We start from the raw sequence: 144,179 nt of genomic DNA on the forward strand, positions 1-144,179 counted from the left end.
TGACTGTAGTTTGGCCAGCTGCTAAAGCGGAGCAGCCTTGTGGGTCCCCTTCCCCCCACGGTCGTGACCGTACGCTCAGGCCATGGATCCTGCTCGTCAACCAAACACCGCAGTTCAAATGATGCAAGCAGACATGCGTGACCTCTGGGCACGCCAGGATCAACTATTACAGGCGGTAAACTCCATCATTACGCGCTTCGATCTTCCTCCTGCACCTCCGCTGGCTGCTCCTGCTGCTCCACCATCTGCTATCCCTCCTGCCTGCCATTTCGTTACCTCAACCTCCTCGCTTTAAGGTGGATCCTAAGACTTGTAGAAGTTTCATCAATCAGTGTACCATCCACTTCAGGTTATGTGCTCACCTTCTCCTCTGATGAGGCAATTATTATTTCTCTCCTCTGCGGCAAAGTCCTGGCATGGGCGAACCCCATCTTGGAATGAGAAAGCCAGGAATTCTCTTATCTACCACTCTTTCTAGCGACTTTCCATGCTTTGAGCATCTTCTGCCGCTGCCTCACTGCTGATCCTCAGTCAAGGGGAATCAACTGTAGGGGAGTATGCCATCTCCTCCCATATGCTGGCAGCAGAGCTGGCTTGGAATAAAGAGGCCTTAGTGTCGACCTTCTGGCAGGGCCTTTCTCCTCATATGAAGGATGAACTGGCAGCTCAAGTGCTTCCCGCTACCTTGGATGCCCGAATACTGCTGGCAACCCAGATCGATATGAGGATCCATGAGCGCACTCTGGAAGTTCGTTGGGAGAGGAGACCCTTAGACTGGCACGTCTCTGGCAAGTTTCGGAGACCCCTATTGCCTTCTTCAGTTTTTCCACCGGAATAGCTCATGCAGGTGGACAGACTCAAATTGTCTGACAAGGAGAAAAAACCGCAGACACTCCTCAGGATTGTGTCTGTATTGTGGCCACAAAGGCCATTTTGTGCGTGAATGTCCACAGAAGCTGGGAAACTCAAGTACCTAGGGTTGGTTGGAGAGACAACCCTAGGTGGAACAACGCCAAATCCTCTCCCAAATTATCCACTCCACTAACCATGGTCACTGGTGAGAAATCACACACTGTCTCTGCTTATCTGGACTCCAGCGGCTGCAAATTTTATGCAGCCGGACCTAGATGATCTCCATCTGGCCACAGTTCCTTTGGCAGTCGCCACTGTGAATGGTCAACCACTGCCCGATCCTATTCTGTCCATCACTAAACCGCTGAGACTACAAGTTGGAACAGATTAGCTGTTGGCAAGATGAAGAAGCCATCAACCCTATTCTGCTGGGCCTGCCTTGGCTTCATCTACATGCTCCGGTTCTCGACTGGAGTTCCATAGAGGTCTTCCAATGGGTTTTGTAAAGGATCTACCAGACACAGCTTCTGTGTCGACGCCCGTGGTTAATCAGTCTGCATCTGCTCCTAGGTCTGATAGTGACTCGATCTGCTACCACTCAGGCTGGTAGGCTGAGGAGTGGGAGAACCTATCACAGCCTGGCCAGATAGCGCTAGCTCCCGCCCTCGGTCTATTTATACCTTCATTTCCTGCTTTTCCTTTGCCTGTGATTCTGTCTGGTTTCCTGGCTCTGCTGTTCCTGATAGTACTATTGACCTCTGCTTCAAATTGACCCTGGCTTTACGGACTACTCTCCTGCTCTGCGATTGGTACCTCATACACTCCTGGTTTGACTCGTTCACTACTCTTGTTGCTCACGGTGTTGCCGTGGGCAACTGCCCCATCTCCCTTAGCTTGTGTACCCTCGTCTGTTTGTCTGTCGTGCACTTATTGAGCATAGGGACCGTCGCCCAGTTGTACGCCGTCGCCTAGGACGGGCCGTGCAAGTAGGCAGGGACTGAGAGGCGGGTAGATTAGTGCTCACCGGTCTGTCTCCCTACCCCGACATTACAGGTTTATCCTGTTCTACCTCCACTGCCTCAGTCACTCTATGGACTACCCACACATTATGCCTGCTTTGCAGACGTCTTTAGCAAAAAGGAGGCAGAAGTTCTTCCTCCCCATCGTCCCTACAATTGTCCTATTGAACGGTTCCCTGATGTCTCACCCCCACGTGGACAGGTCTATCCTCCCACCTTGCCAGAAACTCAGGCCAGATAGACTTACGTCAAGGAGATTCTTGAGCGGGACTTCATCCGGAAATAATCTTCTCTGGCCGGAGCCAGATTCTTCTTCGTTAAGAAAAAAGATGGATCACTTCGACCATGTATCAATTATCGTGGTTTAAACCAAATCACAGTCAAAAACAAGTACTCCTTGCTGCTAATCTCGGAGCTTTTAAATCGAATTTGTGGAGCCAAGATTTTTACTAAGATGGATCTACGTGAGGCTTATGACCTGATCCGGATTCGTCAAGGTGACGAATGGAAGACCACATTCAACACCCGAGACGGTCACTAGGAGTATCTCGTGATGCCCTTTGGTCTGTTTAACGCTCCAGCTGTATTTCAGGAATTTGTGAATGAGATCTTCCAGGATCTATTGTATGTCTGTGTGGTGGTGTATTTGGACGACATCCTGATCTACTGACCAGATCGGACGACACATCGGAATCACCTATACGCAATACTCGAGAAGTGATGTTCGAGAGGAACTCTTTGCCCTTCCTGGGCTACATGGTCTCCGATCGTGGACACAAGATGGATCCAGAGAGGGTTAAGTGCGTCTTAGAGTGGCCACGTCCACAGGGCTATTTCTGGGATTCACCATTTTTACCGGCAGTTTATCCCAAACTTCTCATCTCTAACTGCTCCAATCTCTGCTCTTACAAAGAAGGTGGTAAACGCCAAGGTTTGGACTCTGGAGGCAGAGTCTGCATTTAACAGTCTCAAGAGCACCTTCACACCCGTATCAGTTCTTCACCATCCTGACGTGTCTTGACAGTTCTCACTAGAGGTTGTTGGCTTCTTCCGTTGGTGCGGGAGCACTTCTGTTAAAAAAAACAAAAAACTCCAAGGGTAAGGCAGTGGTTTGTGGCTTCTTCTCCAAACTTTTCTCTCCTGCAGAGCGCAATTACTCTATTGCGGATCGGGAGTTACTGGCCGTCAAGTTGGCCTTGGAGGGATGGAGACATCTGCTGGAGGGCGCTATTCACCCCATCATCATCTATATGGACCACAAGAACCTCACGTACCTTCAGTCTGCGCAACGATTAAATCCTCGTCAAGCCAGATGGTAGATGTTTTTTGCCCAATTACAGTTTCTGCTTCACTTCCACCCTGCAGATAAAAATGTGAGGGCCGATGCTCTATCTCGGTCATTTGAGACGGAGGACTCGGAGGAGGCTCCCCAATAAATCATTGATCCTTCCAGAACTATTGCGGATAACCCTCTGCAAATTAGAGACATTCCCCCTGGAAGGACTTTTGTTCGTCCTGCAGACAGGAAGAGGATTCTCTTCTGGGGAGTAGAAATTGTAGGTATGGGGAAAAAAGGAGAATAGGGCAAGAGTAATCAGTGTTCTGTCGCCTTCAATTGTATTTTATATGGATACCGACAGTTATAGGGAAATGTCCCCTTATATTGCACTGACAAAACAGTTGTGTTTATTTTAAACTTTTATTATGTTTTATTTTTACTTAGATATTTCTTATTGTTATTTTTTTAATTTAATATTATTATGTTTCAAATCCCATGACTATAGAGACCATCATGTATAAATGGCTGCATCTATATCAATGGGAAAAAGGAGGGAGTACTCAATGAAGCTAATTTACGTAGCTTTAATATTCTGATTGAACCTCAGTCCATGAATTCATATGGACATACTTTGCTGGTATTGGCAGGCAACTATAATACACTAAACCAGGGTAAGACTCACTCTCCCAGTCCGTGGCCACGTGTACCGAGATTACCGCATCAGTGGTCACAAAGTCGCTGCTCCGAGCTCTATTGGGCAGCGAGATCGGGACCCCAGCTTATGTTAGGCAGGCAGCTATGATATACTGCACCAGGAGGAGGTGCAATCTCCCAGTCCATAATAATGTATACCGAGATTACTGCTATCAGCTGTCAGAAACGTCGCTACTCCAGGGATTGTCTGCTGAGCACCGAGATCGCAGCTTGTGTTATGCTTGCGGCGGTTGGGTTGTTTGCCGTGAGCGCTGTGATGTCATTAGCACTGGACGGCGTGAGCGAGTGGTATGACCACTGTACTCGCTCGCTCTCGTTACGATTAGAAGCTTTCAGTTGGATATAGTCAGATTAGTTAGTATTATATTATATTGTACTAATCTCTCCCTCTATATTCCTTTCCCTATTATCTAGTTGGTATTATCCCGACGTACGTTTCACTGATCAGAGTCGGCTTCTTGCGGGGGCGGGAGCATTTTGTTTATGGCACTTTTTATAGGCCAAAAGTTGACTGACCGTAGATTCAGCCAATCATCATAGAGAGGGTAAATTGTTATTAGTTACCTCTTTTTAAAGACACAACAGTGTGAATTTTAGTTACAATTGTAACAGGACATTTACAAATAGATAATGTTCCATATAACGTATACAATAATGGGCAGATGTTTGCCGACGTATTGCAGCCCTATTTTCAGGCGTAAAACGAGGCATAATACGCCTCGTTTACGTCTGAAAATAGGTCGTGTGAACCCAGCCTTACACAGTAAAAACGCTTTTTTTTCAAAATTATTTGTTTTGGTGTCTCCGTATTTGAAGAGCCGTAACGTTTTTATATTTTCGCCGATGCAGTTGTGTGAGGGCTTTTTTTTTGCGGGACGACTTGTAGTTTTTATTGGTACCATTTTGGAGTAGATGCGACTTTTTGATCACTTTTTATCACATTTTTTTTAAGGCAGGATTCACAGAAAACAGCAATTTTTCCATAGTTTTTTTATTAAATTTTTTACGGCGTTCACCGTGCGGGTTAAATAATGTAATAGATTTATAGTCGGGGTCGTTACGGACGCGGCGATACCAAATATGTGTAACTTTTTAACTTTAGTTTGTTTTTTTTAATAGTAAAGCATTTTGTGAGGGGAAAAGCTGGGTTTTTTATTATTTTTTTCACATTTTTTTTACAATTAACTTTATTAAACTTTTTTTTCACTTTTTTACTAGTCCCATTAGGGGACTATAATATTCGATTCTGCGATCGCATTTATAATACACTGCAATACTTTTGTATTGCAGTGTATTACTGCCTGTCCGTTTAACACGGACAGGCATCTGCTAGGTCATGCCTGCGGCATGATCTAGCAGGCATTCGCTCCAGGCAGACCTGGGGGGCCTTTATTAGACCCCCGGCTGCCATTAGAGACACAGACACTCGGCGATCGTATCGCCGGGTGTCGGTGGGGGAGAGAGGGAGCTCCCTCCCTCTCTCCAAAACAACTCAGATGCGGTGCTCGCTATTGCGCACCGCATCTGAAGGGTTAAACGGGTGAGATCGATACTAATATCGATCTCACACGGCAGAGAAGGGACGCTCCCAGCCCTCAGCTACCTCTGGCAGCTGAGAGCAGGGAGATGTGACAGCTCCCTGCTCTGTTTACTTATTCCGATGCCGCGACGTAAAAAGTCTATGGCATCGGAATAAGGCCCGTTAGTGACCGACGTAGAAACACGATGGGCCGGTCACGAACGGGTTAAATTATAAAAATAACAATAAGAAATATCTAAGTAAAAATAAAACATAAAAAATAAAAATATATACTAATATAAAAAAACTAGGAGGCTCTTCTTTTGTCTAATTTACTTCTCTGGGGACCCAATTCCATATTGGCTGGGCACTTTGGTGTCCGTAAGACACAGACTTTATATCTCGTCATTACTGGTGGCCCACGCTGCCTAGAGATGTTGTGGACTATGTTGCTTCTTGTACCTAAGACAAGTCAAGTCCTCTCATTCAAAGCCTGCTGGTCTGCTATAGCCTCTGCCCGTTCCGGATGGACCTTGGCAACACATTGCCATGGATTTTTATTACAGACCTTCCTCCTTCTGCAGGTTGCACTACGGTCTGGATTGCGGTGGATAGCTTTTCTAAGATGGCACATTTCATCCCACAAACTGGTCTTCCTTCTGTTCCTCGTCTGGCTAATCTATTTATACAGCATACCTTTCGTCTGAACGGACTGCCCCTCCATATCGTGTCTGATCGGGGTGTACAATTTACTTAAAAATTCTGGAGAGCCCCCTGTATTGCCTATCACCCACAATCTAGCGGCCAATTTGAAAGGATTAATGAAATACTGGAAAATGAGCTTTGTCATTTTGTTTCTGCTCAACACGACAACTGAGTGCAGTTCATTACTTGGCCCGAGTTCTCCTACAACAACCACACGGGTGAGTAATTTCTTCTTTCAGTGCACAATCACACTGGTCTGGAACAATGAGAAGTGTATGACGCTGATTGGTCGCTGATTGGTCACTGATTGGTCAGCGTCATACACTTCCCTTCACAACACCCAGTTGGTAAAAAGTAAAAACACGCCCAGTTGGTCATCAAGAAACGAATTAGCATAAATCTAAAATTGTTCATAACTTGCTCAAAAATGATCGTTTTTCAAAATAAAAACCACTGCTGTTCTCTACATTACAGCGCCGATCACATTATTTAGGAGATAGGGCACTTATAATCTGGTGACAGAGCTTCTTTAAGTCCGTCCTACCCTTCTTTCTGTGCCTGAGCGTTGTTGTTTCTATCCATGTTGGTTTAGCAAACGGTCCCTTAGCTGTACCATATTCCCAGTGCTCCCGTAGCCTGTACCCCGTATCCAGTAATTGTGTTTGTTCCTGAGCAAAGTCTAGCATTGTAGTCAAGTTCATCATCTGCCACGCTGTGTCATCTGCCACACCAGGTATCATCGGTGCCAAGTGTCTTCTGTGCCACGTGTCATCTGTACCTAGAACTGCTACACCAAAGTGTCTGCTATGCCACACGTCTGTCAGATCTTCTATACACATACTCTGAATGAAAGTCTTTAGAATTAGAGTCGTGACAATAAGTAATGTATGTACACAGTGAGTCAACCAGCAGAATAGTGAGTGCAGCACTGGAGTATAATACATGCTGTAACTCAGGATCAGTACAGGATAAGTAATGTAATGTATGTACACAGTGACTCCACCAGCAGAATAGTGAGTGCAGCACTGGAGTATAATACAGGATATAACGCAGGATCAGTACAGGATAAGTAATGTAATGTATGTACACAGTGACTCCACCAGCAGAATAGTGAGTGCAGCTCTGGAGTATAATACAGGATGTAACTCAGGAGCAGTACAGGATAAGTAATGTAATGTATGTACACAGTGACTCCACCAGCAGAATAGTGAGTGCAGCTCTGGAGTATAATACAGGATATAACCCAGGATCAGTAGAGGATAATAATGTAATGTATGTACACAGTGACTCCACCAGCAGAATAGTGAGTGCGGTTCTGGAGTATAATACAGTATGTAACTCAGGATCAGTACAGGATAAGTAATGTAATGTATGTACACAGTGACTCCACCAGCAGAATAGTGATTGCAGCTCTGGAGTATAATACAGGATGTAACTCAGGATCAGTACAGGATAAGTGATGTATGTACACAGTGACTCCACCAGCAGAATAGTGAGTGCGGTTCTGGAGTATAATACAGTATGTAACTCAGGATCAGTACAGGATAAGTAATGTATGTACACAGTAATTCCAGCAGCAGAATAGTGAGTCCAGCTCTGGAGTATAACACAGGTAGTAAGTCAGGATCAGAACGAGATAAGTAAAGTCACGTATTGACAAAGTCACTATATATCCATGTGCAAGGATTTGGGTGTGACATATTCATTTGGTTCCCATCTCCCCAGAAGTCATTATCTTCCCCCTCTCCTACTACATTAAAAAAATGAAGATGAATCTTAGAACATAAAGAGAGCGGAAAACAGAGATATTTAGGATAATTCTCTGTTATCCACCAGTGTTTAGAAGAGCCGCGTCCTCTTCCCGGATGAGTAGCCATTACTGCGGAACACATTATCATGGATAATGCACTTATATCGTCACTGGATATCTACAGAGCAGAACAAATATCCATATAAATGTGAAACCTGAAGACTTCGAAAAACTTAGTGTTAGCAAAGGCATCAGATCCTGTGCTTTTTGTGGGTTTTATAGAGGGCCGACCATACCATGGATGGTGCCCTGTGTGATACCTTCTGTTAATACCCCCTGATGGAGTCGTCATACAGCATAGTGCCCAAGTAACAGTGCCATATGCTGGCCAAATAATCCTTCCATACAATTACCTAAAAGCAATGCTATACATTGCGGTCACCACCGTACACTTCAAAAATATATACTATACAGTGCTCGAATGATACCACCATGCAGTGACCAAATAATAACTCCTTACACAAAGTAGTCTAATAACAGCGCCAAAGAATACTGCCATATAAGCAGGGATGGGTCAAAAACCCCTAAGGCCAACCTGGATTTTATCCATTTCTTGTAGCGAGAGATTTAGGGTTTTTCGCATCATGGAGGATCCGGATGATACAGATCCTGTCGTTTTTGGCGGTCATTACATGTTTCTAATTTTAACTTCGTGGTAAAGGTTTGGGGTTCGGCCTTTTCCTGTTCCAGCATGATTGTGCCCTTGTGCACAAAGCGAGCGCCATGAAGACACGGGGTGAGGAGTTTGGTGTAGAGGAACTCGAGTGACTGCACAGAGTCCCGACCTCAACCACATCCAACATCTTTTGGATGACTGTAATGCCGATTGTAAGCCAGATCTTCTCCCCCGACATCAGTGCCTGACCCAATAATGGGCTCAAATGCCCTCAGACACACCAAAGTTTTGCGAAAAGTCTTCCCGCAAAAAGGGCCCAACTCCACATTAACGCCATGGTTGTGGAATGGGATGTGTAACAAGCTCATATAGGTGTGATGTCCGGGGTTCACATACTTTTGACCATAGTATATTTACCACATTGCCGTGTTATTATCCGGTAGAAGCTCAGCAGCTGTCCGTAAGGTGATAAGATGTGTAAAGTGATAAAACCGTTATCAGGGGAAGATCAGGTCCTCGTGCTTGTGCGTTTTCCTCCATTACGTGACCTCTGATCCTGGGAGAGTCACCGTCATCATCATTAGAGTTAATCTTTAACATCAGATCCATGTAAACAATTCCAACTCAAGCGATTTTAATATGATCAGATCCTGATAAACGCTCATATCAGCCGGACGGCTACGAATCAGTCACGCATTATTTCACATGAATGACTTTTATTTCCCAACATAATTTGTGTCACGTCTTTTACAATATTGTCACATGACAACCGGGAATACGGTGAAGCACCATTCATTAGGTGGAATGAGCACTATTGGTTAGACAACACCCCTCCTGGACTGCAGGGGGCAGCATTTTGGCACATGGCTGGTTTATACTGCCCTCCACCATTTCAGGGCCTCCATCACCACCCTACTCATCTTCCTCCCTGGTAGCTGGTTAGAGAATTCTTATAATAAATTACAGCCTATTTACTTCCTTCTGAGAAATGGGAGGCCCCCTACAGGGGCATTTGAGGCACCTAATAGGGGTATCTGAGAGTGTGGCACTTAAGGGGGCATAAGGCCCAAGTATTGGTAAGTAAGGCCTGGCAGAGTTAGTCATTAAATGAGGCAATAATTCAATGCGGCAATGGTGGCTCACCTTATTTTAACTTTTTGAGATACAGCGGCTTTCTATCCTGTATACAGAACAGCTGGAACCTGAATCAGTCAGTCCCGCGGGGCTGACAGATTCAGTGTCAACGGGTCCTGTGTGATCCACCTAAAATCGATCACATCTACGTTATGAACTTAGATGTGATCGGTAACAGGTCGATTCTGCATGTCAGACACGCGCAGGACCCGCAGGTCACTAAACTCATCCGTGCGGCTGATCTGACGGATACAGGTTTTAGCGGATGATACAGCTGCTCTGTATACAGAATACAAAGCAGCTGTATCTCAAAAACTATTTTCAATAAAAACGATTTATAAAGTTGCAGAAAACAAACTTTTTATTTAAAAAAATAAAACAAAAAACAAAAACACCCTTTCAAAAGGTGTACATTTAAGGAGCATCCCCTTTAAGAATCACTCACCTGTGAGGCACACAACATCCCTACGTTATTGACACCCTTACTACACTGTTGGTGCATTAAAGTAGAATTCAAAGATGGCACCCTGGCCATTCTTTCCGATACCTGCAATAGACAGGGTCAGCCACGATTGCCTGAACAGTATAACATAGCAGCGAGACCTGCATAGCTCGTAACAGGTCATGTGACCACAGGTCCTGTGCCCATAACACATAATAATGCAGCTTGGCCACTAGATGGCAGCAAAGCAATGAAAATATAATTGTATTGTGACATATCTTCTCCACCAATCCGGGTCCTGTAAAGGAAAAACAGTTAAATATGCATAACACAAAATCATTTAAAGAGACAGCAATATCCATCTCTACAGTCCTACATGGGGAACCTCTTTTGTACGGGGGGGGGGGGGGGGGGCGGCGGGGGGGCGGCGTCCTTCCACACCTTACAAGGCCATGTTTGACTAATGCATGTACAGCTAAGCGACCCTTTGGCTTACTCTAAGGCCGGATTCACACGAGCGTTGCGCATCTCGGACGTGAGAAACGGTGCATCCGTGCTCGGCGCTGCAGGACGCGTTATCACCTATCCCCCATAAACTAGAGTCTATGGAGGGATGCGTGAAGCGTGAAAAAATAGGACATGTCCTATTTTCTCATGGACCCTTCACACGGTCCGTTGAATAGGACATGTCCTATTTTTTCATGCTCACGCATCCCTCCATAGACTGTAGTCTGTGGGGGATGCGTGACAACACGTCCTGCAGCGCGGAGCACGGATGCACCTATAACGTGAAAAACTGCAGTTTTTCACATCCGAGATGCGCAATGCTCGTGTGAATCCGGCCTAAGGGTACATTCACACAAGGTTAATAAAAAGCCATGAATGAGAGCGTCGCTACTACGATGAATTAAATGCTACAGACCCTTCATTCTAATGATAGGTGATGGACCCAGTATCCCACTGATTCCAGATTGAGTATCCGGAGAGGAAAAATAACAGAAATCAGGGGACATGCATACCCATGGGCAAACTTGGGGTAGGAGGATTTCTAGTACTTGTAAAACCAGCTCTGGGAAGTTCAGGAAAAAACGCTGTCGCCACTAGAGGGAGCTCGCTGATTATGGAGCTCAATGGGGGCTGTGTAAATCCCTATGCGATTAGCTCCCTCTAGTGGCTGCAGGCAGACAGAATTTTATCATAAAACTGGATTGAAAAATAGTTACACTCTTCCTACCTGTTCCTGGAAGGAGAAATAAAGTTGGGAGAGCACGATGCTATATATTTTTAAACAATCTCTAAGTCAGTGTGTTGGACACGACGCAGATTTCCCACAATTTCATATTCTTGGTGGCTCCAATGTTCCTAACTTTAAGCCACAGAAGCTCCATAAGGCCCCATGCACACGACCGTGCCCGCAATCACGGCCCGCGATTGCGGGCACGGCCGGCCGCTGACTGACAGCTGCATTTTCGGGCCGTGCTCCCATACAAAGTATGGGAGCACGGCCCACAAAATGCGAAAGAACGGACATGTTCCATAATTCCCGGAACATTTCCACGGCACTGACACCCTTCCGTAGTGCTACGGAAAGGTGTCAGTGTTCAATGAAAGTGAATGGCTCTGTTTTTGCTGTTGTGTGCATGGGGTCTTAATAGTGTGTGCAAGACAAAAGTTTGGCCCTTCAGTAGCTCTGCCATTCTGTTCATGAATCAGGTAGATCAGGATGAACAGCGCTAAAACCTGTGATGAGCAATCCTGCAACCTATGGGGGCGCTTAAATGGAATGATCTTTTTGCACATTTCTGAAATCCTGTCTGCCCCATGAAGCAATGACAGATGCCAGCTCTTCTTAATATTGTGTGGGCAGAAATGGAGAGATGCGGATGTGGGAGGAAAAATATTCTGATTTATGGGAGATGTCAGGTGAAGGAGACACACGAGAGCTTTGTTTCCAAACAGTTGCCTAAGACGTGTTACATCTGGCTGGGTATACACCCCCCCCCCCATCATCATACCTGGAGGTCACCGGAGCTATAAATGGTCCCCTATATACATAGGATTATAAAACGCAATTGGTAATAACCCTTAACATTGAATATCAAAAACTACTACCTAAAATGATTAGTGGAGATACAATTGGACACGACCGTCTTTAGTAAACATCAAGTAAACAATGAAAAACCACCTCAACTTCTTATTCACATCGGAATCCAGCCATAAAGTCGGACTAAACGGAGTTCTCAACTACCGGTCCACTCCTCGAGGTGAGCGACTCTACTTCTAAGAGGCAGTGACAATACAGAATATAAACAAATTTTTTTTTTTTTAAATTAAAGTCAGCATTTTCGAAAGGTTAGAAGAAGAAGACAACTCCCAGCCCCAGGACCCTTCCTTAAATAGCAAAATAGATAGGTCACATGGATTTAGCAGTCCAATGACACAGTTGTAACTAGGCAGAGGTTAAAATCTTCCTCTGCAACTCAGTCACATGGGTCAAAGGCAGTGGCGGATTAAGTAGACCATAGGCCCTGGGCTGTTCCCCAAACTTGGGCGCCCTCCCTTCCCCACCGCCGCTCTGCCGTGTCTATAGTGAACACCACCTTTTTGTGCGAGCATTGACAAATGGGTGTTACGATTCCCCTTGTCAAAGGGCTGTCCCCCTACATACTGACGGTCTACAACCATGCTGACAGGATCACACTGTGTAGGCACACTTCCTCTTGACAATGGGAATGGTAACACGCATTTGTCTATCAGTCCTGGGTACACAAAGATATGTAGAATACAAGGATTTCCTACAACAGACGTGTCAGGAGAGGGGACGGATCCTCTATAGATCCAGTGACTCACAGGTGATGTCTTCTCTGATGGGAGTCGTTTTTTTTCCTTCTCCATCTGACGCAGACCGTTATAGCGAATTCTCCTGATGAGACATCTTTGCCCATCACTTCTGCAGCCATTTCCAGGCCCTACAGAAACACACAAATTTAGACACCAAGGCCCAGGACCCTACATTAAAGGGGTTGTCCGGGCACAGACCGTTTGTTATACTGATGACCTATCGATGTGCCCGGACAACCCCTTTTACTCAGAACAATAAATTTGGACCCCAGACTAGATCATAGAATACATACAGACCGCAGACCTTCTAAACTATTGCAGTCCCCAGACCAGACCCCCCCTAAACAAATAAAGACCCCAGAACAAGCACCCTAAATAAATACAGAGCACAGACAGGACACCTAAATACAGACCCCAGACCCGACCCTCTACACTAATAATGACCCCAAACCTGACTCCCTTAATACAGACCCCAGCCCCTAAACGAATACAGACCCCTAAACGAATAGACCCTAGACCAGGCCCCCTAAATACAGACCCCGAAATACAGACCCCCTAAATATAGACCACAGACCTGACCCCCTACACTAATAATGACCCCAGACCTGACTCCCTTAAGTAATACGGACCCCAGACCAGACCCCACTAATCTAATACAGACCCCAGACCACACCCCTAAATTAATACAGACCCTAGACCAGGCCCCCTAAACTATTAAAGACCCCAGACCTGACCCCCTACACTAATGACCCCAGAGCTGATTCCCTTAATACAGACCCCAGACCAGACCCCCTAATATAATACAGACCCCTAAACTAATACAGGCCCCCTAAATACAGACCCCCATAAACTAATACAGACAGCAGACCCCTAAATACAGACCCCAGACCTGACCCCCTACACGAATAATGACCACAGACCTGAAGCTCCCTTAATACAGACCCCAGACCAGACCCCTAAAGACCACTAAACTAATACAGACCCCCTAAATACAGACCCCTTAAACTAACAGACCCCTAAAGATACAGACCTCTAAACTCCTTAAACTGATACAGACTTCAGACCCCTTAAACTAATGCAGACACCAAACTTCCTAAATACAGACCAGACCCCCTAAATACAGTCCGCAAACCAGCCCACCTAAATACAGACCCCCTTAAACAAATCCATCCCCTTATACTTGCGTAGCAGCTCTCCTCAGTGGAGTCTTGCTGCTGCTCATGGAGCTGCGGTCATGTGACCAGCAGGTCTCTAAACAGTAGTAAGAACTTCAGAGATAAGGTCATGTGACCAGCAGGTCTCTAAACAGTAGTAAGAACTTCAGAGATAAGGTCATGTGACCTTATGTCGAACGGTCCATTTGCAGGACATATACGCCGTTTCGTCATGGTTTTTGCCGCGATTCGTGGCAAAAACGCAACAAAACGACATTGTACTTTGGGCGGCCATGGGCACGGGGCGGCCGCCCAAAACGCCCTATTGGTCAAAGGTCTTGACCCAATCAGCTGTTGTTGCCGGCTGAACCTGAACTTTGCCCACCTTTAGGCGGGAAGACCAGCAGACTATTGGCGGGAAATTTCCCACCAAAACTATACAGAACCATAAGGAAAGAAACAAATAGGATGATTTATAATCCCATGTGCATCCCCCCTTATGGTGCGGGAGGCCTACAGGGGTGTAGTTATATGCGGTGCAGAGTTTACAGTTACACTAGGACCCTGGTCCGTGAGGGGGCCCCAAAATCTCTCTTACACATAAGTGGACATCAGTATTAGAAGTGACAGGTGATGGTTAGGGGGCCCTGGTACAGATTTGCCATTATACTAGTCATATCTTTTTTAAAAATCTTCCCGCATTGTCTGAGAGCCCTCCAAAAAAAAAAAAACGGGTGAACCACTGGGTGGGCAGGCGGCCCTTCTGCAAAGTCAGAAGTCTGAGTCTGGAGTCAGCCACTGGGTTTTCTGGCAAACTATTTATGTTGGCACTCTTTGGTTGGGCACTCTAACTGGCAGTGATTATGGGGCAGTGTCAGTCGGATACTGTGAAGGGGCACTCCGGCTGGGACTGATTATTAGGGCACTCTGGCTGGGACTGATTATTAGGGCACTCTGGCGGGGACTGATTATTAGGGCACTCTGGCGGGGACTGATTATTAGGGCACTCTGGCGGGGACTGATTATTAGGGCACTCTGGCGGGGACTGATTATTAGGGCACTCTGGCGGGGACTGATTATTAGGGCACTCTGGCGGGGACTGATTATTAGGGCACTCTGGCGGGGACTGATTATTAGGGCACTCTGGCGGGGACTGATTATTAGGGCACTCTGGCGGGGACTGATTATTAGGGCACTCTGGCGGGGACTGATTATTAGGGCACTCTGGCTGGGACTGATTATTAGGGCACTCTGGCAGGGACTGATTATTAGGGCACTCTGGCTGGGACTGATCATGGGGCACTTTCTGGTAAGCACTAATAGATGCACTTTATGTGTCAGCACTCTCAGGTTGACACGGTTTATGGGAACTCTGGTTGGCAGTTAATGGTTAAACTGTATGTGAGCCACTTTGCTTTGCACTATTTATAGGGGTTCTCTGGTTTTTGTTATGGAGGTGTGGAAAGTATTTAAAGGGTAACTAAACCTTCTACATGTTATGGAGACATGTCAGAAGTTTGATCGGTGAGGGTTTGTTTTAGCGATCGGTGCTTAGACCGCCACCGATCAAAACTTTTGACATGTTTGACATCTAATTTAGAATATTTCCAAAATTGTGAAAAAATTTTAAATATTAAAACAAGGTTTAATCACTTAAATAATAACTGTTTAACGTGGAAAAAAAATTCTACATTTCTAGCGACACATTCCCTTTATAGTATATTTACCCTTTAAGAGTGGGGCTGATGATCAAACAACGTTCTACGACACAGTTAACGAACATCCCTCTGCCCAAGTAAATGGAAACTATCCCGGGCACATAAATGTTTTGTAGCTGGCCATACAAATCAGGTAAAAGTGCTCTGAACCAGCCGATTTCAGCAGGATTGACGACAATCATAGGTGTATGGGGGTCTGTCGAAAGCAGCTGTCAGGGGAAAGGGGGAACATTGGATTTCAACCTGCCTGATGCTTTTTTACCTCGGGAGAAAAGCGGATGCGAGTGGTGTCTGGTAAGGGTATGTTCACACGCAGTAGCAAAATACGTCTGAAATTATGGAGCGGTTTTCACCTGAAAACAGCTCCTGATTTTCAGACGTGTTTTTTAACAACTCGCGTTTTTCGCGGCGTATTTTACGGACATTATTGGAGCTGTTTATCAATGGAGTCAATGAAAAACGGCTCCAAAAACGTCCCAAGAAGAGACACACACTTCTTTGACGCGGGCGTCTTTTTATGCGCCGTCTGTTGACAGCGACGCGTAAAATTACACCTCGTGGGAACAGAACAACGTAAAACCCATTGAAAGCAATGGGCAGATGTTTGTAGGTGTAATAGAGCCGTTTATTCAGGCGTAAAACGCCCGAATTATGTCTGAAAACAGTGCGTGTGAACATAGCCCAAAGGTTTATTCTCCTCTCCTCTTGAAATAAATATGAAAACTCGGCTGAGTGGAGTCTCAGGAAATTACTGTAATCATAAGAAAGCCTTTCAGCCATCTTAGGGCCTGTTCACATCAGCGCTGGCTTTCCGTTCTGGGGTTCCGTCTGAGGTTTCCGTCGGGTGAACCCCGCAACGGAAAGTCAAACTGAAACCACAGCTTCCGTTTCAGTCACTATTGGGATCAATGGTGACGGAAACCTTGCTAATGGTTTCTGTTCATCACCATTCCGGCAAGTTTCCGTTTTAACGACCGAATCAATAGCGGAGTCGACTGCGCTATTGATTCCGTCGGAGGAACGGAAACCTGACGGAATGGTGACGAATGGAAACCATTAGCAAGGTTTCCGTCACGATTGATCCCAATAGTGACTGAAACGGAAGCTGTGGTTTCAGTTTGACTTTCCGTTGCGGGGTTCACCCGACGGAAACCTCCGACGGAACCCCAGAACGGAAAGCGAACAGTGATGTGAACAGGCCCTTACGTGTATAGCCAGTTTTAGTCTGCTCAGTACTTTACTTGTTTGGGACACAAACCGCTGCTCTGAGCTTGTCTTCATACTCTAAGGCCTTATTCACACGACAGGGTCCGAGTGTCAGCCGATAAAATCACCTGTTTTGGGCCGTTTTTCCCGGCCGGTTTGCATCCGTTCTGGGCCGTGTTGACATTTTTAACAGCCGATTTTGATAATGCCACACAGCCCCATATATGGACACAGTGAAGTCAGGGACTTCTGCTGGAGCAGAATCCACAATCCCCGGCCACAGCGTTGCCGAAGCTGTGGCCGGGGATTGGGGATTCCGCTCCTAGAGGGAGCAAAAAAAATACCCTCCTCCTCCTCACATGCACTATGGGGAGAAGAAGAGCGCGCGAGCGACGGAAGACACGGCCGTCACTTGGAGCACATTCAAGTGATGGCCGTGTATTACTCGGCCCCATAGACTTCTATGGGAGCCAAGCGGCCGGGAGAACGGACGAAAATAGGGCATGTCCCATTTTTTGACGCCCGGGTTTCCCGGGCCGTGAACAAAATCGGTCGTGTGAATAGCCCCATTAGGGGTCTATTGTTCCTACTGCAGCCGTGTGACGGACGTTTTTTGAACGGCCGTCACACGACCGGGAAACCCGGTCATGTGCATAAGGGCTTACATGGAACATGCAGCCATTTTGGAAGCTGTGGAGGTGAGTGTTCTTGTCACCCAGTCACGCATATAAATGCATACCAGTATACAGACACTGCCTTGTTCTCTCCTCTCTACAAAAGATTGTTACCTCCACCATCGTCGGCAGCTTAGATTACTACACAGGGGTAAGAGTCCTCTTACACGGCTTGACATGGGCCGTGTAAACAAGCGCCGATCAATGAGACAGCTCGCTGATCGGAACTCGCTTGCTCCTTTCACAAGGATCTATGTTTGGGGATGAGCGATCGTTCCTGCAATCGCTCGTCCTCATAAATTTCTATCATGTCAGCAGCACATCTCCCGGTGTACACAGGGAGATGTGCTGCCAACAACGATAATATTTTCTGCTGCATAAGCGATGCAACCAGCCGATGAACGAGCTGATCGTTGCCCTGTTTACGCAGAGCAATGATTGGGGACGAGCGCTCCCATGAATGCTCGTTTGACCGATAATTGTCCCGTGTAAAAGTGAAGATATTGGACAGGGGGAGCAAGGACAATGGCCGTGGTCAATGCTCCTAATTAGAGACAGAAGAAAGTTGGGATCCTCACCTCAGAAGATCAGCAGTGAACTCATACTCGCCAAGTTTTGATGAGAGAAGTCAGCAGGACTCCGAAAAGCATGTTCCCCCTAAAATGTCTTTCCTCTTGCACCACCCGTTTATATAGGACATGTCCCCACACTGCAGCACCTAAATCACAAATAGTGCATATAACTAAACCCCTTCATCACACACCATAATGAATAACGACCCTAAGACCAAACCCCCTAAATAATAGAGGCGCCAGACCAGAAACTGCATGAACTGCTGTCAGTCGTGTCCACAATCACCCAGCATGGATTTCCACTGATCTTTTTGTTAAACATCTCCCTCTAGTGGCCGGAAGATGTAGTGACCTAATCCAGAAAACACCATTGAGCCATAACATTACAACCACAGAGATGAAATGAATAACATTGATAATCTGGTTACAATTTGTATAGTTTTAAATGCCGAAAATATTATCGTCGTCGGCAGCACATCTCCATGTGTAAACAAGGAGACGAGCTGCCGACGTGATAGAAATGTATGGGGACGAGCATTCGTAGTAACGAGCACTCGTCCTCATACATACAGATGTAGCGTCTTTATCTTGACTTAACGCATTAAATATACAGTGGTAAGATCCTTTATCTTGACTTTTTAATGGCTTTTGTTGTGTGATATCACGCTGCAGCAAGTTATCTGAATCAAGATAAAGTTGGCTACATCCGTAGCTTCTTGTGAAAGGAGCAATCGAGTGCCATTCAACGAGCGGTCTTATTGATCAGCGCTCGTTTACACGGCCACATCGGGACATGTAAGAGGACCTGTAGGACTTGAGCGACTGACATGGTCCAAATTGTGATGTTTAGATGACTGGGTCAGAGCATCTCCAAAACGTCCGGACTTGTGTGATGTTCCTGGTATGAATTGTGTTTAGCACCTACCAAAAGTGCTCCAAGAAAAGGACAACCGGTGACTAGTGACAGGGCCATGGGCACCCAAAGCTTATTGATGCGCGCGGGGGGTAAGGCTAGCCCGTCTGGTTCGATCCCACTGAAGAGATACTGTAGCACAAATTGCTATAAAAGTTACTGCTATGATAGAAAGGTGTCAGAACACGAAGAACATCGCAGCGCATCTGCAGACCAATCAGAGTGCCCGAGCTGACCCCTGTCGACCGCCAAAAGCACCTGCAATGGGCACGTTCGCATCAGAATTGTAAGAAGGCGCCTGGTCTGATGAATCACGTTTTCTTTTACATCATGTGGACGGCTGGGGTGCGCGTGCGTCGCTTACCTGGGGAAGAGATGGCACCAGGATGCATTATGGGAAGACGAGCCGGCGGGGGCAGTGTGATGATCTGGACAATGTTCTGCTGGGAAACCTTGTTCTGACATTCATGTGGATGCGACACGTACCCCCGACCTAAACATTGCTGCAGACAAGTGCCCCCGTCATGGCAGCGGTACTCACTAATGGCAGTGCCCCCTGTCAGCAGGATAATGCCCCCGCCACACTGCAGACATTGTACAGGAATGATGACGAACACGACAAAGACTTCAAGGTGACGACTTGTCTCCAAATTCTCCAGATCTCAATCCGATCGATCATCTGTGGGATCTGCTGGAAGAACAAGTCCGATCCCTGGAGGCCGCACCTCACACCTTACAGGACTTATAGGACCTGCTGCCAACGTCTTGTACCGGAGACCACAGGGACCTGCTGCCAACGTCTTGTACCGGAGACCACAGGGACCTGCTGCCAACGTCTTGTACCGGAGACCACAGGGACCTGCTGCCAACGTCTTGTACCGGAGACCACAGGGACCTGCTGCCAACGTCTTGTACCGGAGACCACAGGGACCCGCAGTCGTCTTGTACCGGAGACCACAGGGACCCGCAGTCGTCTTGTACCGGAGACCACAGGGACCCGCAGTCGTCTTGTACCGGAGACCACAGGGACCCGCAGTCGTCTTGTACCGGAGACCACAGGGACCCGCAGTCGTCTTGTACCGGAGACCACAGGGACCCGCAGTCGTCTTGTACCGGAGACCACAGGGACCCGCAGTCGTCTTGTACCGGAGACCACAGGGACCCGCAGTCGTCTTGTACCGGAGACCACAGGGACCCGCAGTCGTCTTGTACCAGAGACCACAGGGACCCGCAGACGTCTTGTACCAGAGACCACAGGGACCCGCAGACGTCTTGTACCAGAGACCACAGGGACCCGCAGACGTCTTGTACCAGAGACCACAGGGACCCGCAGACGTCTTGTACCAGAGACCACAGGGACCCGCAGACGTCTTGTACCAGAGACCACAGGGACCCGCAGACGTCTTGTACCAGAGACCACAGGGACCCGCAGACGTCTTGTACCAGAGACCACAGGGACCCGCAGACGTCTTGTACCAGAGACCACAGGGACCCGCAGACGTCTTGTACCAGAGACCACAGGGACCCGCAGACGTCTTGTACCAGAGACCACAGGGACCCGCAGACGTCTTGTACCAGAGACCACAGGGACCCGCAGACGTCTTGTACCAGAGACCACAGGGACCCGCAGACGTCTTGTACCAGAGACCACAGGGACCCGCAGACGTCTTGTACCAGAGACCACAGGGACCCGCAGACGTCTTGTACCAGAGACCACAGGGACCCGCAGACGTCTTGTACCAGAGACCACAGGGACCCGCAGACGTCTTGTACCAGAGACCACAGGGACCCGCAGACGTCTTGTACCAGAGACCACAGGGACCCGCAGACGTCTTGTACCAGAGACCACAGGGACCCGCAGACGTCTTGTACCAGAGACCACAGGGACCCGCAGACGTCTTGTACCAGAGACCACAGGGACCCGCAGACGTCTTGTACCAGAGACCACAGGGACCCGCAGACGTCTTGTACCAGAGACCACAGGGACCCGCAGACGTCTTGTACCAGAGACCACAGGGACCCGCAGACGTCTTGTACCAGAGACCACAGGGACCCGCAGACGTCTTGTACCAGAGACCACAGGGACCCGCAGACGTCTTGTACCAGAGACCACAGGGACCCGCAGACGTCTTGTACCAGAGACCACAGGGACCCGCAGACGTCTTGTACCAGAGACCACAGGGACCCGCAGACGTCTTGTACCAGAGACCACAGGGACCCGCAGACGTCTTGTACCAGAGACCACAGGGACCCGCAGTCGTCTTGTACCAGAGACCACAGGGACCCGCAGTCGTCTTGTACCAGAGACCACAGGGACCCGCAGTCGTCTTGTACCAGAGACCACAGGGACCCGCAGACGTCTTGTACCAGAGACCACAGGGACCCGCAGACGTCTTGTACCAGAGACCACAGGGACCCGCAGACGTCTTGTACCAGAGACCACAGGGACCCGCAGACGTCTTGTACCAGAGACCACAGGGACCCGCAGACGTCTTGTACCAGAGACCACAGGGACCCGCAGACGTCTTGTACCAGAGACCACAGGGACCCGCAGACGTCTTGTACCAGAGACCACAGGGACCCGCAGACGTCTTGTACCAGAGACCACAGGGACCCGCAGACGTCTTGTACCAGAGACCACAGGGACCCGCAGACGTCTTGTACCAGAGACCACAGGGACCCGCAGACGTCTTGTACCAGAGACCACAGGGACCCGCAGACGTCTTGTACCAGAGACCACAGGGACCCGCAGACGTCTTGTACCAGAGACCACAGGGACCCGCAGACGTCTTGTACCAGAGACCACAGGGACCCGCAGACGTCTTGTACCAGAGACCACAGGGACCCGCAGACGTCTTGTACCAGAGACCACAGGGACCCGCAGACGTCTTGTACCAGAGACCACAGGGACCCGCAGACGTCTTGTACCAGAGACCACAGGGACCCGCAGACGTCTTGTACCAGAGACCACAGGGACCCGCAGACGTCTTGTACCAGAGACCACAGGGACCCGCAGACGTCTTGTACCAGAGACCACAGGGACCCGCAGACGTCTTGTACCAGAGACCACAGGGACCCGCAGACGTCTTGTACCAGAGACCACAGGGACCCGCAGACGTCTTGTACCAGAGACCACAGGGACCCGCAGACGTCTTGTACCAGAGACCACAGGGACCCGCAGACGTCTTGTACCAGAGACCACAGGGACCCGCAGACGTCTTGTACCAGAGACCACAGGGACCCGCAGACGTCTTGTACCAGAGACCACAGGGACCCGCAGACGTCTTGTACCAGAGACCACAGGGACCCGCAGACGTCTTGTACCAGAGACCACAGGGACCCGCAGACGTCTTGTACCAGAGACCACAGGGACCCGCAGACGTCTTGTACCAGAGACCACAGGGACCCGCAGACGTCTTGTACCAGAGACCACAGGGACCCGCAGACGTCTTGTACCAGAGACCACAGGGACCCGCAGACGTCTTGTACCAGAGACCACAGGGACCCGCAGACGTCTTGTACCAGAGACCACAGGGACCCGCAGACGTCTTGTACCAGAGACCACAGGGACCCGCAGACGTCTTGTACCAGAGACCACAGGGACCCGCAGACGTCTTGTACCAGAGACCACAGGGACCCGCAGACGTCTTGTACCAGAGACCACAGGGACCCGCAGACGTCTTGTACCAGAGACCACAGGGACCCGCAGACGTCTTGTACCAGAGACCACAGGGACCCGCAGACGTCTTGTACCAGAGACCACAGGGACCCGCAGACGTCTTGTACCAGAGACCACAGGGACCCGCAGACGTCTTGTACCAGAGACCACAGGGACCCGCAGACGTCTTGTACCAGAGACCACAGGGACCCGCAGACGTCTTGTACCAGAGACCACAGGGACCCGCAGACGTCTTGTACCAGAGACCACAGGGACCCGCAGACGTCTTGTACCAGAGACCACAGGGACCCGCAGACGTCTTGTACCAGAGACCACAGGGACCCGCAGACGTCTTGTACCAGAGACCACAGGGACCCGCAGACGTCTTGTACCAGAGACCACAGGGACCCGCAGACGTCTTGTACCAGAGACCACAGGGACCCGCAGACGTCTTGTACCAGAGACCACAGGGACCCGCAGACGTCTTGTACCAGAGACCACAGGGACCCGCAGACGTCTTGTACCAGAGACCACAGGGACCCGCAGACGTCTTGTACCAGAGACCACAGGGACCCGCAGACGTCTTGTACCAGAGACCACAGGGACCCGCAGACGTCTTGTACCAGAGACCACAGGGACCCGCAGACGTCTTGTACCAGAGACCACAGGGACCCGCAGACGTCTTGTACCAGAGACCACAGGGACCCGCAGACGTCTTGTACCAGAGACCACAGGGACCCGCAGACGTCTTGTACCAGAGACCACAGGGACCCGCAGACGTCTTGTACCAGAGACCACAGGGACCCGCAGACGTCTTGTACCAGAGACCACAGGGACCCGCAGACGTCTTGTACCAGAGACCACAGGGACCCGCAGACGTCTTGTACCAGAGACCACAGGGACCCGCAGACGTCTTGTACCAGAGACCACAGGGACCCGCAGACGTCTTGTACCAGAGACCACAGGGACCCGCAGACGTCTTGTACCAGAGACCACAGGGACCCGCAGACGTCTTGTACCAGAGACCACAGGGACCCGCAGACGTCTTGTACCAGAGACCACAGGGACCCGCAGACGTCTTGTACCAGAGACCACAGGGACCCGCAGACGTCTTGTACCAGAGACCACAGGGACCCGCAGACGTCTTGTACCAGAGACCACAGGGACCCGCAGACGTCTTGTACCAGAGACCACAGGGACCCGCAGACGTCTTGTACCAGAGACCACAGGGACCCGCAGACGTCTTGTACCAGAGACCACAGGGACCCGCAGACGTCTTGTACCAGAGACCACAGGGACCCGCAGACGTCTTGTACCAGAGACCACAGGGACCCGCAGACGTCTTGTACCAGAGACCACAGGGACCCGCAGACGTCTTGTACCAGAGACCACAGGGACCCGCAGACGTCTTGTACCAGAGACCACAGGGACCCGCAGACGTCTTGTACCAGAGACCACAGGGACCCGCAGACGTCTTGTACCAGAGACCACAGGGACCCGCAGACGTCTTGTACCAGAGACCACAGGGACCCGCAGACGTCTTGTACCAGAGACCACAGGGACCCGCAGACGTCTTGTACCAGAGACCACAGGGACCCGCAGACGTCTTGTACCAGAGACCACAGGGACCCGCAGACGTCTTGTACCAGAGACCACAGGGACCCGCAGACGTCTTGTACCAGAGACCACAGGGACCCGCAGACGTCTTGTACCAGAGACCACAGGGACCCGCAGACGTCTTGTACCAGAGACCACAGGGACCTGCAGACGTCTTGTACCAGAGACCACAGGGACCTGCAGACGTCTTGTACCAGAGACCACAGGGACCTGCAGACGTCTTGTACCAGAGACCACAGGGACCTGCAGACGTCTTGTACCAGAGACCACAGGGACCTGCAGACGTCTTGTACCAGAGACCACAGGGACCTGCAGACGTCTTGTACCAGAGACCACAGGGACCTGCAGACGTCTTGTACCAGAGACCACAGGGACCTGCAGACGTCTTGTACCAGAGACCACAGGGACCTGCAGACGTCTTGTACCAGAGACCACAGGGACCTGCAGACGTCTTGTACCAGAGACCACAGGGACCTGCAGACGTCTTGTACCAGAGACCACAGGGACCTGCAGACGTCTTGTACCAGAGACCACAGGGACCTGCAGACGTCTTGTACCAGAGACCACAGGGACCTGCAGACGTCTTGTACCAGAGACCACAGGGACCTGCAGACGTCTTGTACCAGAGACCACAGGGACCTGCAGACGTCTTGTACCAGAGACCACAGGGACCTGCAGACGTCTTGTACCAGAGACCACAGGGACCTGCAGACGTCTTGTACCAGAGACCACAGGGACCTGCAGACGTCTTGTACCAGAGACCACAGGGACCTGCAGACGTCTTGTACCAGAGACCACAGGGACCTGCAGACGTCTTGTACCAGAGACCACAGGGACCTGCAGACGTCTTGTACCAGAGACCACAGGGACCTGCAGACGTCTTGTACCAGAGACCACAGGGACCTGCAGACGTCTTGTACCAGAGACCACAGGGACCTGCAGACGTCTTGTACCAGAGACCACAGGGACCTGCAGACGTCTTGTACCAGAGACCACAGGGACCTGCAGACGTCTTGTACCAGAGACCACAGGGACCTGCAGACGTCTTGTACCAGAGACCACAGGGACCTGCAGACGTCTTGTACCAGAGACCACAGGGACCTGCAGACGTCTTGTACCAGAGACCACAGGGACCTGCAGACGTCTTGTACCAGAGACCACAGGGACCTGCAGACGTCTTGTACCAGAGACCACAGGGACCTGCAGACGTCTTGTACCAGAGACCACAGGGACCTGCAGACGTCTTGTACCAGAGACCACAGGGACCTGCAGACGTCTTGTACCAGAGACCACAGGGACCTGCAGACGTCTTGTACCAGAGACCACAGGGACCTGCAGACGTCTTGTACCAGAGACCACAGGGACCTGCAGACGTCTTGTACCAGAGACCACAGGGACCTGCAGACGTCTTGTACCAGAGACCACAGGGACCTGCAGACGTCTTGTACCAGAGACCACAGGGACCTGCAGACGTCTTGTACCAGAGACCACAGGGACCTGCAGACGTCTTGTACCAGAGACCACAGGGACCTGCAGACGTCTTGTACCAGAGACCACAGGGACCTGCAGACGTCTTGTACCAGAGACCACAGGGACCTGCAGAGATCTTGTGGGGTCCATGTCTTGGTGGGTTAGAGCTGTTTTGGTGGCACGAGGGCGATCTATACAATATTAATGTTACGGCCGATCTGTGTTTAGTTGGACTATAAAACTTAGTATACATAGAAAATAAGAAAAAAAAAAATCCAACCATCTCTCTGGCTACTACACTATTTTACACTGAAAAGTCATCTTCTGATGTGTCGGTCTAGCAGAAAATTAATGCAGATATAATTCTAATATATGTTGTTTCAATTCACCATTTCAAGATCCTGGTTTGCGGTCAGTGAATTGGAACATTCTTGTTTACATCCAGAGGCTAAAAACTTGAATCGACCTAATGCTTGTCCCAGCTGAAGGTTTGTTGCAAAACACTTCTGCTATCCTGAGTTTATTAGAAATTTCTCAGGGGGGGGGGGGGGGGCTGTATTAGAGGTAATGTAATACAATCTCCCCTGTCACATTAAGTCCTCCTGCTTCAGTGAACACGGAAGAGTTTATTCTATAACCAGAAGCTTTTGTGTTCACTGGAGCAGGAGGCCTGAATGCAACACACGGGAGATTGTATTACTGCATCTTTAACAGAGGTGCCGAAATCTTGTTGTGGGTAAAATATCCTAATATACAACCCGTCCAGATTCCGCCTCGGACAAGAGATTGTGGCAGTCACCATTTAAAGGGATCGGGGTAGAACTCCTTTAGGGTTTATACACGTTGCAGTAGACAAGTCCCCATAATGATTCTGTATGTATATTGGCTCCCATCGGTCCAACGTAGTGTCCGGTAGAAAAAGTCTCATTATCCCGGAACGTTGTACAGCTCACGCGCCAAAATGTACATGCGCAGTGCATAGGGAAGAGTAGGCTGCGGGCATATTTTCAAACTCCTGAGTAACATGACCTCACGGTAGTGACGGGAGGTCAGATGACTGGACTGGTCCACTTCCTGTCCGACACCGACCTCACTTCTACCTGACGTGACTCACATTTAAGAGCAGGTCACACGGCGGTCGAGCGGTAGTGGGAGGCTACCGCTCCGGCAGCCCTGAGGCACACTCAACAAGGAAAGGGGGGTGTTGCGCGGCACTCTCTACAGGCGGCTGTGTGCGTAGAACTATCTACAGGGGGCACAAACAGGGCATTATTATTGTGTGGGGGCACGGTAACTGATGAGGCACTTTTATTGTGAGCACTGAGGGATTATTATTACCATATGGGGCACTGTGGATTTGTTTAGAGCATGGGGTACTGGTGGGGACGGTGCTGGAAAAGTGAGAAACCACCATGTCTGTGTCAAATTCTGCAGAGAGGAGTCGTGGCTGGAATAAGTCGTCACAGCGGTCTGGGTCGGATTAGGAAAAATAAATAAAGTGTACGACTCTATTCAGAGAAAACATCACCTGTGAGTCACTGAATTTAAACGGGCTGTAATCACTTATATCGTCTGCAGAGCTCCGGTGTATATCTGGCATCTATGACTGTATGGTCACTATATGGTGGAAATATTGGTCTTTGTTTAGTGGTTTTTATTCAGTAACAGTATGGAGGTATTATTCAGTCACTATGTGGTCATGGTGTGGTGGTATTATTCAGTAACAGTATGGTGGTATTAGTCAGTCAGTATGTGGTTATGGTGTGGTGGTATTATTCAGTAACAGTATAGAGATATTATTCAGTCACTATGTGGTTATGGTGTGGCAGTAATATTCAGTAACAGTATGAGGGTATTATTCAGTCACTATGTGGTTATGGTGTGGAGGTATTATTCAGTAACAGTATGGGGGTATTATTCAGTCACTATGTGGTTATGGTGTGGGGGTATTATTCAGTAACAGTATGAGGGTATTATTCAGTCACTATGTGGTTATGGTGTGGGGGTATTATTCAGTAACAGTATGGGGGTATTATTCAGTCACTATGTGGTTATGGTGTGGCGGTATTATTCAGTAACAGCATGGGGGTATTATTCAGTCACTATGTGGTTATAGTGTGGTGGTATTATTCAGTAACAGTATGAGGGTATTATTCAGTCACTATGTGGTTATGGTGTGGAGGTATTATTCAGTAACAGTATGGGGTATTATTCAGTCACTATGTGGTTATGGTGTGGCGGTATTATTCAGTAACAGTATGGTGGTATTATTCAGTCACTATGTGGTTATGGTGTGGAGGTATTATTCAGTAACAGTATGGGGGTATTATTCAGTCACTATGTGGTTATGGTGTGGCGGTATTATTCACTAACAGTATGGGGGTATTATTCAGTCACTATGTGGTTATGGTGTAGAGGTATTATTCAGTAACAGTATGGAGGTATTATTCAGTCACTATGTGGTCATGGTGTGGTGGTATTATTCAGTAACAGTATGGGGGTATTATTCAGTCACTATGTGGTTATGGTGTGGCGGTATTATTCAGTAACAGTATGGGGATATTATTCAGTCACTATGTGGTTATGGTGTGGCAGTAATATTCAGTAACAGTATGAGGGTATTATTCAGTCACTATGTGGTTATGGTGTGGAGGTATTATTCAGTAACAGTATGGGGGTATTATTCAGTCACTATGTGGTTATGGTGTGGGGGTATTATTCAGTAACAGTATGAGGGTATTATTCAGTCACTATGTGGTTATGGTGTGGGGGTATTATTCAGTAACAGTATGGGGGTATTATTCAGTCACTATGTGGTTATGGTGTGGCGGTATTATTCAGTAACAGCATGGGGGTATTATTCAGTCACTATGTGGTTATAGTGTGGTGGTATTATTCAGTAACAGTATGAGGGTATTATTCAGTCACTATGTGGTTATGGTGTGGAGGTATTATTCAGTAACAGTATGGGGTATTATTCAGTCACTATGTGGTTATGGTGTGGCGGTATTATTCAGTAACAGTATGGTGGTATTATTCAGTCACTATGTGGTTATGGTGTGGAGGTATTATTCAGTAACAGTATGGGGGTATTATTCAGTCACTATGTGGTTATGGTGTGGCGGTATTATTCACTAACAGTATGGGGGTATTATTCAGTCACTATGTGGTTATGGTGTGGGGGTATTATTCAGTAACAGTATGGGAGTATTATTCAGTCACTATGTGGTTATGGTGTGGTGGTATTATTCAGTAACAGTATGGGAGTATTATTCAGTCACTATGTGGTTATGGTGTGGCGATGTTATTCAGTAACAGTATGGGGGTATTATTCAGTCACTGTGTGGTTATGGCATGGTGGTATTATTCAGTAACAGTATGGGGGTATTATTCAGTCACTATGTGGTTATGGTGTGGAGGTATTATTCAGTAACAGTATGGGGGTATTATTCCGTCACTATGTGGTTATGGTGTGGTGGTATTATTCAGTAACAGTATGGGGGTATTATTCAGTCACTATGTGGTTATGGTGTGGGGGTATTATTCAGTAACAGTATGGGGGTATTATTCAGTCACTATGTGGTTATGGTGTGGCAGTATTATTCAGTAACAGTATGGGGATATTATTCAGTCACTATGTGGTTATGGTGTGGCGGTATTATTCAGTAACAGTATGGGGGTATTATTCAGTCACTATGTGGTTATGGTGTGGCGGTATTATTCAGTAACAGTATGGGGGTATTATTCAGTCACTATGTGGTCATGGTGTGGCGGTATTATTCAGTAACAGTATGGGGATATTATTCAGTCACTATGTGGTTATAGTGTGGAGGTATTATTCAGTAACAGTACGGGGGTATTATTCAGTCACTATGTGGTTATGCTGTGCTGGTATTATTCAGTAACAGTATGGGGTATTATTCAGTCACTATGTGGTTATGGTGTGGGGGTATTATTCAGTAACAGTATGGGGGTATTATTCAGTCACTATGTGGTTATGGTGTGGCAGTATTATTCAGTAACAGTAGGGGGGTATTATTCAGTCACTATGTGGTTATGGTGTGGCGGTATTATTCAGTAACAGTATGGGGGTATTATTCAGTCACTATGTGGTTATAGTGTGGTGGTATTATTCAGTAACAGTATGGGGGTATTATTCAGTCACTATGTGGTTATAGTGTGGAGGTATTATTCAGTAACAGTATGGGGGTATTATTCAGTCACTATGTGGTTATAGTGTGGAGGTATTATTCAGTAACAGTACGGGGGTATTATTCAGTCACTATGTGGTTATGCTGTGCTGGTATTATTCAGTAACAGCATGGGGTATTATTCAGTCACTATGTGGTTATGGTGTGGGGGTATTATTCAGTAACAGTATGGGGGTATTATTCAGTCACTATGTGGTTATGGTGTGGCAGTATTATTCAGTAACAGTAGGGGGGTATTATTCAGTCACTATGTGGTTATGGTGTGGTGATATTATTCAGTAACAGTATGCTGGTATTATTCAGTCACTATGTGGTTATGGTGTGGCAGTATTATTCAGTATCAGTATTGTGGTATTATTCAGTCACTATGTGGTTATGGTGTGGAGGTATTATTCAGTCACTATATGGTTATGGTGTGGAGGTATTATTCAGTAACAGTATGGGGGTATTATTCAGTCACTATGTGGTTATGGTGTGGTGGTATTATTCAGTCACTATGTGGTTATGGTGTGGAGGTATTATTCAGTAACAGTATGGGGGTATTATTCAGTCACTATGTGGTTATGGTGTGGTGGTATTATTCAGTAACAGTATGGGGGTATTATTCAGTCACTATATGGTTATGGTGTGGAGGTATTATTCAGTAACAGTATGGGGGTATTATTCAGTCACTGTGGTTATGGTGTGGAGGTATTATTCAGTAACAGTATGGTGGTATTATTCAGTCACTATGTGGTTATGGTGTGGCGGTATTATTCAGTAACAGTATGGGGGTATTATTCAGTAACAGTATGGGGGTATTATTCAGTCACTATGTGGTTATGGTGTGGCGGTATTATTCAGTAACAGTATGGGGGTATCATTCAGTCACTATGTGGTTATGGTCTGGTGGTATTATTCAGTAACAGTATGGGGGTATTATTCAGTCACTATGTGGTTATGGTATTGTGGTATTATTCAGTAACAGTATGGGGGTATTATTCAGTCACTATGTGGTTATGGTGTGGAGGTATTATTCAGTAACAGTATGGGGGTATTATTCAGTCACTATGCGGTTATGGTGTGGTGGTATTATTCAGTAACAGTATGGGGGTATTATTCAGTCACTATGTGGTTATGGTGTGGTGGTATTATTCAGTAACAGTATGGGGGTATTATTCAGTCACTATGTGGTCATGGTGTGGCGGTATTATTCAGTAACAGTATTTGGGTATTATTCAGTCACTATGTGGTTATGGTGTGGCAGTAATATTCAGTAACAGTATGGGGGTATTATTCAGTCACTATGTGATTATGGTGTGGAGGTATTATTCAGTAACAGTATTGTGGTATTATTCAGTCACTCTGTGGTTATGGTGTGGCGGTATTATTCAGTAACAGTATGGGGGTATTATTCAGTCACTATGTGGTTATGGTGTGGCGGTATTATTCAGTTACTATGTGGTTATGGTGTGGGGGTATTATTCAGTAACAGTATGGGGGTATTATTCAGTCACTATGTGGTTATGGTGTGGTGGTATTATTCAGTAACAGTATGGGGGTATTATTCAGTCACTATGTGGTTATGGTGTGGCGGTATTATTCAGTAACAGTATGGGGGTATTATTCAGTCACTATGTGGTTATGATGTGGCGGTAATATTCAGTAACAGTATGGGGTATTATTCAGTAACAGTAAGTGGGTATTATTCAGTCACTATGTGGTTATGGTGTGGCGGTATTATTCAGTAACAGTATGGGGGCATTATTCAGTCACTATGTGGTTATGGTGTGGTGGTATTATTCAGTCACTATGTGGTTATGGTGTGGGGGTATTATTCAGTAACAGTATGGGGGCATTATTCAGTCACTATGTGGTTATGGTGTGGCGGTATAATTCAGTAACAGTATGGGGGTATTATTCAGTCACTATGTGGTTATGGTGTGGCGGTATCATTCAGTAACAGTATGGGGGCATTATTCAGTCACTATGGGTTTATGGTGTGGCAGTATTATTCAGTAACAGTATGGGGGTATTATTCAGTCACTATGTGGTTATGGTGTGGCGGTATTATTCAGTAACCGTATGGTGGTATTATTCAGTCACTATGTGGTTATGGTGTGGCGGTATTATTCAGTAACAGTATGGGGTATTATTCATTATCAGTATGGTGGTATTATTCAGTCACTATGTGGTTATGGTGTGGAGGTATTATTCAGGATCAGTATGGTGGTATTATTCAGTCACTATGTGGTTATGGTGTGGAGGTATTATTCAGGATCAGTATGGTGGTATTATTCAGTCACTATGTGGTTATGGTGTGGAGGTATTATTCAGTAGCAGTATGGTGGTATTATTCAGTCACTATGTGGTCATGGTGTGGCGGTATTATTCAGTAACAGTATGGGGGTATTATTCCGTCACTATGTGGTTATGGTGTGGTGGTATTATTCAGTAACAGTATGGGGGTATTATTCAGTCACTATGTGGTTATGGTGTGGGGGTATTATTCAGTAACAGTATGGGGGTATTATTCAGTCACTATGTGGTTATGGTGTGGTGGTATTATTCAGTAACAGTATGGGGGTATTATTCAGTCACTATGTGGTTATGGTGTGGGGGTATTATTCAGTAACAGTATGGGGGTATTATTCAGTCACTATGTGGTTATGGTGTGGTGGTATTATTCAGTAACAGTATGGGGGTATTATTCAGTCACTATGTGGTTATGGTGTGGCGGTATTATTCAGTAACAGTATGGGGGTATTATTCAGTCACTATGTGGTTATGATGTGGCGGTAATATTCAGTAACAGTATGGGGTATTATTCAGTAACAGTAAGTGGGTATTATTCAGTCACTATGTGGTTATGGTGTGGCGGTATTATTCAGTAACAGTATGGGGGCATTATTCAGTCACTATGTGGTTATGGTGTGGTGGTATTATTCAGTCACTATGTGGTTATGGTGTGGGGGTATTATTCAGTAACAGTATGGGGGCATTATTCAGTCACTATGTGGTTATGGTGTGGCGGTATAATTCAGTAACAGTATGGGGGTATTATTCAGTCACTATGTGGTTATGGTGTGGCGGTATTATTCAGTAACAGTATGGGGGCATTATTCAGTCACTATGGGTTTATGGTGTGGCAGTATTATTCAGTAACAGTATGGGGGTATTATTCAGTCACTATGTGGTTATGGTGTGGCGGTATCATTCAGTAACAGTATGGGGGTATTATTCAGTCACTATGTGGTTATGGTGTGGCAGTATTATTCAGTAACAGTATGTAGGTATTATTCAGTCATTATGTGGTTATAATGTGGAGGTATTATTCAGTTACTATATGGTTATGGTGTGGCGGTATTATCCAGTAACAGTATGGTGGTATTATTCAGTCACCATGTGGTTATGGAGTGGCGGTATTATTCAGTAACAGTATGCTGGTATTATTCAGTCACTATGTGGTTATGGTGTGGCAGTATTATTCAGTAACAGTATGGGGTATTATTCAGTATCAGTATGGTGGTATTATTCAGTCACTATGTGGTCATGGTGTGGCGGTATTATTCAGTAACAGTATGGGGGTATTATTCAGTCACTATGTGGTTATGGTGTGGCGGTATTATTCAGTAACAGTATGGGGTATTATTCAGTAACAGTAAGGGGGTATTATTCAGTCACTATGTGGTTATGGTGTGGCGGTATTATTCAGTAACAGTATGGGGTATTATTCAGTAACAGTATGCTGGTATTATTCAGTCACTATGTGGTTATGGTGTGTCAGTATTATTCAGTAACAGTATGGGGTATTATTCAGTATCAGTATGGTGGTATTATTCATTCACTATGTGGTTATGGTGTGGAGGTATTATTCAGTAGCAGTATGGTGGTATTATTCAGTCACTATGTGGTCATGGTGTGGCGGTATTATTCAGTAACAGTAAGGGGGTATTATTCAGTCACTATGTGGTCATGGTGTGGCGGTATTATTCAGTAACAGTAAGGGGGTATTATTCAGTCACTATGTGGTTATGGTGTGGTGGTATTATTCAGTAACAGTAAGGGGGTATTATTCAGTCACTATGTGGTTATGGTGTGGCGGTATAATTCAGTAACAGTATGGGGGTATTATTCAGTCACTATGTGGTTATGGTGTGGTGGTATTATTCAGTAACAGTATGGGGGTATTATTCAGTCACTATGTGGTTATGGTGTGGTAGTATTATTCAGTAACAGTATGGGGGTATTATTCAGTCACTATGTGGTTATGGTGTGGCGGTATTATTCAGTAACAGTATGGGGTATTATTCAGTCACTATGTGGTTATGGTATGGCGGTATTATTCAGTAACAGTATGGGGTATTATTCAGTCACTATGTGGTTATGGTGTGGTGGTATTATTCAGTAACAGTATGGGGGCATTATTCAGTCACTATGTGGTTATGGTGTGGCGGTATTATTCAGTAACAGTATGGGGGTATTATTCAGTCACTACGTGGTTATGGTGTGGCGGTATTATTCAGTAACAGTATTTGGGTATTATTCAGTCACTATGTGGTTATGGTGTGGCGGTATTATTCAGTAACAGTATGGGGGTATTATTCAGTCACTATGTGGTCATGGTGTGGCGGTATTATTCAGTAACAGTATGGGGATATTATTCAGTCACTATGTGGTTATAGTGTGGAGGTATTATTCAGTAACAGTACGGGGGTATTATTCAGTCACTATGTGGTTATGCTGTGCTGGTATTATTCAGTAACAGTATGGGGTATTATTCAGTCACTATGTGGTTATGGTGTGGGGGTATTATTCAGTAACAGTATGGGGGTATTATTCAGTCACTATGTGGTTATGGTGTGGCAGTATTATTCAGTAACAGTAGGGGGGTATTATTCAGTCACTATGTGGTTATGGTGTGGCGGTATTATTCAGTAACAGTATGGGGGTATTATTCAGTCACTATGTGGTTATAGTGTGGTGGTATTATTCAGTAACAGTATGGGGGTATTATTCAGTCACTATGTGGTTATAGTGTGGAGGTATTATTCAGTAACAGTATGGGGGTATTATTCAGTCACTATGTGGTTATAGTGTGGAGGTATTATTCAGTAACAGTACGGGGGTATTATTCAGTCACTATGTGGTTATGCTGTGCTGGTATTATTCAGTAACAGTATGGGGTATTATTCAGTCACTATGTGGTTATGGTGTGGGGGTATTATTCAGTAACAGTATGGGGGTATTATTCAGTCACTATGTGGTTATGGTGTGGCAGTATTATTCAGTAACAGTAGGGGGGTATTATTCAGTCACTATGTGGTTATGGTGTGGTGATATTATTCAGTAACAGTATGCTGGTATTATTCAGTCACTATGTGGTTATGGTGTGGCAGTATTATTCAGTATCAGTATTGTGGTATTATTCAGTCACTATGTGGTTATGGTGTGGAGGTATTATTCAGTCACTATATGGTTATGGTGTGGAGGTATTATTCAGTAACAGTATGGGGGTATTATTCAGTCACTATGTGGTTATGGTGTGGTGGTATTATTCAGTCACTATGTGGTTATGGTGTGGAGGTATTATTCAGTAACAGTATGGGGGTATTATTCAGTCACTATGTGGTTATGGTGTGGTGGTATTATTCAGTAACAGTATGGGGGTATTATTCAGTCACTATATGGTTATGGTGTGGAGGTATTATTCAGTAACAGTATGGGGGTATTATTCAGTCACTGTGGTTATGGTGTGGAGGTATTATTCAGTAACAGTATGGTGGTATTATTCAGTCACTATGTGGTTATGGTGTGGCGGTATTATTCAGTAACAGTATGGGGGTATTATTCAGTAACAGTATGGGGGTATTATTCAGTCACTATGTGGTTATGGTGTGGCGGTATTATTCAGTAACAGTATGGGGGTATCATTCAGTCACTATGTGGTTATGGTCTGGTGGTATTATTCAGTAACAGTATGGGGGTATTATTCAGTCACTATGTGGTTATGGTATTGTGGTATTATTCAGTAACAGTATGGGGGTATTATTCAGTCACTATGTGGTTATGGTGTGGAGGTATTATTCAGTAACAGTATGGGGGTATTATTCAGTCACTATGCGGTTATGGTGTGGTGGTATTATTCAGTAACAGTATGGGGGTATTATTCAGTCACTATGTGGTTATGGTGTGGTGGTATTATTCAGTAACAGTATGGGGGTATTATTCAGTCACTATGTGGTCATGGTGTGGCGGTATTATTCAGTAACAGTATGGGGGTATTATTCAGTCACTATGTGATTATGGTGTGGAGGTATTATTCAGTAACAGTATTGTGGTATTATTCAGTCACTCTGTGGTTATGGTGTGGCGGTATTATTCAGTAACAGTATGGGGGTATTATTCAGTCACTATGTGGTTATGGTGTGGCGGTATTATTCAGTTACTATGTGGTTATGGTGTGGGGGTATTATTCAGTAACAGTATGGGGGTATTATTCAGTCACTATGTGGTTATGGTGTGGTGGTATTATTCAGTAACAGTATGGGGGTATTATTCAGTCACTATGTGGTTATGGTGTGGCGGTATTATTCAGTAACAGTATGGGGGTATTATTCAGTCACTATGTGGTTATGATGTGGCGGTAATATTCAGTAACAGTATGGGGTATTATTCAGTAACAGTAAGTGGGTATTATTCAGTCACTATGTGGTTATGGTGTGGCGGTATTATTCAGTAACAGTATGGGGGCATTATTCAGTCACTATGTGGTTATGGTGTGGTGGTATTATTCAGTCACTATGTGGTTATGGTGTGGGGGTATTATTCAGTAACAGTATGGGGGCATTATTCAGTCACTATGTGGTTATGGTGTGGCGGTATAATTCAGTAACAGTATGGGGGTATTATTCAGTCACTATGTGGTTATGGTGTGGCGGTATCATTCAGTAACAGTATGGGGGCATTATTCAGTCACTATGGGTTTATGGTGTGGCAGTATTATTCAGTAACAGTATGGGGGTATTATTCAGTCACTATGTGGTTATGGTGTGGCGGTATTATTCAGTAACCGTATGGTGGTATTATTCAGTCACTATGTGGTTATGGTGTGGCGGTATTATTCAGTAACAGTATGGGGTATTATTCATTATCAGTATGGTGGTATTATTCAGTCACTATGTGGTTATGGTGTGGAGGTATTATTCAGGATCAGTATGGTGGTATTATTCAGTCACTATGTGGTTATGGTGTGGAGGTATTATTCAGGATCAGTATGGTGGTATTATTCAGTCACTATGTGGTTATGGTGTGGAGGTATTATTCAGTAGCAGTATGGTGGTATTATTCAGTCACTATGTGGTCATGGTGTGGCGGTATTATTCAGTAACAGTATGGGGGTATTATTCCGTCACTATGTGGTTATGGTGTGGTGGTATTATTCAGTAACAGTATGGGGGTATTATTCAGTCACTATGTGGTTATGGTGTGGGGGTATTATTCAGTAACAGTATGGGGGTATTATTCAGTCACTATGTGGTTATGGTGTGGTGGTATTATTCAGTAACAGTATGGGGGTATTATTCAGTCACTATGTGGTTATGGTGTGGGGGTATTATTCAGTAACAGTATGGGGGTATTATTCAGTCACTATGTGGTTATGGTGTGGTGGTATTATTCAGTAACAGTATGGGGGTATTATTCAGTCACTATGTGGTTATGGTGTGGCGGTATTATTCAGTAACAGTATGGGGGTATTATTCAGTCACTATGTGGTTATGATGTGGCGGTAATATTCAGTAACAGTATGGGGTATTATTCAGTAACAGTAAGTGGGTATTATTCAGTCACTATGTGGTTATGGTGTGGCGGTATTATTCAGTAACAGTATGGGGGCATTATTCAGTCACTATGTGGTTATGGTGTGGTGGTATTATTCAGTCACTATGTGGTTATGGTGTGGGGGTATTATTCAGTAACAGTATGGGGGCATTATTCAGTCACTATGTGGTTATGGTGTGGCGGTATAATTCAGTAACAGTATGGGGGTATTATTCAGTCACTATGTGGTTATGGTGTGGCGGTATTATTCAGTAACAGTATGGGGGCATTATTCAGTCACTATGGGTTTATGGTGTGGCAGTATTATTCAGTAACAGTATGGGGGTATTATTCAGTCACTATGTGGTTATGGTGTGGCGGTATCATTCAGTAACAGTATGGGGGTATTATTCAGTCACTATGTGGTTATGGTGTGGCAGTATTATTCAGTAACAGTATGTAGGTATTATTCAGTCATTATGTGGTTATAATGTGGAGGTATTATTCAGTTACTATATGGTTATGGTGTGGCGGTATTATCCAGTAACAGTATGGTGGTATTATTCAGTCACCATGTGGTTATGGAGTGGCGGTATTATTCAGTAACAGTATGCTGGTATTATTCAGTCACTATGTGGTTATGGTGTGGCAGTATTATTCAGTAACAGTATGGGGTATTATTCAGTATCAGTATGGTGGTATTATTCAGTCACTATGTGGTCATGGTGTGGCGGTATTATTCAGTAACAGTATGGGGGTATTATTCAGTCACTATGTGGTTATGGTGTGGCGGTATTATTCAGTAACAGTATGGGGTATTATTCAGTAACAGTAAGGGGGTATTATTCAGTCACTATGTGGTTATGGTGTGGCGGTATTATTCAGTAACAGTATGGGGTATTATTCAGTAACAGTATGCTGGTATTATTCAGTCACTATGTGGTTATGGTGTGTCAGTATTATTCAGTAACAGTATGGGGTATTATTCAGTATCAGTATGGTGGTATTATTCATTCACTATGTGGTTATGGTGTGGAGGTATTATTCAGTAGCAGTATGGTGGTATTATTCAGTCACTATGTGGTCATGGTGTGGCGGTATTATTCAGTAACAGTAAGGGGGTATTATTCAGTCACTATGTGGTCATGGTGTGGCGGTATTATTCAGTAACAGTAAGGGGGTATTATTCAGTCACTATGTGGTTATGGTGTGGTGGTATTATTCAGTAACAGTAAGGGGGTATTATTCAGTCACTATGTGGTTATGGTGTGGCGGTATAATTCAGTAACAGTATGGGGGTATTATTCAGTCACTATGTGGTTATGGTGTGGTGGTATTATTCAGTAACAGTATGGGGGTATTATTCAGTCACTATGTGGTTATGGTGTGGTAGTATTATTCAGTAACAGTATGGGGGTATTATTCAGTCACTATGTGGTTATGGTGTGGCGGTATTATTCAGTAACAGTATGGGGTATTATTCAGTCACTATGTGGTTATGGTATGGCGGTATTATTCAGTAACAGTATGGGGTATTATTCAGTCACTATGTGGTTATGGTGTGGTGGTATTATTCAGTAACAGTATGGGGGCATTATTCAGTCACTATGTGGTTATGGTGTGGCGGTATTATTCAGTAACAGTATGGGGGTATTATTCAGTCACTATGTGGTTATGGTGTGGCGGTATTATTCAGTAACAGTATTTGGGTATTATTCAGTCACTATGTGGTTATGGTGTGGCGGTATTATTCAGTAACAGTATGGGGGTATTATTCAGTCACTATGTGGTTATGGTGTGGCGGTATTATTCAGTAACAATATGGGGGTGTTATTCAGTCACTATGTGGTATTATTCAGTCACTATGTGGTTATGGTGTGGTGGTATTATTTAGTAACAGTATGGGGGTATTATTCAGTCACTATGTGGTTATGGTGTGGCGGTATTATTCACTAACAGTATGGGGGCATTATTCAGTCACTATGTGGTTATGGTGTGGCGGTATTATTCAGTAAAAGTATGCACGCAATATTTTATCTGTATAGTGATATGATTTAATAACTGTATATAGATAATTTTTTTGTGTGAGGGGACATATGCTTTGGGACTTGCAACACTCTTGGACGTGCTAGAAATCAGCGATGTAGTTCTCTGCACATCGACTTCTGAATTGATGCATTATTGATACAATAATTCAGCATTTGGGGCCCTACTTTTAACTTTGCCCATGGCCACACTGTCTAAAACAGGACCTGGCGGTGGTGGAGTGAATTTGACTCACCAATCACAACCCTGCTTGCAGCTTTCCCACGCTATGTTAGGGTATGTTCCCACGGCTTATTTTCGGGCCGTAAACAGCCGAAAAATCGGAAGCAGAATGCCTCCAAAACATCTGCCCATTGATTGCAATTAGAAAACGGCGTTCTGTTCCGACGAGCCGCGTAAAAAAAAACGGCCACGAAAAAGAAGTGCATGTCACTTCTTCAGCCGTTTTTGAGCAGTTTTTCGTAATGTGTCTGTAAAAATCTTGGTCTGTCTGTGATCAGTTGTACATAAATTACTGAAGTGGAGGTTGTCACCCTGATTTGTGGGCCCAGTACAAAGATTTCATGGATGCCTTTTACCTGGTCATAAACATTTCCATGTTCTCCAACATTTAAAAATGGGGGGGGGAAACAAACAAACCACAGTCACCCTCTCCCCATCTAAATTAAAGCAGCATGTGAAGGGATGAGCTCGGCAAAAATAAAAAAAAATCTCACTGACTTTTTGTTATTCTTTATATTCCTTTAACATTGTGTGCCACCCTCCAGAGTATAGTCATTATATAGATGGACGCACACATAAGCATGCTCACTACATACATGGATCCACACATAAGCATGCTCACTACATACATGGATCCACACATAGGCATGCTCACTACATACATGGATCCACATATAGGCATGCTCACTACATACATGGATCCACATATAGGCATGCTCACTACATACATGGATCCACACATAAGCATGCTCACTACATACATGGATCCACACATAGGCATGCTCACTACATACATGGATCCACATATAGGCATGCTCACTACATACATGGATCCACATATAGGCATGCTCACTACATACATGGATCCACACATAGGCATGCTCACTACATACATGGATCCACACCTAAGCATGCTCACTACATACATGGATCCACACATAAGCATGCTTACTACATACATGGATCCACACATAAGCATGCTCACTACATACATGGATCCACACATAAGCAAGCTCACTACATACATGGATCCACACATAAGCATGCTCACTACATACATGGATCCACACATAAGCATGCTCACTACATACATGGATCCACACATAAGCATGCTCACTACATACATGGATCCACACATAAGCATGCTCACTACATACATGGATCCACACATAAGCATGCTCACTACATACATAGATCCACACATAAGCATGCTCACTACATTTGCAGCCACATATGTACACACAACATTCTTGGAAGTAGTCACATATACAACACACTCACTACTGTATAGTTGGACATACCTACCTAAATGCAGTCAAATTAATCCCTATTAACTGACTGTAGGCGAGAATAGAAGCAGGCAGAGCTGGGGGCAGTGGTAGTAGCCAGAACAGGCGAGGTATCAAGCGGATGCAGGAAGTCCAGTTACCAAGGGATATGCACAGTGCACACAATAAGTCATTAAAAACTTGCAGTTCTCGCGCTATTATTAATGCGGCCTTGTATTGTCCGGACCCGTAGAAGAGAATCCCTGCCCCGCAAGAAGTGAATTTAGAAACTTGAGGGTGTAGTGCACAGTTCCTTACACTAGGTGGTGCTGTGAACCAACAGTAAACATTCCTCCACATTTCATTATTTGCACAGATCAGTCCAGTCCGATTGTCCTATTCAGGACACCATATAATATCGCGCTATAATCAATGTCATATATAGGATGCACCCCAGCATTCTCCTGGCCTGACCGCTAAAAATCTGTGCCATTACAAACTGAACCTATAGAAATATATAAGAGAATTACAGCAATTTTCTCATATTGACTTGAAACATTCCAATAAGGACTGTTCCAATTATAGGGTAGGGGTGCTATAGGGCATTCACGTTCAAAAACCATCTTTTGGCCTGACATTGTAAATGGCGCCTGCGTTCTGCTGATAGATTCTCAAGGCCACGCTGAAGAACTGAACGTCCCGGCATCATACAGGATTATTTGATCATCGCGATTGTATAGGGAGCAATTCCAGTAATATAGTAGAAAGTTGGTGTTTCCCCTTATATATTCCAGGATTCTCCTTGTCTCACAGTGGATACAATGAGGGGAATATATCAAAAGGGTCTACGCCAGGTTCCTGGCATTAAAAAGGTCTTCGATTTTGGCGCATGCCATAGTCGTGCTAAAATTTGCGCCTTTTTACTTTTCTTGCGACTTTCTGAAACTTTCTAGAAGGGGGTGGGGCTTAGACAAAGGGGCGGGTCCTCAGACGGGACAACAGCACTATCATAATGTACGCCAGAAGCTGGCATAAGGTATGTGGCAAATCTACGCCTGCTCACCGCATTTCTGTCGCACAGGTTAAGGGGAAGTATGGTGCGGGCTCGTGGGCTGAGCGCGCTCCATTCACAGCGGGTGACGGCTGTGTTACACAGCCGAAACCTCACTCCAGCGGGCGGAATCAAAGTTCACTTTGATTCTGCCCGTTTAACACCTTAAATGCCGCGGTGAATCGCAACCGCGGCATTTAAAGTATTCGATTTAGGGGGGCGCCCCCTCAAACAAGCCATCGCGCCCCCCCCCCCCCCCCGCGCCACGATTGGACGGTAACAACGGTTGTTATGGCAGCCTGGGGGCCTAACAAAGGCCCCCAGGTCTGCCATCTTTGTACTCACAGGACCTCACAGGTCCTCAACTGGCAGCTTCATTAAATAGTACCCGCAAAACGCCAGTGTCAACGTCTACAGTGAAGAGGCGACTCCGGGATGCTGGCCTTCAGGGCAGAGTGGCAAAGAAAAAGCCATATCTGAGACTGGCTAATAAAAGGAAAAGATTAATATGGGCAAAAGCACAGACATTGGACAGAGGAAGATTGGAAAAAAGTGTTATGGACAGACGAATCGAAGTTTGAGGTGTTTGGATCACACAGAAGAACATTTGTGAGACGCAGAACAACTGAAAAGATGCTGGAAGAGTGCCTGACGCCATCTGTCAAGCATGGTGGAGGTCATGTGATGGTCTGGGGTTGCTTTGGTGCTGGTAAAGTGGGAGATTTGTACAAGGTAAAAGGGATTTTGAATAAGGAAGGCTATCACTCCATTTTGCAACGCCATGCCATACCCTGTGGACAGCGCTTGATTGGAGCCAATTTCATCCTACAACAGGACAATGACCCAAAGCACCTCCAAATGATGCAAGAACTATTTAGGGAAGAAGCCGGCAGCTGGTATTCTATCTGTAATGGAGTGGCCAGCGCAGTCACCAGATCTCAACCCCATAGAGCTGTTGTGGGAGCAGCTTGACCGTATGGTACGCAAGAAGTGCCCATCAAGCCAATCCAACTTGTGGGAGGGGCTTCTGGAAGCATGGGGTGAAATTCCTCCCGATTACCTCAGCAAATTAACAGCTAGAATGCCAAAAGTCTGCAACAAATTGCTGGTTTTTGGTCACCTTAGCGCTCCAAAAAAATTAAATAAGTGGTCAAAAAGTCGCATATACCCCAAAATGGTACAAGTGAAAACTGCAGCTCGGCCTGCAAAATTTAAGCCCTCACATCGCTAAATTGATGGGAAAATTATAAAGTTATGACTCTCAGAATACGGCGACAAAAGTTTTTTTTAATTTAGCAAATAGTTTTCTTTTTTTTTTTTAAAGTGGTAAAACATAAAAAACAAATTTGCTATCGGCGTAATCGTAATCAACCTGTAGAATAAGGTGAATATGTCGTTTTTACCGCCTGGATGCCGTAAAAACAAAACCCCCCCCCACCCAAAAAAAATGGCGTAATCGCTGTTTTTTGCCCATTCCACCCCACAAATAATTTTTTTCCAGCTTCCCAGTACATAATGCGGTACAATAAATGGTGCCATGAAAAACTAAAACTTGCAAAAAACAAACCCTCATACGGCTTATAGAGATGGAAAAATAAGAAAAATTATACGTTTTGGAAGATGGGGAGGAAAAAACAAAAGTGAAAATCCGAAAAATGGCTGAGGAGGGAAGTGGTTAATAGAGCATTGTCATATACTCGATTAGGGAATTCCGAGCTAATAGAGGGGGTCCCCCATTTAAAATTTAAAGGGGGTTTCTTGTACCTAGGGCAGTTAAGGAATAAACGATTACATGAAAAGAAAAACCTGTAATTGAACTGTATACATTCCTGCAGTGAGCTCCCTCTAGTGGCACTTGCAGGCAGACATAATTGTAATATTTAGAGGGGTTTATAGAATTTTCAATTGCTGACCAACCGTGGAACCCCAGAATGAAGTGGCAGCATCAATCGCTATATGCGATGTAGTTCATGTATTTTCTTGGCGAGTATAGTCAGAGGTGGTGTAGAGTAATTTTGAAGTCTTTCATGGTCACCAACATACTTGGAAATCCTCCTTTAAAAATCTATTTGTTTGCCCCTGCACCTTGCCCTTTAGATGAATTATTTGGCCCTCACCATAGCTCCTTAATCTCATATCAGGCTCTATAGGACCCGTATTCCCCCTCCGATGAGTTTTAGGATCATACGTGACAACTTTGTTCCCACGGTCATGCTGCAGACAGAGAAGATCGCGGCATTCATAGCTACTCCTCTAAAAACGTGCTGCACTATTAGAAGATAACTTTAGGTGTAGCGGCCCTTTAAGGGAACCCAGGATGCCTTCATGCTGCTTTATAAGTCGGATATTATTGCAGAGAACTCGCACAACGACTCATGTGGAGAACAAGATGGTCTCATTTATTCAGATCATTAATCTCCAAAGCTCCAAATCATAAAAAAAGAGAAACGTCCCACAAACGTCGCTTACAGTTCAGTCTGTTGCCCTCCAGGGGGCGGCAGCCGGTTCCATACTCAGAGTTCCAGGCAAGAACACGTAGAAAAGCCGGAGGAGCGAGCAGCCATGACGCTTAGGCCAGTAGTCCACAAATCAAAAAGTCCCATTATTTACTGGTTTTTCTTGGCCGTTTCCTTACCTGCGATTATGAGGTGTGTGAGGCTGGAGAGGGGTTTGGCGACCTTCAAAAATGGGTGCTGTCAGGGAAAGAACGTAAAACGGAAGGAAACATTACCATAGATAGAACAGAAATAATCATGGAACATAACATTATACTCCATTCACATCCAAAGCTGCATTATCTGCAGCTCTCCTGTAAGATTGAAGGTTGCCCCCGGCAGGTTCGGTGTTTGTACTGAGCATGCTCTGCTGTACGGCATTGTGAGAGATGTAATGTTTAAACCAAACACTGTACAGTAGTCCAATAGGATTTCAGCGCAGCTATAAGGGATGTGCCTGTCAGCACAGGACTGATGGATTGTAGGTCAAAACCAACAGAATTATCAATGCAGCTTTGGATGTGACTAGTGTATAAGACAATGTAATCCAAGACCAGCACAAGAGTAATGCAAGAAATAACCTGACAATTTCACCTGTAAAATGATGATTGTTTATATGTACAAGCCTATTGCAGGGAACCACCGAGGTTATCACCCATCTTTCCCACATCCCGAATGGCAATTCTGCCTGGGTGCACAGCGAGGCATCCCACGGGTCAGTACTGCTGCTTAATTTGGTACCTCTGTCATTCAGGATCTTAGGAAAGCTGGGTGGTGACTGGGTGGTTAGCACCAGGTAAACCCCTCCACCAATGCCTAAGCCCCATGTGTCCCCCAACACTTGAGCCCCAGGTGCCCCCCGCTCTAACACCTCAGCCCCAAGTCGCACAACTCAGTGCCTCAACCCCAGGTAGATCCCGCAGGTAACCCCCCTTCAGTGCCCCAGAACAAGGTTACTCTTCCACTCCAGCACCTCCACCCCACATGGCCCCCCTCTAATGCTCAACCCCAGGTGGCCACCTTCTACTGACTCCGCCCAGGTGGTACTCCTCCTCCAATGCCTCAGTCCCACACAGTCGGCCCCAATTGGCACCCCCTCAAGGCCTTGGCCCCATGTAGCTCCACCTCCAGCGCCCTGCCTTATATGCCTCCCACTCCAGTGCCTCAATCCCAGGTGGCCACCTCTCCAGCTCCCTGGCCCAAACTGAATTAAATAAGAAGTGTAATAAGCATTACTAGAGAATGTGATTAGGTTCTTTACCGCCAGACTATGATCCTCACCACAGTTTTAATAAACCTCTAATAACAAAGCGTATTACTATATCTAACAGAATAAAGAAAGGTCCGGCAGCCGTTGTCCCATTAACTGGTCCCGGTAGGGCGCCATGTACAATGTGCCGGGTTCTGAGCCATTCCTATAGAGAGTCTATTTATATATGATGATCTCAGCGCTCCTATTCTGCAGAAGAGGACACCTGCTCAGTGCAATATGGTCAGCGGAGGGGAAGCCAAGCACCGTGCACCAGACAAGGAGGAGAGGACAAGACACCGATCAATCTTCTCTACTGCAAATAATCTGCACTCCGAGCCGCATCTATAATCTTCATCTCAAAAGGAGGAAACATACTGGATACAACCCACCGTGATCAGGAAGACATTATAATCAGTGATCTCCCCTGCAGTCCGGCACAGGAAACGGAACACCTTATCTGAGTGGTCTGGTTTAGGAAACCCATTCTCAAATACCCTATTAGACAATTATGAGTGAACAGAGGGGGTGGCGTTGAGGACTCATTTGTTCCCCAGAGAAGAGAAGCTACGAATAGTATCTCTCTCTGCAGGACCCTACATGTCTGTGCATTACTCAGACAGCATATTGATTAATATGAGAATTGTGTAACACTTTCATTTCCCCTAGGGTGGCGCTGCAGGAGAATTGAACACTTGGTGACGGGTTCTCACACAGTCTACAGCTGATTGCTGGTGGTCTCAGGAATCAAAGGAAAAGGGATCGTACAGAGTTGAGAACCCCTTTAAGAACACAGCCAATCTATGTTTTTGCTTCCACAAATTCAAATGCGGTCTAAATTTGTAACCCCTCTTGATATATAAAAAGAATAGAAGCTGCAAGTGAGGGAGGAGACATCACCTGTAGAAGATCTCTGGCTGAACATCTTTTCTCTACATCTATCTCCAGGCATCGGTTGAGAAAGTCCTTAAATGTAACAGACAACTTCTCTGGCTCCTGCAGTTCTGGGGTACCATTTGTAGCGATAAGATAGAGCGCCTGTGTACAGAACAATCACATACCAAGAAACAATCAACAGTCTGCCAAAAGAGGTGGGGAAGAGAGGTGCCAGTGGCCTGACAAACACTGCCCCCTATGTACAAGAATACAAATACTGTAATACTGCTCCTATATACAAGAATATAACCACTAGAATACTGCCCCCTATGTACAAGAATATAACTACTATAATACTGCTCCTATATACAAGAATATAACTAATATAATACTGCCCCCTATATACAAGAATATAACTACTATAATACTGCTCCTATATACAAGAATATAACTACTATAATACTGCCCCTATATACAAGAATATAACAGCTATAATACTGCCCCTATATACAAGAATATAACAGCTATAATACTGCCCCTATATACAAGAATATAACTACTATAATACTGCCCCTATATACAAGAATATAACTACTATAATACTGCCCCCTATATACAAGAATATAACTACTATAATACTGCTCCTATATACAAGAATATAACTACTAGAATACTGCTCCTATATACAAGAATATAACTACTATAATACTGCTAATATATACAAGAATATAACTACTATAATACTGCTCCTATATACAAGAATATAACTACTATAATACTGCCCCCTATATACAAGAATATAACTACTATAATACTGCCCCTATGTACAAGAATATAACTACTATAATACTGCTCCTATATACAGGAATATAACTACTATAATACTGCTCCCTATGTACAAGAATATATCTACTATAATACTGCCCCCTATATACAAGAATATAACTGCTATAATACTGCCCCCTATGTACAAGAAAATAACTACTATAATACTGCTCCCCTATATACAAGAATATAACTACTTTAATACTGCCCCCTATATACAAGAATATAACTAATATAATACTGCTCCTATATACAGGAATATAACTACTATAATACTGCTCAAATATACAAGAATATAACTACTATAATACTGCCCCTATATACAAGAATATAACTAATATAATACTGCTCCTATATACAGGAATATAACTACTATAATACTGCTCCTATATACAAGAATATAACAGCTATAATACTGCCCCTATATACAAGAATATAACAGCTATAATACTGCCCATATATACAAGAATATAACTACTATAATACTGCCCCTATATACAAGAATATAACTACTATAATACTGCCCCCTATATACAAGAATATAACCACTATAATACTGCCCCTATATACAAGAACTACTGTAATACTGCCGCCTATATACAAGAATATAACTACTGTAATACTGCCCCTATATACAAGAATGTAACTACTATAATACTGCCCCTATATACAAGAATATAACTAATATAATACTGCTCCTATATACAGGAATATAACTACTATAATACTGCTCCTATATACAAGAATATAACCACCATAATACTGCAACCTAAATACAAGAAATACTGCCCCCTATATACAAGAATATAACCACTATAATACTGCCCCTATATACAAGAACTACTGTAATACTGCCGCCTATATACAAGAATATAACTACTGTAATACTGCCCCTATATACAAGAATGTAACTACTATAATACTGCCCCCTATATACAAGAATATAACTAATATAATACGGTCCCTATATACAAGAATATATCTACTATAATACTACCCCCTATATACAAGAATATAACTACTATAATACTGCTCCCTATATACAAGAATATAACTACTATAATACTGCCCCTATATACAAGAATATAACTAATATAATACTGTCCCTATATACAAGAATATAACTCCTATAATACTGCTCCTATATACCAGAATATAACTACTATAATACTGTCCCCTATATACAAGAATATAACTACTATAATAATGTCCCCTATATACAAGAATATAACTACTATAATACTGCCTCCTATATACAAGAATATAACTACTATAATACTGCCTCCTATATACAAGAATATAACTACTATACTACTGCCCCTATATACAAGAATATAACTCCTATAATACTGTCCCCTATATACAAGAATATAACTACTATAATACTGCTCCTATATACAAGAATATAACTACTGTAATACTGCCCCTATATACAAGAATATAACTACTATACTACTGCCCCTATATACAAGAATATAACTCCTAGAATACTGCCTCCTATATACAAGAATATAACTACTATAATACTGCCCCCTATATATAATATAACTACTATAATACTGCCCCCTATATACAAGAATATAACTACTATAATACTGCTCCTATATACAAGAATATAACTACTATAATACTGCTCCTATATACAAGAATATAACTATTATAATACTGCTCCTATATACAAGAATATAACTACTATAATACTGCCCCTATATACAAAGAATACAACTACTATAATACTGCCCCCTATATACAAGAATATAACTACTATAATACTGCCTCCTATATACAAGAATATAACTACTATAATACTGCCCCTATATACAATATAACTAATATAATACTGCCTCCTATATACAAGAATATAACTACTATAATACTGCCCCCTATATACGAGAATATAACTAATATAATACTGCCCCTATATACAAGAATATAACTACTATAATACTGCCTCTATGTACAAGAATATAACTACTATAATACTGCCTCCTATATACAAGAATATTACTACTATAATACTGCCCCTATATACAAGAATATAACTTTTATAATACTGCCCCCTATGTATAAGTATATAACTACTATAAGTGTGTCATTTACTCGTAGAGGATTTTCATTCAAGTATGGCGGCTCTCCTTCTACCATCTCTATGGCCATGATCCCAAGAGACCAGATATCCACTTTTGGACCATAAGCTTTGCGTGTTACCACCTCAGGTGCCATCCAGTAGGGGGTTCCGACCATTGTACTGCGCTTACTTTGTTCTGGGGTGATCTGGGCACAAAACCCAAAATCCGCTAAAAGAAGAGAAAACAATATTCAGTTATAAAACTACAGGCTCTCAGTAATATGAGGATTCCTTCACCTATGCCCCAAAATTATATCTGAACCTCAACATTAATAACATAGTACCTATGATTCTGGCCAACAGGTGTTTGGGACTCTCACACTCCTTTTTCATCCCCCTTTTTTCTAACTTAAAGGGGTTATAGTATGTGATACACTCGCTAATATACATTCCGGCCCCCCGTCGTGCTGATTATGAGATTTTAATTGATTTTTATAGCGCTGGTGGGGGACCGGAAGTCTAGCGGCACAGTTGTCCTTCATGACGGCACGACTCTTCGCCATGTGACCGGCCACCGCTGTAGTCTATGTAATCGATGTACTGCTGCAGCAGTTATCACCCATGTGAAAAATTAACTACCCCTTATACTAAAAGGAGGAACCCCCCTCGCTCTCTTAAGATGACATCGCCGGTCTGGAGTCACGTACTTAATTTCACGGATCCGTCCATCCCCAGCAGGATGTTGTCGCTCTTTATATCCCGGTGGATGACTTGGTTTGAGTGCAGGAATTCTAAGGCCTGAAGACACTGCAGAGAAGACCGGACAACAAGGTTACAGCCGCCGAGTCGCAACAGTCACATTTATTCACGTCACACAGCAGACATACGGCCTGTTCTATATGAACGCTCATTAACGCCGCGGTGGACCCCTCTAATCTCATCTGTGGTCCAGAGATGGTGACATACGCCCTGCAGGGAGTTCCCTGGAGGTTTCTGGTCAGATGAGGACACAGAGAATAAAAGATGGGGGACGACGGGGGACAGGCCTTGTTGCCCATAGCAACTAAAGTACAACTTTAATTTTCCCAGACCAGTTTAAGAAATTTTAGCTAATGAGTGAAACCCAATGAGCTGAAAAAGTATGTGCCCCCTGCCCAAATTGCATATTTATCATTGCTTTTCTGATCTAAGCAAAAAACAAAATCTAGTATTAGAGAAAGGGAATCCGTGTCATCACAAAACCAGTGTAGGTGATTTATTACGGCCATTTATTTCAAGCGCAGAGTTATCCCCCATGTGAAAAAGTGACTACCTTCTACTGGCAGAAGACCTCCCGGAAGATAATTAAATAGGCCCTTCATGCGGAAACATTTTTAATATCGTACTTGTAGGCCGAGACCAGATTGCTTAACCCCTTCCCGCCTTGCCACGCCATACACTACTGCTCAGAAATTTCAATACACCCCCAGGTTCGACGATTTCTCTGTAAAGGATGAACGCGATACGTGTGTTTTGCATAGAAATGAGTTGATGTACGGTTTTAAACACTTTCAGCGCCGGCATGCATCGTATTTATACATTATTTATATAAATATCCCTGAAATCTGTGTAGGAGAGAAACTATCTTTGTTGCCCATAGCAACCAATCACAGCACAGCTTTCATTTCATATTCTGCTCTTGAGAAATGAAAGCTGTGCAGTGATTGGTTGCTATGGGCAACAAAGATAGTTTCTCTCTTACACAGGTTTCAAAATCCCCACTGTACACAGTGAAAGAAGTCCGGTGTTCACCTTGTATTGTGTAAACTTGCGAAAACATCTAAAGTGTTCTCGTAAATGGCTCCCAGGAAGGAGTGATCAATTGGAAAGCGATCTGCCATAGTCGCCTTGAGAAAGGCAGGGCATAGTCAGCGGGACAGTGCTAGTCTAGAGAAGGTTTCTCTTGTTGGCATGCAGTGTACCTACAAGAAATACACTGAAAAGAAGAGTGTACGTCTGGGGTATGGCGTACCGATAAAACAAAATAAAAAAATCTGAGATGAAGTAACCAGTGAGCCACGCAACTGACCACCAGCTTACGGGATGGTGGGTGTACATAGGAGAGACCGTAGCTACTGAACATCGGCTTCAGGGGGTGGGGGGTGTACATAGGAGACCGTAGCTACTGAACATCGGCTTCAGGGGGTGGGGGGTGTACATAGGAGACCGTAGCTACTGAACATCGGCTTCAGGGGGTGGGGGGTGTACATAGGAGAGACCGTAGCTACTGACTACCCGCTTAGGGGATGGTGGGTGTACGTAGGAGAGACCGTAGCTACTGAACACCCGCTTAGGGGATGGTGGGTGTACGTAGGAGAGCCCGTAGCTACTGAACACCGGCTTCAGGGGGTGGGGGGTGTACATAGGAGAGACCGTAGCTACTGACCACCCGCTTAGGGGACGGTGGGTGTACATAGGAGAGACCGTAGCTACTGACCACCCGCTTAGGGGATGGTGAGGGTGCACATAGGGGAGAGTGCGGCTACTGATCGTCAGCTTAGATGAGGGGGGGGGGGAGGGAGGGTGCACATGTAATGTGGATTTATTGATGATACACTGTAGGCAGACTAACAACCAATCAACTTCTTTATTAAACAGCAGCGTATAAGTTTCGGGAAAGTGGTCAATAACCGAGGTCGGGAGTTCCCACCGTGCCAGTTTGTGTCAAAGGAATCGGTGGACACACAGGTTCCGCCTTCTATAGTGCTGCCACTGGTCAGAGACGCCACTCTCTACCACACGGCTTATCCCGATGTCTTTATTTACCTACGTCACCGGGTTGCACCAGGTTCCTTTGTGGAGGACGCCCTCTTACCCCTGCTACACCTACGCGGGTTGTTGCGGAGGCACCGCTACCTTTCGCGCACAGTGCAAGTACCTTAGGCACAATTATTTAAGGGGGTATTGTAAAGTAAGGGTATGTTCACACGGGCTATTTTCGGTTGTTTTTCCGGCCGAAAAATCGGAAGCAGAACTCCTCCAAACATCTGCCTATTGATTGCAATGGGAAAAACTGCGTTCTGTTTCCGATGGGCCGTTTTTTTACGCAGCCATTTTAAAAAACGACCGCGTAAAAAAAACGCCCACGAAAAAGAAGTGCAGGTCACTTCTTGGGACGTTTTTGGAGCCGTTTTTCATAGACCATTGAAAACAGCTCAAATAACGGCCGGAAAAAACGCCACGAAAAACGCCGTGAAAATCGCGAGTGGCTTAAAAAACGTCTGAAAATCAGGAGCGGTTTTCCCTTGAAAACAGCTCCGTATTTTCAGATGTTTTTGAGTTTGCGTGTGAACATACCCTATAAGTAGATAGTCCATAGTCCATGCAATTCAGTCCATTGAATAAGATGATTACTGCCCCTTTAAGACCGTTTTGCACTGGCTACAACAAACATACCGTGCTCGTAACTTGTATATTTATAACCAGGAAACATTACTTCAAAGACGACTGTTCAATCAAATTACCACAAGGAGGGGAGGGACGACCAGACTTCACTTGATAATTATATTCTGGATATAATTTATTCAGTCAATATTCAGACCTTATTCTCAGGTCCCTCTGACTTGATGACACTTTGTGGTGTTAGATTCCCAGACACTCAAATGTTCAGCTTCTTTCTACCTATTGTCCCTCTAACTCCCTCCACGGTCATTACCTCACGCTTTCCCGCCTTTTTCTAACTCCACCCCTTCTCTCTCTCTCTAACCTCTATCTATCCATATGCCGCACCAATCACCTTGACCAGTGCGGTCACCTGATCTGTGCACTAACACAGGGCTCAATGGGAACTCTCCTTAGTGCAGGGCTGAGGATCTCCTCGGTTGCTAGGAAACCCAGCCTCGCCCACTGGGAAGACATAGCGAAATCGGAGGATGCAAACAAACAAGACAGACACTGGGGGGGGGGGCACACACACAAGAGGGTGAGAGCAAAACACGCAACCGTTTACAATACCTGGTGAGTGACCAGGAAACACCCCACACACATAGGAGAGACCGCGGCTACTGAACATTAGCTTCGGGACAGGGGTTGCACTTAGGAGAGACCATGGCTATTGAATCAGATTAGGGGAGGGGAGGTGCACATAGGAGAGAGAGAACAGCCAGAGATTTTCTTGGGGGGGAGTTTGCACAGAAGAGAAAAAACTGCCAGAGATTTCCTCAGGGTGGGGGAGTCTGGGACATACATGGTGGAAACACCTGCCAGACATTCGTTGTGATGGGGTGGGACAAAGAAGCTTGAAATATTTGCCACTATGGCGTTGATTTCTAGACGGACTTTACCCAACTTTCAGAGACCAGTGATGGCACCGGCGCTGATCACCAGGTGAAAGAGCGGTGCTGCATTGTGTAATTGCCAAGCACCAGCGCCACCCAGTGCTCAGCATCAAGAACCACAGAATAAAGAGTCACTCTGCTCTCCCGTTTATTAGTGATCGATAAGGAAGTTGAAACTGAAGCACCGCTCTGCTCTCCTAAGGAAGCGGCGCTCCGCTCTCTCGCCCGGTGTTCAGCGCCGCTGCATAAGACGGCCCCGGACACCGGAAGCACATGCCAGAGATCATGGCCCCTCGTGCCAGCTGTGGCACGGGTGCCACATGTTGCCGACCCATGGTGTACTTGATCGACCATGACCTGAACAACCTCGACTGACCACAAAACAGGAGGACAAATTTATCAGTGTGTTCCAAACCGGACAAATACAAAACAGCTCATCAGATCCGTGCTGCTCTGATGGAAACGAGGAAGAAAAGCGCGTCAATCGCGACTGTGAAATGCCGCTTTGTAGTCAATGGCTTGAAAGGAGGTGCAGCAGCCCGACCAACCGTTGCTTAGGACCATTAATAAAAAGAAGTGAGAACATGAGCTGGACCACTAGTCAGTGGAAGTTTTTCCACAGACAAATTGAAGTTCCAAGAGGTGAAAGTTTTTTTGTTGTGAGCGCATGCTTCCTGCTGCCATTCAGACCACGGTTAAGAATGGGGATTTTTCGGAGGTGGTGCGGTTAGTGACTTACTAGAAGATCAAAGGGATTCATGGACTCCAAGTACTACCACAACATCCTGGTGCACCATGCCATGCCTTTCAGCACCCGTCTAATTGGTTGTAGTTTCACACTATAGCAAGATACGACCCAAAATATACCTCCTGTCATTACAAAAAATGTATTCAGTCAACAGAACGACAACAGGTGCTGGAGAACATGGACGGCCAACTCCATAGTCCAGATTGCAATCCACCTGCACTACTTTGGGATCCTCAGCACAGGTGTGTTTGAGTTGCGAAAGTTACGAGCCAAAGTCACCATTGGGAGTCGCACCAAGTGGGTGGCAATCGGAGCCGAAGCTTTATACAAGTTGACCGACAGAATTCCCTGCGTCTACGCTGCTGTGATCGCTGCTAAGAGTGGATACTTTGATGAGAGAAAAACGTAACCCCTTTACGACCACCCACCGTCTTTTGACGGCAGGCGGTGCAGGTCCTTTGTCTACAGCGACGTCTTTTGGCGTCGCTGTAGAAGAGGCTGATGAGCGCTCCTCTAAGCAGGAGTGGTAAATTACAGCTCCTGAACTTAGAGCAGCTTGCTAAACACAGCTGGGATCGGAAAACATTCCGACCCCAGTTGTTTAAACCTTTGATCGCTGCGGTCCTGACATGATCAAAGGGAACTCCCCTCTTTGATCGCAACACTGGAAATGCAGTGACGGGATCAAAGACTGGGGAATCCCTCTGCAGTGAGCCCTGGGGACCTAGTAAGGACCCCAGGGCTGTCTGCTCAGAATGCGCTGCCCTAACAGCAGCCAGCGTCATAGCGACACAGTATAATGTATTAGCATACAGAGGTATGATAATACATTTTTAGTAAAAAATAAAGTTGGAAATAAAAAAGTTAGCCCTTAATGGGATTTTTATTTTTTTTAAAAAGTGTCATTATTTTGCATAAAAAATCTTTTATTGCCCATATATTACATAAAACCTACATAAATAAGGTATCTACATGGCCGTAATAACCCGAATAATTAATTTAATAGGTTATTTAGCGTGAAACAAGAACGGGATAAAAAACGATGGAGAATTGCTTTTTCCTAGAATTTATAAAAACAAACTGCGCAAAAGACTAATACAATTTTTCCTGCATAAAACAAGGCCTCATACAGCCCTGTCAATGAAAAAAAAAAGTTATGGCTGCTGAAAGGCTGAGAGGCAAAAACGGAAACATTTAGCAGGTCATGAACGCCTTTTCAGGCCCGGTCATTAATCGGTTGAGGAACTCAAGGCTCAATTCATTGGTAAACAATGCTCATGACCACAAAACTTGTTTATTTACCTAAATAAATGATTCGGGAGGTGTATTGAAATGAATGAGCAGTGGTGTAGTACTTTACGGTAAGCCGGCCGTTCCCACAAACTGCCATACTGTTAGGGTCAGTTCACATGTTGCGTAAATACTGCGGTTTTTCCGCAATGGAATTCTTTGCGGAAAATCCGCAGCAAATACAGTAGCAGAAAAGTGGATAAGACAAAACAAATCTCATCCACACGCTGCGTAAATACGGAGCGGAAAAAAACGCTTAGAAATTGACCGGCAGTGCGGAATTTTATTGGGCAGCACATCAATTGTATTTGCGTAAACGCTCCCTATCTATCTGTTGCGGGTTTTCCCCATTGAATTTATTGCGGAGGTAAAACCCGCAACAATTAGCAGTTGTTGCATTTTTCACAGTGGGATCGCAGCAATTCCGCTGCAAAAATCGCAACTGGGAAAAAAAAAAAACCTCATACTTACCCTGAAGTCTGTTCCACTCAAGACTTTTCATCCCATGTGACCACTGCAACCAATCACAGGCTGTAGCGGGGTTCGCAAGGGATGAAACATCATCACAGGAGGCGGGCCTGGATGATGTCAGAGGGCCGGCCTCCTGGGATGACACTTCATGCCATGTGACCACAGCAGCAGCCAATCACAGGCTGCAGTGGTCTCCTGGGATGAAACATCATCCCAGGAGGCCGGCCTGCTAAATGCTGAAGTTTTCCGCAGCGGACATTTCGGTCGAAAAACCGCAAAGTTTGGAGCGCTTTTTCTTCCGGAATTCTCTGCGGTGCACAGGGCGGATACGCTGCATGCTTTTACGCAGCGTATCCGCCCTGTGTGAACTCAGCCTTACAGCACAGTGATGGTGCGGGCACAGGAGTCCACTTCATCACTTGCAGGTGCAGGCTACATAATGGCACTCTAACCCCTCAGACGGCACTGTCAATAGCAATTAAGGCACCTAAGTGGTTTTACAGAGGGAGAGGCTCCTTCTGCAAGCCCACTGGCACCCCGCAACGCTATCACAAAGTGCTGATGCGTTGCCATGGCAGCCGAAGGCCTAACATTAGCCTCCAGGGCTACTATGTAAGAGAGCCTACGGCAGGACCTAATAGGTGTTTGTCAGTAGAATACTGATGGGCAAAATACACTGCAATACAGAAGACGTATGCTAGAAGTAATCAGAGCATCGCATGTTCAAGTCCCACAGAGGGACTAAAAAAGAAAGTTAAAGAAAAGTTTAGAGTTTATAGAAAAATTTAAACTTTTTTTTATGGCTTTCAGAATGTGGTGACACAAAAACAAAGTATCTTTTTCAAAGCGGTAAAAAAATAAAAAAATAAAAAAATATAAAGTTGGTATCGCCATAATTGGAACGACCCGCAGAATAGAGAAAACATGTCATTTATTGCGCATAGTGAACGCCGTAACAACAAATTGGAAAAGACAAAAGGCAGAATTGCTGTTTTTTTTTTCTTCATTATGCTTCAAACTTTGATTCTTATAAAAGCTGGCCAATACATTACATGTACCCCAAAATGGGGCCACTGATACATACAACTCATCGCAACAAACCAGCTCTTATACAGCGGCTTAGACTGAAAAGTAAAAAAGTAATGGCTTTGGGAGAATGCGGAGAATCACTTCATCCTTAAGACCGAACTAGGCCGCATCCTTAAGGGGTTAAAGCTACTGGCCCCAAACCATGGGGCGGCACTACTGAGACATTCTGGTGACAGAAATTCAAAGGGACTTGTTATCAGGTGCAATGTTGTCATGGAGACCTTAAAATAATAGTGTGTGTGTGTGTGTGTGTGTGTGGGTGGGTGTGTGTAATAACACTATTCCTGACCATTATATGACGACTTGTATCTTGCAATTTTTAGCAGTTTTCCCTTCTGCAGTCTCCATCTATAATTATCAGTTTTCCCTGATCACAGCTCGAGTGGGCGGAGACTATCTGCTATGATGCCTCCCATACACAGCACAGAGAGAACAGGAGATCATGTAGATGCTCTCTCCTCCTCTCCCCTCTCCATAGACTTCCACAGGCAGTAGCTGTAACCTGATCCCTCAGTGTGGCTGAGAAGTCTGATCTTTACCTCTCTCATAATACATTTTATTAGTCAAGTGGAAGTGAATAATCAACACAGGTGGCAGGGGAGGGGGAAGAAGAGTCTGATAAGTGGAGAATGAGGCATTCTTCTGTAATAAGATTTAGAACTAAATAAAGTTTCTTATCTTCGCTGGTATTATTGATTTATGGAGAGTTGGTTGAAACAAAAGTGACTTTTTAAAAAGGTAAAAATCCCCATCCATATCAATATCTACATCCTGCTTGGCTTAAATAGTGGCAGTGATGTGTGTGAACATTGATGTATTTAGTGATTAGGCAGATGGAAAGAAATCATTACCTCTCGGCACACGGCTGCTATCTGTCCTTCCTCCATGCAGGTCTCTGTGACCACGTTCGTTAGTGACCCTCCTGCCAGGTACTCCATCACCACCCACAACTCCTCCCCGACCAGGTAACTGCAATCACAAATGTTATTCCATGAGGTGCAACCATTCACGCTGAAGACCAGGAGAAGCAAACATATTTTTGGGTCCTGTTTCCCAGCGGCCAGTCATGAGTCTGTGGCCTCTAGGAAAAAAAATACCAAAAATGAACTCCAACCCCCCCCCCCCTCCCCAGATTCAACTCACCTGTCAAGATAGTTGACAATATTTGGATTCTTGTTTTCCCTCATTACAAGAATCTCATTAACGATTAACTCTTTCTTTGGCTGCTGTTTTAAATTCATTTGCTTAATTGCCACCTGTATAAAAAAAAAAATATTACAATATTTCAATACTGCTTGGAATGAGAGGACCATCTACAAATAGGCAAAGACAGGGCCGCTTTAACCATAGGGCAAACAGCAAATCTGCACCGAGCCACATGGCGGCGGCACAACTTTTAATTGTATCTGACTCTTCCCTACCACGCCATTCTCTCTAACAGGCATCAGTGGCAGGCGGCGCGTGACCGTCACTGCATTGCACTGCCTGCGTCGTGGGAACAGGGTTAGGCAAGTATACGTTTTTAATTTTCAGGGGCACTATTACTGTATGGAGTGGGCACAGAAGTAGACATTATTGCTGTGTGGCAGATATATTAATTTTGTATGGGGCACAGAGGGGCATTATTACTGTGTGGGGCACAAAGGGGGCACTTAGAGGACTACTACAGTGAGGGGGCACTATTACTGCATGGGGCAGTATTACTATCTGGTCACTATCTGGCCCTATTGGGGCACTTTGCGTCACTATATGTGTGGCACTTATTAACTTCTGTAGTACAGTATTTGGGGACACTGTAACAAAGCAGGTGCAGTAATGGGGGCAAATGGGGCAGGAGGAATAGGTGGGGAGGGTGCTGGAATAGCGAAGAGCCAAATACATCTGGGATGCAAACTCTGCAGAGACGAGTTGTGGTCGGGAGGAGTCATCATGGCCGTCTGGGTCAGATAAAGAAGAAAAAGGAAAGTTAACGACTCCAATTAGAGAAGACGTCACCTGTAAGTCTAACATTTTCCCATTAATGTGTCTAAAAAATAGTCTCTACTAAAGATCATAAAAATAATTCTATCTATTTAGACTGTCAAGACATCGGAAGCCAATTAAGAATATCTGTTGGTGGATAAATGCACTAGGTCCACCAAAGTGTTAAAACGTAACCGGAAAACAGATGGGGTAAGGGCTGATTTATCATATAGGAGGACTCTGTGGCTGATATGGGGTGCCAGGGAGAAGGGGTCCAAGCTCAGGTTATGCCAATCCTCATGAGAGTTGTGATCTTATGCTGGAGTATTCCAAAAGAGGGAAGGACCAACGGAGAGGTACATCATCCTTCTCTCCGACCATAGGAGGAATACGGAGGATATTAAAGTCCCAGGAGTGGGGAGGTACCCATTTTTTGGGTAGCGGGGTGGGTAGAGTTCACATCAGTGTCACACCCTGTATGACAGCCATGGACACTTTACCTCTTGTCCGGTGGCCACATCCAATGCAATGTAAACCGTTCCTGATGCCCTGCAAAGAATAAAAGAGACATTTCATGCAGCCAGAACTACAATTCAATTGCAAAATGCTTAAAGGGTACGTCCATCTGGAATTTAAAAAAAACCCACAGTAAATATAAATCATATAGAAGCCCTTTAATTCTACTTTTCCCTCCAGTTTTTTGTTCTTTTAATTCTCTTTGCTGTATTTTTCTCTCTAAATTTTTCCAAATGTGCCAACAGGAAGTAGCAGCCAATACAACTCCTATAGGGGGTGGTCACCCATCTATTCTGGAATCCTGTATGGATAAATCCGCCTGGTTCTACAGGGTGGGCAATTTATATGGATACACCTAAATAAAATGGGAATGGTTGGTGATATTAACTTCCTGTTTGTGGCACATTAGTATATGGGAGGGGGGAAACTTTTCAAGCTGGGTGTTGACCATGGCGGCCATTTTGAAGTCGGCCATTTTGTATCCAACTTTAGTTTTTTCAATGGGAAGAGGGTCATGTGACACCAAACTTATCGAGAATTTCACAAGAAAAACAATGGTGTGCTTGGTTGTAACGTTACTTTATTCTTTCATGAGTTATTTACAAGTTTCTGATAAAGATAGTGGGGCCATTCTTCATCAATGGAAACCTCAAGGCCATGGGATATCTGAAATTGCTACATGATGATGTGTTTCCCTCTTTATGCACTGAAGCTGGCACGTTCCCTGAGTTTTTCCAGCAAGATGGTGCACCACCACATTATGGGTGTCAGGTCCGAGCATTCCTAGATGAACAGTTTCCTGGAAAGTGGATTGGTCGTCGTGGGCCAGTTGAATGGCCCCCTAGGTCTCCCGATCTGACCCCATTAGACTTTTATCTTTGGGGTCATCTGAAGGCAATTGTCTATGCTGTGAAGATACGAGATGTGCAGCAACTGAAACTACGGATACTGGAAGTCTGTGCTAGCATTTCTTCTGCGGTGTTGCTATCAGTGTGTGAAGAGTGGGAGAAGAGGGTTGCATTGACAATCCAACACAATGGGCAGAACTTTGAACACATTTAATAAGTGGTCAGAAACTTGTAAATAACTCATGAAAGAATAAAGTAACGTTAAAACCAAGCACACCATTGTTTTTCTTGTGAAATTCTCGATAAGTTTGATGTGTCACATGACCCTCTTCCCATTGAAAAAACTAAAGTTGGATACAAAATGGCCGACTTCAAAATGGCCGCCATGGTCAACAGCCAGCTGGAAAAGTTTCCCCCCTCCCATATACTGATGTGCCACAAACAGGAAGTTAATATCACCAACCATTCCCATTTTATTTAGGTGTATCCATATAAATGGCCCACCCTGTACATTGACACTTTTGTTGCTGGGCAAATCAGCCAATCAGGAGTCTGGAATAAAAAGGTGACCACCCCCTGTAGAAGATGTAATGGCCGCCACTTCCTGTTGGAAAATTTACAGAAAAGAAAGTGTTCTAACGAAGAAGCGGCTCAACAGAATTTCGAAAAACTTGAGGGAAGTGAACAACTCAGGGTCGGACATATGATCTATAATTACTGGGGATTTTTGGTACCATGTAGAAATCCCCTTTAAATTTTATAAAATATTGTAATATGAATGGAAAAAAGTTCATTATTAACCCTGTCACTGCCAAAGACGTACGTAATATGTCATGACTTTTAACGCCTGCCTGGACTAGACTATGCAATAGAGCCAAGATATCATATTAAGGCCCAGAATCTTAGCCTGAAGGACATTATTCGGGGTGCAGCACTCGTTTGAATTTGGGGAGCAGGATGAAAAGTCTGTGTAGGGAGAGGTGGACGGGGGAGCTGCAACTGAGAGCAGGAAGAAAGATCACGGCCTGTTATGACCAGGTCTCCCCCTGTACAGCATCCAGTGACTCTAGGGGGGTGCAGTCAAAAGTGTGAAGATTATCCCAAAAACCCTGGCAGCAAAAGGGCTTAAAGGGATAGTTCAAACAGGGGGTCCCCACTGCCAAGGAATCAGGAGGGGACGTGTTGTAGTCAGAATCTCTGTCAGGTTCGGAGTGGTCACGGAGCAGACCTTTTGCGGATTCAATTCACCATCTACACCAATATCTATGAGGCATTTATTTATGTGTAGACATTGATCTAGATGGTGATTCAGATCGCTAAGATCTTCATGACAACACTCCACCAGACTGAAATTAGAAGGAGACACGGGGTCATCAGAATCTCTCAGTAGTGCAGCCTCGGGCTTTGGGCCTGTAACATCCATGTGATCATATGTCAGCCCGTAAGTGATGGGTTCCCTTTAAACATCTTTCTTGGTTATATCAACAACTAGGAAATCTGGGTGACAGACAATCAGCCACAACAGAGGGTGTCACCCAGCTTTTCTACAGTCCTGCATGGCACCTTCGTAAGTAAGGTGTATGGATCACACGATATAGGAGTTGAGTTATGTAAATTTCTCTTGCTCGTCCTCACATCCTATGACCCATTTATGTCAGGGGGCACAGATCGTGTTGTAGGCGGCTGGCGGACGGCCTCTCATCTCCTGCCAGGCTTAACCAGGCTGACAGGAACACAAAGAAAACATTCATGCGGATAATCTCAGGCAGGGGCATTCCCCGACTGTGAGCAAATGCGGAGTGCCCACTGGCCCGTGACCGGCTCACACAAGGCCTTATTAGCTCTGCTGGCAGCGGGCTGCTCTCCGTGTGCCAGGCCCATACTATTGAAAACTTCTGCCAGAAGAGCTTTTAATGTAGCGTTCTGCATAACTAAACAATTGCCCCCCAGAGGGGCCGGTAACGTGAGCGATGAGATATGGCGGCGCTCTACCGGTTTATTGATCCAGGACTGAATCCCCTGCGAAACCCACAATCTGTCCCCTCTCCCGCAGGGTCGGAAATGGCACCTTGTTAAAGGGCCAGCACAATATTTTAAAGAAACCCCTCAGCACCTGTCACTGCCAAGAAATACTTCAAATAAATATTACTCTTGTTCGGTCATCATGTGTGTTTCTGGGAAAGCTGGGTGACAACTAAAATGTGTAGGAGTTCAATTCCCTTCCAGCTTTTCTAGAGTCCTGAAAAGCAAACCCACCTCGTTATGTTATGATAATGTAAACGGAGGTACAGGTTGCATGACAAGGTACATTTGCTGTTCAGGGATCTGAGAAAGCGGAGTCACAACTAAAACGGTCACCATTTCAGTTGCTACCCAGCTCTCGTCCTGAAAGGCGAACCTAGCTCGTTATGTAGGGAGAATGTATAGGGGGGCGTACAGGCTGCATGAAAAGTACATTTGTTCTTCAAGGGTCTGAGAAAGCTGGGTCACAGCTAAAATGGTCGCCATTCCAGCTTTCCTAGGGTCCTGTTAAAACCAATTCCACCATGTTATATAGAGATAATGCATTCAAGGGTGCATGACGTGGTAATTTGCCATTCAGGGGTCTGGGAAAGCTGAGTGACAACTAAAATGGTTGCCATTCCAGCTTCCATCCACCTCTCCTAGAGTCCTAAAAGGAAAACCTATCTTGTTATGCAGTGATAATATAACAGGTGGTGCAGGCCGAATAGCCCAGCTACTACCCAGCTTTCTTAGAGTACTGAAAGGTAAACCTACCTTGTTACGTAGCGATAATGTAAATCGGGGGCAAAGGACATATCTGATGTCAACCAACTTTCCCAGGAACAGATAGAATTAAAAAATGGAAAAGGATGACTTGTGAGCCTCCCGGCTATCGTGCAGTTCTGGATTACCAGGTGCCAGATTATAGGAATTCCATGTAGTATCGAATGGTTATTGATCCAATGCTCTGATATATTAGGGTCTATAGTGCGCTGTATAGTCCGAGGTCTCCTGCTTAATAACAGGTATCGCTGGGATCGACTTTGCCCCCTGTGTTCTGCGCAGTGAAATAAATAAGCCAACATTTCAGCTCACACAAGGGTTGTCACCCAGCTTTCCCAAGCTCCGTGGGTATCTGAGTGACAACCCCTTTGGGAGGTGTTATAGCTACCCAAATGATTGTCACCCAACTTTCCCAAACTCCTAAATGATAAACCGGCCTAGTTGTGCACGATTTTATTCCCCGCACCCATAAAGCCAGGGTCTAAAACAGTGGGGTGTTAAACAGCTGCTATATTAATAGCTATCCAGCTTTCCTAGACTCCTGCATGGTAAAGCTGCCTACTCTGATATTGATACATTCCCTATACTCATGAATTGGCAAATTTGCTATTCAAATACTTAGAAAGTTTGTGTGACCGTTCCTGTGGGAGCTATATTGGATATTGGTTTTCACCCAGCTTTCCCAGAAACGGGTAAAAAAAATATAAAATAAGAACAAAATAGTAACATCCACCCCTTTAATCCCAATAATAGGGGAGCTCACGCTGATCTAGAATCCATGTGTGGTCTCTCCTCTGACGGGACCGGCCACCCCCACTCATGAATGGGTCCCAACAGTCGGGGGCCCCGACAATCAGATAATTATGGCCTATCCAATCAACATGCCAAAAATCTCAGTGATAGAAATGATTTACTCACCCCTGTCCGATCTTCTCGAAACTGGTGTATTTTTTCTTGGGGTCCCCCACGCTGACGATACTTCCTGCCAATACAGAAGATATTTACATATTTGTGTGTGGTATTGCACATCAACCGCATTCACGTCAATGAAACGGAGCTGCAATACCAGATACAACCTGCGGACAGGTGTGGCGCTGTTTTAGAAAGAAAGCAGACATTTTGTGCCTAATCCTTGTTCTAACTTTTTTCTTTTAAAATACAATGATTAAGGCCTCATGCAACCGACCATTGCCGCAAACTACGGATCCTAGTATCTGTTTTGGGGTCTGTAATGTCATCCGTATTTCACGGTCTGCATCTATAGGAAGGTCACGTGATCGAGTTTCCTAGGCGTTTCCTAGCAACGTATCCGCAAAATTTGACAAGCACACAGATGACTTCTGTGCGCTGTCCGATATTCTTGCGAACCTATCGACTTGGATGGCGGCATGTGTCCTCAAAAACGGACGGGGACAGGACATGTTCTATAATTTGCAGAACGGAACAACGGATCCACAAAAAAAACTGATGTGTGAATGGCCCCATATAACGAATGGGTCAGCGCGCTATCCGCAAAAAAAGAAGATTGCGCGCTGAAGAACAAAAAAAAAAAAAAAAAACGGTTGTGGGCGCGAACCATTCGCATTACGTAGTTTTCACAAAATGCTCAGTTTTTACGTCAGTTTTGTAATAAATCGCAGCAAAAAATGCGAAAAATAATCGCAATGTGTAAATATATTCTAATTTGGATAAAACTGGATTATTGGGAGGATTGGGTGGGCGCACACAGGATTCTAGCTTTTACCCCATGACAGAGTAGCCCCTGATCAAAAAACGATTGTGTGTTCGCTGGGATACGGAGATCAGATACTTCCCCTTTAGGCCTCATTTACACGAGCGTATTATACGCGCGTGCGACGCGCGTGCTTTTCACGCGTGTCGTACGCACCTATAATAGTCTATGGGGCTGTTTAGACGATGCGTGAATTTTGCGCAGCGTGAGTGCGTTGCGTAAAACTCACGACATGTTCTATATTCTTGCGTTTTTCACGCAACACGCACCCATTGACTTCAATGGGTGCGTGAAAACAACGCATGCCACACTGACGGTCCTGCGTTGCATGCGCGAAAATCACGCAAGAGCTGTCAAAAGGATGAATGTAAACAGAAAAGCACCACGTGCTTTTCTGGTTACAAACATCCAAACGGAGTGTCAAATTAGAGATGAGCGCACCGAACTTCACCGGGTTCGGCCGAACTCGTTTTAACCGAACCCGGCAAAAAATGTTCGGGTACGCGACTTCAGGAGACAGTCACTGCCCACGGTGCTGAAAGACTTAAACTGTTTCAGCACCATGGACAGTGACTTTCGATCACAATATACATATACGTGTAAAAAAAAAAAAGAAGTTCTGACTTACCGATAACTCCCGGCTTCTTCCTCCAGTCCGACCTCCCGGGATGACAATTCAGGCCAAGTGACAGCTGCAGCCAATCACAGGCCAAGCACAGGCTGCAGCCAATCACAGGCTGCAGCGGTCTCATGGCCTGCCGCGTCATCCTGGGAGGTGGGGCCGGATGACGAGAGAGGGACGCGTCACCAAGGCAACGGCCGGGAGCCCGGACTGGGGGAAGCAGGAAGTTCTTGGTAAGTATGAAAGTCTTTTTTTATTCACAGGTTGGTGTATATTGTGTTCGGCATTCACTGTCGCGGGTGCTGAAAGAGTTACTGCCGATCAGTTAGCTCTTTCAGCACCTTGGACAGTGACGGGCGTCGACTACCTCATCTCTATGATGGCGGCTGCGCGAAAATCACGCAGCCGCGCATCATACACGGATGACACACGGAGCTGTCAATTGCCTTTTGCGCACGCAAAACGCAGCGTTTTTTTGCGTGCGCAAAACGCACACGCTCGTGTAAATGAGGCCTTAAGGGCATACGCTGGCAGCACACGTACGTGAGAAGTAATGAAGGTCATGATGCGGTCAGCACATATCTGCCAAGCGCTGCCGCCAATCCTGGGCATGTTCGCTGCCAAGTCAGTAGTGACATACGCTGCGTTCTACAGGATTACCCGGATCCCACATTAAAGAGACGCTGCATCTACAACCTCTACTGGGGCCCGGCACGTAGAAATTGTTCTTTGACCTTCCATAAACATCTTTAGCCTCCTGACATAATGATAGTAAATGGGCCTCATTTAACAAAACCGTCTAACAGTAAATCTGTCCCTGTTGCCCATAGCAACCAATCACAGCTCAGCTTTCATTTATTAAACGGCTCTTGGAAAATGAAACATTAGCTGTGATGGGTTGCTATGGGCAACAAGAACAGTTTTACTGTTGGGCCTCATTTAACAAAACAGTCTAAGAGTAAATCTGGCCTTGATGTCCTTAGCAACCAATCACAGCTCAGCTTTCATTTTCCCAGAGCAGCTTAAGAAATTAAAGCGGAATTCTGATTGGTTGCTATGAGCAACAGGGACAGTTTTACTGTTGGACAGTTTTGAAAATTAGGCCTTTTGTGTTTCGATTCCTCATCATTTACAAGACATCTGCTTGTTGTCAGTGGATGAAAACGTTCTTCTTAACACCCAGTGGCTGAAAACCTGTGCAGACCTAATGCTTCTCACAGTAGAGGGTTTGTAACAGTTGCAAAGAGTACAGGCAATCCTCTGTAAGCGAAACTGTAAGCTAAAGTATGGGAGCACGGCCCGTAAAAAACGAAAACTAGGACATGCTCCATAATTCCCGGAACGGTTCTAAAGGCACGGACACCTATCCATAGCGATACGGAAAGGTGTCCGCGGCCAATAGAACCGGGCGGGTCCGTAATCGCGGACTGTATAACAGTCCGTAATTATGGAGGTTTTTACGGTTGTGTGCATGTGGCCCAAACAGGTTACTGCCCCCCACAGCACAGATCAGAACACTCATCTACTGAAATACACTGTGCTGCTGGGGGACACCGTTCATTCTAAGCCCTAAGGGCACATACATAAAACAATATTATGGCTCCTTTTTGTACAGAGCCGTAATAGGGGTGACATATGTCCAGGAGGCCTCTACTGTACCTCTATATGCCTCCTTACTTAGGCCTCATACACACGACCATAAGAGTTTTTACTGTCCGCAAATACGGATCTGACGGCTACAGATCTGAAGCAGTCCCCAATTGCGGAAGCGCCTATAGACTTTTATGGGCGAGTCCGTACCACATCATGACACCGTTCCTGCTACCTTTTACTCCCTACTAGTTTACATGAAAGGACAGGCCGCAGCCTTATGTATCGTCTAAAATACTCTGTGCTGCTGGACTTCTCTACATCCTCTGGCAGGAGTGTGTTCTATAAAGGAGACTATAGCCTAACCAAACACCTTATAAAATAAAGGAAACATTTACAGTCAAATTCTTGAATCCATCATTAATGGGAGCAGAGAGGTGGCGGATTATTCGATTTTCTGGATTATTGGGCAGTCTATACAATTTACGTAATCACTTATGTACTTTTAATGGTAATTAATGGTCTGCTCAGTCTTTTTGGGGAAATTCGACACTTTATTACAGGGATTATTAGACTTTCTGGATTATGGGGTGACAGATTAACGGAATTTTACTGGAATTCTACTTTAGGGCCTAGAAGAGAAGCCCATAGTACTGGGAGTAGTAACAAAGCAGCTGAAGTAGAAGAAAAAACGAAAACCAAGTACATACTCAATTTTTCCAGTATCTCCTCGTCGGACATCTTGGCCTTTTTCTTTGTTTTGTCTGTGGGTTTCACGGAGGCATCTGAAGACGCCGCGCTGTTCTCCGGAGGTTCGGAGGCTGGCGAGGGCGTCTCGTCTTTGACTGTAGGAGGTGCTGGAATAACTACGGAGCGAGTGTGTACCTGAAACCGGTAACTACAGCGTCAGTCCCTAACCATAGTGGAGAGCTCAACGTCTAGAGGCAGGTGGCAAAGTCCTGCATTTATATGTTCACCTGGCTGACAAATACCGACTATATGACTATGAATACATCGAAGATACACGACACTTGAAGGTAATGGAACACAATAAACATCATTGTTCCCAGATTTATAGACTACCTGGAAACAAAGCAAACTTCTTGTGTTCATGAAAGACTTGCTGTGTAGAGACGTAAGAGGGTAAATATAGCTAAAAGATACCATATGAGTAGGGTGGAGATGGAGCTTGCACCCCCACCGTCCATTAAAAAAAAAGTGCTCTCCAACCTGTAGTTTATCCAAACTACAACTCCCAGCATGCCCTACCTGAGACTTGGGCCCTGGTATTGTGGCCTTACCGGAATCATCTGCACATCGGGAGTGTTACAACGCTTAATCATAGTATAATGAAAAGTAAGGCAACTTCCTAAAATACATTGCATTTTAATTCTTCATCATTTTAAGATCTCTGTTTGAATCAGTGAATGGAAAAATTTATTATTTACATTCAGAGGTTGAAAAAAAAACCTAACCTTATCACCTTGAACTGTCGCAGATGCATGGCTCGTTACACTGTATCAGAGCTCTTTCTTTTAACAAACCGGGTCACTGGGTCAACAGGATCATGATAAGTGAAGGTTTTCAGGCTCTAAATGTAAACAATCAATGTTCCATTTGCTGACAGCAAGTAAAGATCTCGAAAATGGTAAAGAATTGAAACCTAAAGTATATATATTTTCATTATACAATGATTAAGCCTTGACAAAATGTACAGAAAACCCTTTTAAGATTGAAAAAAAAAATAATTGTTCGAGATTCAAGAATCCATTCGGAATTTGCAGGATTCTGTGGTCACACCGCCTGATGGGGAGTATGGCATGGACTACTAAACAATGACAAGTGTAACACCCAAATCAGTAGAACTTGGTGCAACTGGAAAGACTCCTCATTTTAGTGACGCAACACAAGGACTATCAGCACAATGGTTTTGGGGCCCTCATAAAAATGGGGGTCAAAGAGGGAAGCAGGCGATTTGAACCTTTATATATTCAAAACAAGGCTCTGACCTCAAATTATTTTTTGACCTATTTAGAGTAAAGAACGTCACAGGTCCATTTTCCTGTACTAGATCACATACATTAACCCCTTCACTATCGAATCCAGAAATAACAATTGTACGTACATTTCTGTGCCATCTTAATAATTGGGTGTGGAGGCATTTATTATTATCTGCTAGATCTGCCTCGGTCACCTGTAAGCGTTGTTATTATTATCTGCTAGATCTGCTCCGGTCACCTGTAAGTGTTATTATCTGCTAGATCTTCCCTGGTCACCTGTGTTATTATTATCTGCTAGATCTGCCCAGGTTACCTGTAAGAGCTATTATTATCTGCTAGATCTGCCCTGGTCACCTGTAAGTGTTGTTATTATTACCTGCTATATCTGTCCTGGTCACCTGTAAGTGTTATTATTATCTGCTATATCTGCCCCGGTCACCTGTAAGAGCTATTATCTGCTAGATCTGCCCTGGTCACCTGTAAGTGTTGTTATTATTACCTGCTATATCTGTCCTGGTCACCTGTAAGTGTTATTATTATCTGCTATATCTACTCCGGTCACCTGTAAGAGCTATTATTATCTGCTAGATCTGCCATGGTCACCTGAAAGTGTTATTATTATCTGCTAGATCTGCCCGGTCACCTGTGTTATTATTATCTGCTATATCTACTCCGGTCACCTGTAAGTGTTATTATTATCTGCTATATCTACTCCTGTCACCTGTAAGTGTTATTATTATCTGCTATATCTACTCCGGTCACCTGTAAGTGTTATTATTATCTGCTATATCTACTCCTGTCACCTGTAAGTGTTATTATTATCTGCTATATCTACTCCGGTCACCTGTAAGAGCTATTATTATCGGCTAGATCTGCCCGGTCACCTGTAAGAGCTATTATTATCTGCTAGATCTGTCATGGTCACCTGTGTCATTATTGGGTAGTGGAAATAACTAGAAGTAACAACAGCTCAGCCACTAAGCAAAGCAAACCTCACAGAGCGGGGCCACTGAGTGCTGAAGTGCGTAGCATGTAACCATCACCTCTCCTCTGTTATATCACTCACTACAGAGATCCACATCGCCTCTAGAAGTGAAAGCACCAGAACTGCGCACCCGAAACATAATGAATGAATTATGAAATGGGTTTCTATGGTCGCTGCACACAAGTCTAATATCACCATGCACAATGCCAAGCGGTGGCTGGAGAGGTGTAAAGCTCGTCATCACTGGACACTGGAGCAGCGTGTTTTCTGGGGTGATAAATCACGTCTCACTATCTGGAGGTTGGATACAGGAATCTGGGTTTGGCGAATGCCAGGAGAACGCCACCTGCCGGAATACGTAGTGACTACTGTAACATGTCAGAGGAAGGTGTAATGGTTTTGGGCTGTTTTTCAGTGTTCTGCCACTTGTTTCCCATGAAGGGTTAATGCTACAGCATACAAAGACATTATACACAATTGTAGTTTCCAACATTGTGGTAACAGTTTGGAGTTCGGCCCTTTCCAGGACGACTGCGCCCCAGTGAACACAGCGAGCGCCATAAAGACCGGGTTTGTATGTTCACTTTGAATATGAATGGGAAACCTTTGTAAGCAACGTGCGGAGTTGATGCTGGGATTGTAGTTTCTCAATGGCTGTCAGGGAGTGTTTATGACTCGAGAAACAAAAAGGTGAATACAAAATCAGCAGGACAGTTATTACCGTCCGACTCCTCCAGACAGAAGTAAACAGAAAACCCATTATCAGCCCTTCATCAAACGAGATTAAAGCAGCAACAAACCCCACAAAGCAAAAAGAGTTCATACACGATGCGCGGATAACTACCCAACACCTGCAATTATCTCCAGCATCACCATTATTAGAGGTCCATAGTCTATATCCAACCAGCAACGCCAGTCACCATTCATAATCATCTATGGGGCAGCAATACAGAAGGAAAATAATAATAATATAAAGTCTGCTATGTACATGTTCTACTCTCATTTGACTTTCATCATTCCTTAAAAAGGGGAAAAGATTTCAGATCCTCTTAGATTCTGTACACATATCTGCCTGAGAAACGTGGCTGTCATTTTCCAAATCCTACCCGATATGTAGAAGTATATTACAATTATAATACTGCCCTCTATATACAAGAATATAACTAATATAATACTGCCCCTACATACAAGAATATAACTACTATAATACTACCCCTATATACAAGAATATAACTACTATAATACTGCCCCTATATACAAGAATATAACTACTATAATACTGCCCTCTATATACAAGAATATAACTAATATAATACTGCCCCTACATACAAGAATATAACTACTATAATACTGCCCTCTATATACAAGAATATAACTACTATAATACTGCCCCTACATACAAGAATATAACTACTATAATACTGTCCCTATATACAAGAATATAACTACTATAATACTGCCCCTATATACAAGAATATAACCACTATAATACTGCCCTCTATATACAAGAATATAACTAATATAATACTGCCCCTACATACAAGAATATAACTACTATAATACTGCCCTCTATATACAAGAATATAACTACTATAATACTGCCCCTACATACAAGAATATAACTACTATAATACTGTCCCTATATACAAGAATATAACTACTATAATACTGCTCCCTATATACAAGAATATAACTACTATAATACTGCCCTCTATATACAAGAATATAACTAATATAGTACTGCTCCTATATACAAGAATATAACTACTATAATACTGTCCCTATATACAAGAATATAACTACTATAATACTGCCCCCTATATACAAGAATATAACTACTATAATACTGCCCCCTATATACAAGAATATAACTACTATAATACTACTCCTATATACAAGAATATAACTACTATAATACTGCCCCCTATATACAAGAATATAACCACTATAATACTGCCCCCTATATACAAGAATATAACCACTATAATACTGCTCCTATATACAAGAATATAACCACTATAATACTGCCTCCTATATACAAGAATATAACCACTATAATACTGCCTCCTATATACAAGAATATAACTACTATAATACTGCCTCCTATATACAAGAATATAACCACTATAATACTGCTCCTATATACAAGAATATAACCACTATAATACTGCCTCCTATATACAAGAATATAACCACTATAATACTGCCTCCTATATACAAGAATATAACCACTATAATACTGCCTCCTATATACAAGAATATAACCACTATAATACTGCCTCCTATATACAAGAATATAACCACTATAATACTGCCTCCTATATACAAGAATATAACCACTATAATACTGCCTCCTATATACAAGAATATAACTACTATAATACTGCCTCCTATATACAAGAATATAACTACTATAATACTGCCCCTATATACAAGAATATAACTACTATAATACTGCTCATATATACAAGAATAGAACTACTATAATACTGCTCCTATATACAAGAATATAACTACTATGATACTGCCCCCTATATACAAGAATATAACTACTATGATACTGCCCCCTATATACAAGAATATAACTACTATAATACTGCCCCCTATATACAAGAATATAACTACTATGATACTGCCCCCTATATACAAGAATATACCTACTATAATACTGCCCCTATATACAAGAATATAACTACTATAATACTGCCCCCTATATACAAGAATATAACTACTATAATACTGCCCCCTATATACAAGAATATAACTACTATAATACTGCCCCCTATATACAAGAATATACCTACTATAATACTGCCCCCTATATACAAGAATATACCTACTATAATACTGCCCCCTATATACAAGAATATAACTACTATAATACTGCCCCCTATATACAAGAATATAACTACTATAATACTGCTCCCTATATACAAGAATATAACTACTATAATACTGCCCCTATATACAAGAATATAACTACTATAATACTACCCCTATATACAAGAATATAACTACTATAATACTGCTCCTATATACAATAATATAACGAATATAATACTGCTCCTATATACAAGAATATAACTACTATAATACTGCCCCCTATATACAAGAATATAACTACTATAATACTGCCCCCTATATACAAGAATATAACTACTATAATACTGCCCCCTATATAAAAGAATATAACTACTATAATACTGCCTCCTATATAAAAGAATATAACTACTATAATACTGCCTCCTATATACAAGAATATAATTACTATAATACTGCCCCTATAAACAAGAATATAACTACTATAATACTGCCCCTATATACAAGAATATAACTGCTATAATACTGCCTCCTATATACAAGAATATAACTACTATAATACTGCTCCTATATACAAGAATATAACTACTATATTACTGCTCCTATATACAAGAATATAACTACTATAATACTGCCCCTATATACAAGAATATAACTGCTATAATACTCCCCCTATATACAAGCATATAACTGCTATAATATCCCCCTATATACAAGAATATAACTGCTATAATACTGCCTCCTATATACAAGAATATAACTACTATAATACTGCCCCTATATATAAGAATATAACTACTATAATACTGCCCCCTATATACAAGAATATAACTACTATAATACTGCCCCTATATACAAGAATATAACTGCTATAATACTCCCCCTATATACAAGAATATAACTGCTATAATACTCCCCCTATATACAAGAATATAACTACTATAATACTGCACCCTATATACAAGTATATAACTACTATAATACTGCTCCCTATATACAAGAATATAACTACTATAATACTGCCTCCTATATACAAGAATATAACTACTATAATACTGCCCCCTATATACAAGAATATAACTACTATAATACTGCCCCTATATACAAGAATATAACTACTATAATACTGCTCTTATATACAAGAATATAGCTACTATAATACTGCCCCTATATACAAGAATATAACTACTATAATACTGCCCCTATATACAAGAATATAACTACTATAATACTGCCCCCTATATACAAGAATATAACTACTATAATACTGCCCCTATGTACAAGAATATAACTACTATAATACTGCCCCCTATATACAAGAATATAACTACTATAATACTGCCCCCTATATACAAGAATATAACTACGATAATACTGCTCTTATATACAAGAATATAGCTACTATAATACTGCTCCTATATACAAGAATATAACTGCTATAATACTGCTCCTATGTACAAGAATATAACTACTATAATACTGCCTCCTATATACAAGAATATAACTACTATAATACTGCCCCCTATATACAAGAATATAACTACTATAATACTGCCCCCTATATACAAGAATATAACTACTATAATACTCCCCCTATATACAAGAATATAACTGCTATAATACTCCCCCTATATACAAGAATATAACTGCTATAATACTCCCCCTATATACAAGAATATAACTACTATAATACTGCTCCCTATATACAAGTATATAACTACTATAATACTGCCCGTATATACAAGAATATAACTACTATAATACTGCTCCCTATATACAAGAATATAACTACTATAATACTGCCCCCTATATACGAGAATATAATAAAAGTGAAAAACTGACAGGCAAGTTAAAGTGTATGTTCACAAATGCCAGAAGTCTAGCAAGCAAAATGGGGGAGCTGGAGGCCTTGATACTGGAAGAAAATATAGATATAGTTGGTGTTGCTGAAACATGGCTGGACTCTTCACATGACTGGGCTGTAAATCTACAGGGTTTTACACTTTTTCGGAAAGACAGGACACATAGGAAAGGTGGTGGTGTATGTCTGTATGTGAGAAGTGATATGAAGGCGAGTGTGAAAGAGACAATAGTGGGTCAAGACTGTGAGGAGGTTGAAACCTTGTGGGTGGAACTAGAAAGGGAGGTAAACACTGAAAAAATTACTTTTGGTGTAATCTATAGACCCCCCAATATAACTGAAGAGATAGAAGGTCAAATATATAAACAAATGGAGCGGGCTGCACAGGCGGGTACTGTTGTGATAATGGGAGATTTTAATTATCGGGATATTAATTGGCGTCATGGTTCGGCTTCAACTGCAAAGGGGAGACATTTCCTCAACCTGTTGCAGGAAAATTTTATGGGCCAGTTTGTGGAAGACCCGACTAGAGGTGAAGCTCTGTTGGATCTGGTCATTTCTAATAATGCAGATCTTGTTGGGAATGTCAATGTTCGTGAAAACCTTGGTAACAGTGATCATAATATAGTTATATTTTACTTATACTGTAAAAAACAAACGCATGCTGGGAGGGCAAAAACATTTAATTTTAAGAAAGCCAATTTCCCCAGGATGAGGGCTGCAATTCAGGATATGGACTGGGAAGAACTAATGTCAAATAATGGAACAAATGATAAATGGGAGATTTTCAAATCTACTTTGAGTTATTATAGTGCAAAATTTATTCCTACAGGTAACAAGTATAAACGACTCAAATTAAACCCCACATGGCTTACACCTTCTGTGAAAGGGGCAATACATGAGAAAAAAAGGGCATTTAAAAAATACAAATCTGAGGGTACAGCTGCAGCCTTTGTAAAATATAAGGAGCTTAATAAAATCTGTAAAAAGATAATAAAATCAGCAAAAATACAAAATGAAAGGCAGGTGGCCAAGGATAGTAAAACAAATCCCCAAAAATTCTTCAAGCATATAAATGCAAAAAAGCCCAGGTCTGAACATGTAGGACCCCTAGATAATGGTAATGGAGAGTTGATCACAGGGGATCAAGAGAAGGCAGAGTTACTAAATGGGTTCTTTAGCTCTGTATATACAACTGAAGAAGGAGCAGCTGATGTAGCCGGTGCCAGTGCTGTTAATATATCAGTTGATCTACTGAATTGGATGAATGTAGATATGGTCCAAGCTAAATTAAATAAAATAAATGTGCACAAGGCCCCGGGACCAGATGGGTTACACCCTAGAGTTCTTAAAGAGCTTAGTTCAGTTATTTCTGTCCCCCTTTTCATAATATTCAGAGAATCTCTAGTGACTGGTATAGTGCCTAGGGACTGGCGCAGGGCAAATGTGGTGCCTATTTTCAAAAAGGGCTCTAGGTCTTCCCCGGGTAATTATAGACCAGTAAGCTTAACATCCATCGTGGGGAAAATGTTTGAGGGGCTATTGAGGGACTATATACAGGATTATGTGACAATAAATAGCATTATAAGTGACAGCCAGCACGGTTTTACTAAGGACAGAAGTTGTCAAACTAACCTAATCTGTTTTTATGAAGAGGTGAGCAGAAGTCTAGACAGAGGGGCCGCTGTGGATTTAGTGTTTTTGGACTTTGCAAAGGCATTTGACACTGTCCCCCATAGACGCCTAATGGGTAAATTAAGGACTATAGGTTTAGAAAATATAGTTTGTAATTGGATTGAGAATTGGCTCAAGGACCGTATCCAGAGGGTTGTGGTCAATGATTCCTACTCTGAATGGTCCCCAGTTATAAGTGGTGACCCCAGGGTTCAGTGCTGGGACCACTATTATTCATCTTATTTATTAATGATATAGAGGATGGGATTAATAGCACTATTTCTATTTTTGCAGATGACACCAAGCTATGTAATATAGTTCAGACTATGGAAGATGTTCATGAATTACAGGCAGATTTAAACAAACTAAGTGTTTGGGCGTCCACTTGGCAGATGAAGTTTAATGTAGATAAATGTAAAGTTATGCATCTTGGTACCAACAACCTGCATGCATCATATGTCCTAGGGGGAGCTACACTGGCGGATTCACTTGTTGAGAAGGATCTGGGTGTACTTGTAAATCATAAACTCAATAACAGCATGCAGTGTCAATCAGCTGCTTCAAAGGCCAGCAGGATATTGTCGTGTATTAAAAGAGGCATGGACTCGCGGGACAGGGATGTAATATTACCACTTTACAAAGCATTAGTGAGGCCTCATCTAGAATATGCAGTTCAGTTCTGGGCTCCAGTTCATAGAAAGGATGCCCTGGAGTTGGAAAAAATACAAAGAAGAGCAACGAAGCTAATTAGGGGCATGGAGAATTTAAGTTATGAGGAAAAATTGAAAGAATTAAACCTATTTAGCCTTGAAAAAAGACGACTAAGGGGGGACATGATTAACTTATATAAATATATGAATGGCACATACAAAAAATATGGTGAAATCCTGTTCCTTGTAAAACCCCCTCAAAAAACAAGGGGGCACTTCCTCCGTCTGGAGAAAAAAAGGTTCAACCTGCAGAGGCGACAAGGCTTCTTTACAGTGAGAACGGTGAATCTATGGAATAGTCACCGCAGGAGCCGTCACAGCAGGGACAGTAGATGGCTTTAAAAAAGGCTTAGATAATTTCCTAGAACAAAAAAATATTAGCTCCTATGTGTAGAAATTTTTCCTTCCCTTTTCCCTTCCCTTGGTTGAACTTGATGGACATGTGTCTTTTTTCAGCCGTACTAACTATGTAACTATGTAACTACTATAATACTGCCCCCAATATATGAGAATATAACTACTATAATACAGCTCCCTATATACAAGAATATAACTACTATAATACTGCCCCTATATGCAAGAATATAGCTACTATAATACTGCCCCATATATACAAGAATATAACTACTATAATACTGCCCCTATATACAAGAATATAACTACTATAATACTGCCCCCTATATACAAGAATATAACTACTATAATACTGCCCCTATATACAAGAATATAACTACTATAATACTGCCCCTATATACAAGAATATAACTACTATAATACTGCTCCTATATACAAGAATATAACTACTAATACTGCCCCCTATATACAAGAATATAACTACTATAATACTGCCCCTATATACAAGAATATAACTACTATAATACTGCCCCCTATATACAAGAATATAACTACTATAATACTGCCCCCTATATACACAAGAATATAACTACTATAATACTGCCCCTATATACAAGAATATTACTACTATAATACTGCCCCATATATACAGGAATATATCTACTATAATACTGCTCCTATATACAAGAATATAACTACTATAATACTGCTCTTATATACAAGAATATAACTACTATAATACTGCTCCCTATATACAAGAATATAACTACTATAATACTGCTCCTATATACAAGAATATAACTACTATAATACTGCCCCCTATATACAAGACTATAACTACTATAATACTGCCCCTATATACAAGTATATAACTACTATAATACTGCCTCCTATATACAAGAATATAACTACTATAATACTGCCCCTATATACAAGTATATAACTACTATAATACTGCCTCCTATACACAAGAATATAACTACTATAATACTGCCCCCTATATACAAGAATATAACTACTATAATACTGCCCCCTATATACAAGAATTTTCACTGTTAACACTGTTGTATAAATGATAAAACACTGGAATATTTGGGTTACATAAGAATATAATAATATGCAGCTTCACAGAAATCTAAATCACATAAAATATGGGTGTTGATTACAGCGGGGGTGCGGGGAACATTGCGCCATCCTGAATTAAATATTGGAGGCGATTATGTACTTCGGTAAAATCGGTTAGTTGTCAGTAATAACATTAGTTGGAGTTGTTGTACCCACCGACATTGTATATAAAGGACGTGGTGCCACAGCAGGAGGGGCAGAGGGCTCTTCTTCCTCATCTTCATCTTCACAAACGGGCGGTACAACATGAACTTCAGAGACGACTTTTAAGTTCTGCAGTTAAATGTACAATTATCTTATTATAATGTATCTGATGTATTAAAATGGATAAAACAAATGTAAAGTGTATATCCAGATATGTGAACACAACTGCTCGTGGTCCGTGACTTAGAAAAGGCAATAAAACTGTATTAATCTGTTAAAACCCTAAGTTAGGAGAAGTTAGCTACTTCCTCCCTCACTAATATCACCATACCACACGTCACAATTGCTTGTTTTTTTGTTTGTTTTTTTAATTTCTTGCCCAGCAAAATCTCCCTCATTTATAGCCCGACAAATAAATAAACATTTGGTCACAGATCCTAGATCATGGTTCACACTCTACAGGTAGAGAGGGATGCATTGGGTAGGGTTCTTCCACCCTAACTAATTGCCAGGGAAAACAGAGGGAGCAAGGGAAGAAGAGAGAGCTAATATGGCGGTCACTGGTGGCCATCAGACAGCTACTTCCTTTGACAGAAGACGACGGCTGGAGCACAATTTAAAGCTGCCCATACATGTTAGATAGCTGTCGGCTGACAGCTACTCTTCCCGACTACCCCATACATGATCAAGTCGGCTAATCGCGCATGTGTTTTCGATGGGGAGAAGGGAATAAAGTCACTGCCCGATTACTCTAACATCTTATCTCTCACAGCAATAAAGGATCGGGCATGTCGAAAATCGGGACACTCCCACACTCGTTAGATAGACGGCCGGTCCCCTCGAAAATCGGTGGGTTCAGTTGACATTCGTCTTTTTTGTAAGGACACCTCAAGTCTGAACTCATAAGCTTCACCTTTGAAGTTTCAGAAGATTAATTTAGGGTGAATTTCATTTTTAAAGGGGTTTTCCCACTTAAGACATTTAGGGGCAGGGCTGTGACAATTGCTGCCTCGTTTTAATAAGGAAGAGCACCTACAAGGTAAATATAGGCATTACAATTGTATAATCTGCATAATAGTCTCCCAGGCTCCATAGAAATGCAGAGCCCCTGCTCTCTCCTCCCCTCTCTCTCCATGGCTCCTCCCCCAGCCTGATCTATGGAAGCCTGGAAGCAAAAAAAGCTTGAAAAGTTATACATTGTTTTTTAGGTGGTCTTTTTATTTCAACCCCAAAAAATAAATATTAGGAGCTTTATAACGAAAACTGCCGATCCACTTGAAGTTTATAAAACATTAGAACTTGAGACCCAATAATACGTTTTATTATTTAAGATTCCTTTAGAAATAAGTCATAAAAATGGAAATCCCCAAGACAGAAGTAAATTAAATGCACACACGATGGCGACTGCCAAGTTCCTGTGGTCAACAGATGTGGAAATCTTAGAGACTGTACATGACGGGGTTAAACCCGCGGATTATCCCCCAAGAGTTTACAAGAAATATGGACGTATTTTGAGATTTAACGATAATTCAATGTTTTCTATGTATTTATATAAGAAGAGAATACATGTATCTGATTCAGTCATTCTCTCTCTTCCGCTACAAGCAGTTACATCTTATTTACTCAGCTTTCCCAGGCTCCTGAATGGCATAACTGCCTAGTAATCTAGCAGTATAGGTCTGGGAGATACAGTATTGCACACCTAGGTAGAAAGGACACTCAGAATTCTGGGAAAGCTGTATGACAATACATTATGGTTATAATCGCAGATCGCACAAAGGTTGGTACCCAGCTTTTCTGGGCACATGAATGGTAAATATGCCTAGAATTCTAGCAAGGGTCTGGGAGATGTAACATTGCATACCTAGGCAGATTTGCTATTCAGAAACCAAGGAAAGCTGTGTGTAGGATCTGTCAGTATAATCATATTGCTTTGTCACACAGCTTTCCTTGATTTCTGAACGGCAAATCTGCCTACGGATGCAATGTTACATCGCCTAGACCTTTGCTAGAATACAAGGCATATATACACCATTCATTTGCCCAGGAAAGCAGATTTACGACCTCTGTAGGATCTGTCAGTATAATCATATTGCTTTGTCAGAGGTTGTAATTCTGCTTTCCTGGGCACCTGAATGTCATGTATGATCCGATAATCCAGCAAGCATGCGAGTGGAAAATATTTAACTTCATAACCCTGTATCTTAGTAGATCTTTATACACCCAATGACAACCCATATTGTTTTTATTACATTTTCCATAGGGGTTGTCACTTTCGCAGATACCTGAATGGCAAATCTGCCTAGTTCTCGAGCAATATGGGAGAGGGAGATCTGTATGTACACCTGAGCGGCTCTCAGTTTATATAGCGCGGGGACATATGGACAGGGGTTGTCCTGATGGAACAACCCTTCTAACCAGGAGTCTGGGAAAGCTGGGTGACAAGCATAATATACACTTTACAGCTCCCACAAGGTTATTACTTACTTTTCTAAGCCCCTGAACAGCACATCCGCTCACTTATGTAGGTAATATATCCCAGAATATCTAGGCAGATGTGTGGTTTAGAAGTCTGGGAACAACAACCCCTGCGGGAGAAGTGATTGGCGGCCATATTGGTTGTCAACGTTTTCTGGGAATAAATATAACTTCAATATGGCTGAACATCAGAGCAGGACCGCTCCATTTATTGTTCGTTTTTTTCCGCTCTCCAAAAATGGCATTTAAAAGAGAACGTGTCGCTACTTTTCCGCTATGAAATAAGAGACCGCTCTATACAATGACTGGGGAGAGGGTTAACTTCTCTACATCTAATGCTCATTTGCAGCTCTTTAACTAATCACATGACAAATCAGGATCGGTCGCACTACGGACACCAACGGGGCCGTACAAACTATTGACTTATAATGGGTTCCGTTTTGGTGGAAAGAATAGTGCTGCATGCTGCTCTATAATCTGCCAATAGAGGGCGGCCCTCTGTTCAGGATCCTCATCTCTTGGTCAGAGTGGAGAGTGGTTACATGGAGCGTCTCTCTCTGGAGGACCGGTCCTGTATTATACAGACAACACATTGATATGAATGGACACCCTGTAATACTTAATTTCTCCTGTGGTGGCGCTGCAGAGAAACTCAACACTTACTGCCAGGTTTCCCCACAGATCACAGCTGATCGCTAGGGATCTGTTTATTGTCAACGGCCCCTTCTAGTAAGTAGGGATTGTCCAAAGTGGAGAATCCCTTACAAGGTAGCCATACACTTTAGATAAAATGCTTGTTTGCCTGCTATTTTTCCGGATTGCCCCTCAGCTAGGCTGAGCATGCAGAGGATTTCAATGGGAAAAAGGAAACCCACATTGCCGATCGTTCTTTCCCCCGACATCTGCCACGTTGACAGTTTGGACACCCCCATAGACATTAGATAGTCGCCTGGTTTTGCCGAAATCGCAGGTTTTCACGTAATGTGTATGGGCGGCTTTAGTCCCGTGAGATCCAATCGGATTGTCACTGGTAACTGTCCGGCAGTTTTATATTTTTATTATTCTGAACGTAAAAACTTACCACAATGTCAGACGGCTTGTAAACCTCAAGTTCATTATCTGCAGGGAAATAAAACGTCTCGTTAATATAAAGCGCAGCCTCGTGCAAACATCCACACATACAACCTACTTTCTGCAGCCTACATAGAGGATGATGAGAGTACCCGAACCTCCCGAACTCCCCCGCCCCCCACTCCGAAACTTCACTGATTATTTACAAGCAAATTCTATCACATCTGCTCCTTGGAAAGCTGGGTGAATATCAATACTGCTGCTTTATCGCTTCTGCATGGGAAGTCCCTCAGCTTTCCTGGAGTCCTGAATGGCACAATTGTCTATAAGAGGTCCTAAAATCACAATATTTGTATTAGCACCTATTGAATGACCTCCTTATACTCCCTGACTTGTAAAGGATTCAGCGAGAAAGTGGAGTGATCGGCAGTCAGCCGAGATGATGGGTGCCATTATTATTGCACCCACTAGAAAATCTGGTGATAGAATCTTTCACTCGAAAATCAATCATCAGATTTGCCAATTAGGACATTGAGAAAGTTGAGTAAGCACCCTTCCTGAAGCTGTAATAGCAGCCAAATTGACTGTCACCCAGCTTTCCACGAACAGTTGTATTGGTATCCCCTCCCTATAAGAGATATCCCATAAGGCTGCGGGGCTGTCCAGAGCTTCAAACTCCCCGATTCTGCCCTGTTGGCGGTGCCAACATACAATAGAGGATCTGGGTAGGGCAGACTATAGGAGAACTTTATAATGTAATTCAAAGGAAGTTGTGTGGCGTCTCTATACCTTCAGCAACATGCCAATAGGATTGTTGCCAGACTATGAGAGGGCATTAACATTATTCGGCCACATCGGTCTTACAATGGGTTAGTTTTCGTGACGGTGGACAGTATGATCAAATGTGATCGCTCTGCGAACAGGATCTCGTTCAGCCATCCCGGTAGCAGAGTCAGCTGCAGGAAAACAAACAATGAGGCCAGAAAGAGCGAGGAAGACAAGGAGGAGGGGGGGGGGGTGACCATGACTCATATCGGAAACAATTACAGTATATTGCTCGACTTGTAAAAATAAGTGTTCAAAAAAAAAAAAAAAGAAGAAGAAGGGGTGGCAGCAATTTAGGAATGACTGACTAGGATAGAAAACTGCTGACACCAACACGAGGGATAAGGGAGGCAATGTGCAGAATATAGCGCAAACTTATATGTGTACAGAGGAGCGAAAAAACGTGTCTGTTTTACAGACGAGTGTAAGTCTAGGGATAAAAGTTGTAAAAAAGGAATTATGATATACTATACTAATGTCTGCAACTATGTACAAGAAAACAAGGACTATGATACTACCCTTGTATATAAGAATAGAACTACTATAATACTGCCCCCTATATACAAGAATATAACTACTATAATACTGCTCCTATATACAAGAATATAACTACTATAATACTGCTCCTATATACAAGTATATAACTACTATAATACTGCCCCTATATACAAGAATATAACTACTATAATACTGCCCCTATATACAAGAATATAACTACTATAATACTGCCCCTATATACAAGAATATAACTACTATAATACTGCCCCTATATACAAGAATATAACTACTATAATACTGCCCCTATATACAAGAATAAAACTACTAGAATACTGCCCCTATGTACAAGAATATATCTACTATAATACTGCCCCTATATACAAGAATATAACTACTATAATACTGCCCCTATATACAAGAATATAACTACTATAATACTGCCCCTATATACAAGAAAAAAACTACTAGAATACTGCCCCTATGTACAAGAATATATCTACTATAATACTGCCCCCTATATACAAGAATATAACTACTATAATACTGCCCCTATATACAAGAATATATCTACTATAATACTGCCCCTATATACAAGAATATAACTACTATAATACTGCCCCTATGTACAAGAATATATCTACTATAATACTGCCCCCTATATACAAGAATATAACTACTATAATACTGCTCCTATATACAAGAATATAACTACTATAATACTGCTCCTATATACAAGAATATAACTACTATAATACTGCCCCTATATACAAGAATATAACTACTATAATACTACCCCCTATATACAAGAATATAACTACTATAATACTGCCCTCTATATACAAGAATATAATTACTATAATACTGCCCCCTATATACAAGAATATAACTACTATAATACTGCTCCTATATACAAGAATATAACTACTATAATACTGCTCCTATATACAAGAATATAACTACTATAATACTGCCCCCTATATACAAGAATATAACTACTATAATACTGCCCCTATATACAAGAATATAACTACTATAATACTGCCATCTATATACAAGAATATAATTACTATAATACTGCCCCTATATACAAGAATATAACGACTATAATACTGCCCCTATATACAAGAATATAACTACTATAATACTGCCCCTATATACAAGAATATAATTACTATAATACTGCTCCTATATACAAGAATATAACTACTATAATACTGCCCCTATATACAAGAATATAACTACTACATTACTGCTCCTATATAGAAGAATATAACTACTATAATACTGCTCCTATATACAAGAATATAACTACTATAATACTGCCCCTATATACAAGAATATAATTACTATAATACTGCTCCTATATACAAGAATATAACTACTATAATACTGCCCCTATATACAAGAATATAACTACTACATTACTGCTCCTATATAGAAGAATATAACTACTATCATACTGCCCCCTATGTACAAGAATATAACTACTATAATACTGCCCCCTATATACAAGAATATAAATAATATAATACTGCCCCTATATACAAGAATATAACTACTATAATACTGCTCCCTATATACAAGAATATAACTACTATAATACTGCTCCTATATACAAGAATATAACTACTAGAATACTGCCCCCTATATACAAGAATATAACTACTAAAATACTGCCGCTATATACAAGAACATAACTACTATAATACTGCCCCCTATATACAAGAATATAACTACTATAATACTGCCCCTATATACAAGACTATAACTACTATAATACTGCCATCTATATACAAGAATATAATTACTATAATACTGCCCCTATATACAAGAATATAACTACTATAATACTGCCATCTATATACAAGAATATAACTACTATAATACTGCCCCTATATACAAGAATATAACGACTATAATACTGCCCCTATATACAAGAATATAACTACTATAATACTGCCCCTATATACAAGAATATAATTACTATAATACTGCTCCTATATACAAGAATATAACTACTATAATACTGCCCCTATATACAAGAATATAACTACTACATTACTGCTCCTATATAGAAGAATATAACTACTATAATACTGCTCCTATATACAAGAATATAACTACTATAATACTGCCCCTATATACAAGAATATAACTACTATAATACCGCTCCTATATACAAGAATATAACTACTATAATACTGCCCCCTATATACAAGAATATAACTACTATAATACTGCCCCTATATACAAGAATATAACTACTATAATACTGCCCCTATATACAAGAATATAACTACTATAATACTGCCCCTATATACAAGAATATAACTACTATAATACTGCCCCTATGTATATACAAGAATATAACTACTATAATACTGCCCCCTATATACAATAATATAACTACTATAATACTGCTCCTATATACAAGAATATAACTACTATAATACTGCTCCTATATACAAGAATATAACTACTATAATACTGCTCCTACATACAAGAATATAACTACTATAATACTGCCCCTATATACAAGAATATAACTACTATAATACTACCCCCTATATACAAGAATATAACTACTATAATACTGCCCTCTATATACAAGAATATAATTACTATAATACTGCCCCCTATATACAAGAATATAACTACTATAATACTGCTCCTATATACAAGAATATAACTACTATAATACTGCTCCTATATACAAGAATATAACTACTATAATACTGCCCCCTATATACAAGAATATAACTACTATAATACTGCTCCTATATACAAGAACATAACTACTATAATACTGCCCCTATATACAAGAATATATCTACTATAATACTGCCCCTATGTACAAGAATATAACTATATAACTACTATAATACTGCTCCTACATACAAGAATATAACTACTATAATACTGCCCCTATATACTAGAATATAACTACTATAATACTACCCCCTATATACAAGAATATAACTACTATAATACTGCCCTCTATATACAAGAATATAATTACTATAATACTGCCCCCTATATACAAGAATATAACTACTATAATACTGCTCCTATATACAAGAATATAACTACTATAATACTGCTCCTATATACAAGAATATAACTACTATAATACTGCCCCCTATATACAAGAATATAACTACTATAATACTGCTCCTATATACAAGAACATAACTACTATAATACTGCCCCTATATACAAGAATATAATTACTATAATACTGCTCCTATATACAAGAATATAACTACTATAATACTGCCCCTATATACAAGAATATAACTACTACATTACTGCTCCTATATACAAGAATATAACTACTATAATACTGCCCCTATATACAAGAATATAACTACTATAATACTGCTCCTATATAGAAGAATATAACTACTATAATACTGCTCCTATATACAAGAATATAACTACTATAATACTGCCCCTATATACAAGAATATAATTACTATAATACTGCTCCTATATACAAGAATATAACTACTATAATACTGCCCCTATATACAAGAATATAACTACTACATTACTGCTCCTATATAGAAGAATATAACTACTATCATACTGCCCCCTATGTACAAGAATATAACTACTATAATACTGCCCCCTATATACAAGAATATAAATAATATAATACTGCCCCTATATACAAGAATATAACTACTATAATACTGCTCCCTATATACAAGAATATAACTACTATAATACTGCTCCTATATACAAGAATATAACTACTAGAATACTGCCCCCTATATACAAGAATATAACTACTAAAATACTGCCGCTATATACAAGAACATAACTACTATAATACTGCCCCCTATATACAAGAATATAACTACTATAATACTGCCCCTATATACAAGACTATAACTACTATAATACTGCCATCTATATACAAGAATATAATTACTATAATACTGCCCCTATATACAAGAATATAACTACTATAATACTGCCATCTATATACAAGAATATAACTACTATAATACTGCCCCTATATACAAGAATATAACGACTATAATACTGCCCCTATATACAAGAATATAACTACTATAATACTGCCCCTATATACAAGAATATAATTACTATAATACTGCTCCTATATACAAGAATATAACTACTATAATACTGCCCCTATATACAAGAATATAACTACTACATTACTGCTCCTATATAGAAGAATATAACTACTATAATACTGCTCCTATATACAAGAATATAACTACTATAATACTGCCCCTATATACAAGAATATAACTACTATAATACCGCTCCTATATACAAGAATATAACTACTATAATACTGCCCCCTATATACAAGAATATAACTACTATAATACTGCCCCTATATACAAGAATATAACTACTATAATACTGCCCCTATATACAAGAATATAACTACTATAATACTGCCCCTATATACAAGAATATAACTACTATAATACTGCCCCTATGTATATACAAGAATATAACTACTATAATACTGCCCCCTATATACAATAATATAACTACTATAATACTGCTCCTATATACAAGAATATAACTACTATAATACTGCTCCTATATACAAGAATATAACTACTATAATACTGCTCCTACATACAAGAATATAACTACTATAATACTGCCCCTATATACAAGAATATAACTACTATAATACTACCCCCTATATACAAGAATATAACTACTATAATACTGCCCTCTATATACAAGAATATAATTACTATAATACTGCCCCCTATATACAAGAATATAACTACTATAATACTGCTCCTATATACAAGAATATAACTACTATAATACTGCTCCTATATACAAGAATATAACTACTATAATACTGCCCCCTATATACAAGAATATAACTACTATAATACTGCTCCTATATACAAGAACATAACTACTATAATACTGCCCCTATATACAAGAATATATCTACTATAATACTGCCCCTATGTACAAGAATATAACTATATAACTACTATAATACTGCTCCTACATACAAGAATATAACTACTATAATACTGCCCCTATATACTAGAATATAACTACTATAATACTACCCCCTATATACAAGAATATAACTACTATAATACTGCCCTCTATATACAAGAATATAATTACTATAATACTGCCCCCTATATACAAGAATATAACTACTATAATACTGCTCCTATATACAAGAATATAACTACTATAATACTGCTCCTATATACAAGAATATAACTACTATAATACTGCCCCCTATATACAAGAATATAACTACTATAATACTGCTCCTATATACAAGAACATAACTACTATAATACTGCCCCTATATACAAGAATATATCTACTATAATACTGCCCCTATGTACAAGAATATAACTATATAACTACTATAATACTGCCTCGTATATACAAGAATATAACTACTATAATACTGCCCCTATATACAAGAATATAACTACTATAATACTGCCCCTATATACAAGAATATAACTACTATAATACTGCTCTCTATATACAAGAATATAACGACTATAATACTGCCCCTATATACAAGAATATAACTACTATAATACTGCCCCTATATACAAGAATATAACTACTATAATACTGCCCCTATATACAAGAATATAACTACTATAATACTGCCCCTATATACAAGAATATAACTACTATAATACTGCCCCTATATACAAGAATATAACTACTATAATACTGCTCATATATATAAGAATATATTTACTATAATACTGCCCCCTATATACAAGAATATAACTACTATAATACTGCCTCCTATATACAAGAATATAACTAATATAATACTGCCCCTATATACAAGAATATAACTACTATAATACTGCTCATATATATAAGAATATATTTACTATAATACTGCCCCCTATATACAAGAATATAACTACTATAATACTGCCTCCTATATACAAGAATATAACTAATATAATACTGCCCCTATATACAAGAATATAACTACTATAATACTGCCCCTATATACAAGAATATATCTACTATAATACTGCCCCCTATATACAAGAATATAACTACTATAATACTGCCCCTATGTACAAGAATATAACTATATAACTACTATAATACTGCCTCCTATATACAAGAATATAACTACTATAATACTGCCTCCTATATACAAGAATATAACTACTATAATACTGCTCTCTATATACAAGAATATAACGACTATAATACTGCCCCCTATATACAAGAATATAACTACTATAATACTGCCCCCTATATACCAGAATATAACTACTATAATACTGCCCCTATATACAAGAATATAACTACTATAATACTGCCCCCTATATACAAGAATATATCTACTATAATACTGCTCATATATACAAGAATATAACTACTATAATGCTGCCCCCTATATACAAGAATATAACTACTATAATACTGCCCCCTATATACCAGAATATAACTACTATAATACTGCTCCTATATACAAGAATATATCTACTATAATACTGCCCCTATATACAAGAATATATCTACTATAATACTACCCCTATATACCAGAATATAACTACTATAATACTGCCCCTATGTACAAGAATATAACTATATAACTACTATAATACTGCCTCCTATATACAAGAATATAACTACTATAATACTGCCTCCTATATACAAGAATATAACTACTATAATACTGCTCTCTATATACAAGAATATAACGACTATAATACTGCCCCCTATATACAAGAATATAACTACTATAATACTGCCCCCTATATACCAGAATATAACTACTATAATACTGCCCCTATATACAAGAATATAACTACTATAATACTGCCCCCTATATACAAGAATATATCTACTATAATACTGCTCATATATACAAGAATATAACTACTATAATGCTGCCCCCTATATACAAGAATATAACTACTATAATACTGCCCCCTATATACCAGAATATAACTACTATAATACTGCTCCTATATACAAGAATATATCTACTATAATACTGCCCCTATATACAAGAATATATCTACTATAATACTACCCCTATATACCAGAATATAACTACTATAATACTGCTCCTATATACAAGAATATATCTACTATAATACTGCCCCTATATACAAGAATATATCTACTATAATACTACCCCTATATACCAGAATATAACTACTATAATACTGCCCCTATATACAAGAATATAACTACTATAATACTGCTCTCTATATACAAGAATATAACGACTATAATACTGCTCCTATATACAAGAATATAACTACTATAATACTGCCCCTATATACAAGAATATAACTACTATAATACTGCCCCTATATACAAGAATATAACTACTATAATACTGCCCCTATATACAAGAATATAACTACTATAATACTGCCCCTATATACAAGAATATAACTACTATAATACTGCTCATATATATAAGAATATATTTACTATAATACTGCCCCCTATATACAAGAATATAACTACTATAATACTGCCTCCTATATACAAGAATATAACTAATATAATACTGCCCCTATATACAAGAATATAACTACTATAATACTGCTCATATATATAAGAATATATTTACTATAATGCTGCCCCCTATATACAAGAATATAACTACTATAATACTGCCTCCTATATACAAGAATATAACTAATATAATACTGCCCCTATATACAAGAATATAACTACTATAATACTGCCCCTATATACAAGAATATATCTACTATAATACTGCCCCCTATATACAAGAATATAACTACTATAATACTGCCCCTATGTACAAGAATATAACTATATAACTACTATAATACTGCCTCCTATATACAAGAATATAACTACTATAATACTGCCTCCTATATACAAGAATATAACTACTATAATACTGCTCTCTATATACAAGAATATAACTACTATAATGCTGCCCCCTATATACAAGAATATAACTACTATAATACTGCCCCCTATATACCAGAATATAACTACTATAATACTGCTCCTATATACAAGAATATATCTACTATAATACTGCTCCTATATACAAGAATATATCTACTATAATACTGCCCCTATATACAAGAATATATCTACTATAATACTGCCTCCTATATACAAGAATATAACGACTATAATACTGCTCCTATAGAACTTCTTGCACACGTTACCTGTGAAGCTCATGTACTTCTCGCTGTTGGTGGTTTTCTTGGAGTTATAATAGGTCAGTACGTCCAGTACAGCCTGTGGATTCTTTTTTTGTTCTTCTTGTGAAATTTTGGAAGTCTGTAGCAGCAGTGCCCATTGCTTTGGCATTCCCTACACAAGCATAGAATATAATGGGTTAAAAAAAAAATAAAAAAATAAAAGCTTCCAGCAGCCTGTAGTTCCCTCTTCCTTTCCTGCAGGTTCTCTATAAAATGTTCACAAACCTTCTCAGTCCCCAAAAAAAGAAATCTATCTACAGTATTACAGTAAAGAGAAGATATGGAGGAGGGGGATGCAGCTGCAGTTTCTCTCAATGCTGTGGAGAACATCCCATTGCCCACAGATACCGTGCACTGCCGGCAGAAAGTTATTTTAAATTGCTCCGATTTTCCAAAGAGTTTGACTGTCTATAATTTGCTTCCTGGCATTCGTATAGAACGATTTTTGACTTCTTGATGGCAGCTTAAAAGGATGGATATGCCATAAACGTCTGATAGCTAAAGGGCCAGCTTTGGGACCTGCACCCATCTCCAGAACGAGGGTCACACAACTCACATGTACGCGCTCGCTCTATTCTGTTCTCTGAGAGTAACTGAAACAGCCGAGCAAGTGTGTTTCCATTAGCGGCCGCCTCTCCATACTCCACCTTGATGCGTGGCCACGTCCCCTAACGGGAAGGGGGTCGGCTGACCCCCATTCTGGAGATAGGTGCGGTTCCCAGAGCTAGGACCTGCATCTATCAGACATTTATGGCATGTCCTGTGGAGATGCCATAAATGTCTAAGGCCCTGTTCACACTGAGTTTTTTTAGGCAGATTTTGGCCTTCCTGCACTCTTGCCGCGTTTTTCGGCCACGGGCAAATAACGCTGCTAAAAACGCTTTCTCTGCCTCCCATTGACAATGGTAGATCAGAGAGGGAAACGCCTGAAGAAAGGGAATGTCGCTTCTTTTTCCTGCAAGATTTTTGTTCCGCTCGCTGGAAAAAAAACACCTTTGACTTCCATTGAAATCAATGGGAGGTGATATTGGCCGTTTTTTGCCTGTGTGAACAGGGCCTAAGTCCCTGTTAACACAGTTTTTTTGCAGGCAGAATTTTGAATTGCCTGCCTTTTTTTTTTTTTTTTTTACTGCGGGCAAAACACGCTCAAAAAGCAGCGCCGCAGGTTTTTTTTTCTGCCGCTTATTGATTTCAATGGGAGTCCAGAGGCAGAAACCACAGCAAGAAAGGACATGCAGCTTTTTTTTTTTTCCCGTGAGCGCCCAAAAGCCGCCCAGGCAAAAAAACGCCTATGCCTCATACTGAAATTGAGCGATTTCAGCCGTTTTTCTGGCGCGGATTCCGACATGGTGCCGATTTTGATGCAGAAACTAACAAAACTCTGTGTGAACTGACCCTAAGGTTGGAATACCACTTCAAACCTGTTACAGGATGCCATTGGCTCTGGTCGAACATGGAGTAGCCCTTTAAAGAAAATAGCTGCACCAGTGCAGACTCGACAAAAATAGAACGTGCTAATGGCTTGTTTAATTAATATTAAGTTAAATGGGTTTTCCAGGACTATATTATTGACAGCCTATGCTTAGGATAAGCTATCAATATCTGATCGATGGGAGTATGACCAATCAGCTGCTTAAAAGGCCGCAGAACTCATTGAAGTGAAGCGTCTCCTATATTACCAAGGAACAGCGCCATACATTTGGTTGTGGCTGTGCCTGGTACTGCAGCTCATGTAAATTGGACGGAGCTGCAGTTTTAATCCCTTTAAATGTTTAATAACATTAATCCAAGATGGACGAACTCTGCGGTATGCTATACTTTGAGGTGCTTTAACCTCCATAAAGGATGGCATGTCCATAAAGGATAAAAATTGCAACTAAAACCCTGATTGGCCAGTAGCAGCTGAAAGACAGAATACCTTGGTAATGCTCCGCCCACATGTCCTTTCCAGCTGGATGCCGGGTGCCATATTCAGTCACCTGGTCATACAGCGGATGCTCCGAGGTCTCACTAATGTAACACTTTATAGGCATATTATAGATGCCCTTGTATAATGTATATGTGTCTTTAAATGTGAGGATCAAGGAAATTTGCAAGTGTGATAGCTTTTGGGATGGCGACGGGGTAATAAATGAAGCTGGGAGGTGTCACAGATGTCAGGAGGGCCATGTCCGCTTTGATTTCAGGAAAAAAAGACCTTCCATGGCCAGGCAGAGAGAAACCTGCGGTCCTTTCTGTGTCAACCGGGCCAAGCACAGGTGCTCACAGCAGACAATGAATACAAACAGAGCTGCACTATAAAGCATGGGGGAGAGACAGGGGTGGATTTCATACTACAATAAGCCACGTGGTATTTCAACATGCCCAATCCTTTGCTCCCCCGTGGGAAGATAACCGCTGCCAGACAGGTCTTGGATGGGCTTATTCCCCTCGCTCTATTGAAACACGCACGCTCAGCGGTGACGGAAGAATTAACAGTCGGTTGGCTGACTATTAGTTGATGTGAACCTTTAGAGCCAGGTCACATGACTGACAGCAAGGTGGCAATAAACCAGTCTGTTTCCAAGGGCAACCAACAGATTTTTTTTTAAAGAAGCTTTGGATGTAAATGGAGAAAAAAAAAAAAAAAAAAACACTCGAAATCGGTACAAAAATCCTTCGTTTCTGCTGCCCCTTTACTTACAGTGAATTGTCCCGTCACAGGATCAAAGCCAACATGAATGGAGTGTTCAAAGCCGGACGGGAGGGAGATTTCTGGCCTTTTAATTTTGTAGGCTGGGAAAAGAGAAAACCATTAGACAACCACATGATAGGGTTTGCCATTGCAACCAATCAGATTCCAGCTTTCATCTTTCCAGGGCAGGTTAGAAAACGAAATCTACAATCTGATTGGTTGTCAATGGTCAGCTGTTTTTAGTTATTCGACAAGAGACCCATGGTCTAAAAAATGGCTGCCTCCACCGAACACACAGCCGGTGGTGTGGACAAAGAGTGCGATCACGTACCTTGAAATAAACGTTTGCCAGATTATTTTTCTTGCACGGACGTCATGGTGTCAATAAATCAGACAACCGTCCAACGTTCATCCCATTATATACCGCCATAAAACCTTCAAAGGGATTGTAAAACCTTCAAATGTGAACGGATTTGTTTTTTTATGAACGGACTAAAGGTCGGGCACGGTGGTTGGCATTGCGTTTCTTCCCACACACACACACACACGACTTGAAATGTTTTTTATTCTCCTATTAAAAAATATGACCCAAAAGCGCCAAGGAAGGCGAGGAAAAAATAAAAAAAATCTGAAAAACTGAAAAAGGCCCTCAAACGGTCAGAGAATTGTAAAGACTTTTTCACGTCTTTACATTTAACATCTTGGCACTATGTAAAATCTCACCACGAGGGTATGTTCACACGGCTTATTTTCATCCTTTTTTCGGGCCGTAAACGCCCCGAAAAATGGCAAAAAATACGGAGGCTGAACGCCTCGAAACATCTGCCCATTGATTTCTATGGGAAAAATGTTGTTTCGTTCCCAAGGGGTATTTTTTTACTCGGCCGTTTGTAAAAACGGCACGTAAAAAAAAAACACCCAGTAAAAAAGAAGCGCATGTCACTTCTTGAGCTGTTTTTGGAGCCGTTTTTCATTGTCTCAATGGAAAAACAGCTCCAAAAACAGCCGTAAAAAAACTCATCAAAAAAACGCTTGAGGCATAAAAAACGGCTGAAAATCAGAGGCTGTTTTCCCTAAGGGTATGTTCACACGGCAAACCAAAAAAACGGACGTAAATACAGAGCCATTTTCAAGGGAAAACAGCCTCTGGTTTTCAGACGTTTTAAAGCATCAAGCGTTTTTTGATGCACTTTTTGCGGCTGTTTTTGGAGCTGTTTATCTATTGACCCAATGAAAAACGGCTCAAGAAGTGACATGCACTTCTTTTTATGTGGTGTTTTTTTTTTTTACAAACGGCCGCGTAAAAAAACACCCCGTCGGAACGAAACGCCGTTTTTCCCATTAAAGTCAATGGGCAGATGTTTGGAGGCATTCAGCGTCCGTATTTTCAGCCGGTTTTCGGGGCGTTAAATAAGCCGTGTGAACATACCCTTAGAAGTCTCTTACATCGAAATAAAAAAATCCCCTAAAGACTAAAGCGGGGATAAGCATATAAAAATAATAGGCTACGTCCACCATCGCAACCAAATTTGTCTAAAATAACTAAGCAACTTGGCAATAGGACTTCATTAAAAACCTCCTACCGTTTTGTGCCTACAGCTCCTAGCAGATGTATGTGTCTCCATGGTAACAGACAACAATCTCTGTGTAGCCAGAGTCACCGCCACAGTCGTCTCGATCTGTTCTCTTTTTACCAACTTACATTTGGTAGGTTAGCAAGAAGTAAAGGGGAGATGAAAGTGTATGAGTGCAGGATCAGACTACAGTGTGTTTGTTGTCTGTTACCATGGAGACACAGCTCTACATAAAAGCTGCAAACACCAAAGGTCAGAAGATTTTTTTTTTAATCAAGACCTATTGCAAAGTTGCTTCCTTTTTCATTTTAGATGGATTGGGACAATTAGAAAAAAAAATATCTTGGTTTCGAATATACTAAATGCTCGCCAAAACTTCGGCCATCAGGAGTTAAGGTAAACATGCCTCATTGACTTCCTGCTCGTAAATTGAACATGTTTCAAAAGTTACAACTTAATAGCCAACTACCAAAGATTAAACAGGCAGTCGACCATAAAGATATGCAAACCCTGAAATGTTTCCTTGAGTATCGGCAATCTCGTGGGTGGAGCTTCAGCGCTTAAAAGATGTAACCTGATCGTCACGTTTTAGGATTTCATGCAACTAATGACTCACCCAGACGATTATATCTGTTTGTTATTTTCTCTGACTAACTTCCTGATCAAAAATGGTAAGCAGTTGTACATATAGGGGGCGCTTTATAATTATTACACATTCTACAGCTATGAACGATACTGTACTTTTATCTGCAGCCCTGGGTAAAATGTTCAGAAGCCTATCCGGCTTCTTCATCTTCTTCTCTGGGTTTGGTGGAAGAGGTTTTGATCCATGGTCTATGTTGTCCTTCACACTGGCTCCAAATAAAGTGCTGGTGTTCCTCAGGGGCGGAGCCGGAGGTTTATCATCAAGGTCTAAACCATTGTCAGACATTTTCATTGGCTCCTGTGTCAAATAAAAAAAAAAGACGTGAAATACTCAACCAATACAGTTCTAGTAGCATAGAAAAGTATATTAAATGTTGCCAAGAACGAATCTCTCAATTGAGGAATTGCCGTTTTTCTTTGGTCACATAACACAGTTCCCTCGTCCTCCATGAAAGGGGCACAACCCTTCTTCTACAGATTGGTGGAGGTCTCTTTGTAAAGAGAAAACTACGATCCTCGCTGTTTGACCCTTGTGATGCCGCAATCAACAGCGATTGCGGGATCACAAGGGAGCGGGGACCTCTATTGTAGCAGATTCGCCAGCCCCTGCAATGGTGATCCCCAAGTCTTAAGGGACACACCTGGGACTAACAAAGGCCCCCAGAGCTGTCCTGTATAATTCCTGTTAGGTATTCTAATGCACTATAATAAAATAATTTTTATTTTATTTTATTTTTTAAAAGCCCTTTGGGGACACCAAAGAAAAAAATAAAAAGCACATGAAAATAAACCCGATTGTTTTGAATAAAAACATTTTTTTTTACTAAAAATAAAAAAAAGTAAAAAAATACAAATATAATATATGTCCCCTTAACCGTTCCAACCTTTATAATAAATTAAAAACACAATTTAAAGGGGGTTTTCTGGAACTTTATGGGCGGCCATCAATATCAAACGAGTGGGTGTCTGACTCCCGCCACACCCACCAATCAGCTGAGTGAAGAGGTCACGGCCCTCTGGCCAGCGTCACGTCTGCTTCATGGTATACCAGCCACAACGCTGTACATTTGGGGTGCACCAAACCTGTCCTGTCTAAAGAGGCGACTACCGCATCCAGATGGAGAATCGGTGGGGGAGGTGCACCTGCATGTGCGCGGCTCTCTCCAATGATACCTATTGGGATTACGGCAACAGCCGAGCACGCTTGCAGGATCGGGGGGGTCGAGTGACCCCCCCCCCCCATTATGGACACAGGTTCAAGTCCCGGAGCTGGGACCCGCATTTATCAGACATTTATGGCATATCCGGATTGGAATACCCCTTTAAATCACATCTCCGTGTAGATTCGGCCAGGACTGTATGGTGTCACGCAGGGATCAATTACGGGAAATCCAGTCTCCTGCGTCCCAGCTCAGAATATTTGTTACCTCTGGGGAAAGTTTAGGCTGGGTTCACACGACCTATTTTCAGGAGTAAACGAGGCGTATTATGCCTCGTTTTACGTCTGAAAATAGGGCTACAATACGTCGGCAAACATCTGCCCATTCATTTGAATGGGTTTGCCGACGTACTGTGCAGACGACCTGTAATTTACGCGTCATCGTTTGACAGCTGTCAAAAGACGACGCGTAAAAATACAGCCTCGTCAAAAGAAGTGCAGGACACTTATATACATTATATGCAGGACATTTATATACATTACATGCGGGACACTTCTATACATTATATGCGGGACACTTCTATACATTATATGCGGGACACTTCTATACATTATATGCGGGACACTTCTATACATTATATGCGGGACACTTCTATACATTATATGCGGGACACTTCTATACATTATATGCGGGACACTTCTATACATTATATGCGGGACACTTCTATACATTATATGCGGGACACTTCTATACATTATATGCGGGACACTTCTATACATTATATGCGGGACACTTCTATACATTATATGCGGGACACTTCTATACATTATATGCGGGACACTTCTATACATTATATGCGGGACACTTCTATACATTATATGCGGGACACTTCTATACATTATATGCGGGACACATATACATTATATGCGGGACACTTATATACAGGACACTTATATACAGGACACTTATATACATTACATGCAGGACACTTATATACATTATATGCAGGACACTTATATACATTATATGCAGGACACTTATATACATTACATGCAGGACACTTATATACATTACATGCAGGACACTTATATACATTACATGCAGGACACTTATATACATTACATGCGGGACACTTATATACATTACATGCGGGACACTTATATACATTACATGCGGGACACTTATATACATTATATGCAGGACACTTATATACATTATATGCAGGACACTTATATACATTATATGCAGGACACTTATATACATTACATGCAGGACACTTATATACATTACATGCAGGACACTTATATACATTACATGCAGGACACTTATATACATTACATGCGGGACACTTATATACATTACATGCGGGACACTTCTATACATTACATGCGGGACACTTCTATACATTACATGCGGGACACTTCTATACATTACATGCGGGACACTTCTATACATTATATGCGGGACACTTCTATACATTATATGCGGGACACTTCTATACATTATATGCGGGACACTTCTATACATTATATGCGGGACACTTCTATACATTATATGCGGGACACTTCTATACATTATATGCGGGACACTTCTATACATTATATGCGGGACACTTCTATACATTATATGCGGGACACTTCTATACATTATATGCGGGACACTTCTATACATTATATGCGGGACACTTCTATACATTATATGCGGGACACTTCTATACATTATATGCGGGACACTTCTATACATTATATGCGGGACACTTCTATACATTATATGCGGGACACTTCTATACATTATATGCGGGACACTTCTATACATTATATGCGGGACACTTCTATACATTATATGCGGGACACATATACATTATATGCGGGACACATATACATTATATGCGGGACACTTATATACAGGACACTTATATACAGGACACTTATATACATTACATGCAGGACACTTATATACATTATATGCAGGACACTTATATACATTATATGCAGGACACTTATATACATTACATGCAGGACACATACATTATATGCAGGACACTTATATACATTATATGCAGGACACTTATATACATTATATGCAGGACACTTATATACATTACATGCAGGACACTTATATACATTACATGCAGGACACTTATATACATTATATGCAGGACACTTATATACATTATATGCAGGACACTTATATACATTATATGCAGGACACTTATATACATTATATGCGGGACACTTATATACATTATATGCAGGACACTTATATACATTATATGCAGGACACTTATATACATTATATGCGGGACACTTATATACATTATATGCAGGACACTTATATACATTATATGCGGGACACTTCTATACATTATATGCGGGACACTTCTTTGGACGTTTTTGGAGCTGTTTTCTCATAGGCTATGTTCACACGGAGTATTTTGCCGAGTTTTTTGACGCGGAAACCGCGTCGCAAAACTCGGCAAAAACGGCCCGAGAACGCCTCCCATTGATTTCAATGGGAGGCGTCGGCGTCTTTTTCCCGTGAGCAGTAAAACTGCCTCGCGGGAAAAAGAAGCGACATGCCCTATCTTCGGGCGCTTCCGCCTCTGACCTCCCATTGACTTCAATGGGAGGCAGGAGAAAGCGTATTTCTCGCTGTTTTATGCCCGCGGCGCTCAATGGCCGCGGGCGAAAAACGGTGCGATAATCGCCGCGAAAATCGGCGTGCAGGGAGAGGAAAATCTGCCTCAAAGTTCCAAACGGAATTTTGAGGCAGATATTCCTCCCCCAAAATACTCCGTGTGAACAAACTCATAGACTCCAATGAAAACAGCTCCAAAAACGGACGTAAAAAACGCTGCGAAAACGGTGCGAAAAACGCCGCGAAAAATGCGAGTTGGTCAAAAAACGTCTGAAAAGCAGGGGCTGTTTTCCCTTGAAAACAGCTCTGGATTTTCAGACGTTTTTGGTCACTACGTGTGCACATACCCTTATAGTTCTAGACTTTGCAGATCTGGATTTGCAGGGGGATTACGGTCGTGTCTGCAGGTGTAAATTATATCCTGGGGCTTCGAGCGTGAGACGTCTGAAGGAATGCAATGTCAGCACATAAGGGCAGTGTCTTACCCACAGGTGGTGTTTAATGCCCAACTAGTGTGCAGAGTAGATTTAAAGGGCAAGTCCACCTTTGCAACCAGTTTTCTATTATTGCTTTAGTGAATGTAAAGACTTTGCAAACAGGCTCTATTAAAAATCTCCTAGCGTTTTGGGTCTACAGCTCCTATGCCGACCTATGTGTATCTATGGTTACAGAAAATCCTGTGTTCACTGATCCTCCTGTCCAGTTGGTAACCTACTTTTTTCTAACATTCTTTCAGTAGCAATAAAAAATAAAAAAAGGGTAACTGAACTTTCAGAGCACTGAGACCCCCACCGACACCTAAAACGAAGCGGCAGAAGTGCTCGGGTGGGCGCTGAGCCGCTTCATTTCTGATCGGTTTTTCTCGGAGCGGTGTACAGGCTCATTAGAAAGTCTAGGAGTCCGTACACCGACTGCTCAGCTTTCCGAGAAAAGCCGATCAGAAACTAAGCGCGCAGCGGTCATCTGAGCGCTTCCGCTTTTTCGTTTTAGCGATCGGAGGGGGTCTCAGGGCTCGGACCCCCAGCGATCAAAACTTCTGACATGTCAGAAGTTTTTTGAAAGTTTAGTTATCCCTTAAGGTAACATCCGACATAAACATAACACAGGGAAACTTTTTTTTTTCCGCATCTTAAAGGGGAGTTTCTCGGAGTTCGGCTCGGACCAATTCCAAAAGTGTCATCTACCCCTGACCACCTCTTTTACTAAAACACTTGTTCATGGGCACTTTCTGGTTTTGAAGCATTTACTCGAATAGGTCTGAGTTGCAGTACCAGACACCGCCTATGGACAAGGGTGGCGATGTTTCTTGGGAAAAAAAACCAAAAAAAACCAGACCCTTTTTGTCTAATCTCAGACGGCCCCTTTAAGTATTAATGAGGTTTGTTCTTCATTGGCTGCTCATTTCGGGGACTGCACACATGAGATTATCCCACTCGCACAATATCCCAGTAACTTCCATTAATAATACTATGAGAATCTGGAGAAGATGATGGAGCGGATCCTTAAAGCGGTATTCCCATCTCGGACATTTATGGCATATCCACCGATTATGCCATAAATATCAGATAGATACAGGTCCCAGAGGTAGGACCCGCACCCATCTCTAGAACGGGGCTCCCTTGACCCCCTACTATGGACGCTGCTCTCCGGCCACCGAGTTACAATGTGGCCGGGTACGGAAACAGCCGACATGAGCTACGCGGTTTCCAAAACGGCCATAAATATAATGGGGGTTACGCAAACAGCGCAGCCCAACGGACCTCGTAAATCAGTGACAGAGGTAGGACGCAGGTCAGGGGACCCCGTTCTAGAGACAGGGTGGTTGTTATCTCCTATGAGACATGAAGCGCTCGGTCTGGAGCCCCCACAGCTATCAGTAGGGGAAATGTAGTAGTAAAAATCAATGGTTACCCATGTAATACATGGAAGGCTCGAGTCCACCAGAGCGGGACTGGCATATTTTGGGGGGTCCTAAGTGGGAGACCCATCTCTCCATAGCGCCCATATACCCTAATAGGGCATTTGGACAAGGGTTATCTTCATGATATCCACATTACATCAGGCTGTGCCCGAGCACCCAACAATATATGGGATCATGCGACATCATGGCACTCCGAGCAGGACTAATAACCCATCCCCCGGTGATTTATAGTTTATAAAAGACTTACTATAACATGTCCGTACAGAAGGAGGGCTCCCGGGGACCCCAAGAATCCTCAACGCCTGCAGGTCTGTGTCTACGCCGCAGCCCAGGGGACACCAGATGGCGGGTGGAGGAGGTGGCGCTGCAGAGTACACCAATTTACATCTAAAAAGGTGACCAAGCGGCAGAGAAATCACCTGCTCTCTAATCCCAGAGGAAAGAGCAGCAGCTGTCTGCAGAGCGTCGCACCAGAGAGCAGCAGCTGTCTGCAGAGCGTCGCACCAGAGAGCAGACAGAGGATTTCTCCATATCGTGGTGTTACCTTCTCCACCACTGCAGGGGAAGTCAAGTTTTATGTATAGAAATCTTAATCATTTTCAGCTTCTGAAATTAAAAATGAATGCTTCCATTCACTGACAGCAAGCCCAGATCTTGAATATATTATAAAGTTGCAGAACTTTTCAGTACACAGCTGAACGCAATCTGCTGTTCTCTATTATCAGCCATTAAGGCTGACTGCAGTTTTTTTTTCAATGTGACAGAAAACCCTGCTCACCTTACGATGAAGCAGAGCTGAGTTTGTCAATTGACACAGCTTATGGTCAATCGGCATAAATCAGTTATCAAAAGAAACAGATGTAGCAGAGCTGAATTTGTCATTGATCTATGTTTGCTTGAATAATATCAGCAGCTCTTCTTATGACGCTGCTGCACACATTAGGTGTAGTGGCCCTTTAAGACAGGAATGTGTAATGTCCAAACGCAGAGGATAATGTAGGTGAAGGGTTATAAATTATTCACCTATGCAAAGTAGAGGCGACTATTTACAGTCCTGAGAATATTCTGCACCAAGAGATCATGGGGTCCTCTGGGATGTTGTAAATGCACAGATGTAGCAGAGCCCAACCGGTCATTGAACAGTTTCTCCTGCGTACCACAATAACTCGGTCATAGAAATATAGCAGTGGTCTCCAAGTTGTGGCTCTATAGCGGTTTCAAAACTACAACTCCCAACGTGCCCTGACAGAGAGAGCCGCTGCTACGAGACAAGTGGTCAAAGCAATCCTCTGTGAGCTAAACAGCCCGGACTCCAGAAGGATACATTTTACCTGCACTGATACATTGTAACAAACTATCAGGACAGGAGAAAGATTTGTGCTGCTGATGTATATACCTCACAGAGGATTGTCTAGACTGGATACAATCATACCAGACCCTCAGAGATTCCCATTCACTGACTGTAAGCAGAGATTTTAAAAACGGTGAGGAACTGAAACACAAGATCTTTCAGACAGTTGCAGAACTGCTCATCATACAATGATTAAATCTGTACTTAAAAAAAAAATTTAAAAAAAAATCTGCGATCAGCTGTGATCTGTGGGGAAACCTGGCAGAAGTGTTCCATTTCTCTGCAGCGCCACCATAGGAAAAATTAAAGTATTACACTGTGTCCATTTATATCAATGTGTTGTCTGTGTAATACAGGACAGGTCCTCCGGAGAGAGAGACGCTCTTTATAACCGCTCTCCACTCTGACCAAGCGCTGAGGACCCTGAACAGGGGACCCCCCCCCCCTCTATAAACTCAGAATTCCCTAATAGAGTGTATGACAATGGGTTTTCTAAACCGAACAATCCCTTTAAAGTACTGTCGATTTTAAAAACAAACACCCCTGCACCTGGTGTAAGATGGAGAGGTCGGTGTTTAGGAGGAACAAACAAACAAACAGTGTGCAGGTCACGGGCGGCCAATAGTGGGGAGGAATGTCGCACGGGAACGCCAAGTGCCCCCACCGTGATATCCTGGTTGCCACTTCACACACAGAACTTGTGAAATAGACCCTACGCTACGCATTTGGTTGCGCTATATTCACATTTGCGCTCCGTCAGGGTTACCATAATTTGACGGCAATAAAAACGAAGTCTCAGAACTATTCTTGCCATTAAAATAACAGTAAAAGCGAAATAGCATTCATTATAAGGCCATGTTCACACGCTTAATAAAAAACGTCTGAAAACACGGAGCGGTTTTCACGGGTAAACAGCTCCTGATTTTCAGACTTTAAGCAAACTCGCGCTTTTCACGGCCGTTTTTGGAGCGGTTTTTCAATAAAAAGTCAATAAAAAACGGCTCAAGAAGTGACATGTAAATAAAACGGCCCTTCTGGTTGCGATTTTTCGGCCATTTACAGCCCGAAAAACGGTCGAAAATAAGCCGTGTGAACATACCCACAGTCAATGGGGCGTATCGGTCGCCGTTTGGATCCAGCACACCGCTATGGCTTCCGGTATGAACGGATATCAGAGTTCAGATGTGAACAGACACCAGAGCTCTAGGTTAAGGCCACACGCGACGGTGAAAATTTGCCACAGATTTCACCTTTGGTATTGCGAAAAGTAAAAATCAGCGGTGAAAATCCGCCAGAAATCCGCAGCAGAACTAACACACTACGGAATTCGAAATCCGCAGCAAACCCGGAATTTTTTTTCCAACACAGGTGGATCGGGTATTTTAAAACCACATCCACTGAACTGTAAATTGTCACGGATTTTCTGTGCGTAATCAGTCCGAAAAAAAACGCAACAATTCCGCAACGTGCAAGTTCACCCTTACAACCGCACAACCGTGTTATATGGAGTGATGCGCAGACACGTATACGGGGATTGAACTGTAAGGCCATGTTCACACGCTTACTAAAAAACATCTGAAAATACGGGCAGAAAATCGGCCGAAAATAAGCCGTGTGAACATACCCTAACAGAAAGACTAGCCATGTTGCCCATAGCAACCAGAGCTCTGGAAAAGTGAAAGCAGCACTGTGATTGGTTGCTATGGGCAATACGTCCTGTTTTACTGCCCAATATGGAGATCTATCAAAAGTAGCCCAAAGGAAAAGTGAAACAGTTGCCCATAGCAACCAATCAGGATGCAGCGTTCACAGGATGCGGTTTTCACAGGATTGTCCCATGAGTTGGACCTCAAAGAGGCGGAGCTTATGTAAATGTACCCAATGTGGGCGTTCCTGGGCGGATCGGGAAAGGCCTAATATGTCCCGTGAATAGGGTGGTGTATTTTTTAAATATGATTTTAGCAGAATTTTGAGGATTTTTCTCGGACCAGGACGATATATATGTATTTTTTTGTTTTTACATAATTTATTGTATAGTTAAAAATAAACAATTGACTAATCCAGCGGAATTCTTTTAATCCGGCATCGGCTAATCCGGGACAAAATTGCAATATGCCAGCGTCCCGCAAACTCACGGAGGGCATAACCGCGGACCCTGAAAGTGTAAACACGACCGGCGCCAAAAACAGCATCAGTCGTCGGGCCCCGAGATCTGGATATTGCGGTGGATATTCCTTTAAGACTGTGCCTCGCACCTCAATAATTTGCTAGGGTAAAATTTTGGGGGAATACGGGCATAATCATCCAACATGGCTGCCACGCATAAGGAGCTAAAGAAGACGCGAAACTTAAAACCGGCCGTTTTCTGCCCCACAACAAGCCGCGGTGCTAAAAATATCAGCGGCGAACTGCGTGATATAAAGTCATTATAAAAACGAGTCGGGTGCCGGTGACCAGCAAAACTGCGCAGCCTCCGAAATCAGGACCGGAAAATATTTCCATGCAAGCGTACAAAAGATACACTGGTAAAGCTTCCGTTCGGGTAGATCCACGAGTTGCGGTCATACCGCAATTTTTGCCGCAATTTTCAAAAAAACAAACAAAACTTAAGGGTCCAGTGAATAACTAACCCGGTTTCTAAAGGGAGCGCTTTATTGGGACAGAACCTGCAACGCTGTCTCCCGCTGCTCTGCCTCTAGTGGTGTCAGTCTTCACTGCAGCCTTGAATTGCGTTCATGAACCAGAAAGATCAGGGTAAATAAAGCTACAAGTCCCTCCCAGGATGTGGAGCGAAAATGTGGGAGGAATAAAATACAGAGACGAAAAAATGTAAATATGAATTATTGTGATGATCATCAATAAGTAACGTTGCATCGGTGACCGCAATCCTCCGGTGTGATGTTATATCCGATCCTTCGAAAGCTGGGTGATGACCAATATGGCTGGCATATCACCCACAGGAGTTACCACCCAACTTTCCTAGAGCCCTAAATGGCATATAGTATTTTTCTTAATTCTTAAAGGGGTATACCAGTCATAAATATGTATCCTCTATCCACAGCTCATGGCCTGAATATCTCTTTAAGGCCCCATGCACACGTCCGCAAAAACAGAGCCATTCACTTTCATTGAACACTGACACCTTTCCGTAGCACTACGGAAGGGTGTCCGTGCCGTGGAAATGTTCCGGGAATTATGGAACATGTCCGTTCTTTCGCATTTTGCGGGCCGTGCTCCCACACTTTGTATGGGAGCACGGCCCGAAAATGCGGCTGTCAGTCAGTGGCCGGCCCGCACGGTCGTGTGCATGAGGCCTAAGACCGAAGTCGTATTAATAACAAAATCCACTGAAGGAAAGCAGGCGAATGACCACTTAGGGAGAGCGGGGCCTTTTTAGGGGCGACCTAATGCTAAGGGTTAAGTGGTCTTGAAAGCTCGCAGTCCGTCATTACTCGGCTAATAAACAGGTCATTTTTACTCATTCGCCTGAACCGTTTCTTTTTTACGCCATTTATTATTGAGGGAAAGGTTTAGGATTAGAAAAGTCTGAAAAACGACATTGAGAATAAAAAACAACAACTACAACCACTAAACTGGATGTAAGGAACGCTCCTAAAATGCTGTGTTATGCCCAGTGCAGGGTCTGAGGGGGCGGAGCATGACAAGGAAACAATCTTTAGGCGGGATTCACACGACCGGGTCCCGCCCAAGCCCGAGTATCGGCCGGTAAAATCGGCCATTTTTCCCGGCAGGTTTGCATTATTTTTGCATCCGTTCCGGGCCGGGCAGATCTGGACAGAGACATCAGCGGCAAATCCTGAAGGGGAATCCCCATGGAAACACGGGGATTCCGCTCCTTCAAGGAGCTAAAGTGGGGCTAGCACATAGCAGAGCGGGGAGATACCTCCCTGCTCTGCTATAGTGGCGTCGCTACAGTAGTAGCAGCAGCAGCAGCAGCAGCAGCTGCTAGCGGCGCCATGGAAGGTGTCGCCGGGCCAGGGCGCTTTTAACAAGCAGGGGAAGGGAGCCAGCGCAGCGCTCCCTTCCACCTGCTGTACACCCCGGCCCTGCCACACAGTGTACAGCGATGCCATTCGTCAGAATGGCATCAACTCCTCCTCCTCCTCACATGCACTCTGCGCTGTGAGGAGGAGGAGATAGAGCGCAAGTGCCGGAAAACCCGGCCATCACTCGGGACACATCCCGGTGATGGCCGTGTATTACCCGGCCCCATAGACTTCTATGGGAGCCGGGCGGCCGGGTACCCGGGCGAAGATAGAGCATGTCCTATTTTTTGACGGCCGGTTTTCCCGGCCGTCAAAAAATCGGTCGTGTGAATAGCCCCATTAGGGGTCTATTATTCCTAATGCAGCCGGGTGCCGGCCGATTTATGAACGGCCGGCACCCCGCCGGGAAACCCTGTCGTGTGAATGAGGCCTTAGTGTTCTATGAAATTATGTCATGCTCCGCCCCCTCAGGCTCTGCAGCTCCGCCCCCTCAGGCTCTGCACCAAGACTTAAAGGCATATTAGAAAATTGCAGAAAATGACACCCAAAAATCCTTTTAAGGGTGGTTTCCGCTTTTAAGAAAAATGGCACTACAAACAGCAGGCATTTTGTGGCATTATTAGGCACTTTTGGTGCGTTTTTTGTGTCCATGGCGATTACCTGCGTAATCACAGCAAATTCCACATGTTAAAAAAAATTTAAAAAAAATTCAACTTTATTATACTCCCCTCCCCCGGCGCGCCTGTAGCGACCCGTTCCTGCTCCTCCGGGCTGGTCTCTGTGTAGCCGGCCTTCTGTGAGGACGTTTTGTTAAATGTGACTCCTGCAGCCAATCACAGGCTCCTGGGATCACAAGGGACAAAATGTCATCCAATGGGGGCGGCTACACAAAGACCAGCCGGGGAAGCAGGGACGTGTCGCTACAGGCGCGCCAGGGGAGGAGAGTACGGTATATTTTTTTTATTTTAAATTGGAAATACGGTTTGTTTGGTTTTCTATTTGGGAATTTGGCTGCGGAAATGCAGCTTTTCCCGCAGCAGAAAAATGCAACATTTGGCATTTATTGCAGATTTTCACTTTCCCATTGAAACAAATGGAGAAAATTTGCAACAAATGCGCAGGCAGCACCGCAGGACAATTTCTACACGAAAATGTTAGGAGCGTGCGGATGAGATGTTAAATCTCATCCACTTTGCCGCTACTGTAATACGCCGCAAATTCTCTACCTGCAAAAATCGGACAGAAGTTCCGCTACATGTGAACATAGCCTTAGAGCGCCCCCTCTTGGAGAGGGAAGGATTGCAATAATGGCTACATATTCTGTAATTGTTATTTCTATAATTCCCCAGTATATCATCCGGGGAGGGGGAGGGGGGAGATCATCCGTCAGATCAGATCTCCATTTACTTCCCACTAATAAAAAAATTGACGTCAGTGAATAAACAGGAAACAATAAAACGGACGCAATCATTAATAGAGTCAATGTGAGATGACGCCGAGCACCAACACCTCAGCGCTGCGATCTACCGAGTATCTCAGGGTGACGGGGAATTCATTGCTGAAGGAAAAAAAACAGCTTTCCAAGACACCTGACATAAAGTATATACATCATACAGCAGACATTGCATACAATATGTACAGTCCATACACACATAACACACACAGTATATATACACACACAGCACACACACAGTATATATACACACACAGCACACACACAGTATATATACACACACACAGTATATATACACACAGCACACACACAGTATATATACACACAGCACACACACAGTATATATACACACATCACACACACAGTATATATACACACAGCACACACACAGTATATATACACACAGCACACACACACAGTATATATACACACAGCACACACACACAGTATATATACACACAGCACACACACACAGTATATATACACACAGCACACACACAGTATATATACACACATCACACACACAGTATATATACACACATCACACACACAGTATATATACACAGCACACACACACAGTATATATACACAGCACACACACACAGTATATATACACACACAGCACACACACACAGCACACACACACAGTATATATACACACAGCACACACACACAGTATATATACACACAGCACACACACACAGTATATATACACACAGCACACACACACAGTATATATACACACAGCACACACACACAGTATATATACACACAGCACACACACACAGTATATATACACACAGCACACACACACAGTATATATACACACAGCACACACACAGTATATATACACACATCACACACACAGTATATATACACACAGCACACACACAGTATATATACACACAGCACACACACACAGTATATATACACACAGCACACACACACAGTATATATACACACAGCACACACACACAGTATATATACACACAGCACACACACACAGTATATATACACACACAGTATATATACACACAGCACACACACACACAGTATATATACACACAGCACACACACAGTATATATACACACACAGCACACACACACACAGTATATATACACACAGCACACACACACAGTATATATACACACATCACACACACAGTATATATACACACAGCACACACACAGTATATATACACACAGCACACACACAGTATATATACACACAGCACACACACACAGTATATATACACACAGCACACACACACAGTATATATACACACAGCACACACACACAGTATATATACACACAGCACACACACAGTATATATACACACATCACACACACAGTATATATACACACATCACACACACAGTATATATACACATCACACACACAGTATATATACACAGCACACACACACAGTATATATACACACACAGCACACACACACAGTATATATACACACAGCACACACACAGTATATATACACACAGCACACACACACAGTATATATACACACAGCACACACACACAGTATATATACACACAGCACACACACACAGTATATATACACACAGCACACACACACAGTATATATACACACAGCACACACACAGTATATATACACACAGCACACACACAGTATATATACACACAGCACACACACACAGTATATATACACACAGCACACACACAGTATATATACACACATCACACACACAGTATATATACACACAGCACACACACAGTATATATACACACAGCACACACACACAGTATATATACACACAGCACACACACAGTATATATACACACAGCACACACACACACACAGTATATATACACACAGCACACACACACACAGTATATATACACACACAGTATATATACACACAGCACACACACACACACAGTATATATACACACAGCACACACAGTATATATACACACAGCACACACAGTATATATACACACAGCACACACACAGTATATATACACACACAGCACACACACAGTATATATACACACAGCACACACACACAGTATATATACACACACAGCACACACACACACACAGTATATATACACACAGCACACACACACACAGTATATATACACACAGCACACAGTATATATACACACACAACACACACACACAGTATATATACACACAGCACACACACACACAGTATATATACACACAGCACACACACACACACAGTATATATACACACAGCACACACACACACACAGTATATATACACACAGCACACACACACACACACACAGTATATATACACACAGCGCACACACACACACACACACAGTATATATACACACAGCACACACACACACACACAGTATATATACACACAGCACACACACACACCGTATATATACACACAGCACACACACACACCGTATATATACACACAGCACACACACACACAGTATATATACACACAGCACACACACACAGTATATATACACACAGCACACACACACACAGTATATATACACACAGCACACACACACAGTATATATACACACAGCACACACACAGCACACACAGTATATATACACACAGCACACACACACAGTATATATACACACAGCACACACACACAGTATATATACACACAGCACACACACACAGTATATATACACACAGCACACACACACAGTATATATACACACAGCACACACACACACAGTATATATACACACAGCACACACACACTATATATACACACAGCACACACACACACAGTATATATACACACAGCACACACACACACAGTATATATACACACAGCACACACACAGCACACACACAGTATATATACACACAGCACACACACAGCACACACACAGTATATATACACACAGCACACACACACAGTATATATACACACAGTATATATACACACAGCACACACACACAGTATATATACACACAGCACATATACACACAGCGCACACACACAGTATATATACACACAGCACACACACACACACACATCATATATATACACACAGCACACACACATCACACACACAGTATATATACACACAGCACACACACACCATATATATACACACAGCACACACACACACACACATATACACACAGCACACACACAGTATATATACACACAGCACACACACACAGTATATATACACACAGCACACACACACAGTATATATACACACAGCACACACACACAGTATATATACACACAGCACACACACAGCACACACAGTATATATACACACAGCACACACACACAGTATATATACACACACACACAGTATATATACACACAGCACACACACAGTATATATACACACAGCATATATACACACAGCACACACACATCATATATATACACACAGCACACACACACACACAGCACACACACACAGTATATATACACACAGCACACACACACAGTATATATACACACAGCACACACACACAGTATATATACACACAGCACACACACACACAGTATATATACACACAGCACACACACACAGTATATATGCACACACACACAGTATATATACACACAGCACACACACACACAGTATATATACACACAGCACACACACCATATATATACACACAGCACACACACACACACACAGTATATATACACACATCACACACACAGTATATATACACACACAGAACACACACACACACACAGTATATATACACACAGCACACACACAGTATATATACACACAGAACACACACACACAGTATATATACACACAGCGCACACACACACACACACACACAGTATATATATATATACACACAGCACACACACACACACAGTATATATATATATACACACAGCACACACACACACACACAGTATATATATATATATATATACACACAGCACACACACACAGTATATATATACACACAGCACACACACACACACACAGTATATATATATACACACAGCACACACACACACACACACACACACACACACAGTATATATATACACACAGCACACACACACACAGTATATATATACACACAGCACACACACACACAGTATATATATACACACAGCACACACACACACAGTATATATATACACACAGCACACACACACACAGTATATATATACACACAGCACACACACACAGTATATATACACACAGCACACACACAGTATATATACACAGAACACACACACACAGTATATATACACAGCACACACACAGTATATATACACACAGCAGACAGTCCACACACAGTATATATACACAGCACAGTCCACACACACACAGTATATATACACACAGCACACACACAGTATATACACACAGCAGACAGTCCATACACAGTACATATACACAGCACACACACAGTATATATACACACACAGCACACACACAGTATATATACACACAGCACACACACACACAGTATATATACACACAGCACACACACACAGTATATACACACAGCAGACAGTCCATACACAGTACATATACACAGCACACACACACAGTATATATACACACAGCAGACAGTCCACACACAGTATATATACACAGCAGACAGTCCACACACAGTATATATACACAGCAGACAGTCCACACACAGTATATATACACAGCAGACAGTCCACACACAGTATATATACACAGCAGACAGTCCACACACAGTATATATACACAGCAGACAGTCCACACACAGTATATATACACAGCAGACAGTCCACACACACACAGTATATATACACAGCACACACTCCACACACACACAGTATATATACACACAGCACACACACACACAGTATATATACACACAGCACACACACACAGTATATACACACAGCAGACAGTCCATACACAGTACATATACACAGCACACACACACAGTATATATACACAGCAGACAGTCCACACACAGTATATATACACAGCAGACAGTCCACACACAGTATATATACACAGCAGACAGTCCACACACAGCAGACAGTCCACACACAGTATATATACACAGCAGACAGTCCACACACACACAGTATATATACACACAGCACACACACACAGTATATACACACAGCAGACAGTCCATACACAGTACATATACACAGCACACACACAGTATATATACACACACAGCACACACACAGTATATATACACACACAGCACACACACAGTATATATACACACAGCACACACACACAGTATATATACACACAGCACACACACACAGTATATATACACACAGCACACACACACAGTATATAAACACACAGCACACACACAGTATATATACACACAGCACACACACACAGTATATATACACACAGCACACACACACAGTATATATACACACAGCACACACACACAGTATATATACACAGCACACACACACACACAGTATATATACACACAGCACACACACACACACAGTATATATACACACAGCACACACACACACAGTATATATACACACAGCACACACACACAGTATATATACACACAGCATACACACACACACACAGTATATATACACACAGCACACACACAGTACATATACACAGCACACACACAGTATATATACACACACAGCACACACACAGTATATATACACACACAGCACACACACAGTATATATACACACAGCACACACACACAGTATATATACACACAGCACACACACACAGTATATATACACACAGCACACACAAACAGTATATATACACACAGCACACACACAGTATATATACACACACAGCACACACACAGTATATATACACACACAGCACACACACAATATATATACACACACAGCACACACACACAGTATATATACACACAGCAGACAGTCCACACACAGTATATATACACAGCAGACAGTCCACACACAGTATATATACACAGCAGACAGTCCACACACAGTATATATACACAGCAGACAGTCCACACACAGCAGACAGTCCACACACAGTATATATACACAGCAGACAGTCCACACACAGCAGACAGTCCACACACAGTATATATACACAGCAGACAGTCCACACACAGCAGACAGTCCACACACAGTATATACACACAGCAGACAGTCCATACACAGTACATATACACAGCACACACACACAGTATATATACACACAGCAGACAGTCCACACACAGTATATATACACAGCAGACAGTCCACACACAGTATATATACACAGCAGACAGTCCACACACAGTATATATACACAGCAGACAGTCCACACACAGCAGACAGTCCACACACAGTATATATACACAGCAGACAGTCCACACACAGCAGACAGTCCACACACAGTATATATACACAGCAGACAGTCCACACACAGCAGACAGTCCACACACAGTATATATACACAGCAGACAGTCCACACACAGTATATATACACAGCAGACAGTCCACACACAGTATATATACACAGCAGACAGTCCACACACAGTATATATACACAGCAGACAGTCCACACACAGTATATATACACAGCAGACAGTCCACACACAGTATATATACACAGCAGACAGTCCACACACAGTATATATACACAGCAGACAGTCCACACACACACAGTATATATACACACAGTATATACACACAGCAGACAGTCCACACACAGTATATATACACAGCAGACAGTCCACACACAGTATATATACACAGCAGACAGTCCACACACAGTATATATACACAGCAGACAGTCCACACACACACAGTATATACACACAGCAGACAGTCCACACACAGTATATACACACAGCAGACAGTCCACACACAGTATATATACACAGCAGACAGTCCACACACAGTATATATACACAGCAGACAGTCCACACACACACAGTATATATACACACAGCACACACACACAGTATATACACACAGCAGACAGTCCACACACAGTATATATACACAGCAGACAGTCCACACACAGTATATATACACAGCAGACAGTCCACACACACACACCACTATAAGTGTGTGTGTGTGTATATATATATATATATATATATATATATATAAAACAAAGTTTATATACAGTCACTACATAGAGTACAGTCTGGCATATCATCGCAGCATTCTGGGGGTGTGGACCTAGTGACAGGTGCCGCGGAGTGATACAATGTAACAAGAAGCAGTCCCTATGGACACTCAGAACAGCGGGCACAGCCACCAGCAGCTCAGGTGATACCTCCGGTCACATGACTCCACCTGTACAAGTGTCCGGTCCCGGCAGCAGCTCCTCTCCTCACACTTGGATACCAAATCGACCGCTCAGCCTCCTCCCTGCACGTTTCTCCTCCACACAGCAGCGGGTAATCCTGACACACAATCCCGGCGACCACACCGGCAATCTCCATACACCCACCGGTCCTCCTCCACTGCTCAGCACACTGACTGCTCACAGTCCACAGCCGCCCCTGGGTCCACGCCCACCACATGCTATACCCAATCCACACCCTCCTCAGATAAAGCTCCGCCTCCTATCACCACCCTGCTCAGGTCTCACCTTAGCACGTTCAACAGTAAGTGATGTGAAAACTCCGCCCACTAAAACCAGAGCCAATGAAATTGCACGCTAGGTTAGAGCCTCGTCCTTTTTTTTCATTGATGGTGATAAGCTCCTCCCTAAGTGACACGTGACCTTCCAGATGTGTAAATGGAGCTGACCAATACTGACTAATACTGATCACTATACCATGTACCATACCACACCATATCATATCACACCATATCACACCATATCATACCACACCATATCATACCACACCATATCACACCATATCATACCACACCATATCATATCACACCATATCACACCATATCATACCACACCATATCATACCACACCATATCACACCATATCATACCACACCATATCACACCATATCATATCACACCATATCACACCATATCATACCACACCATATCATATCACACCATATCACACCATATCATACCACACCATATCACACCATATCATATCACACCATATCATATCACACCATATCATATCACACCATATCATACCATATCACACCACACCACACCATACCACACCATATCACACCATATCATACCACACCACACCATATTATACCACACCATATCATATCACACCATATCATATCACACCATATCATACCATATCACACCACACCATATCACACCATATCATACCACACCACACCATATTATACCACACCATATCATATCACACCATATCATATCACACCATATCATATCACACCATATCATACCACACCATATCACACCATATCATATCACACCATATCATATCACACCATATCATATCACATCATATCATATCACACCATATCATACCACACCATATCACACCATACCATGTACCACACCATATCATACCACACCATATCACACCATATCATACCACACCATATCATACCACACCATATCACACCATACCATGTACCACACCATATCATACCACACCATATCACACCACACCATATCACACCATATCATACCACACCATATCATACCACACCATACCATGTGCCACACCACACCATACCATGTCATACCATACCACACCATATCACACCATACCACACCACACCATACCATACCATGTCATACCACACCATACCACACCATACCACACCATATCATACCACACCACAGCATACCACACCACAGCATACCACACCACACCATACCACACCATATCACACCACATCATACCACACCACACCATACCACACCATATCATACCACACCATACCACACCACACCATATCATACCACACCATATCACACCACACCATACCACACCATATCACACCACATCATACCACACCATACCACACCATACCACACCATATCATACCACACCACACCATATCATACCACAACATATCACACCACACCATACTACACCATACCACACCACACCATACCACACCATATCATACCACACCATACCACACCACACCATATCATACCACACCATATCACACCATACCACACCATACCATATCATACCACATCACACCACACCATACCACACCATATCATACCACACCATATCACACCACACCATACCACACCATACCACACCATATCACACCATACCACACCATATCACACCACACCATACCACATCATATCACACCACACCACATCATACCACACCATATCACACCATACCACACCATATCACACCATATCACACCACACAATACCACACCATACCACACCACATCATACCACACCATATCACACCACACCATACCACACCACATCATACCACACCATATGACACCATACCACACCACACCATACCACACCATATCACACCACACCATACCACACCATATCATACCACACCATACCATACCACACACCATACCACACCACATCATACCACACCATAGCATACCACACCATACCACATCATATCTTATTATACCACACGATATCATACCACACCATACCACACTATATCACACCACACCATACCACACCACACCATACCACACCATACCACACCATATCATACCATACCATACCACACCACACCATACCACACCATATCATACCACACCATATCACACCACACCATACCACACCATAGCACACCACACCATACCATACCACACCACACCACACCATACCACACCATATCATACCACACCATATCACACCACACTATAGCACACCATATCATACCACACCATATCACACCACACCATACCACACCATACCACACCACACCATATCACACCACACCATACCATACCACACCATATCACACCACATCATACCACACCATGCCCCTATATACAAGAATATAACTACTATAATACTGCCCCCTATATACAAGAATATAACTACTATAATACGGACCCTATATACAAGAATATAACTACTATAATACTGCCCCCTATATACAAGAATATAACTACTATAATACTGCCCCTATATACAAGAATATAACTACTATAATACTGCCCCCTATGTACAAGAATATAACTACTATAATACTGCTCCTATATACACAAATATAACTACTATAATACTGCCCCCTATGTACAAGACTATAACCACTATAATACTGCCCGTTATATACAAGAATATAACTACTATAATACTGCCCCCTATATACAAGAATATAACTACTATAATACTGCCCCTATGTACAAGAATATAACTACTATAATACTGCCCCTATATACAAGAATATAACTACTATAATACTGCCCCTATATACAAGAATATAACTACTATAATACTGCCCCCTATATACAAGAATATAACTACTATAAGACTGCCCCCTATATACAAGAATATAACTACTATAATACTGCCTCCTATATACAAGAATATAACTACTATAATATTGCTTCTATATACAAGAATATAACTACTATAATACTGCTCCTATATACAAGAATATAACTACTATAATACTGCTCCTATATACAAGAATATAAATACTATAATACTGCCCCCTATATACAAGAATATAACTACTATAATACTGCCCCTATATACAAGAATATAACTACTATAATACTGCCCCTATATACAAGAATATTACTAATATAATACTGCCCTTATGTACAAGACTATAACTACTATAATACTGCTCCTATATACAAGAATATAACTACTATAATACTGATCCTATATACAAGAATATAACTAATATAATACTGCCTCCTATATACAAGAATATAACTACTATAATACTGCTCCCCATATACAAGAATATAACCACTATAATACTGCTCATATATATAACAATATAACTACTATAATACTGCCCCCCTATATACAAGAATATAACTACTATAATACTGCTCCTATGTACAAGAATATAACTACTATAATACTGCTTCCTATATACAAGAAAATAACTACTATAATACTGCCCCTATATACAAGAATATAACTACTATAATACTGCCTCCTATATACAAGAATATAAGTACTATAATACTGCCCCTATATACAAGAATATTACTAATATAATACTGCCCTTATGTACAGGACTATAACTACTATAATACTGCTCCTATATACAAGAATATAACTACTATAATACTGCTCCTATATACAAGAATATAACTACTATAATACTGCTCCCCATATACAAAAATATAACTACTATAATACTGCTCCTATATATAACAATATAACTACTATAATACTGCCCCCCTATATACAAGAATATAACTACTATAATACTGCTCCTATGTACAAGAATATAACTACTATAATACTGCCCCTATATTCAAAAATATAACTACTATAATACAACCCCTATATACAAGAATATAACTACTATAATACTGCCCATATATACAAGAATATAACTACTATAATACTGCCCCCTATATACAGGAATATAACTGCTATAATACTGCTCCTATATACAAGAATATAACTACTATAATACTGCCCCTATATACAAGAATATGACTGCTATAATACTGCCCCTATATACAAGAATATAACTACTATAATACTGCCCCTATATACAAGAATATAACTATTATAATACTGTCCCTATATACAAGAATATAACTACTATAATACTGCTCCTATATACAAGAATATAACTACTATAATACTGCTCCTATATGCAAGAATATAACTACTAAAATACTGCCCCCTATATACAAGAATATAACTACTATAATACTGCCCCTATATACAAGAATATAACTACTATAATACTGCCCCTATATACAAGAATATAATTACTATAATACTGGCCCTATATACAAGAATACAACTACTAACATACTGCCCCTAATGTACAAGAATATAACTACTATAATACTGCTCCCATATACAAGAATATAACTACTATAATACTGCCCCCTATACAAGAATATAACTACTATAATACTGCCCCCTATATACAGGAATATAACGGCTATAATACTGCTCTTATATACAAGAATATAACTACTATAATACTGCCCCTATATACAAGAATATAACTACTATAATACTGCCCCCTATATACAAGAATATAACTACTATAATACTGCCCATATATACAAGAATATAACTACTATAATACTGCCCCCTATATAAAAGCATATATCTACTATAATACTGCTCCTATATACAAGACTATAACTACTATAATACTGCCCCCTATATACAGGAATATAACTGCTATAATACTGCTCCTATATACAAGAATATAACTACTATAATACTACCCCTATATACAAGAATATAACTACTATAATACTGCCCCCTATATACAAGAATATAACTACTATAATACTGCCCATATATACAAGAATATAACTACTATAATACTGCCCCCTATATACAAGCATATATCTACTATAATACTGCTCCTATATACAAGACTATAACTACTATAATACTGCCCCTACATACAAGAATATAACTGTTATAATACTGCCCCCAATATACAAGAATATAACTACTGTAATACTGCCCTATATACAAGAATATAACTACTATAATACTGCCCCTATATACAAGAATATAACTACTATAATACTGTCCCCTATATACAAGAATATAACTACTATAATACTGACCCTATATACAAGAATATAACTACTATAATACTGCCCGCTATATACAAGAATATAACTACTATAATACTGCCCCTATTTACAAGAATATAACTACTATAATACTGCGCCCTATATACAAGAATATAACGACTGTAATACTGCCTCCTATATACAAGAATATAACTACTATAATACTGCTCCTATATACAAGAATATAACTACTATAATACTGCCTCCTATTTACAAGAATATACCTACTATAATACTGCTCCTATATACAAGAATATAACTATTATAATCGTGCTCATATATACAAGAATATAACTACTATAATACTGCTCCTATATACAAGAATATAACTACTATAATACTGCCCCTATATACAAGAATATAACTACTATAATACTGCCCCTATATACAAGAATATAACTACTATACTATTGCTCCTATATACAAGAATATAACTACTATAATACTGCTCCTATATACAAGAATATAACTACTATAATACTGCTCCTATTTACAAGAATATAACTACTATAATACTGCCCCCTATATACAAGAATATAACTACTATAATACTGCCCCCTATATACAAGAATATAACTACTATAATAATGCCCCTATATACAAGAATATAACTACTATAATACTGCCCCCTATATACAAGAATATAACTACTATAATACTGCCCCCTATATACAAGAATATAACTACTATAATACTGCCCCTATATACAAGAATATAACTACTATAATACTGCCCCTATGTACAAGAATATAACTACTATAATACTGCTCCTATATACAAGAATATAACTACTATAATACTGCTCCTATATACAAGAATATAACTACTGTAATACTGCCCCCTATATACAAGAATATAACTGCTATAATACTGCCCCCTATATACAAGAATATAACTACTATAATACTGCCCCTATATACAAGAATATAACTACTGTAATACTGCTCCCTGTATACAAGAATATAACTACTATAATACTGCCCCTATATACAAGAATATAACTACTATAATACTGCTCCCTATATACAAGAATATAACTATTATAATACTGCCCCCTATATACAAGAATATAACTGCTATAATACTGCCCCTATATACAAGAATATAACTACTATAATACTGCTCCTATATACAAGAATATAACTACTATAATACTGCTCCTATATGCAAGAATATAACTACTATAATACTGCCCCCTATATACAAGAATATAACTACTATAATACTGCCCCTATATACAAGAATATAACTACTATAATACTGCCCCTATATACAAGAATATAATTACTATAATACTGGCCCTATATACAAGAATACAACTACTAACATACTGCCCCTAATGTACAAGAATACATATCACACCATACCACACCACACCATACCACACCATATCACACCACACCATACCACACCATATCATACCACACCATACCATACCACACACCATACCACACCACATCATACCACACCATAGCATACCACACCATACCACATCATATCTTATTATACCACACGATATCATACCACACCATACCACACTATATCACACCACACCATACCACACCACACCATACCACACCATACCACACCATATCATACCATACCACACCACACCATACCACACCATATCATACCACACCATATCACACCACACCATACCACACCATAGCACACCACACCATACCATACCACACCACACCACACCATACCACACCATATCATACCACACCATATCACACCACACTATAGCACACCATATCATACCACACCATATCACACCACACCATACCACACCATACCACACCACACCATATCACACCACACCATACCATACCACACCATATCACACCACATCATACCACACCATGCCCCTATATACAAGAATATAACTACTATAATACTGCCCCCTATATACAAGAATATAACTACTATAATACGGACCCTATATACAAGAATATAACTACTATAATACTGCCCCCTATATACAAGAATATAACTACTATAATACTGCCCCCTATGTACAAGAATATAACTACTATAATACTGCTCCTATATACACAAATATAACTACTATAATACTGCCCCCTATGTACAAGACTATAACCACTATAATACTGCCCGTTATATACAAGAATATAACTACTATAATACTGCCCCCTATATACAAGAATATAACTACTATAATACTGCCCCTATGTACAAGAATATAACTACTATAATACTGCCCCCTATATACAAGAATATAACTACTATAATACTGCCCCTATATACAAGAATATAACTACTATAATACTGCCCCCTATATACAAGAATATAACTACTATAAGACTGCCCCCTATATACAAGAATATAACTACTATAATACTGCCTCCTATATACAAGAATATAACTACTATAATATTGCTTCTATATACAAGAATATAACTACTATAATACTGCTCCTATATACAAGAATATAACTACTATAATACTGCTCCTATATACAAGAATATAAATACTATAATACTGCCCCCTATATACAAGAATATAACTACTATAATACTGCCCCTATATACAAGAATATAACTACTATAATACTGCCCCTATATACAAGAATATTACTAATATAATACTGCCCTTATGTACAAGACTATAACTACTATAATACTGCTCCTATATACAAGAATATAACTACTATAATACTGATCCTATATACAAGAATATAACTAATATAATACTGCCTCCTATATACAAGAATATAACTACTATAATACTGCTCCCCATATACAAGAATATAACCACTATAATACTGCTCATATATATAACAATATAACTACTATAATACTGCCCCCCTATATACAAGAATATAACTACTATAATACTGCTCCTATGTACAAGAATATAACTACTATAATACTGCTTCCTATATACAAGAAAATAACTACTATAATACTGCCCCTATATACAAGAATATAACTACTATAATACTGCCTCCTATATACAAGAATATAAGTACTATAATACTGCCCCTATATACAAGAATATTACTAATATAATACTGCCCTTATGTACAGGACTATAACTACTATAATACTGCTCCTATATACAAGAATATAACTACTATAATACTGCTCCTATATACAAGAATATAACTACTATAATACTGCTCCCCATATACAAAAATATAACTACTATAATACTGCTCCTATATATAACAATATAACTACTATAATACTGCCCCCCTATATACAAGAATATAACTACTATAATACTGCTCCTATGTACAAGAATATAACTACTATAATACTGCCCCTATATTCAAAAATATAACTACTATAATACAACCCCTATATACAAGAATATAACTACTATAATACTGCCCATATATACAAGAATATAACTACTATAATACTGCCCCCTATATACAGGAATATAACTGCTATAATACTGCTCCTATATACAAGAATATAACTACTATAATACTGCCCCTATATACAAGAATATAACTGCTATAATACTGCCCCTATATACAAGAATATAACTACTATAATACTGCCCCTATATACAAGAATATAACTATTATAATACTGTCCCTATATACAAGAATATAACTACTATAATACTGCTCCTATATACAAGAATATAACTACTATAATACTGCTCCTATATGCAAGAATATAACTACTAAAATACTGCCCCCTATATACAAGAATATAACTACTATAATACTGCCCCTATATACAAGAATATAACTACTATAATACTGCCCCTATATACAAGAATATAATTACTATAATACTGGCCCTATATACAAGAATACAACTACTAACATACTGCCCCTAATGTACAAGAATATAACTACTATAATACTGCTCCCATATACAAGAATATAACTACTATAATACTGCCCCCTATACAAGAATATAACTACTATAATACTGCCCCCTATATACAGGAATATAACGGCTATAATACTGCTCTTATATACAAGAATATAACTACTATAATACTGCCCCTATATACAAGAATATAACTACTATAATACTGCCCCCTATATACAAGAATATAACTACTATAATACTGCCCATATATACAAGAATATAACTACTATAATACTGCCCCCTATATAAAAGCATATATCTACTATAATACTGCTCCTATATACAAGACTATAACTACTATAATACTGCCCCCTATATACAGGAATATAACTGCTATAATACTGCTCCTATATACAAGAATATAACTACTATAATACTACCCCTATATACAAGAATATAACTACTATAATACTGCCCCCTATATACAAGAATATAACTACTATAATACTGCCCATATATACAAGAATATAACTACTATAATACTGCCCCCTATATACAAGCATATATCTACTATAATACTGCTCCTATATACAAGACTATAACTACTATAATACTGCCCCTACATACAAGAATATAACTGTTATAATACTGCCCCCAATATACAAGAATATAACTACTGTAATACTGCCCTATATACAAGAATATAACTACTATAATACTGCCCCTATATACAAGAATATAACTACTATAATACTGTCCCCTATATACAAGAATATAACTACTATAATACTGACCCTATATACAAGAATATAACTACTATAATACTGCCCGCTATATACAAGAATATAACTACTATAATACTGCCCCTATTTACAAGAATATAACTACTATAATACTGCGCCCTATATACAAGAATATAACGACTGTAATACTGCCTCCTATATACAAGAATATAACTACTATAATACTGCTCCTATATACAAGAATATAACTACTATAATACTGCCTCCTATTTACAAGAATATACCTACTATAATACTGCTCCTATATACAAGAATATAACTATTATAATCGTGCTCATATATACAAGAATATAACTACTATAATACTGCTCCTATATACAAGAATATAACTACTATAATACTGCCCCTATATACAAGAATATAACTACTATAATACTGCCCCTATATACAAGAATATAACTACTATACTATTGCTCCTATATACAAGAATATAACTACTATAATACTGCTCCTATATACAAGAATATAACTACTATAATACTGCTCCTATTTACAAGAATATAACTACTATAATACTGCCCCCTATATACAAGAATATAACTACTATAATACTGCCCCCTATATACAAGAATATAACTACTATAATAATGCCCCTATATACAAGAATATAACTACTATAATACTGCCCCCTATATACAAGAATATAACTACTATAATACTGCCCCCTATATACAAGAATATAACTACTATAATACTGCCCCTATATACAAGAATATAACTACTATAATACTGCCCCTATGTACAAGAATATAACTACTATAATACTGCTCCTATATACAAGAATATAACTACTATAATACTGCTCCTATATACAAGAATATAACTACTGTAATACTGCCCCCTATATACAAGAATATAACTGCTATAATACTGCCCCCTATATACAAGAATATAACTACTATAATACTGCCCCTATATACAAGAATATAACTACTGTAATACTGCTCCCTGTATACAAGAATATAACTACTATAATACTGCCCCTATATACAAGAATATAACTACTATAATACTGCTCCCTATATACAAGAATATAACTATTATAATACTGCCCCCTATATACAAGAATATAACTGCTATAATACTGCCCCTATATACAAGAATATAACTACTATAATACTGCTCCTATATACAAGAATATAACTACTATAATACTGCTCCTATATGCAAGAATATAACTACTATAATACTGCCCCCTATATACAAGAATATAACTACTATAATACTGCCCCTATATACAAGAATATAACTACTATAATACTGCCCCTATATACAAGAATATAATTACTATAATACTGGCCCTATATACAAGAATACAACTACTAACATACTGCCCCTAATGTACAAGAATATAACTACTATAATACTGCTCCCATATACAAGAATATAACTACTATAATACTGCCCCCTATACAAGAATATAACTACTATAATACTGCCCCCTATATACAGGAATATAACTGCTATAATACTGCTCCTATATACAAGAATATAACTACTATAATACTGCCCCTATATACAAGAATATAACTACTATAATACTGCCCCCTATATACAAGAATATAACTACTATAATACTGCCCCCTATATACAAGCATATATCTACTATAATACTGCTCCTATATACAAGACTATAACTACTATAATACTGCCCCTACATACAAGAATATAACTGTTATAATACTGCCCCTATATACAAGAATATAACTACTGTAATACTGCTTCTATATACAAGAATATAACTACTATAATACTGCTCCTATATACAAAAATATAACTACTATAATACTGCCCCTATATACAAGAATATAACTACTATAATACTGTCCCCTATATACAAGAATATATCTACTATAATACTGACCCTATATACAAGAATATAACTACTATAATACTGCCCCCTATATACAAGAATATAACTACTATAATACTGCCCCTATTTACAAGAATATAACTACTATAATACTGCCCCCTATATACAAGAATATAACGACTGTAATACTGCCTCCTATATACAAGAATATAACTACTATAATACTGCTCCTATATACAAGAATATAACTACTATAATACTGCCCCCTATGTACAAGAATATAACTACTATAATACTGCTCCCATATACAAGAATATAACTACTATAATACTGCCCCTATATACAAGTATATAACTACTATAATACTGCTCCTATATACAAGAATATAACTATTATAATCGTGCTCCTATATACAAGAATATAACTACTATAATACTGCTTCCTATATACAAGAATATAACTACTATAATACTGCTCCTATATACAAGAATATAACTATTATAATCGTGCTCCTATATACAAGAATATAACTACTATAATACTGCTCCTATATACAAGAATATAACTACTATAATACTGCCCCTATATACAAGAATATAACTACTATAATACTGCCCCTATATACAAGAATATAACTACTATACTATTGCTCCTATATACAAGAATATAACTACTATAATACTGCCCGCATATATACAAGAATATAACTACTATAATACTGCCCCCTATATACAAGAATATAACTACTATAATACTGCCCCTATATACAAGAATATAACTACTATAATACTGCTCCTATTTACAAGAATATAACTACTATAATACTGCCCGCATATATACAAGAATATAACTACTATAATACTGCCCCTATATACAAGAATATAACTACTATAATACTGCTCCCTATGTACAAGAATATAACTACTATAATACTGCCCCCTATATACAAGAATATAAGTACTATAATACTGCCCCTATGTACAAGAATATAACTACTATAATACTGCTCCTATATACAAGAATATAACTACTATAATACTGCCAGCATATATACAAGAATATAACTACTATAATACTGCCCCTATATACAAGAATATAACTACTATAACACTGCTCCCTATGTACAAGAATATAACTACTATAACACTGCCCCCTATATACAAGAATATAAGTACTATAATACTGCCCCTATGTACAAGAATATAACTACTATAATACTGCCTCCTATGTACAAGAATATAACTACTATAATACTGCCCCCTATATACAAGAATATAACTACAATAATACTGCCCCCCTTATATACAAGAATATAACTACTATAATACTGCTCCCTATATACAAGAATATAACTACTATAATTCTGCCCCTATATACAAGAGTATAACTACAATAATACTGCCCCATATATACAAGAATATAACTACTATAATACTGCCCCCTATTTACAAGAATATAACTACTATAATACTGCCCCCTATATACAAGAATATAAGTACTATAATACTGCCCCTATGTACAAGAATATAACTACTATAATACTGCTCCTATATACAAGAATATAACTACTATAATACTGCCTCCTATGTACAAGAATATAACTACTATAAGGCTGGGTTCACACGTGGCGGAATTTCACTTAAATTCCGCTGCGGACACTCCGCAGCGTTAATCCGCAGCGGAGCCGTTTCTGCATTGACTTCCACTTCTATTTAGAAGTGTTAGTTTAGACGATGCGTAACATTCCGCTGCGGAGCATAGGCTGCGGAGCGGAATTTGGTGTCCGCAGCATGCTCTGTCTGTTGCGGAGCAGTGGTGGACTCATGGCGGAATTTCTCCATTGACTTCAATGGAGATTCTAAGTTCCGCAATGAAGTCCGCAGCTGTCATGCACATGTTATGTGTGCTGCGGATGCGTCTTGCTTTTTTGCCATGACATTTCTTCATTCTGGCTGGACCTATGTATTTCTAGGTCTACAGCCAGACTGAGGAAGTCAATGGGGCTCCCGTAATGACGGGAGCGTTGCTAGGAGACGTCTGTAAATAGTCACTGTCCAGGGTGCTGAAAGAGTTAGGGCATGACCACACATGGCGGAATTCCTCCGCAACTGTCCGCATCAATGCCGCACAGAATCTGCGTTGCAGATTCTGCAGCGGATCTGCACAAAATGTGCAGAAAATTGATGCGGACTGGCCGTTGCGGACTGCAGGAAAAGTGCTTCTCTTCTCCCTATTCAGTGCAGGATAGAGAGAAGGGACAGCACTTTCCCTAGTGAAAGTCAAAGAAATTCATACTTACCGCCCGTTGTCTTGGTGACGCGTCCCTCTTTCGGCATCCGGCCCGACCTCCCTGGATGACGCTCCAGTCCATGTGACCGCTGCAGCCTGTGCTTGGCCTGTGATTGGCTGCAGCCGTCACTTACACTGAAACGTCATCCTGGGAGGCCGGACTGGAGACAGACGCAGGGAGTTCTCGGTAAGTATGAACTTATATTTTTTTTTACAGATACATGTATATTGAGATCGGTAGTCACTGTCCCGGGTGCAGAAACAGTTACTGCCGATCGCATAACTCTTTCAGCACCCTGGACAGTGACTATTTACAGACGTCTCCTAGCAACGCTCCCGTCATTACGGGAGCCCCATTGACTTCCTCAGTCTGGCTGTAGACCTAGAAATACATAGGTCCAGCCAGAATGAAGAAATGTCATGGTAGTAAAAACAATACGCTCCGCAGCACACATAAGATCTGCGGACTTCATTGCGGAATTTTGACTCTCCATTGAAGTCAATGGAGAAATTCCGCCATGAGTCCGCAACCAGTCCGCCACTGCTCCGCAACAGACAGAGCATGCTGCGGACACCAAATTCCGCTCCGCAGCCTATGCTCCGCAGCGGAATTGTACGCATCGTGTAAACGAACACTGCTAAATTAAAGTGAAAGTCAATGGAGAAACGGCTCCGCTGCGGATTAACGCTGCGGAGTGTCCGCAGCGGAATTTAAGTGAAATTCCGCTATGTGTGAACCCGCCCTTAAGCGATCGGCAGTAACTGTTTCTGCACCCGGGACAGTGACTACCGATCCCAATATACAGCAACCTGTAAAAAAATATAAGTTCATACTTACCGAGAACTCCCTGCTTCTGTCTCCAGTCCGGCCTCCCAGGATGACGTTTCAGGCTAAGTGACGGCTGCAGCCAATCACAGGCCAAGCACAGGCTGCAGCGGTCACATGGACTGGCGCGTCATCCAGGGAGGTAGGGCTGGATGCCGAAAGAGTGACGCGTCACCAAGACAACGGCCGGTAAGTATGAAATTCGTTTACTTTCACTAGGGAAAGTGCTGTCCCTTCTCTCTATCCTGCACTGATAGGGAGAAGGGAAGCACTTTTCCCGCAGTCCGCAGCAGCTAGTCCGCATCAATTTACTGCACATTTTGTGCAGATCCGCAGCAGAATCTGCAACGCAGATTCTGTGCGGCATTGATGCGGACAGTTGCGGAGGAAATCCGCCACGTGTGGTCATGCCCTAATACTTCCCCCTATATACAAGAATATAACTACTATAATACTGCCCCTATATACAAGAATATAACTAATATAATACTGCCCCTATATACAAGAATATAACTACTATAATACTGCCCCTATATACAAGAATATAACTACTATAATACTACTCCTATATACAAGAATATAACTACTATAATACTGCCACTATATACAAGAATATAACTACTATAATACTGCCCCCTATATACAAGAATATAACTACTATAATACTGCCCCCTATATACAAGAATATAACTACTATAATACTGCCCATATATACAAGAATATAACTACTATAATACTACTCCTATATACAAGAATATAACTACTATAATACTGCCACTATATACAAGAATATAACTACTATAATACTGCCCCCTATATACAAGAATATAACTACTATAATACTGCCCCCTATATACAAGAATATAACTACTATAATACTGCCCCTATATACAAGAATATAACTACTATAATACTGCCCCCTATATACAAGAATATAACTACTATAATACTGCCCCATATATACAAGACTATAACTACTATAATACTGCCTCCTATATACAAGAATATAACTACTATAATACTGCCCCATATATACAAGAATATAACTACTATAATACTGCCCCTATATACAAGAATATAACTACTATAATACTGCCCCTATGTACAAGAATATAACTACTATAATACTGCTCCTATATACAAGAATATAACTACTATAATACTGCTCCTATATACAAGAATATAACTACTGTAATACTGCCCCCTATATACAAGAATATAACTACTATAATACTGCCCCTATATACAAGAATATAACTACTATAATACTGCCCCTATATACAAGAATATAACTACTATAATACTGCCCCTATATATAAGAAAATAACTACTATAATACTGCTCCCTATATACAAGAATATTACTACTGTAATACTGCCCCCTATATACAAGAATATAACTGCTATAATACTGCCCCCTATATACAAGAATATAACTACTATAATACTGCCCCTATATACAAGAATATAACTACTGTAATACTGCTCCCTGTATACAAGAATATAACTACTATAATACTGCCCCTTTAGGGCATGACCACACGTGGCGGATTTCCTCCGCAACTGTCCGCATCAATGCCGCACAGAATCTGCGTTGCAGATTCTGCTGCGGATCTGCACAAAATGTGCAGTAAATTGATGCGGACTAGCTGCTGCGGACTGCGGGAAAAGTGCTTCCCTTCTCCCTATTCAGTGCAGGATAGAGAGAAGGGACAGCACTTTCCCTAGTGAAAGTAAACGAATTTCATACTTACCGGCCGTTGTCTTGGTGACGCGTCCCTCTTTCGGCATCCAGCCCGACCTCCCTGGATGACGCGGCAGTCCATGTGACCGCTGCAGCCTGTTATTGGCCTGTGATTGGCTGCAGCCGTCACTTAGACTGAAACGTCATCCTGGGAAGCCGGACTGGAGACAGAAGCAGGGAGTTCTCGGTAAGTATGAACTTATATTTTTTTTTACAGATACATGTATATTGAGATCGGTAGTCACTGTCCCGGGTGCAGAAACAGTTACTGCCGATCGCATAACTCTTTCAGCACCCTGGACAGTGACTATTTACAGACGTCTCCTAGCAACGCTCCCGTCATTACGGGAGCCCCATTGACTTCCTCAGTCTGGCTGTAGACCTAGAAATACATAGGTCCAGCCAGAATGAAGAAATGTCATGGTAGTAAAAACAATACCCTCCGCAGCACACATAAGATCTGCGGACTTCATTGCGGAATTTTGACTCTCCATTGAAGTCAATGGAGAAATTCCGCCATGAGTCCGCAACCAGTCCGCCACTGCTCCGCAACAGACAGAGCATGCTGCGGACACCAAATTCCGCTCCGCAGCCTATGCTCCGCAGCGGAATTGTACGCATCGTGTAAACGAACACTGCTAAATTAAAGTGAAAGTCAATGGAGAAACGGCTCCGCTGCGGATTAACGCTGCGGAGTGTCCGCAGCGGAATTTAAGTGAAATTCCGCTATGTGTGAACCCGCCCTTAAGCGATCGGCAGTAACTGTTTCTGCACCCGGGACAGTGACTACCGATCCCAATATACAGCAACCTGTAAAAAAATATAAGTTCATACTTACCGAGAACTCCCTGCTTCTGTCTCCAGTCCGGCCTCCCAGGATGACGTTTCAGTCTAAGTGACGGCTGCAGCCAATCACAGGCCAAGCACAGGCTGCAGCGGTCACATGGACTGGCGCGTCATCCAGGGAGGTAGGGCTGGATGCCGAAAGAGTGACGCGTCACCAAGACAACGGCCGGTAAGTATGAAATTCGTTTACTTTCACTAGGGAAAGTGCTGTCCCTTCTCTCTATCCTGCACTGATAGGGAGAAGGGAAGCACTTTTCCCGCAGTCCGCAGCAGCTAGTCCGCATCAATTTACTGCACATTTTGTGCAGATCCGCAGCAGAATCTGCAACGCAGATTCTGTGCGGCATTGATGCGGACAGTTGCGGAGGAAATCCGCCACGTGTGGTCATGCCCTAATACTTCCCCCTATATACAAGAATATAACTACTATAATACTGCCCCTATATACAAGAATATAACTAATATAATACTGCCCCTATATACAAGAATATAACTACTATAATACTGCCCCTATATACAAGAATATAACTACTATAATACTACTCCTATATACAAGAATATAACTACTATAATACTGCCACTATATACAAGAATATAACTACTATAATACTGCCCCCTATATACAAGAATATAACTACTATAATACTGCCCCCTATATACAAGAATATAACTACTATAATACTGCCCATATATACAAGAATATAACTACTATAATACTACTCCTATATACAAGAATATAACTACTATAATACTGCCACTATATACAAGAATATAACTACTATAATACTACTCCTATATACAAGAATATAACTACTATAATACTGCCACTATATACAAGAATATAACTACTATAATACTGCCCCCTATATACAAGAATATAACTACTATAATACTGCCCCCTATATACAAGAATATAACTACTATAATACTGCCCCTATATACAAGAATATAACTACTATAATACTGCCCCTATATACAAGAATATAACTACTATAATACTGCTCCTATATACAAGAATATAACTACTATAATACTGCTCCTATATACAAGAATATAACTACTAGAATACTGCTCCCTATATACAAGAATATAACTACTATAATACTGCCCCTATATACAAGAATATAACTACTATAATACTGCCCCTATATACAAGAATATAACTACTATAATACTGCCCCTATATACAAGAATATAACTACTATAATACTGCCCCCTATATACAAGAATATAACTACTATAATACTGCCCCATATATACAAGACTATAACTACTATAATACTGCCTCCTATATACAAGAATATAACTACTATAATACTGCCCCATATATACAAGAATATAACTACTATAATACTGCTCCTATATACAAGAATATAACTACTATAATACTGCCTCCTATATACAAGCTTATAGTTCTTAATGTCTCTGTATCTTCCTGTGAGTATATACTATGAGCAGATGTTCGGATCTACACGTTGTATAATATGGAGGTCGAGCACTTCAGTCCTTAAAATGTAAATTTATTTACAATTGCGGAAAACTTGTGAACTGTAAATCCTGATGTCTTCATAAATAAGATGTTTCTGTCTCCTCTGAATAACACGCGGGTCAGCGAAGTTCTGAACATCTCAAGACCAAGAACCTGACGGCAGAGAAGTCCTTGAGTCGTCCTCTTCTGTCTTTCTCACTGTTTCTTAACCTTGTCTGTTCTAAGGAAAGCTCGGTGACATCCTCCACAACCGCTCCCAGAGGGGTTGTCACACAGCTTTCCTTGGGTCCTGACTGGCATTTCTTCCTATGCACCTATCTGAGTGGGGGGAGGTGTCAGTTCCTGGGGCTTTCTTTACAGTATATACATATAAACCTGGTGTTTTGAGTCCGTGTCCAGGATCCCAGGCTGTGAGGCCGAAGACCATCGCACAAGCAGCCAGCTTTCTTCACAGTCATATGCCAAATTTAGAGACCCCCTGTGAAATAACACACACGGGGAACAAACCGAAAAAAGGACATATCGCAAGTGCAAACGTTTAAGCACCTTTTCAGATGATCCAGTTATTTAGGGTTAAATTACGTGGGTCCCTGTTCACACTGAGTTTTTTTGCAGGCAGGAAAAAATCTGCCTCAGGAATTTTGAGGCAGATTTTGACCTGCCTGCGCTTTTTTGACCCTAATTCAGGGACCGCGGCCAAAAAACACCGTTTTCTTTCTGCCTCCCATTGATTTTAATGTGTGGTCAGAGGCGAAAACCGCGGCAAGAAGGGACAAGTCTCTTTTTTCGCCTCTTTCGGCCGTTTTTTGGCACTGATTCCGACCTCAGTGTTTTCCTGAGACAGTCTTACTTCTTGTGACAGTTAGTCAGTGGGCGTTTCACTGAGACCTCCATTAATTGCTGTAAAAAGAGGACCCCCATTCCTCCGCCCCCCAATCCTTACTCCCCTACTAGAAGACCGCAATGAAACGAACCTGTATGGTGCAAGGATGCAACTTCGTGAGAGTCTATCCAACATCTCAAGACCGTACGTAACAACGGGCCCTTGGAGCGACGGGGCCTGGCCCTTTTTGGTCCCATAAACTTTACTACTGGGTGACGAGAACTTGGGCAGCTCCTTTTTAGATAGTGCCACAGAGTCCTCTGTAGATACTACCACAGTGCCCTCTGTATATAATGCCACAGTGCCCTCTGTATATAATGCCACACACTGCCCTCTGTAGATACTACCACAGTGCACTCTGTATATAATGCCACAGTGACCTATGTAGATAATGCCACAGTGCCCTCTATATATAATGCCACACACTGCCCTCTGTAGATACTACCACAGTGCCCTCTGTATATAATGCCACAGTGACCTATGTAGATAATGCCACAGTGCCCTCTGTATATAATGCCACAGTGCCCTCTGTAGATAATGCCACACTTTGCCTTCTGTAGATAATGCCGCACACTGCCCTCTGTAGATAACGCCGCAGTGCCCTCTGTAGATAATGCAACACACCCCTAGATAATGCCAGTGTCCTCTGTAGATACTGCCACACACCCACTTGTAGATAATGCCACAGTGCCCTCTGTAGATAATGCCACAGTGCCCTCTGTAGATTCTGCCACAGTGCCCTCTGTAGATTCTGCCACAGTGCCCTCTGTAGATTCTGCCACAGTGCCCTCTGTAGATAATGTCAGTGTCCTCTGTAGATACTGCCACACACTCACTTGTAGATAATGCCACAGTGCCCTCTGTAGATGCTGCTACAGTGCCCTCTGTAGATTCTGCCACAGTGCCCTCTGTAGATTCTGCCACAGTGCCCTCTGTAGGTGCTGCCACTGTGCCCTCTGTAGATGCTACCACAGTGCCCTCTGTAGGTGCTGCCACAGTGCCCTCTGTAGATCCTGCCACAGTGCTCTCCATAGATGCTGCCACAGTGCCCTCCGTAGATGCTGCCACATTGCCCTCCACAGATGCTGCCACATTGCCCTCCGCGGATGCTGCCACAGTGCCCTCTGCAGATAATGCCACACACACACACACACACACCAAGTAGATAGCTCCATTGGAGCTCCCTCTAGGAGTGGAATCCCCAGCCAGAGCGTTGCCAACGCTTTGGCTGGGGATTCCTCTGCTGTTCGAGCCCCTGACGTCACTGTCCATACACAGTGACATCAGGGGATCCTCCTGGACCGGAATGTGATATCAGGGGATACCCCGGAGTCGGTGTCCCGGCACAGAACACTAGTATAGGCTCTGCGCCACAACTCTGGGGAAGCCACTGACATCAGTGTCCATATATGGGGTCCCGGGGCAGAGCCACCTAGCACTCTGTCTGGGATTCCAGCCCTGCTCCTGAGATCACTGTCCATATATGGACATGGATGTCAGAGGCAACCCCTACTAGGCTCTTCCTGGGACTCCAGCTGTGCTCCTGACATCACTGGGACTCCCGCTCTGGGGAAGCCCCTGACATCACTGTCGATGTATGGACAGCGATATCAGAGGCTTCCTCAGAGTCCTGGAGCAGAGCCTATACTAGCGCTCTGCCCGGAACTCCAGCCAAGGCCGGCCTCAAGATAGATGGCGCCCCATGCGAAAATTATCTTTCGGCGCCCCACCGACATCATTAAAAAAAAATGCCCCATAAAAAAATTATAATGCCCCTTTAGCGCCCCCAAACAGTATAATAATAATATTTAATAATACACACCACTAAGGCTGGCCCTGACTCCAGCTCTGGGGAAGCCCCAGACATTGCTGTCCATATGTGGACAGCGATATCAGGGGATTCCACAGAGTCCCGGAGCAGAGCTTATACTAGTGCTCTGCATGGGACTCCGGCTCTGGGGAAGCCCAAGACATATGTGGACAGCGATGTCAGGGAATTCCACAGTCCTGGAGCAGAGCCTGTACTAGCGGCTCTGTGTCCCGCGGGCCGCAGATGACAGCAGATGACAGCTCCAGGAACCGCATGCTTGAGACCCCAGCCTTATCTTAATGCACTTTATAAGCTGCTCACTTTAGGGGTAGTGGCCCTTTAAAATAAATATATCTATATTCATAAAGTAGAGGGGAGAGAAAGCACCTGTCAGGACAGCTGTGCGGAGGACGCGGCTCACACGGTTATATATGGAAATATACCTCAGCCTCTTCCCTGCATCTAATTTACCTCAATTATATAAAAATTCTCTGTTCAGACTGTTTACATGCAAAAGTAAATCACAAGTAGACGGTATATCCGATGCAAAAATGAAAACGGTCGTGTGCACTTATGTAGTTATTCTCACAAACATTTATTAGGGCTCAACAACAATAAATGGGCACAATGGGTCAGGAGATGAGCACGTTTGTATAAATCTGGGGCACAGCTTCATATATCCTGCCCCTTCCCCCCACTGATTCTACTTTATATCAAACATTATGTCATTATGTTCATTTTTTAGGTGACCATAAAACATTGTCCATATGGGGTCTCAATACTGATATTCATTGGTTAAATGTGTTACCAATATCAAATTTAAAATTGTCTAAAAGTCCTTGTCTGCTGTCAGCGATATTCTTATCCATAGGCAATATTATAGTAGTTATACTCTTGTATATAGTGGCAGTATTATAGTAGTTATATTCTTGTATATAGGAGGCTGTATTATAGTAGTTATATTCTTGTATATAGGGGCAGTATTATAGTAGTTATATTCTTGTATATAGGAGCAGTGTTATAGTAGTTATATTCTTGTATATAGGAGCAGTATTATAGTAGTTATATTGTATATAGGGGCAGTATTATAGTAGTTATATTCTTGTATATAGGAGGCTGTATTATAGTAGTTATATTCTTGTATATAGGGGCAGTATTATAGTAGTTATATTCTTGTATATAGGAGGCTGTATTATAGTAGTTATATTCTTGTATATAGGGGGCAGTATTATTATAATAGTTATATTCTTGTATATAGAAGCAGCGTTATAGTAGTTATATTCTCGTATATAGGAGGCAATATTATAGTAGTTATATTCTTGTATATAGGGACAGTATTATAGTAGTTATATTCTTGTATATAGGAGGCAGTATTATAGTAGTTATATTCTTGTATATAGGGGGCAGTATTATAGTAGTTATATTCTTGTATATAGGGGACAGTATTATAGTAGTTATGTTCTTGTATATAGGGGCAGTATTATAGTAGTTATATTCTTGTATATAGGAGCCGTATAATAGTAGTTATATTCTTGTATATAGGGGGCAGTATTATAGTAGTTATATTCTTGTATATAGGGAGCAGTATTATAGTAGTTATATTCTTATATATAAGGGGCAGTATTATAGTAGTTATATTCTTGTATATAGGGAGCAGTATTATAGTAGTTATATTCTTGTATATAGGGAGCAGTATTATAGTAGTTATATTCTTGTATATAGGAGCAGTATTATAGTAGTTATATTCTTCAACATAGGGGGCAGTATTATAGTAGTTATATTCTTGTATATAGCGGCAGTATTATAGTAGTTATATTCTTGTATATAGGAGCAGTATAATAGTAGTTATATTCTTGTATATAGGGGGCAGTATAATAGTTATATTCTTGTACATAGGAGGCAGTTTTATAGTAGTTGTATTCTTGTATATAGGAGCAGTATTATAGCAGTTATATTCTTGTATATAGGGGGCAGTATTATAGTAGTTATATTCTTGTATATAGGAGCAGTATTATAGTATTTATATTGTTGTATATAGGGTGCAGTATTATAGTAGTTATATTGTTGTATATAGGGGCAGTATTATAGTAGATATATTCTTGTATATAGGGGCAGTATTATAGTAGTTATATTGTTGTATATAGGGGGCAGTATTATAGTAGTAATATTCTTGTATATAGGGGCAGTATTATGGTCGTTATATTCTTGTATATAGGAGGCAGTATTATAGTAGTTATATTCTTGTATATAGGGGCAGTATTATAGTAGTTATATTCTTGTATATGGGGCAGTATTATATTAGTTATATTCTTGTATATAGGGGCAGTATCATAGTAGTTATATTCTTGTATATAGGAGCAGTATTATGGTATATTTATGTATATTAGGGGCCGTATTCTAGTAGTTATATTCTTGTACATAGGGGGCAGTATTATAGTAGTTATATTCTTGTATATAGGGGCAGTATTATAGTAGTTATATTCTTGTATACAGGGGGCAGTATTATAGTAGTTATATTCTTGTATATAGAGGGCAGTATTATAGTAGTTATATTCTTGTATATAGGAGCAGTATTATAGTATTTATATTGTTGTATATAGGGTGCAGTATTATAGTAGTTATATTGTTGTATATAGGGGCAGTATTATAGTAGTTATATTCTTGTATATAGGGGCAGTATTATAGTAGTTATATTGTTGTATATAGGGGGCAGTATTATAGTAGTAATATTCTTGTATATAGGGGCAGTATTATAGTCGTTATATTCTTGTATAAAGGAGGCAGTATTATAGTAGTTATATTCTTGTATATAGGGGCAGTATTATAGTAGTTATATTCTTGTATATAGGAGCAGTATTATGGTATATTTATGTATATTAGGGGCCGTATTCTAGTAGTTATATTCTTGTACATAGGGGGCAGTATTATAGTAGTTTTATTTTTGTATATAGGGAACAGTATTATAGTAGTTATATTCTTGTGTATAGGAGGCAGTTTAAGGGGCAGTATTATAGTAGTTATATTCTTGTACATAGGGGGCTCTATTATAGTAGTTATATTCTTATCCATAGGGGGCAGTATTATAGTAGTTATATTCTTGTATATAGGAGCAGTATTATAGTAGTTATATTCTTGTATATAGGGGCAGTATTATTGTAGTTATCTTCTTGTATATAGGGGCAGTATTATAGTAGTTATATTCTTGTATATAGGAGCAGTATTATAGTAGTTATAGACTTGTATATAGGGGCAGTATTATAGTAGTTATATTCTTGTACATAGGGGCAGTATTATAGTAGTTATATTCCTGTACATAGGGGCAGTATTATAGTAGTTATATTCCTGTACATAGGGGCAGTATTATAGTAGTTATATTCTTGTATATAGGGGGCAGTATTATTGTAGTTATATTCTTGTATATAGGGGACAGTATTATAGTAGTTGTATTCTTGTACATAGGGGCAGTATTATAGTAGTTATATTCCTGTACATAGGGGCAGTATTATAGTAGTTATATTCCTGTACATAGGGGCAGTATTATAGTAGTTATATTCTTGTATATAGGAGCAGTATTATAGTATTTATATTGTTGTATATAGGGGGCAGTATTATAGTAGTTATATTGTTGTATATAGGGGGCAGTATTATAGTAGTTATATTCTTGTATATAGGGGCAGTATTATAGTAGTTATATTGTTGTATATAGGGGCAGTATTATAGTAGTAATATTCTTGTATATAGGGGCAGTATTATAGTCGTTATATTCTTGTATATAGGAGGCAGTATTATAGTAGTTATATTCTTGTATATAGGGGCAGTATTATAGTAGTTATATTCTTGTATATGGGGCAGTATTATATTAGTTATATTCTTGTATATAGGGGCAGTATCATAGTAGTTATTTTCTTGTATATAGGAGCAGTATTATGGTATATTTATGTATATTAGGGGCCGTATTCTAGTAGTTATATTCTTGTACATAGGGGGCAGTATTATAGTAGTGTTATTTTTGTATATAGGGAACAGTATTATAGTAGTTATATTCTTGTGTATAGGAGGCAGTTTAAGGGGCAGTATTATAGTAGTTATATTCTTGTACATAGGGGGCTCTATTATAGTAGTTATATTCTTATCCATAGGGGCAGTATTATAGTAGTTATATTCTTGTATATAGGAGCAGTATTATAGTAGTTATATTCTTGTATATAAGGGCAGTATTATAGTAGTTATATAGTTATATTCTTGTATATAGGGGCAGTATTATAGTAGTTATATTCTTGTATATAGGAGCAGTATTATAGTAGTTAAAGTCTTGTATATAGGGGCAGTATTATAGTAGTTATATTCTTGTACATAGGGGCAGTATTATAGTGGTTATATTCCTGTACATAGGGGCAGTATTCTAGTAGTTATATTCTTGTATATAGGTGGCAGTATTATTGTAGTTATATTCTTGTATATAGGGGACAGTTTTATAGTAGTTGTATTCTTGTACATAGGGGCAGTATTATAGTAGTTATATTCCTGTACATAGGGGCAGTATTATAGTAGTTATATTCCTGTACATAGGGGCAGTATTATAGTAGTTATATTCTTGTATATAGGGGGCAGTATTATTGTAGTTATATTCTTGTATATAGGGGACAGTATTATAGTAGTTATATTCCTGTACATAGGGGCAGTATTATAGTAGTTATATTCTTGTATATAGGGGGCAGTATTATTGTAGTTATATTCTTGTATATAGGGGACAGTATTATAGTAGTTATATTCTTGTATATAGGGGGCAGTATTATAGTAGTTATATTCTTGTATATAGGAGCAGTATTATAGTAGTTATATTCTTGTACATAGGGGGCAGTATTATAGCAGTTATATTCTTGTATATAGGGGGCAGTATTATAGTAGTTATATTCTTGTATATAGGAGCAGTATTATAGTAGTTATATTCTTGTATATAGGGGCAGTATTATAGTAGTTATATTCTTGTATATAGGAGCAGTATTATAGTAGTTATATTCTTGTACATAGGGGGCAGTATTATAGCAGTTA

At 41.5% G+C, this 144,179-nt stretch overlaps 1 protein-coding gene across 4 annotated transcripts; it reads right to left on the reverse strand.

Annotated features, from left to right (window-relative positions):
• Window positions 1-44,909: 44,909 nt before the first annotated feature.
• PAK1 (p21 (RAC1) activated kinase 1) lies at window positions 44,910-117,669 on the reverse strand. Of its 4 annotated transcripts, none has more exons than XM_075851361.1 (15): window positions 117,451-117,669; window positions 97,761-97,962; window positions 95,455-95,546; window positions 92,736-92,883; window positions 83,228-83,265; window positions 79,681-79,797; window positions 68,706-68,880; window positions 64,970-65,033; window positions 60,401-60,449; window positions 59,082-59,194; window positions 58,790-58,907; window positions 50,732-50,831; window positions 50,057-50,253; window positions 47,156-47,293; window positions 44,910-45,204 (listed from the first exon to the last, which is right to left on the reverse strand). In XM_075851361.1, exons 2-15 carry the CDS (start codon window positions 97,954-97,956, stop codon window positions 45,118-45,120), a joined length of 1,632 nt encoding a protein of 543 aa, XP_075707476.1. In that variant the 5' UTR covers window positions 97,957-97,962; window positions 117,451-117,669; the 3' UTR covers window positions 44,910-45,117. The 4 variants fall into 4 exon arrangements, with proteins under 4 accessions (XP_075707476.1, XP_075707475.1, XP_075707478.1 ...); XM_075851360.1 differs by having other exon boundaries at window positions 117,431-117,669; XM_075851363.1 differs by having other exon boundaries at window positions 117,608-117,639.
• Between the last annotated feature and the right edge of the window lie 26,510 nt (window positions 117,670-144,179).

This window comes from Rhinoderma darwinii, chromosome 2 (assembly GCF_050947455.1).
Source record: "Rhinoderma darwinii isolate aRhiDar2 chromosome 2, aRhiDar2.hap1, whole genome shotgun sequence".
Classification (NCBI taxonomy): Eukaryota; Metazoa; Chordata; class Amphibia; order Anura; family Rhinodermatidae; genus Rhinoderma; species Rhinoderma darwinii.

Excerpts from the sequence above, each read along its gene's own strand:
- PAK1 (XM_075851361.1), bottom strand. The coding sequence starts at position 97,956 with ATGAAAATGTCTGACAATGGTTTAGACCTTGATGATAAACCTCCGGCT. Across the intron at positions 60,450-64,969 it reads TTCGAGAAGATCGGACAGGG|GGCATCAGGAACGGTTTACA; the intron begins GTGAGTAAATCA and ends TATTCTTTGCAG. Across the intron at positions 47,294-50,056 it reads TGAATGAAAATCCTCTACGA|GCGCTCTATCTTATCGCTAC; the intron begins GTAAATGACACA and ends TTCTGTACACAG.